The sequence below is a fragment of the Taudactylus pleione genome, unplaced genomic scaffold (genome assembly GCF_031769625.1).
Source record: "Taudactylus pleione unplaced genomic scaffold, aTauple2 ptg000253l, whole genome shotgun sequence".
Taxonomy (NCBI): domain Eukaryota; kingdom Metazoa; phylum Chordata; class Amphibia; order Anura; family Myobatrachidae; genus Taudactylus; species Taudactylus pleione.
The window spans coordinates 5,136,615-5,280,793 of NW_028284655.1; the positions used below are offsets into that span (position 1 = coordinate 5,136,615).

The 144,179-nt window shown below is 46.0% G+C and overlaps 1 protein-coding gene across 2 annotated transcripts; it reads left to right on the top strand.

Moving 5' to 3' along the window:
- The first annotated feature begins 42,566 nt into the window (after nucleotides 1-42,566).
- On the top strand, nucleotides 42,567-91,583 carry TACC1 (transforming acidic coiled-coil containing protein 1). 2 transcript variants are annotated; one of them, XM_088480389.1, is made up of 13 exons: nucleotides 42,567-42,926; nucleotides 55,271-55,347; nucleotides 64,277-65,141; nucleotides 71,697-71,757; nucleotides 73,827-73,986; nucleotides 74,075-74,121; nucleotides 79,707-79,802; nucleotides 82,421-82,497; nucleotides 83,515-83,558; nucleotides 84,116-84,276; nucleotides 84,372-84,478; nucleotides 85,737-85,857; nucleotides 89,776-91,583. In XM_088480389.1, the coding sequence occupies exons 1-13, from the start codon at nucleotides 42,805-42,807 to the stop codon at nucleotides 89,842-89,844; spliced, it is 2,007 nt and encodes a 668-aa protein (XP_088336515.1). In that variant the 5' UTR covers nucleotides 42,567-42,804; the 3' UTR covers nucleotides 89,845-91,583. The 2 variants fall into 2 exon arrangements, with proteins under 2 accessions (XP_088336515.1, XP_088336516.1); XM_088480390.1 differs by lacking the exon at nucleotides 79,707-79,802 and having other exon boundaries at nucleotides 42,568-42,926.
- The last annotated feature ends 52,596 nt before the right edge of the window (nucleotides 91,584-144,179 follow it).

The following is a 144,179-nucleotide window of genomic DNA, read 5'->3' on the forward strand; positions in this document are numbered from 1 at the left end:
TTGCAGCCCAGCACATGCTGATGTATGCTGGGCTACAGTCGGGCCAGGGAGGCTGCTCAGACTCCCCTGCCTGTGGGGAAACACTGATCAAAACTAGGGTTAGGTTAGAGCAGTGGTTCCCAAACTGTGCCACAGCCGGTCGCCTAAAAAGGCCGGCTAGTGTATTTAAAAAAATTTTTGTAAATTTATTTTTTCACGGGTGGGAGAGGGATTGGCGGCACAGGGTGCGATTAGTGGGGGAAGAGTTGTTACTGTAAAGCTAAAGGCAGTGAATCCTGAGGCTGCCTGTTGCTGAATGGGGTCCGGTGCGTTGTGGGAGATCAGACAGGAAGTGTGAGACCCTAAAGGTTCCTCGGACTGAGAAAGCTTGGGAACCAATGGGTTAGGGCTTAACTCAGCAGAAAATGCTATGTCGACATGCCGACTGACGACATTGTCAGTATCAACATCTGACATTCTATAGACGTGTACATATAGCACATCAGTTGTGTAAACTGATTAGAGGGCTTAGGCCCTGATTCAGAGCCGGACGCTCTGACCAGAGCGCTCGCTCTGAATCAGGGCCCACCTCCATAAATATGGAGCGTCCTCCTGGACGCTCGTATAGCTGTGGGTCACCACCCACAGCATATACGAGCGTGCAGTATGATGGTCGCGATGGTCTTGACCATCGCGATCATCGCCACTGCGAGCAGAAGCCTGCGGTTGAGTTTTTCAACTGCAGGGCCAGGAGTGATTTTGGCTCTATCAGAGCCAAAATCACTCCCACTGACATCACTAGTGATGTCAGTGGGGCCGGCTTCTGACGGGTGGCGTTCCCTTGGGAACACCTCCGTCTGGCAGGCACGCCCCCTGGCACGCCCACCAAAGGGGGCGTGCTGTCAATCAACATCGACAGTACGCCCCCTTTCATCAGACACAACGAGCGAAGGAAAGTCCTTCGCTCGTCGCGTCTCGCGCATGCGCACGACGGAGCTCCCTCCATCATGCGCATGCGCAGTGCACACCATCGACCCACTTGCGAGCGGACAGCCGCTCGCGAGTGGGTCTGAATCAGGCCCTTAGTTGAATATAACAATCTGTTCATTACAGTGTTATTACATTAGTAAATACAGAGTTTCCAGCAGAATTTCAATGACATTGATGCTGTCAGCCCCAGGTGTATGAGCCAGGTGTTAGCCCAGTCTCATGTTACATACAGGCCAGGGTAGGGGGATATCTCTGTCCTAGTACGATTGGATCAGTAATTGGGCCTGACACTTTAATCCATACTGACTCACACAGGGAGTTATGGTCTCTATCAGCAGAGAACTGCATTTACTGTACCTCTGTTTTATCTGATTCATGAGTGTCAAATGTAACACAATATTTCTACATTCCCTACAGGACTCTTCTGTAAAACCATGTCACGCTGCACTGATAAAATGAAGGAAGAAGAGCTGGCACTCTAACTGACACAGGGCAGTAACACTCAAATAATAGTCAGGGCAGGAAGAACTGATACTAATGCAGATATATTATTGAGTAATGGCTGACACCCTAATTCAGTACAGACAGTAAACAGAGACTACGGGGTATATTTACTGAAGTGCGGGTTTTTAGAAGTGGAGATGTTGCCCGTAGCAACCAATCACATTCTTTTTATCATTTATCTAGCAACTACTAGAAGGTAATAGCTATAATCTGATTGGTTGCTATGGGCGACACCACCACTTCTATAAACCCGCACTTTAGTAAATATACCCCTACATGAGACTGAAATTCACTTGCTAAATGACTCCAGTGATCACCTTGGGAGTTGGTAACATAAACTTCTGACATTGCAGTCTATCTACTTGGGTCACATCTGCCACTGGCCACCATAGTTCCTCCTTATTCATTGGGAGACTCTTTGATATTATTGCATTAAGGGCCTGATTCAGACCCACTCGCGAGCGGCTGTCCGCTCGCAAGTGGGTCGATGTTGTGCACTGCGCATGCGCACGACGGCGGGAGCTCCGTCGTGCGCATGCGCCAGACGCGACGAGCGAAGGACTTTCCTTCGCTCGTTGTGTCTGATCAAAGGGGGCGTGCTGTCGATGTTGATTGACAGCACGCCTCCTTTGGTGGGCGTGCCTCCCTGACGGGGGCGTTCCCAAGGGAACGCCTACCGTCAGAAGCCGGCCCAACTAGTGATGTCAGTGGGAGTGATTTTGGCTCTGATAGAGCCAAAATCACTCCGGGCCTTGCGGTTGAAAACCTCAACCGCAGGCTCCGGCTCGCAGTGGCGATGGTCGCGATGGTCAAGACCATCGCGGCCATCAAACTGCACGCTCATATAGGCTGTGGGTGGTGACCCACAGCTATACGAGCGTCCAGGAGGACGCTCCATTATTATGGAGGGCGGCCCTCATTCAGAGCGTGCGCTCTGCTCAGAGCGTACGGCTCTGAATGAGGGCCTAAGTTGGTAACATATCAATGGTGAACTGACCCTAAATACAGTGACGTGCGCTGACGTCAATGGCTGGGGAGGCAAACATGGAGATGGGTCTGAGTACTGGGAGCCTGGTTCACCCCCTACTCACTGTAACTCTCCCCTCACTACACTAAGCTTCAGTGTCCATTGATTCTCCTACCTGCATCACTGTTTCTTGCTGCTACTGACAGCTTTGATCTCTAAACACTGCAGTGCACTTCCTGGTCACATGACACATCCAAGGTGTCCATCAGCGCTCAAGGCACGCCCCCCCATACTCAGAGGCATGCCTCTATTAGCTCTCTCTGTGCCGCTTACTGCGAGAGAGAGAGTGGCTCTGCTCCCAGCTCTGTAAGCAGTGTCTGCCTATACAGAAGTGAGGCTGAGCTGTTGCTGCCTCATCTCTCGTCTCCCTGCAGTCCCAGCTGGTGAGTGTTAACTATAAAAATTATTACAATAAACAAAGATGATGTTTATAAGTTATACATACAGTATCTTCTTTGTATTATGCTAATAATTTTTCTATCAAATCTCAGGAGTACGACAGGGGAAACTGTGCCTACCGATTGCACGTCCTTGCCTGAATATACTGAATATCTATGATACTATCTACAGAGCAGCTTCTCAGCATATTTGAATTTAAAGTTACAGTACATCATATTAATGTATTTCTCTAGATGCTGACTATGGCTGTTCAGTCCTTGTGAGTTTTTATTTTATATAAGTTTTTTTGTTTTTTTTTACTATTATTAGAATACATTTGTCTTTTTATACTGTGAACATAAGATCCACAGATTTTTATTTTGCTGAGCTATAATATTGCTGGTAACAAGTGCTGCATTTCCTGGTGCTATTATTCATGAAGTGACCATTCCTCTTATCACTGGCTGCACTTTCCAGGACTACAGTACCTGCATTGTACACTGTAGTGCCATTTGGGAGATGTTTCTCTTATTTATTGAGCAAGGGCTTACACTCTAATACTATACAGTCACGATTACAGGAGAAAAGTTGATATGTTGTTAATGTTAATACAAATGTGTGATATGGAGATTTACAATACCAATTTGGCAATACTAAATGAAATACACTATAAAGGGAAATGTGCAGACATTCATAGAGACACTATAAGTTGGTAGTGACAAATACAGTAATACAATTATATAGGCAGACAAGCTGACACTTTAAAACAGAAAAATAAATTAAAAAGAGCTGACACTCTCAAGTGAAACTATAGGGGTAAATTTACTAAAGGTCAATTTTGCATTTTTGTGCAATTTTCCATCTAGTTTGCAAATCGGAGATTTACTAAAGTCAAAACTGACCAAAAATCCGAATTTAGAACATCGGACAAACAATTGATACTTTTACATAAATGACAATAGAAACTGGAGATTAACATACGGTCAGTTTGTAAAATGACCAAATACCCACCCAAACAATAGACCTGTCAGTGGCAGGCGAGTTTGGGATAAGCGCTTCTCTTCCCAGGGCTGGTTGATCCTCAGGAGGGAGGACCCATTAATTTTTGAGGTCCTGATTTTCTGAATCTGGGCTGACCAGTTTGGGGTTGGTTTTACGTTATAGTAGGGGGACCCCACGCTATGTGTCTCTCTGCTGTAGTGTAAGCCCCCGGCTCTTTCAGCTAGTTAATGGAAAATCAGGAAGCGAAGCACAGATGATCAGTATAATCTGTGCAGGCTTTTTAGGATTAAAAGAAATGAAATAGTTAAAATTGAAAAAAAATTATTCATGCCCCCCCTAAATCCATAACCAGCCCTGGACCTTTCAGCCTGGGCTGGTACAGGAAAATTTAGGGGAAAACTAGCATTGGGTCCCCTGATTTTCCATTAACTAGCAACTTGCACCTGATTTTTCCATTACCAGCCCAGGCTGAAAGGTCCAGGGCTGGTTATGAATTTAGGGGGGGGCCCATTAATTTTTTTTTTCAATTTTAACAATTTAATTTCTTTTAATCCTAAAGAGCCTGCACAGATTATACTGATCATCTGTGCTTCACTTCTTTATTTTGGACGGGTTTGCCATCGGTTTTAACCTGAAAGATTCAAACCAACGGCATTTTCACCTGCATAATACAACTGACATCGACGTCGGGATTCAATTGAAGTTAAAACCAGACGGATGGTAAATGTGCGGATTTTGCTGTTGGAAATCCTCAAACCAATTTCATATGGACCTTTAGTTAATGTACCCCTATAAACAAAGAATAGCTAGCAATATCACAGGTCACCTTATCTTGTCCTGGCTCTACATATCAGATAGGGAAAGAAGAGTACCTATAATGAGGCGACCTGAGGCACCCTCACCTCTCTGGTAGGTTTTGTGTGGGTCACAAAATGAATGGGAATCGCTTTTGAATGTATTAGCTTGTACAGTGCACATGGTCCATATATTACTGTTGTTAGTGTGTGTAAGGGATGAGAACAGCCTCAGGCCGCAGAACGGCTAGCCCCACCCTTGTAAAGAGATCAGTGATTATAGTGCGTGCATTGAGTTTCATTCACATTCCATGAGATTCCACAGGAACACGCCATAGTGGAATGCAGCTCACACACTCATTACTCATGTGTATGTCAATGATTCTTTAGCTTTCCAGGTCACATATATGACAGATGACCCTTTTTACTGCTGCATCTATGCACATACCATTGTGTATATAGAAGGCATAGCTTGTGAATACCATTTTTCATCACTAGGTGGTGCTCTTCACATTGATAATTAGAATTTATAGCATGGTTTGTTATGTAATGTGACTGTCCAAGACTACATGGTTACTATACAATTTGTAGTGACCATTTGCTACATACAAAACTGATCTATATAAGTAAAATCTTGGCTGGCCTTGCGCTCACTAATATACTGGTGTGTGTGGGTCAGCTGAGAGACCTATAGGGAGTAACCGATCCCTACAAGGGATATAGCAAGAATATAGGAAAGGTCCACACACAATAGCGCAGACGTTTCCTATATTCTTGATCTATATAAGTGATCAATGTCTGTCACAGAAAACAATACCTTACAATGCATATATTAAGTTAGAATATTGACTGTATTGGCCTGGAACTTTGATTTTGCGATTTTCTAATATCTGAATTAACTTCTAAAGGTGCCCACACATATACCGACTTGCTCCCAATCAGCCGATGTACACGATTTCCTCTGAACTCTCCCCAGGCAGTCGTTGTCACGATTTGGAGTTAAAAATGTCCAATCTGACTTAAGATCTGTCTTGCAGCCAGTGCATTGTATCCCAGATTGGCTAATCTGCCCTACAGCACGGCAGATCTGAAGATGCGAGGTACGACGAGCAGGGACGCGCATCGGCATCGTGATCAAGAGTAGAAACTCAGGATTTGGCTATTTTTTACATGATCTGTCGTCACGATTTGTCGAAGTCGGCCAAATTGGATGAAAAGTCGGTATGTGCGTGGGCACCTTTACACTCTAGCCACAACCATATGTTCCATTTAATATATCGTTCTTGCGGACAAGAAAGATTGTAATCCTAACATTGCTGTCAGCTGTGTGACAACCATAGAAGGGAATTCAATTAGCCAACGGGCTTAACTGCGCAGCTTCAGCTCCCAGGTAAAGTGCCCAGAGCTATTCAATAAGCTTCCTGCAGTAAGACTTCCACTAGCCCCGAGGCAGCACTTAATGTGGATTTCTGATCACACCCGCTGGAGGTGTGGACCGGAAATGCGCAACAAGTGCTGCCTTGGGGCCAGGCCTGCCAAGAGCCGGTGGGTAAAAGGAGGCGTGGCCTAATAACGGCAGTGTGGCCACGCCCCCTAATGTTTAAAGAAAAAAGTTTTGTGGCGATGTGGGCACCCTCACCCAGGCGCATGACTAGTGGGGGGCGCGATCAGCTTGATCGCTCCCCCCACAGGCATAAGAGACTGCAAGGGCTGTTTCTTAGCAGCCACGAGCAGTCTCCCAGTGCAGCCCAGCATACAGCAGCGTGTGCTGGGCTGCTGTGATGTAAGAGGGGGGAGAGGTAACGGTGCCAGACCCGGGCCCCTCCAGCAAGCCAGGGCCCGGGTAATTAGTACCCGCTCCCCCCCTTCTCAGCGCCCCTGCTTGGGGCTAGTTGCGAGCTTACCACAGCCCGCTAATGAAATAACTCCAGGCACTTTACCCAAGAGCTGAAGCCACACAGTTAAGCCTTCAGCTAATTGATTTCCCCCTTAGGCTGGGAATGCATTAGGCCAGGGGTGGCCAACCCACGGCTCTTCAGCCGCATGAGGCTCTCCTGAGCTTCTAATGTGGCTCCTGGCTCGGCAGACCCCCATTGTTACTGAGAACGCTGGTCTCTAAAGCCATCAGAGGCTAAAGAAGCCTCTGATCGCTTCAGAGGCCAGCATTCCCAGTAATGCAAGTCGGGACTCAGGAGCCCTGACGTCGTGGAGCGGTGCCAGCTCGAAGGTAAGTTTCTTCATAGGGGGGGAGCTAGTGCTGGAGGCACGACTACAGGGAGCATTGCAGGAGGGGAACAGCTACAGGGGGCATTGCTTAATGGGCACAACTACTGGGGACAGTACAGAAGGGGCACAACTACTGGGAGGCATTGAATAATGGGCACAGCTACAGGGGGCATTGCAAAGGTGGCAACTACTGGGGGCATTGATTAATGGGCACAACTACTGGGGGCATTGCATAATGGGCACAGCTACAGGGGGCATTGCATAAGGGCCACAGCTACTGGGGGCATTGATTAATGGGCACAACAACAGAGGGCATTGCAGAAAGGGCACAACTACTGGGGGCATTGATTAATGGGCACAACTACAGGAGGACACTACATATGGGGCACAACTACAGTGGGCATTGCAGAAGGGGCACAACTACAGAGGGCATTGCATAAGGGCCACAACTACTGGGGGCTTTGCTTAATGGGCACAACTCAGGAGGGCACTGCATATGGGGCACAGCATAATGGGCACTGGCATACTCAATGTATTTTATGTGGTTCTGGATTTCATTATGTATTTTATGTGAATGTGGCTATTTCAATGTTTTCTATGTTGCTCTTGCTTTTTCTTTCACTCCAACAGTGAAAAATGTATATTGGGAAGATTATATAAAATGTTTATTTTTAATGTCCTGGGCTCGCCCCCAGCGTGACTAAAAATGGAGGTGTGTCACAAGGTCATGCTCCTGCAAATGTCATACCAAAGGCGTGCGCATAAAAATGGGTAGTGGCCTTGTGACAAATAAGCCACGCCCCTTTTTGCAGCGCGCATGCTATCGGCTCTTTCCATTGACTACATATCTTTTTTGGCTCTTTGCCTCCGACTGGTTGGCCACCCCTGCATTAGGCAAAATATTGGACGTTATGTTGTTTTGAGGCAAATTGGAATTACACATTGTGTAGTGTGTACACTCAATCGAGCGTTCATGTGCGTCATTCATTGAATATTCACATTTGATGTGCTGCACTCTTTCCTCTGAAGACATCAACTGATCTCCCAGTGATCTACATCATATTTGCATAGAGTTTACAGGAGAAAAGTAATTGGATACGGAATCAGTATGTATGGTCACATGGCCGGCGGTTCAAAACACGACGCCGGAAGACCGGCAGCAGTGAGGATCCCGACAAGGGATTTAGGTAAGTAAAACTAACCCTATCTCCCAATGAGTGCCTAAACCTAACCCCCCCCGTTCCCGCAGCCCAAACCTAAGTCTCCGGGCGGGGTGCCTAACCCTAAGTCCCCCACCGGGAGCCCCTAACCTAACCCTCCCCCCGAGGCTGTCTGCGCCCGGCGCCCGGCTTACCTTTGTTCGGTACTCCGGGCGTTGGGCTCCCGGCATAGGGATAATGATAGACGTCGGGATTTCGATGCCTATTATTAGACCCCTGCTGGGATTAGACAGTTGGAAAGCTGGCGGTCGGTGTTTAGACCGTCGGCTTCCTGACTGCATCCCATTGGATACAATGCTCTGACATGATATATCGTGCTGTTGTTCAGAATATTGCATCGTGTGTTCTGGGATGAAGGGAAATTGTAATGACCAATTGCATCTTTACTACGTCGCTCTGATGTGTACCTAGCCTTAGACTATGGGACATGGGTCCAGCACTTTTCAGCTGCCCCAGGAAGGGGACATGGCCAACAGGAGGCATACCTGTCAGTGGAGAACTCTCTTAGGAGCCTGCATTTGGCTATTAGTACATTCAGAAAACTGCAGTTTCTACATAATGTTATGGGAAAACAGCATGATAAATAGGCCCCTTAGCAACATAATTCCTGAGGTAGAATTAGTTGGTATGTAGTTATGATCCCAGCACCCTAGGTGTGCCGGTGCTCAGAATGCCGGCACCAGTCAGAATCCCGGCGCCGACATCCCGACGATAATTATTAGGGTTAGGCTGTTTGGCTGGGAGGGTTAGGTTTAGGCTGTGGAGGGTTAGGTTTAGGAGGGTTAGGTTTTAATAAAAGAGAAATTATACCATCGCTCCATAGCCTACAACTATGTTAAGCCTTACAAAAGTATATATATATATATATCTGGTATCACCCTATTTCGGACAATAGGGCTTTATGTAGACTTATTTTCTGACATTTTGCATATTGTGTGAAAGTAATGACTCAGTAAAAGTGGATTATTTGTGACGCCCATTTCTCATTACCTAATCCTCATAACACTAAAATACGACATAAAGCCCTTTCTGCTTGCCAAGTACCAGAACGAAGTTACCAACACCTGGCTTATACTTCAGCCATATTCCTACCTGGTATTGTATACATAGGTATACAGTAGATCTCACACCTGGGCAAATATCTTAGAATAAGAGATTTATTTACCCAAATCATTGAAGGTGTAAAGGGCTGTCATGAAGTATTATTACTATTACTCTGCAGATAAACATGGAAACATGCACCATACCCAGCACATTATCCTGTGGTATATAGTTCATGGTCACAATACAGTGAGATGGGCATTCCTTCTGCTCTTACCGTCGTCACCTTGAGCTGCTTTATGGTTTGGCTGATCGTTGCTCCAGCCTGCAGGAACCATAATTCCTAACCTGTCAGTGTGATTGCAGAGCAACCACATTTCCCACCAGCTTTTGAAAGTTTGGTACAAAACTGGAACAGGCAAATACAATTCTGCAGAGAGGCCTCTATCCGTCAACCTGTAGCACTTGTTATTTTTGCTCCATGCTAGAGAATGTCACTTGATATATGTAAGTGGAATGAAAATACGTTATGGGCCAAATATAATAGCCTGCGAGATGCTGCAAATGCAGAGATATCCTCGATTTAGCCACGGGACTTAAAGTGGCAATTTTTTTTAAGGCAAAACCAATTTGGTTTTACATTTAAAAAAAACACTGATTTAAACCTCGGCAACTGCTACAACTGGCAGATAGTACATCTGGCCTTACAACTGTACAGGACACTGTTATTTTTAGAATGTAAGCTCTTACGAGCAGGGCCCTCTACCCTCTTGTGCTTCTCCCTACTTTAGTTTCATCTACTTCTTACTCACCACTAGGGCACCTAACGCTTGGTTTCTTGTGCTCTGTTGCTTATCTGGGTGTTATGGTCACTAATGTAGCAATATATATTATCCATGTCCTGGTCCTGTATTGTATTATTCTGTAAGTCGCTTGTCTACAATTTGTTTATGTACTATGTAAGGCGCTGCGGAACATTTGTGGTGCCATATAAATAAATTATAATAATACATAACTGGGCCTACCGTACTTAAAAATTCCTAACAACGCTATAGCAAAGTACGCAGGAACCATACAGCTCGTTCCCGCGGAGTTGTAAGCCGGAAGATCCCCTGGTGCAGACTGACTGTGTTGTACATATGAATGTAAGCTCTCACGAGCAGGGTCCTCTTCCCTCTCGTGCTTCTCCTTCCCTTACTCATACTATCATCTATTCCTGAATCCCCACAAGGGCACTTGGTTGCTGCCACCCTGCTGTTTGTTGAGTGTTATGATTGATTGCTAATGCAGCAATGTGCATAGACCATGTCCTTGTCCCTTCGATCGAGATGCCGGGCTCCCGGCGTATGTCTAATGAGAGGCGCTTGTCTTTAGACCCTTGCCGGGATATGACAGTCGGGAAGCCGGCTGTCGGGATTAGGTCCGCCGGCTTCCCGAATGCATACACTGCATTGTTTGTACTGTAAATCACTGTTTTCTTGTCCGCTCATTTGTTCATGCACTGTGTAAGGCGCTGCGGAACCCTTGTGGCGCCATATAAAGCATAATAATTATACAGGCTTTGGCTTTTTAGGCAAATACAGTTATATAACAACAGATCATAAAGCAAGAAAGAGCTGGGGGCTGTATGTGAAGACCATCACTCATACAGACTCTGTCACGTTTATATTGTTACAGTGACCATCCCTTAGTAATCCTGTGTCTTGTACATAATATAAATATATACTCTTGTTTTCTCGAGTTTAAATTTCTCAGCATCAGTCACGGTGACTGTCTTTCCCTGCTCCGTGCCTGACCTGTATATTGCCTGTTTATTAGCTTAGTCCCATCTCCACCTGTCTGTGTCTTTTATTTGCTGTTTTGGTGTCAGTGACTCACGTTCTGCAGAGAGAAGGGAAAATGTTGTTAAATGAGAATGTTGACAAATAATAGAGGCAGCTGGCGTGGCAGGGAGCGAGAAGATGAGGGCGGGCAAGAGGCATTGTGGTGACATTCTTCAGTACGGCAGCTGTTGCTGGTCCTTTAAACATCTATGTAACCCTCGTGCCACCCTGATTAGTGGATCTGTCCACCGTGTACGTCATATCTCTTACTTCATTGGAATTTATTTACTCAGTCATGAAATTAAATGTGTTTCACTGCAGTAATGTTGATTGCATGCAGTGCAATCAGGTGGAATATGATCTGCTGTGTATAGGGGGCTTAGAAGCAGTGCCATATCTGGTGGGAAGATGGTGAACGTCTTTACAGGAATGATTGTCCATGCCAGCACCTAATGTTTCTGAATTAGTTTGTGTATATTATTTATTAAGACTCACTCTAGGCTTGTGGTTTCTCAGCTAAAAGTTCTAATAAAATAATTGATAGTTATTATTATTATTATTATTACCAGTTATTTATATAGAGCACACATATATTCCGCAGCGCTTTACAGAGAATATCTTACCATTCACATCAGTCCCTGCCCCAGTGGAGCTTACAATCTACACACATACACACACACGTTATAGGGTTAATTTTGTTAGAAGCCAATTAACCTACCAGTATATTTTTGGAGTGTGGGAGGAAACCGGAGCACCCGGAGGAAACCCACGCAAACACAGGGAGAATATACAAACTCCACACAGTTAGGGCCGTGGTGGGAATCGAACCCACAACCTCAGTGCTGTGAGGCAGTAATACTAACCATTACACCGTCTGTGCTGCCACCTTGGCATGCACTTGCCAATTCTCCGGCAATGGCCAGGAGGCTCCCGACAATCGGATGGTAAGAGAGGGTGTCTCCCGGTCAAGATGCCCACCTCTGACTTACCTGCCGAAAATGGGTGGTCCAGAGGGGTCTGATGACGGGTTTTGTAACCTGACCTCCTGCTTTACAATGCAGGAAATCTCAGCATTATATAGCGGGGATGGGTCCGCGATGACGCGATCGTGCTGCCACGCCCCCTGCACTGCCCACCATTGCAGCAGTGAGTGATCCAGGTCAGATAACTAAGTCGCACCGTTACCCAGGACCGTGCAGGGTTCAAACATGGTGGCAAGCAAGGTCAGTTTCACGGGTAACTCGATCAGGGTAATTTTTCTCTGACCCTTTCGCACCAAACCTCGACCCGGTTTGCCCCTGCAATAACCCAGGTTTAAAGTTTGTTGGAAAAGGGGTATAAATGACTTTCAGGTCCAGCAAGAGTGTAAGAGGATAAAATGAGTATACAGTAAGATAAATCAGGAAGGTAATAGCGTAGTAAAACTCAGAGCTATGTAGTAAATGCATTGTGCAAGCCAATTGTCAGACTATGGGCGAGATGCACTATATGGAAAATGCGATGAAAACCCTGTTTCCGGAAGCCTATGGGCTTCTACCACATCTCGCTGGTATGAGGGATCCGATCGGATCTCTCTTAGCATGCCCTGCAGCCGCCGCGTCACTCTGCTCATGCGCAGATGGACTCCCGGGTCATAAACCCGGAAGTACACGGTGCAGGGCGGATCGCAAAGGACAGCTCTTATCGGAAGAGCTGTCCTTTGTGCTACTGATATGTTAGTGCATATGCGATCAGTAGGAATGCCAAGAATGGCGGTAAGTATTGCACGGTGTTAGTGCATCCCACCCATAGGAATGTGGAGGATTTGTTACTGTCAATTCTGGTTTGAAGCAGCTTCCCCAGAGGCATGGACACTAATCTTCCCCAGCAACCCCGGCCAGCAGGTTTAGACTCTGCTGCAGGACCCCACCAGACGTGACTACAGGGATAATTGAAGAGAGATAGTGAGGAGGTATGAGGCAGTAAGGTGCGGTAGGACTGTGCTTAAGGAAAAAAGCCATGAAGGAGAAGGACTGAGGGCCTGATTCCGAGGTGCACGCAGATCCCATCGGGGCTGTCTTTCCATATGCAGAGGTTTAACGAATATATGCAAATGTTGCAGCCACAACCACAGAAATTCCTACAGAGACGTCCACTAGTGCTGTCTGCCGCTTCTGTACAGAGATGTCCACTAGTGCTGTCTCATCTGCCGCTTCTGTACAGAGACGTCCACTAGTGCTGTCTGCCGCTTCTGTATAGAGACATACACTAGTGCTGTCTGCCGCTTCTGTACAGAGACGTCCACTAGTGCTGTCTCATCTGCCGCTTCTGTACAGAGACGTCCACTAGTGCTGTCTGCCGCTTCTGTACAGAGACATACACTAGTGCTGTCTCATCTGCCGCTTCTGTACAGAGACATCCACTAGTGCTGTCTGCCGCTTCTGTACAGAGACATACACTAGTGCTGTCTGCCGCTTCTGTACAGAGACGTCCACTAGTGCTGTCTCATCTGCCGCTTCTGTACAGAGACGTCCACTAGTGCTGTCTGCCGCTTCTGTACAGAGACGTCCACTAGTGCTGTCTCATCTGCCGCTTCTGTACAGAGACATCCACTAGTGCTGTCTGCCGCTTCTGTACAGAGACGTCCACTAGTGCTGTCTCATCTGCCGCTTCTGTACAGAGACATCCACTAGTGCTGTCTGCCGCTTCTGTACAGAGACATACACTAGTGCTGTCTGCCGCTTCTGTACAGAGACGTCCACTAGTGCTGTCTCATCTGCCGCTTCTGTACAGAGACGTCCACTAGTGCTGTCTGCCGCTTCTGTACAGAGACGTCCACTAGTGCTGTCTCATCTGCCGCTTTTGTACAGAGACATCCACTAGTGCTGTCTGCCGCTTCTGTACAGAGACGTCCACTAGTGCTGTCTCATCTGCCGCTTCTGTACAGAGACGTCCACTAGTGCTGTCTCATCTGCCGCTTCTGTACAGAGACGTCCACTAGTGCTGTCTCATCTGCCGCTTCTGTACAGAGATGTCCACTAGTGCTGTCTCATCTGCCGCTTCTGTACAGAGATGTCCACTAGTGCTGTCTGCCGCTTCTGTACAGAGACGTCCACTAGTGCTGTCTCATCTGCCGCTTCTGTACAGAGACGTCCACTAGTGCTGTCTCATCTGCCGCTTCTGTACAGAGACGTCCACTAGTACTGTCTGCCGCTTCTGTACAGAGACGTCCACTAGTACTGTCTCATCTGCCACTTCTGTACAGAGACGTCCACTAGTGCTGTCTGTTGCTTCTGTACAGAGACGTCCACTAGTGCTGTCTCATCTGCCGCTTCTGTACAGAGACGTCCACTAGTGCTGTCTCATCTGCCGCTTCTGTACAGAGACGTCCACTAGTACTGTCTCATCTGCCGCTTCTGTACAGAGACGTCCACTAGTGCTGTCTCATCTGCCGCTTCTGTACAGAGACATCCACTAGTGCTGTCTGACGCTTCTGTACAGAGACGTCCACTAGTGCTGTCTCATCTGCCGCTTCTGTATAGAGACGTCCACTAGTGCTGTCTCATCTGCCGCTTCTGTACAGAGACGTCTACTAGTGCTGTCTGCCGCTTCTGTACAGAGACGTCTACTAGTGCTTTCTCATCTGCTGCTTCTGTACAGAGACGTCCACGAGTGCTGTCTGCCGCTTCTGTACAGAGACGTCCACTAGTGCTGTCTCATCTGCCGCTTCTGTACAGAGACGTCCACTAGTGCTGTCTCATCTGCCGCTTCTGTACAGAGACGTCCACTAGTGCTGTCTCATCTGCCGCTTCTGTACAGAGATGTCCACTAGTGCTGTCTCATCTGCCGCTTCTGTACAGAGATGTCCACTAGTGCTGTCTGTCGCTTCTGTACAGAGACGTCCACTAGTGCGGTCTCATCTGCCGCTTCTGTACAGAGATGTCCACTAGTGCTGTCTCATCTGCCGCTTCTGTACAGAGACGTCCACTAGTACTGTCTGCCGCTTCTGTACAGAGACGTCCACGAGTGCTGTCTGTTGCTTCTGTACAGAGACGTCCACTAGTGCTGTCTCATCTGCCGCTTCTGTACAGAGACGTCCACTAGTGCTGTCTGTTGCTTCTGTACAGAGACGTCCACTAGTGCTGTCTCATCTGCCGCTTCTGTACAGAGACGTCCACTAGTGCTGTCTCATCTTCCGCTTCTGTACAGAGACGTCCACTAGTGCTGTCTCATCTGCCGCTTCTGTACAGAGACGTCCACTAGTGCTGTCTGCCGCTTCTGTACAGAGACGTCCACTAGTGCTGTCTCATCTGCCGCTTTTGTACAGAGACATCCACTAGTGCTGTCTGCCGCTTCTGTACAGAGACGTCCACTAGTGCTGTCTCATCTGCCGCTTCTGTACAGAGACGTCCACTAGTGCTGTCTCATCTGCCGCTTCTGTACAGAGACGTCCACTAGTGCTGTCTCATCTGCCGCTTCTGTACAGAGATGTCCACTAGTGCTGTCTCATCTGCCGCTTCTGTACAGAGATGTCCACTAGTGCTGTCTGCCGCTTCTGTACAGAGACGTCCACTAGTGCTGTCTCATCTGCCGCTTCTGTACAGAGACGTCCACTAGTGCTGTCTCATCTGCCGCTTCTGTACAGAGACGTCCACTAGTACTGTCTGCCGCTTCTGTACAGAGACGTCCACTAGTACTGTCTCATCTGCCACTTCTGTACAGAGACGTCCACTAGTGCTGTCTGTTGCTTCTGTACAGAGACGTCCACTAGTGCTGTCTCATCTGCCGCTTCTGTACAGAGACGTCCACTAGTGCTGTCTCATCTGCCGCTTCTGTACAGAGACGTCCACTAGTACTGTCTCATCTGCCGCTTCTGTACAGAGACGTCCACTAGTGCTGTCTCATCTGCCGCTTCTGTACAGAGACATCCACTAGTGCTGTCTGACGCTTCTGTACAGAGACGTCCACTAGTGCTGTCTCATCTGCCGCTTCTGTATAGAGACGTCCACTAGTGCTGTCTCATCTGCCGCTTCTGTACAGAGACGTCTACTAGTGCTGTCTGCCGCTTCTGTACAGAGACGTCTACTAGTGCTTTCTCATCTGCTGCTTCTGTACAGAGACGTCCACGAGTGCTGTCTGCCGCTTCTGTACAGAGACGTCCACTAGTGCTGTCTCATCTGCCGCTTCTGTACAGAGACGTCCACTAGTGCTGTCTCATCTGCCGCTTCTGTACAGAGACGTCCACTAGTGCTGTCTCATCTGCCGCTTCTGTACAGAGATGTCCACTAGTGCTGTCTCATCTGCCGCTTCTGTACAGAGATGTCCACTAGTGCTGTCTGTCGCTTCTGTACAGAGACGTCCACTAGTGCGGTCTCATCTGCCGCTTCTGTACAGAGATGTCCACTAGTGCTGTCTCATCTGCCGCTTCTGTACAGAGACGTCCACTAGTACTGTCTGCCGCTTCTGTACAGAGACGTCCACGAGTGCTGTCTGTTGCTTCTGTACAGAGACGTCCACTAGTGCTGTCTCATCTGCCGCTTCTGTACAGAGACGTCCACTAGTGCTGTCTGTTGCTTCTGTACAGAGACGTCCACTAGTGCTGTCTCATCTGCCGCTTCTGTACAGAGACGTCCACTAGTGCTGTCTCATCTTCCGCTTCTGTACAGAGACGTCCACTAGTGCTGTCTCATCTGCCGCTTCTGTACAGAGACGTCCACTAGTACTGTCTCATCTGCCGCTTCTGTACAGAGACGTCCACTAGTACTGTCTCATCTGCCGCTTCTGTACAGAGACATCCACTAGTGCTGTCTGCCGCTTCTGTACAGAGACATCCACTAGTACTGTCTCATCTGCCGCTTCTGTACATAGACGTCCTCTAGTACTGTCTCATCTGCCGCTTCTGTACAGAGACATCCACTAGTGCTGTCTGCCGCTTCTGTACAGAGACATCCACTAGTGCTGTCTGCCTCTTCTGTACAGAGACGTCCACTAGTGCTGTCTGCTGCTTCTGTACAGAGACATCCACTAGTGCTGTCTCATCTGCCGCTTCTGTACAGAGACGTCCACTAGTGCTGTCTCATGTGCCGCTTCTGTACAGAGACGTCAACTAGTGCTGTCTGCCGCTTCTGTACAGAGACGTCCACTAGTACTGTCTCATCTGCCGCTTCTGTACAGAGACATCCACTAGTGCTGTCTGCCGCTTCTGTACAGAGACGTCCGCTAGTGCGGTCTCATCTGCTGCTTCTGTACAGAGATGTCCACTAGTGCTGTCTGCCGCTTCTGTACAGAGACGTCCACTAGTACTGTCTCATCTGCCACTTCTGTACAGAGACATCCACTAGTGCTGTCTCATCTGCTGCTTCTGTACAGAGACATCCACTAGTGCTGTCTGCCGCTTCTGTACAGAGACGTCCACTAGTGCGGTCTCATCTGCCGCTTCTGTACAGAGATGTCCACTAGTGCTGTCTGCCGCTTCTGTACAGAGACGTCCACTAGTACTGTCTCATCTGCCGCTTCTGTACAGAGACATCCACTAGTGCTGTCTGCCGCTTCTGTACAGAGACGTCCACTAGTGCGGTCTCATCTGCCGCTTCTGTACAGAGATGTCCACTAGTGCTGTCTGCCGCTTCTGTACAGAGACGTCCACTAGTACTGTCTCATCTGCCGCTTCTGTACAGAGACATCCACTAGTGCTGTCTCATCTTCCGCTTCTGTACAGAGACATCCACTAGTGCTGTCTGCCGCTTCTGTACAGAGACGTCCAATAGTGCGGTCTCATCTGCCGCTTCTGTACAGAGATGTCCACTAGTGCTGTCTGCCGCTTCTGTACAGAGACGTCCACTAGTGCTGTCTGCCGCTTCTGTACAGAGACGTCCACTAGTGCTGTCTCATCTGCCGCTTCTGTACAGAGACGTCCACTAGTGCTGTCTCATCTGCCGCTTCTGTACAGAGACGTCCACTAGTGCTGTCTCATCTGCCGCTTCTGTACAGAGATGTCCACTAGTGCTGTCTCATCTGCCGCTTCTGTACAGAGATGTCCACTAGTGCTGTCTGTCGCTTCTGTACAGAGACGTCCACTAGTGCTGTCTCATCTGCCGCTTCTGTACAGAGACGTCCACTAGTACTGTCTGCCGCTTCTGTACAGAGACGTCCACTAGTGCTGTCTGTTGCTTCTGTACAGAGACGTCCACTAGTGCTGTCTCATCTGCCGCTTCTGTTCAGAGACGTCCACTAGTGCTGTCTGTTGCTTCTGTACAGAGACGTCCACTAGTGCTGTCTCATCTGCCGCTTCTGTACAGGGACGTCCACTAGTGCTGTCTCATCTGCCGCTTCTGTACAGAGACGTCCACTAGTACTGTCTCATCTGCCGCTTCTGTACAGAGACGTCCACTAGTGCTGTCTCATCTGCCGCTTCTGTACAGAGACGTCCACTAGTGCTGTCTCATCTGCCGCTTCTGTACAGAGACGTCCACTAGTGCTGTCTCATCTGCCGCTTCTGTATAGAGACGTCCACTAGTGCTGTCTCATCTGCCGCTTCTGTACAGAGACATCCACTAGTGCTGTCTGCCGCTTCTGTACAGAGACGTCTACTAGTGCTTTCTCATCTGCTGCTTCTGTACAGAGACGTCCACTAGTGCTGTCTCATCTGCCGCTCCTGTACAAAGACGTCCACTAGTACTGTCTCATCTGCCGCTTCTGTACAGAGACATCCACTAGTGCTGTCTGCCGCTTCTGTACAGAGACGTCCACTAGTGCTGTCTCATCTGCCGCTTCTGTACAGAGACGTCCACTAGTGCTGTCTCATCTGCCGCTTCTGTACAGAGACGTCCACTAGTGCTGTCTCATCTGCCGCTTCTGTAGAGACATCCACTAGTGCTGTCTGCCGCTTCTGTACAGAGACGTCCACTAGTGCTGTCTCATCTGCCGCTTCTGTACAGAGACGTCCACTAGTGCTGTCTCATCTGCCGCTTCTGTACAGAGACGTCCACTAGTGCTGTCTCATCTGCCGCTTCTGTACAGAGACATCCACTAGTGCTGTCTGCCGCTTCTGTACAGAGACGTCTACTAGTGCTTTCTCATCTGCTGCTTCTGTACAGAGACGTCCACTAGTGCTGTCTGCCGCTTCTGTACAGAGACGTCCACTAGTGCTGTCTCATCTGCCGCTTCTGTACAGAGACGTCCACTAGTGCTGTCTCATCTGCCACTTCTGTACAGAGACGTCCACTAGTGCTGTCTCATCTGCCGCTTCTGTACAGAGATGTCCACTAGTGCTGTCTCATCTGCCGCTTCTGTACAGAGATGTCCACTAGTGCTGTCTGTCGCTTCTGTACAGAGACGTCCACTAGTGCGGTCTCATCTGCCGCTTCTGTACAGAGACGTCCACTAGTGCTGTCTCATCTGCCGCTTCTGTACAGAGACGTCCACTAGTACTGTCTGCCGCTTCTGTACAGAGACGTCCACGAGTGCTGTCTGTTGCTTCTGTACAGAGACGTCCACTAGTGCTGTCTCATCTGCCGCTTCTGTACAGAGACGTCCACTAGTGCTGTCTGTTGCTTCTGTACAGAGACGTCCACTAGTGCTGTCTCATCTGCCGCTTCTGTACAGAGACGTCCACTAGTGCTGTCTCATCTTCCGCTTCTGTACAGAGACGTCCACTAGTGCTGTCTCATCTGCCGCTTCTGTACAGAGACGTCCACTAGTACTGTCTCATCTGCCGCTTCTGTACAGAGACGTCCACTAGTGCTGTCTCATCTGCCGCTTCTGTACAGAGACATCCACTAGTGCTGTCTGCCGCTTCTGTACAGAGACATCCACTAGTGCTGTCTCATCTGCCGCTTCTGTACAGAGACGTCCACTAGTGCTGTCTCATCTGCCGCTTCTATATAGAGACGTCCACTAGTGCTGTCTCATCTGCCGCTTCTGTACAGAGACATCCACTAGTGCTGTCTGCCGCTTCTGTACAGAGACGTCTACTAGTGCTTTCTCATCTGCTGCTTCTGTACAGAGACGTCCACTAGTGCTGTCTCATCTGCCGCTCCTGTACAAAGACGTCCACTAGTACTGTCTCATCTGCCGCTTCTGTACAGAGACATCCACTAGTGCTGTCTGCCGCTTCTGTACAGAGACGTCCACTAGTGCTGTCTCATCTGCCGCTTCTGTACAGAGACGTCCACTAGTGCTGTCTCATCTGCCGCTTCTGTACAGAGACGTCCACTAGTGCTGTCTCATCTGCCGCTTCTGTAGAGACATCCACTAGTGCTGTCTGCCGCTTCTGTACAGAGACGTCCACTAGTGCTGTCTCATCTGCCGCTTCTGTACAGAGACGTCCACTAGTACTGTCTCATCTGCCGCTTCTGTACAGAGACATCCACTAGTGCTGTCTGCCGCTTCTGTACAGAGACATCCACTAGTACTGTCTCATCTGCCGCTTCTGTACATAGACGTCCTCTAGTACTGTCTCATCTGCCGCTTCTGTACAGAGACATCCACTAGTGCTGTCTGCCGCTTCTGTACAGAGACGTCCACTAGTGCTGTCTGCTGCTTCTGTACAGAGACATCCACTAGTGCTGTCTCATCTGCCGCTTCTGTACAGAGACGTCCACTAGTGCTGTCTCATGTGCCGCTTCTGTACAGAGACGTCCACTAGTGCTGTCTGCCGCTTCTGTACAGAGACGTCCACTAGTACTGTCTCATCTGCCGCTTCTGTACAGAGACATCCACTAGTGCTGTCTGCCGCTTCTGTACAGAGACGTCCGCTAGTGCGGTCTCATCTGCTGCTTCTGTACAGAGATGTCCACTAGTGCTGTCTGCCGCTTCTGTACAGAGACGTCCACTAGTACTGTCTCATCTGCCACTTCTGTACAGAGACATCCACTAGTGCTGTCTCATCTGCTGCTTCTGTACAGAGACATCCACTAGTGCTGTCTGCTGCTTCTGTACAGAGACGTCCACTAGTGCGGTCTCATCTGCCGCTTCTGTACAGAGATGTCCACTAGTGCTGTCTGCCGCTTCTGTACAGAGACGTCCACTAGTACTGTCTCATCTGCCGCTTCTGTACAGAGACATCCACTAGTGCTGTCTGCCGCTTCTGTACAGAGACGTCCACTAGTGCGGTCTCATCTGCCGCTTCTGTACAGAGATGTCCACTAGTGCTGTCTGCCGCTTCTGTACAGAGACGTCCACTAGTACTGTCTCATCTGCCGCTTCTGTACAGAGACATCCACTAGTGCTGTCTCATCTTCGGCTTCTGTACAGAGACATCCACTAGTGCTGTCTGCCGCTTCTGTACAGAGACGTCCAATAGTGCGGTCTCATCTGCCGCTTCTGTACAGAGATGTCCACTAGTGCTGTCTGCCGCTTCTGTACAGAGACGTCCACTAGTGCTGTCTGCCGCTTCTGTACAGAGACGTCCACTAGTGCTGTCTCATCTGCCGCTTCTGTACAGAGACGTCCACTAGTGCTGTCTCATCTGCCGCTTCTGTACAGAGACGTCCACTAGTGCTGTCTCATCTGCCGCTTCTGTACAGAGATGTCCACTAGTGCTGTCTCATCTGCCGCTTCTGTACAGAGATGTCCACTAGTGCTGTCTGTCGCTTCTGTACAGAGACGTCCACTAGTGCGGTCTCATCTGCCGCTTCTGTACAGAGACGTCCACTAGTGCGGTCTCATCTGCCGCTTCTGTACAGAGACGTCCACTAGTACTGTCTGCCGCTTCTGTACAGAGACGTCCACTAGTGCTGTCTGTTGCTTCTGTACAGAGACGTCCACTAGTGCTGTCTCATCTGCCGCTTCTGTACAGAGATGTCCACTAGTGCTGTCTCATCTGCCGCTTCTGTACAGAGATGTCCACTAGTGCTGTCTGTCGCTTCTGTACAGAGACGTCCACTAGTGCGGTCTCATCTGCCGCTTCTGTACAGAGACGTCCACTAGTGCTGTCTCATCTGCCGCTTCTGTACAGAGACGTCCACTAGTACTGTCTGCCGCTTCTGTACAGAGACGTCCACTAGTGCTGTCTGTTGCTTCTGTACAGAGACGTCCACTAGTGCTGTCTCATCTGCCGCTTCTGTACAGAGACGTCCACTAGTGCTGTCTGTTGCTTCTGTACAGAGACGTCCACTAGTGCTGTCTCATCTGCCGCTTCTGTACAGAGACGTCCACTAGTGCTGTCTCATCTGCCGCTTCTGTACAGAGACGTCCACTAGTACTGTCTCATCTGCCGCTTCTGTACAGAGACGTCCACTAGTGCTGTCTCATCTGCCGCTTCTGTACAGAGACATCCACTAGTGCTGTCTCATCTGCCGCTTCTGTACAGAGACGTCCACTAGTGCTGTCTCATCTGCCGCTTCTGTATAGAGACGTCCACTAGTGCTGTCTCATCTGCCGCTTCTGTACAGAGACATCCACTAGTGCTGTCTGCCGCTTCTGTACAGAGACGTCTACTAGTGCTTTCTCATCTGCTGCTTCTGTACAGAGACGTCCACTAGTGCTGTCTCATCTGCCGCTCCTGTACAAAGACGTCCACTAGTACTGTCTCATCTGCCGCTTCTGTACAGAGACGTCCACTAGTGCTGTCTCATCTGCCGCTTCTGTACAGAGATGTCCACTAGTGCTGTCTCATCTGCCGCTTCTGTACAGAGATGTCCACTAGTGCTGTCTGTCGCTTCTGTACAGAGACGTCCACTAGTGCGGTCTCATCTGCCGCTTCTGTACAGAGACGTCCACTAGTGCTGTCTCATCTGCCGCTTCTGTACAGAGACGTCCACTAGTACTGTCTGCCGCTTCTGTACAGAGACGTCCACTAGTGCTGTCTGTTGCTTCTGTACAGAGACGTCCACTAGTGCTGTCTCATCTGCCGCTTCTGTACAGAGATGTCCACTAGTGCTGTCTCATCTGCCGCTTCTGTACAGAGATGTCCACTAGTGCTGTCTGTCGCTTCTGTACAGAGACGTCCACTAGTGCGGTCTCATCTGCCGCTTCTGTACAGAGACGTCCACTAGTGCTGTCTCATCTGCCGCTTCTGTACAGAGACGTCCACTAGTACTGTCTGCCGCTTCTGTACAGAGACGTCCACTAGTGCTGTCTGTTGCTTCTGTACAGAGACGTCCACTAGTGCTGTCTCATCTGCCGCTTCTGTACAGAGACGTCCACTAGTGCTGTCTGTTGCTTCTGTACAGAGACGTCCACTAGTGCTGTCTCATCTGCCGCTTCTGTACAGAGACGTCCACTAGTGCTGTCTCATCTGCCGCTTCTGTACAGAGATGTCCACTAGTACTGTCTCATCTGCCGCTTCTGTACAGAGACGTCCACTAGTGCTGTCTCATCTGCCGCTTCTGTACAGAGACATCCACTAGTGCTGTCTCATCTGCCGCTTCTGTACAGAGACGTCCACTAGTGCTGTCTCATCTGCCGCTTCTGTATAGAGACGTCCACTAGTGCTGTCTCATCTGCCGCTTCTGTACAGAGACATCCACTAGTGCTGTCTGCCGCTTCTGTACAGAGACGTCTACTAGTGCTTTCTCATCTGCTGCTTCTGTACAGAGACGTCCACTAGTGCTGTCTCATCTGCCGCTCCTGTACAAAGACGTCCACTAGTACTGTCTCATCTGCCGCTTCTGTACAGAGACGTCCACTAGTGCTGTCTCATCTGCCGCTTCTGTACAGAGACGTCCACTAGTGCTGTCTCATCTGCCGCTTCTGTACAGAGACGTCCACTAGTGCTGTCTCATCTGCCGCTTCTGTAGAGACATCCACTAGTGCTGTCTGCCGCTTCTGTACAGAGACGTCCACTAGTGCTGTCTCATCTGCCGCTTCTGTACAGAGACGTCCACTAGTGCTGTCTCATCTGCCGCTTCTGTACAGAGACGTCCACTAGTGCTGTCTCATCTGCCGCTTCTGTACAGAGACATCCACTAGTGCTGTCTGCCGCTTCTGTACAGAGACGTCTACTAGTGCTTTCTCATCTGCTGCTTCTGTACAGAGACGTCCACTAGTGCTGTCTGCCGCTTCTGTACAGAGACGTCCACTAGTGCTGTCTCATCTGCCGCTTCTGTACAGAGACGTCCACTAGTGCTGTCTCATCTGCCACTTCTGTACAGAGACGTCCACTAGTGCTGTCTCATCTGCCGCTTCTGTACAGAGATGTCCACTAGTGCTGTCTCATCTGCCGCTTCTGTACAGAGATGTCCACTAGTGCTGTCTGTCGCTTCTGTACAGAGACGTCCACTAGTGCGGTCTCATCTGCCGCTTCTGTACAGAGACGTCCACTAGTGCTGTCTCATCTGCCGCTTCTGTACAGAGACGTCCACTAGTACTGTCTGCCGCTTCTGTACAGAGACGTCCACGAGTGCTGTCTGTTGCTTCTGTACAGAGACGTCCACTAGTGCTGTCTCATCTGCCGCTTCTGTACAGAGACGTCCACTAGTGCTGTCTGTTGCTTCTGTACAGAGACGTCCACTAGTGCTGTCTCATCTGCCGCTTCTGTACAGAGACGTCCACTAGTGCTGTCTCATCTTCCGCTTCTGTACAGAGACGTCCACTAGTGCTGTCTCATCTGCCGCTTCTGTACAGAGACGTCCACTAGTACTGTCTCATCTGCCGCTTCTGTACAGAGACGTCCACTAGTGCTGTCTCATCTGCCGCTTCTGTACAGAGACATCCACTAGTGCTGTCTGCCGCTTTTGTACAGAGACATCCACTAGTGCTGTCTCATCTGCCGCTTCTGTACAGAGACGTCCACTAGTGCTGTCTCATCTGCCGCTTCTGTATAGAGACGTCCACTAGTGCTGTCTCATCTGCCGCTTCTGTACAGAGACATCCACTAGTGCTGTCTGCCGCTTCTGTACAGAGACGTCTACTAGTGCTTTCTCATCTGCTGCTTCTGTACAGAGACGTCCACTAGTGCTGTCTCATCTGCCGCTCCTGTACAAAGACGTCCACTAGTACTGTCTCATCTGCCGCTTCTGTACAGAGACATCCACTAGTGCTGTCTGCCGCTTCTGTACAGAGACGTCCACTAGTGCTGTCTCATCTGCCGCTTCTGTACAGAGACGTCCACTAGTGCTGTCTCATCTGCCGCTTCTGTACAGAGACGTCCACTAGTGCTGTCTCATCTGCCGCTTCTGTAGAGACATCCACTAGTGCTGTCTGCCGCTTCTGTACAGAGACGTCCACTAGTGCTGTCTCATCTGCCGCTTCTGTACAGAGACGTCCACTAGTACTGTCTCATCTGCCGCTTCTGTACAGAGACATCCACTAGTGCTGTCTGCCGCTTCTGTACAGAGACATCCACTAGTACTGTCTCATCTGCCGCTTCTGTACATAGACGTCCTCTAGTACTGTCTCATCTGCCGCTTCTGTACAGAGACATCCACTAGTGCTGTCTGCCGCTTCTGTACAGAGACGTCCACTAGTGCTGTCTGCTGCTTCTGTACAGAGACATCCACTAGTGCTGTCTCATCTGCCGCTTCTGTACAGAGACGTCCACTAGTGCTGTCTCATGTGCCGCTTCTGTACAGAGACGTCCACTAGTGCTGTCTGCCGCTTCTGTACAGAGACGTCCACTAGTACTGTCTCATCTGCCGCTTCTGTACAGAGACATCCACTAGTGCTGTCTGCCGCTTCTGTACAGAGACGTCCACTAGTGCTGTCTCATCTGCCGCTTCTGTACAGAGATGTCCACTAGTGCTGTCTCATCTGCCGCTTCTGTACAGAGATGTCCACTAGTGCTGTCTGTCGCTTCTGTACAGAGACGTCCACTAGTGCGGTCTCATCTGCCGCTTCTGTACAGAGACGTCCACTAGTGCTGTCTCATCTGCCGCTTCTGTACAGAGACGTCCACTAGTACTGTCTGCCGCTTCTGTACAGAGACGTCCACTAGTGCTGTCTGTTGCTTCTGTACAGAGACGTCCACTAGTGCTGTCTCATCTGCCGCTTCTGTACAGAGATGTCCACTAGTGCTGTCTCATCTGCCGCTTCTGTACAGAGATGTCCACTAGTGCTGTCTGTCGCTTCTGTACAGAGACGTCCACTAGTGCGGTCTCATCTGCCGCTTCTGTACAGAGACGTCCACTAGTGCTGTCTCATCTGCCGCTTCTGTACAGAGACGTCCACTAGTACTGTCTGCCGCTTCTGTACAGAGACGTCCACTAGTGCTGTCTGTTGCTTCTGTACAGAGACGTCCACTAGTGCTGTCTCATCTGCCGCTTCTGTACAGAGACGTCCACTAGTGCTGTCTGTTGCTTCTGTACAGAGACGTCCACTAGTGCTGTCTCATCTGCCGCTTCTGTACAGAGACGTCCACTAGTGCTGTCTCATCTGCCGCTTCTGTACAGAGATGTCCACTAGTACTGTCTCATCTGCCGCTTCTGTACAGAGACGTCCACTAGTGCTGTCTCATCTGCCGCTTCTGTACAGAGACATCCACTAGTGCTGTCTCATCTGCCGCTTCTGTACAGAGACGTCCACTAGTGCTGTCTCATCTGCCGCTTCTGTATAGAGACGTCCACTAGTGCTGTCTCATCTGCCGCTTCTGTACAGAGACATCCACTAGTGCTGTCTGCCGCTTCTGTACAGAGACGTCTACTAGTGCTTTCTCATCTGCTGCTTCTGTACAGAGACGTCCACTAGTGCTGTCTCATCTGCCGCTCCTGTACAAAGACGTCCACTAGTACTGTCTCATCTGCCGCTTCTGTACAGAGACGTCCACTAGTGCTGTCTCATCTGCCGCTTCTGTACAGAGACGTCCACTAGTGGTGTCTCATCTGCCGCTTCTGTACAGAGACGTCCACTAGTGCTGTCTCATCTGCCGCTTCTGTAGAGACATCCACTAGTGCTGTCTGCCGCTTCTGTACAGAGACGTCCACTAGTGCTGTCTCATCTGCCGCTTCTGTACAGAGACGTCCACTAGTGCTGTCTCATCTGCCGCTTCTGTACAGAGACGTCCACTAGTGCTGTCTCATCTGCCGCTTCTGTACAGAGACATCCACTAGTGCTGTCTGCCGCTTCTGTACAGAGACGTCTACTAGTGCTTTCTCATCTGCTGCTTCTGTACAGAGACGTCCACTAGTGCTGTCTGCCGCTTCTGTACAGAGACGTCCACTAGTGCTGTCTCATCTGCCGCTTCTGTACAGAGACGTCCACTAGTGCTGTCTCATCTGCCACTTCTGTACAGAGACGTCCACTAGTGCTGTCTCATCTGCCGCTTCTGTACAGAGATGTCCACTAGTGCTGTCTCATCTGCCGCTTCTGTACAGAGATGTCCACTAGTGCTGTCTGTCGCTTCTGTACAGAGACGTCCACTAGTGCGGTCTCATCTGCCGCTTCTGTACAGAGACGTCCACTAGTGCTGTCTCATCTGCCGCTTCTGTACAGAGACGTCCACTAGTACTGTCTGCCGCTTCTGTACAGAGACGTCCACGAGTGCTGTCTGTTGCTTCTGTACAGAGACGTCCACTAGTGCTGTCTCATCTGCCGCTTCTGTACAGAGACGTCCACTAGTGCTGTCTGTTGCTTCTGTACAGAGACGTCCACTAGTGCTGTCTCATCTGCCGCTTCTGTACAGAGACGTCCACTAGTGCTGTCTCATCTTCCGCTTCTGTACAGAGACGTCCACTAGTGCTGTCTCATCTGCCGCTTCTGTACAGAGACGTCCACTAGTACTGTCTCATCTGCCGCTTCTGTACAGAGACGTCCACTAGTGCTGTCTCATCTGCCGCTTCTGTACAGAGACATCCACTAGTGCTGTCTGCCGCTTCTGTACAGAGACATCCACTAGTGCTGTCTCATCTGCCGCTTCTGTACAGAGACGTCCACTAGTGCTGTCTCATCTGCCGCTTCTGTATAGAGACGTCCACTAGTGCTGTCTCATCTGCCGCTTCTGTACAGAGACATCCACTAGTGCTGTCTGCCGCTTCTGTACAGAGACGTCTACTAGTGCTTTCTCATCTGCTGCTTCTGTACAGAGACGTCCACTAGTGCTGTCTCATCTGCCGCTCCTGTACAAAGACGTCCACTAGTACTGTCTCATCTGCCGCTTCTGTACAGAGACATCCACTAGTGCTGTCTGCCGCTTCTGTACAGAGACGTCCACTAGTGCTGTCTCATCTGCCGCTTCTGTACAGAGACGTCCACTAGTGCTGTCTCATCTGCCGCTTCTGTACAGAGACGTCCACTAGTGCTGTCTCATCTGCCGCTTCTGTAGAGACATCCACTAGTGCTGTCTGCCGCTTCTGTACAGAGACGTCCACTAGTGCTGTCTCATCTGCCGCTTCTGTACAGAGACGTCCACTAGTACTGTCTCATCTGCCGCTTCTGTACAGAGACATCCACTAGTGCTGTCTGCCGCTTCTGTACAGAGACATCCACTAGTACTGTCTCATCTGCCGCTTCTGTACATAGACGTCCTCTAGTACTGTCTCATCTGCCGCTTCTGTACAGAGACATCCACTAGTGCTGTCTGCCGCTTCTGTACAGAGACGTCCACTAGTGCTGTCTGCTGCTTCTGTACAGAGACATCCACTAGTGCTGTCTCATCTGCCGCTTCTGTACAGAGACGTCCACTAGTGCTGTCTCATGTGCCGCTTCTGTACAGAGACGTCCACTAGTGCTGTCTGCCGCTTCTGTACAGAGACGTCCACTAGTACTGTCTCATCTGCCGCTTCTGTACAGAGACATCCACTAGTGCTGTCTGCCGCTTCTGTACAGAGACGTCCGCTAGTGCGGTCTCATCTGCTGCTTCTGTACAGAGATGTCCACTAGTGCTGTCTGCCGCTTCTGTACAGAGACGTCCACTAGTACTGTCTCATCTGCCACTTCTGTACAGAGACATCCACTAGTGCTGTCTCATCTGCTGCTTCTGTACAGAGACATCCACTAGTGCTGTCTGCTGCTTCTGTACAGAGACGTCCACTAGTGCGGTCTCATCTGCCGCTTCTGTACAGAGATGTCCACTAGTGCTGTCTGCCGCTTCTGTACAGAGACGTCCACTAGTACTGTCTCATCTGCCGCTTCTGTACAGAGACATCCACTAGTGCTGTCTGCCGCTTCTGTACAGAGACGTCCACTAGTGCGGTCTCATCTGCCGCTTCTGTACAGAGATGTCCACTAGTGCTGTCTGCCGCTTCTGTACAGAGACGTCCACTAGTACTGTCTCATCTGCCGCTTCTGTACAGAGACATCCACTAGTGCTGTCTCATCTTCGGCTTCTGTACAGAGACATCCACTAGTGCTGTCTGCCGCTTCTGTACAGAGACGTCCAATAGTGCGGTCTCATCTGCCGCTTCTGTACAGAGATGTCCACTAGTGCTGTCTGCCGCTTCTGTACAGAGACGTCCACTAGTGCTGTCTGCCGCTTCTGTACAGAGACGTCCACTAGTGCTGTCTCATCTGCCGCTTCTGTACAGAGACGTCCACTAGTGCTGTCTCATCTGCCGCTTCTGTACAGAGACGTCCACTAGTGCTGTCTCATCTGCCGCTTCTGTACAGAGATGTCCACTAGTGCTGTCTCATCTGCCGCTTCTGTACAGAGATGTCCACTAGTGCTGTCTGTCGCTTCTGTACAGAGACGTCCACTAGTGCGGTCTCATCTGCCGCTTCTGTACAGAGACGTCCACTAGTGCGGTCTCATCTGCCGCTTCTGTACAGAGACGTCCACTAGTACTGTCTGCCGCTTCTGTACAGAGACGTCCACTAGTGCTGTCTGTTGCTTCTGTACAGAGACGTCCACTAGTGCTGTCTCATCTGCCGCTTCTGTACAGAGATGTCCACTAGTGCTGTCTCATCTGCCGCTTCTGTACAGAGATGTCCACTAGTGCTGTCTGTCGCTTCTGTACAGAGACGTCCACTAGTGCGGTCTCATCTGCCGCTTCTGTACAGAGACGTCCACTAGTGCTGTCTCATCTGCCGCTTCTGTACAGAGACGTCCACTAGTACTGTCTGCCGCTTCTGTACAGAGACGTCCACTAGTGCTGTCTGTTGCTTCTGTACAGAGACGTCCACTAGTGCTGTCTCATCTGCCGCTTCTGTACAGAGACGTCCACTAGTGCTGTCTGTTGCTTCTGTACAGAGACGTCCACTAGTGCTGTCTCATCTGCCGCTTCTGTACAGAGACGTCCACTAGTGCTGTCTCATCTGCCGCTTCTGTACAGAGACGTCCACTAGTACTGTCTCATCTGCCGCTTCTGTACAGAGACGTCCACTAGTGCTGTCTCATCTGCCGCTTCTGTACAGAGACATCCACTAGTGCTGTCTCATCTGCCGCTTCTGTACAGAGACGTCCACTAGTGCTGTCTCATCTGCCGCTTCTGTATAGAGACGTCCACTAGTGCTGTCTCATCTGCCGCTTCTGTACAGAGACATCCACTAGTGCTGTCTGCCGCTTCTGTACAGAGACGTCTACTAGTGCTTTCTCATCTGCTGCTTCTGTACAGAGACGTCCACTAGTGCTGTCTCATCTGCCGCTCCTGTACAAAGACGTCCACTAGTACTGTCTCATCTGCCGCTTCTGTACAGAGACGTCCACTAGTGCTGTCTCATCTGCCGCTTCTGTACAGAGATGTCCACTAGTGCTGTCTCATCTGCCGCTTCTGTACAGAGATGTCCACTAGTGCTGTCTGTCGCTTCTGTACAGAGACGTCCACTAGTGCGGTCTCATCTGCCGCTTCTGTACAGAGACGTCCACTAGTGCTGTCTCATCTGCCGCTTCTGTACAGAGACGTCCACTAGTACTGTCTGCCGCTTCTGTACAGAGACGTCCACTAGTGCTGTCTGTTGCTTCTGTACAGAGACGTCCACTAGTGCTGTCTCATCTGCCGCTTCTGTACAGAGATGTCCACTAGTGCTGTCTCATCTGCCGCTTCTGTACAGAGATGTCCACTAGTGCTGTCTGTCGCTTCTGTACAGAGACGTCCACTAGTGCGGTCTCATCTGCCGCTTCTGTACAGAGACGTCCACTAGTGCTGTCTCATCTGCCGCTTCTGTACAGAGACGTCCACTAGTACTGTCTGCCGCTTCTGTACAGAGACGTCCACTAGTGCTGTCTGTTGCTTCTGTACAGAGACGTCCACTAGTGCTGTCTCATCTGCCGCTTCTGTACAGAGACGTCCACTAGTGCTGTCTGTTGCTTCTGTACAGAGACGTCCACTAGTGCTGTCTCATCTGCCGCTTCTGTACAGAGACGTCCACTAGTGCTGTCTCATCTGCCGCTTCTGTACAGAGATGTCCACTAGTACTGTCTCATCTGCCGCTTCTGTACAGAGACGTCCACTAGTGCTGTCTCATCTGCCGCTTCTGTACAGAGACATCCACTAGTGCTGTCTCATCTGCCGCTTCTGTACAGAGACGTCCACTAGTGCTGTCTCATCTGCCGCTTCTGTATAGAGACGTCCACTAGTGCTGTCTCATCTGCCGCTTCTGTACAGAGACATCCACTAGTGCTGTCTGCCGCTTCTGTACAGAGACGTCTACTAGTGCTTTCTCATCTGCTGCTTCTGTACAGAGACGTCCACTAGTGCTGTCTCATCTGCCGCTCCTGTACAAAGACGTCCACTAGTACTGTCTCATCTGCCGCTTCTGTACAGAGACATCCACTAGTGCTGTCTGCCGCTTCTGTACAGAGTCGTCCACTAGTGCTGTCTCATCTGCCGCTTCTGTACAGAGACGTCCACTAGTGCTGTCTCATCTGCCGCTTCTGTACAGAGACGTCCACTAGTGCTGTCTCATCTGCCGCTTCTGTAGAGACATCCACTAGTGCTGTCTGCCGCTTCTGTACAGAGACGTCCACTAGTGCTGTCTCATCTGCCGCTTCTGTACAGAGACGTCCACTAGTGCTGTCTCATCTGCCGCTTCTGTACAGAGACGTCCACTAGTACTGTCTCATCTGCCGCTTCTGTACAGAGACATCCACTAGTGCTGTCTGCCGCTTCTGTACAGAGACATCCACTAGTACTGTCTCATCTGCCGCTTCTGTACATAGACGTCCTCTAGTACTGTCTCATCTGCCGCTTCTGTACAGAGACATCCACTAGTGCTGTCTGCCGCTTCTGTACAGAGACGTCCACTAGTGCTGTCTGCTGCTTCTGTACAGAGACATCCACTAGTGCTGTCTCATCTGCCGCTTCTGTACAGAGACGTCCACTAGTGCTGTCTCATGTGCCGCTTCTGTACAGAGACGTCCACTAGTGCTGTCTGCCGCTTCTGTACAGAGACGTCCACTAGTACTGTCTCATCTGCCGCTTCTGTACAGAGACATCCACTAGTGCTGTCTGCCGCTTCTGTACAGAGACGTCCACTAGTGCGGTCTCATCTGCTGCTTCTGTACAGAGATGTCCACTAGTGCTGTCTGCCGCTTCTGTACAGAGACGTCCACTAGTACTGTCTCATCTGCCACTTCTGTACAGAGACATCCACTAGTGCTGTCTCATCTGCTGCTTCTGTACAGAGACATCCACTAGTGCTGTCTGCCTCTTCTGTACAGAGACGTCCACTAGTGCGGTCTCATCTGCCGCTTCTGTACAGAGATGTCCACTAGTGCTGTCTGCCGCTTCTGTACAGAGACGTCCACTAGTACTGTCTCATCTGCCGCTTCTGTACAGAGACATCCACTAGTGCTGTCTGCCGCTTCTGTACAGAGACGTCCACTAGTGCGGTCTCATCTGCCGCTTCTGTACAGAGATGTCCACTAGTGCTGTCTGCCGCTTCTGTACAGAGACGTCCACTAGTACTGTCTCATCTGCCGCTTCTGTACAGAGACATCCACTAGTGCTGTCTCATCTTCCGCTTCTGTACAGAGACATCCACTAGTGCTGTCTGCCGCTTCTGTACAGAGACGTCCAATAGTGCGGTCTCATCTGCCGCTTCTGTACAGAGATGTCCACTAGTGCTGTCTGCCGCTTCTGTACAGAGACGTCCACTAGTGCTGTCTCATGTGCCGCTTCTGTACATAGACGTCCTCTAGTACTGTCTCATCTGCCGCTTCTGTACAGAGACGTCCACTAGTACTGCCTCATCTGCCGCTTCTGTACATAGACGTCCTCTAGTGCTGTATGCCGCTTCTGTACAGAGACGTCCACTAGTGCTGTCTCATCTGCCGCTTCTGTACAGAGACATCCACTAGTGCTGTCTGCCGCTTCTGTACAGAGACGTCCACTAGTGCCGTCTCATCTGCCGCTTCTGTACAGAGATGTCCACTGGTGCTGTCTCATCTGCCGCTTCTGTACAGAGACGTCCACTAGTGCTGTCTCATCTGCCGCTTCTGTACAGAGACGTCCACTAGTGCTGTCTGCCGCTTCTGTACAGAGACGTCCACTAGTGCTGTCTCATCTGCCGCTTCTGTACAGAGACATCCACTAGTGCTGTCTCATCTGCCGCTTCTGTACAGAGATGTCCACTAGTACTGTCTCATCTGCCGCTTCTGTACAGAGACGCCCACTAGTACTGTCTCATCTGCCGCTTCTGTACAGAGACGTCCACTAGTGCTCTCATCTGCCGCTTCTGTACAGAGATGTCCACTAGTACTGTCTCATCTGCTGCTTCTGTACAGAGACGTCCACTAGTACTGTCTCATCTGCTGCTTCTGTACAGAGACATCCACTAGTGCTGTCTCATCTGCCGCTTCTGTACAGAGACGTCCACTAGTGCTGTCTCATCTGCCGCTTCTGTACAGACACATCCACTAGTGCTGTCTGCCGCTTCTGTACAGAGACGTCCACTAGTGCTGTCTCATCTGCCGCTTCTGTACAGAGACGTCCACTAGTGCTGTCTCATCTGCCGCTTTTGTACAGAGACGTCCACTAGTGCTGTCTCATCTGCCGCTTCTGTACAGAGACGTCCACTAGTGCTGTCTCATCTGCCGCTTCTGTACAGAGACGTCCACTATTGCTGTCTCATCTGCCGCTTCTGTACAGACACATCCACTAGTGCTGTCTCATCTGCCGCTTCTGTACAGAGACGTCCACTAGTACTGTCTCATCTGCTGCTTCTGTACAGCGACGTACCACCGGTCACACATGGATCACACCACCCATCTTCTAGGCTCAAAGTTGTGCATATAGAATATGTTTGTTTGTGCGTGTGTATGTTAATGTATGCAAGAGCACGTATGCATTAAAGGGAGAGAATCACACCACATGTTGTCAGTATACAAAAAAGAACAGGGAGTACCAGCCTTTTATACTCAACTAGTTGTCAGGTGTTTATTACAAATTTGTATTAGATCCACTATCAAAAATAATCTGTGTGTGTTTTTATGGAGTTACATGCAGCATAACACAGTTATTTTAGAGCTAAAAGCCACAAGCAAATATAATGTGACAAGATTTGATCATAAAGCATATATCCAGGTAAATATGAAGGCATAATATGAAAGCAGGTGCATAGCAATTATATGGGTGTTCCAATTAGAGATGTGCGTTTAGCACAAGTTTGGATTGATCTTATTGGCTATCCAAAACACGTGAGAGCTGGATAGCGAATAAGATGCCGTTTTTAAGATCCAAACGTAACCAAGTAGAATCGAACTGCTCATCATTAGTTCCAATACCAATCCAAACACTCAAACCCAATGGAGCATAGCACTTTCAAAGCTATTACTAAAGCTGCCTACACACACAACAATTTGGGAGTAGAGTGAGATATCTCTCTCAAATGTGAACCTGAACAAACCATATTGCAATGCAAGGGGTGTAAATACATAAAAAAAAATTACATGTGGGGTAAATACTGGCTGCTTTTACATGTAGCCCACAAATACTGCACAGCTTTATTATTACTCTACAATTTAGATGTCAGTTTGGAAACACTCCTCCCAAATCTAAATCTCTCTGCACATTTTAAATCTGCCCCACCGGCAGTGCAGCATGGTTTCACCAAGATGATCAGTTGTGAGAGATATCTCTCTCTATTCCCAAGTCTGAATCAGGCCCTTAGTAAACAATTTCGTTCATTTTTTCCTCTGAAAAATTGAACGAAAATTGTTCACTAAAAATCGTTGGTTACTAAAATAATGAATGATTTTCAAAAACGTTGAACGATGAACGATTTTTTAATCATGCATACAGTGAATGGAAATCGTTCATCGTTCATTCTGCACAATATGAACGATTTTCTGAATGAGAATCGTTTGTTGGACAGTCAGAATGGACGATGAACTACAAACGTGAATGCGCATGGAAGATTATCGTTCAGCTTACAAAGATGAACGATTTTACAAACAATTTAACGATAACGTTGTTATCGTTAAATCGTTCAAAAAATCGTTATGTGTGTACGCACCTTATCTATTTAATAACCGTAACAATCCCTCCAATGCACTCTGCAGCAGCTTTGGCTTCACCCAGCTTCTCTACACTAACAGCGTTGCTGTGTCATTAGTTAAAACAGTGGTTCTCAAACTCGGCCCTCGGGACCCCACACAGGTCACGTTTTACAGGTCACCTAGCTGGGCACAGGTGTAGTCATTACTCACTGACACATTTTAAAGATCCACAGGTGGAGCTAATTATTTCACTTTTGAAATTTGAGAACCTGTGAGTTAAAACCATGATGCTAATTGTTATGGTTCGCTCGTTCTGTACCCCAATAGGCTAGATGGTGGGGGATCCCATGCAGTAAGATCTCCTTGCTTCCCCGGTGGAGCTTCTAACTCTGGTGGCACCCCCAAGTCCCAGTGCCATAGGCTTCAGCCTATTGATTGTTATCGTGCTGATGACAAAGCATTTAGGTAGTCATTGCTCCCTATAACTAGAGTTTCCTAGTAAGCATTAATAATGTATTTATCTTTGTGATTATATGCTGTTTATAAAGAAATAAGGTCTGTCTGTCTCTTTGCAAAGCCAGGGAAGAAATGACCTGCACATGCTCATTAAGGTCTTGTCCTCTGGCCCATTCAAACCTAGGGCCTGATTCAGAGGCACTCGCAAAAAGCGAGCACTCGCTCTAAATCAGGGCGGGTGCTTGGTTTTTAAGTTGCGGCCTCTTGGCCGCTCGTATAGCTGTGGGTTACCACCCACAGCTTATGAGAGCGGTCATGATGATGTCGCGATGGTCAAGACCATCGGGCTTGGGACGAGACCCTTGTGGTAGGGTCTCGTGACCGCAAGCCCCAGAGAGCTTTCGGCTCTAACAGAGCCGGAAGCTCTCTCACTGACATCACTAGTGATGTCAGTGAAGCCGCCCACAAACGGCCGGCGTTCGCTTGGGAACGCCTCTGTTTGTGAAGCCACCCCCCCAGCCACGCCTACAAAAGGGGTCGAGCTGTTGATCAACAGCGACAGCCGCCCCTTTTGTAGTGAGCCCTGGAGTGAGTGCTTTTTGCGCTCGCTCCAGGGCTCACGCGCACTGGCCCACCATCGACCCGGTTGCGAGTGCGCAGCGCTTGTGACCGGGTCTAAATCAGGCCCTCAGTCCGGATTGGTTGGCTCAGAGGAATTGACCTCCTGTCCTACACTGACCACCCTGCTCAAACACCCACTAGTTTTGTGCAGTATTTCAAGTGCTTATTTTAATTGATATCAAGGGTATAGACTGGGCTTACAGTATCTCTGTATAAAGAGCACATGTGGCTGTATTGGGCATACAGTACTTGTCAGGGAGACTTCCTGAAGAGTCTAGTAATCTCCCTGATTGCACTTTACCCCCATTGTGTAGCTGTTATATACTTGGGAAAATAAAAGAAATAAGGTGTATATATATATACATTCAAATTGGATCATCAGTACCATTTCCCTGCGTTGGTTATAAGGTACAATGTTGTATTAGTGTATTTTCATCAACAAGTAGATATTACTGACCAACAACTGCTGCTTTAGGGCTCGTTTACATTTGGATATACGTCAACTTCATGACACGCTTCTCAGAACAGTACACGTCCATTTTACCGCCGCGCTCATAGGTGCTATTACAATCTCCCTGAAATGCTTTTTCAAAAGTAGACAATTATGGTATTGGGTGTTCCCAGTCTTGTACCCCTGAGTGCTTCTTAGCTGGATGCCAGTACTATCGAGGATTTATGGTTCTTGCTGGACTGACTGGAAAATAAAGAGCTTCTGAAGAACTGTGAGAATCAGAAAGTCTTCCTACATGAGGATCTCTGCTGGGTGTTTAGTGAATATGGGGCTCATTTATCAAATTTCGGGGGTTTACCTCAAATACTAAGTATCCCCCGCATGTATGAAGGAGGGACCGCAGCAGGTATCTCCGATACCTGCTGTGACCCATCTATTGCTGCTGGCAGCCTCCTCCCCCATAGGTTTCTATGGGGGAAGCGATGCATTCCAAATATTGGCCCCCGCAGCTAACGCCATCTGAAGGTGGCGCTAGCCACTGTAGCCTATAGGCTACAACGCGCACTATTAGCTGGCGTATGGATCCGCCGGCACACTCCCCGGCTATGGCGGATGTGCATGTGCATCAGCCCCCTGCACTGTCAGGCAGCTCTCCGGAGACATTGCAGGGATGGTCTCCTTTCGGAGCCCATGTCCCGGATGATACATCCGGCCGATAGGATCGCTTTTTGCAAAGCGATCAGGGGCGTTACTGGTATGCCCTGAAAGCGATCCTTGATAAATGGGCCCCTTAGTGCATACTTACCTACACTCCCGATTTCCGCGGGAGCCTCCCGCTATACACTGGGAGCTCCCGCTACCCCGGAAAGTGTAAAGAACCCGCCGGTTTTCCCCACTGCCCTGTCGAAATATGCTCTGCGCATGCGCAAGTCGGCTGTAATGGGGGCGGGGCCTGGGCGAGAGGACGTCACAACGTGTGACGTCATTTAGCTTAATACGTTAGGCCGGCCACCGTGGGATAGTGGGTAGTGGTGGCCGCCTAGCCCTGCTAAATCACTTACTGCCGTGCCTGCTCCGAGGGACTGGCAGCGGCGGTAGCGGCAGTGGCCTCTTCCCCTCCCTGTCAGCCGGCCCAAGCCCCATCTGCGCACCACCTTCGTAAATAAATAAATGTAAGTAGGGGCGGACTGGGCAGGAGGGCATCTCCCCCCGCGGCTAGGTGTCAGGCAATGGATGCTCCTGGAAACTGCAGTGCAAGTAGCCATGCAGACTGGGAGAGAGCCGGGATCGGAGATATGAGGGACCACAGCAGCAGCAGGAGGATGCTGAGTAATGGGCTACCCCCATAGATCTGAGGTCTCATTTTAAATGGATTTTTATTTACCAGATTTAAGGCAGTTGGAACATGCTAGTAATTGAGGGGGGAGGGGTGGCAGGTAAGGGAAGAACACTTCTGGGACATGATGTTAATTGAGGACGAAGGGGTTGTTTGGTCTGGGGGACAATTCTGTGATTTTAATTGGGGGGGTTGTCAGATTTGACACTTATTTAATTATAAAGTATATTAAGGAAGGAGGGGGAGATTGTCAGGACTAGGGTATGTTTCCAATTGAGGAGGGGGTTTGGTTTGTGAAGTGTGGCGTATGATCATAATTGAAGTGGGGTTTTGTCAGTAATAGTGTATGATCATAATTGAGGCAGGCTGTCAGATCAGGGATGGTTTGATTGTAAACTAGGTAGGAAAGAGATGTAAGATCTGGGAACATATTTTTAATGAGGAGGGGATTACCACACTAGCAGTGATCCATGTTTTCATATGTCCTTTGTCACTTCCCATACACAAACCTTCTCTGGCAGCCGAAAAAGGAGTGATAGCAATGCCTGACCATTGGAGGAGTCACTGCAGCATTGACCCAAGCAGAAAATGGGTAGTCTGAGGTGCCCACTGAGTGCTGTACATCAATTGTTTACATTCACTGTAATATGCAATTTATAACGTTGCTATCCCTTTCCTAAAAGCACTATAATTGCTGTTTTACTAGTGATTTATTCACTGTTAAGTAGCCTGTTTATTACTAATCCTTAGCATTTCCTACTGTGCATGTGCCAGTCTTTTTGTTTTTGTTGGCCTGTTTCCCCTATGGCAGGGGTGACTGAACTTTTCAGCGTGATTAGTTACTCAAATACTAAAAATCTCTAACAATCTACCATGTAGGGGTATATTATTCATTGATGGAAAGTGACCTGGAAAACTATCATTCCTTGTCAGGGCCATAACTAGGGGTGTGCGACCAGTGTTGCTGCACAGAGCACATAGCTCTGGGTGGCACCATGGCTTATCCTCGGCCCTTATAGCTAGTAACGCTGCGGCAGTGCCGTCCGTAGAATCCTTTGGACGCCACAGGCAGCCACCCTGCCGTATACATCTTGAAGAAGCTCCGGACACTACTGAACTTCCGAGTGCTGGCGGCCCTGCCCCCTTTGTGTATGACATCATGCACAAAGGGGGCGGCACAGAGCAATGTTAAGCCCTGGTCCTTGTAGCCACATATAGCAGCAATTAGGAATACTTTTCCCAGACTACCTAAAGCACTGTTTCTCAACTACAGTCTTCAGGAACTCTAATTCTGGGTACACACTTTAGCGAGCCAGCGGCTGTCCGACTGTCCAGCGCATGCCAAGTGACCAATTTGATAAGCATACTCTAACCAATCGGCCAGACACAACTGGGTGGGCATTCAAATTTGCCCGCCCAGTGATGTCAGGGTCATCGATACCTGCGGCCGGTGTACGGGTCAGTCAATGGGTAGCTCATACACACTTAGGGACCCGTTCAGGGGTTAACTTCAAATACTAAGTATCCCCCGTATGTATGAAGGAGGGACCACGGCAGGTATCTCCGATACCTGCTGTGACCCATCCATTGCCGCTGGCAGCCGCCTCCCTCATAGTTTTCTATGGGGGATGCAATGCTGCTAAATTTACTAATATCCGGAATGCGATGCATTCTAGATATTGGCCCCTGCAGCTAACACCATTTGAAGATTAGCACTGTAGCACTATTAGCTGGCGGCGGGATCCGCCGGAAAAAATCCCCGGCTATGGAGGAGGTGCTGTCCGTGGGACTGCACATGCGCACCACCCCCTGCACTGGCCTACAGCACTCCGGAGACATTGCATGTCCTGGATGATACATCCGCCCAATAGGATCGCTTTTTGCAATGTGATCAGGGGCGTTACTGACATGCCCTTATCGCATTGCAAAAGTGATCATTGATAAATGGGCCCCAATGTCTTTCACAGATATATTGTGTGTACACACAAGCTGACACACTTAATGATATATTGTTCGTCGGTTGTATGAACGATATATTGCATAGTGTGTACCCAGCACAACAGTGCATGTTTTCCAGATCTCCTAGTTGGTTCACAGGTGTAGTCATTACTGGCTGACACATTTTAATAGATCCACAAGTGGTGCTATTTATATCACTTGTGATACTGAGACCTGTAAAACATGCACTTAGGAGGCCTGAGGACTGGAGTTGGGAAACACTGATTAAAAGCATTTTGTATATGTGGCTTTCCCTACCTCTAAGAACGCAAGTATATGAGTGAATGCATCTTTACTGTACTTAACATATGTTAAGGGACCTATCCATTAGCAGATCTTTTTCAAAAGATGAAAGACAAAAGATTATCCCTTGAAAATTCCTGGGGCTGTGGTGACATATCTGTTATGTACATGACAGATTTTTGCAAACGACGAACGATATTTCATGACATCATTCAAGGAGTGGATTTTTTTTAATGTTTCTATTCATTTTCATTAAAAATATCGTTCGTCGTTTACCGCTACAGATATTTCTAATATCTGTCAGCGATAATTGACTAACATGTTGGAGAGACAAAAGACAAAATTTGTCGGCCGCGGGAGCGCGCATTTTAAACGTTCAGAGCCTATCCATTAGCAGATAAATTGAACGACTGAACGATAAATCGTTCATCGTTCAAATTTATCTGCTAATGGATAGGCCCCTTTACACCCCTGCCTCCTTTACAGACATAAAAAAAAGATGCGTCAGGGATACACAGTGTTTGAGTGCACACACAGCATAAAATAGGATATTTTATACTTTAAAAATAGGCCTGACCCAATTACAATATAAGCCATAAAGTCTATTTAAATTATTCCTCCTATACAATGTGGACTTTCCTGGATTTTTCAATCAAAACTGTCCAGTGTACAGCCCAGATCCCCAGTGTACAGTCCAGATTCCCGGTGTACAGTCCAGATTCCCGGTGTACAGCCCAGATGCCCGGTGTACAGCCCAGATCCCCGGTGTACAGCCCAGATTCCCGATGTACAGCCCAGATCCCCAGTGTACAGTCTAGATTCCCAGTGTACAGCCCAGATCCCCAGTGTACAGTCTAGATTCCCAGTGTACAGCCCAGATTCCCAGTGTACAGCCCAGATCCCCAGTGTACAGTCTAGATTCCCAGTGTACAGTCCAGATCCCCGATGTACAGCCCAGATTCCCGGTGTACAGCCCAGATCCCCGGTGTACAGCCCAGATCCCCGGTGTACAGCCCAGATTCCCGATGTACAGCCCAGATCCCCAGTGTACAGTCTAGATTCCCAGTGTACAGCCCAGATCCCCAGTGTACAGTCTAGATTCCCAGTGTACAGCCCAGATCCCCAGTGTACAGCCCAGATTCCCGATGTACAGCCCAGATCCCCAGTGTACAGTCTAGATTCCCAGTGTACAGCCCAGATCCCCAGGGTGTACAGTCTAGATTCCCGGTGTACAGCCCAGATCCCCGGTGTACAGCCTAGATTCCCAGTGTACAGCCCAGATTCCCCGTGTACAGTCTAGATTCCCAGTGTACAGCCCAGATCCCCAGTGTACAGTCTAGATTCCCAGTGTACAGCCCAGATCCCCAGTGTACAGTCTAGATCCCCAGTGTACAGCCCAGATCCCCAGTGTACAGTCTAGATTCCCAGTGTACAGTCCAGATCCCCGGTGTACAGTCTAGATTCCCGGTGTACAGTCTATTGTACAGCCTAGCTCCCCGGTGTACAGCCCAGATCCCCGGTGTACAATCTAGATTCACAGTGTACAGCCCAGATCCCCGATGTACAGCCCAAATCCCCAGTGTACAGCCCAGATCCCCAGTGTACAGAGCATCACCTCTAGTGCTGATGTTTCTTTTTCATTGTATTGTATTATAGAAACAACGGAAATAACAGCAGCTTCAAAGGCTCCAGCAGGGGAACTGCAGAAAACACATCATAAGAAAGTCTTAAAAGGGGAACTGCAGCTGGGGCACTTCCCGTGCCTGTGGCCGGGACTGTGTGAGCAGGAAGCTGGGCCCTGAGCAGCTGCATCTTGGACCTTATTATTACTTTGCAGGTTTCCTATTACTTTTTTGTTCTGCTAATTCCCATACACTTTCAGACTGAACCATTAAACAACCTCCTAGGGGTGGAGGGAAAAACAAAACAAAAACAAACCTTGAGGCCTGTATTCTCTATCAGAGCTCAGTGGGCGGTATTCCCCTATATCTGATGTAATAGTACATACCAGAGAGGAGGTGTGGATGGCGTCTGTGTGTAACTAACTTGTATTTAATTACAGACTGAACATGCAGGGTTAAAAAAAAAATCCATTGCTGTGTATGGGATACTGGATGATGTGTAATGCATAGAGTGTAATGCAGGGATGATGAGACCTGTTGAGTGCCAGTTATACACTGAAATAATCATATTAGGGTATGTCCCAGCCAGTGATTGCTGCTGGTCCCAGGAGGAGGATGGGATGGGAACCTGCCACTGCCAGGGCTGTGTGTGCTGCCTGCTCCTCCCCGCTAGTAGTACAGTCTGCTAGGGGGAGGGAGTGCAGCAGAGACATGCCAGACAGCTGATTCCCAGCAGCAGCACACAGCTGCCCAGCAGCCAGTATCATCCTTTCCCTGCTGCTGCTGCAGTCTCCGGAGCCAGCACCTGGCGGTGTGTAGTAGTATGTGCTCCGGCCGGGGGTGAGCAGCGGTGACAGAGGCTATAGGATGGCATTCAGTCCTTGGCAGATGCTTTCACCCGTCCAGTGGGCAAAGTGGACGTGGTCAGCGGTGAGAGGAAGCGGAGGAGAGGGCACAGAGGATGAGGAGGATCATTCCCAGGAGTCGGGGTGAGTAGTGTCCATTACAACCCATAGATGCAGCACTATGCTGGCCCTATATGTGTGTCCAGCCCATCGCAGGTGGCTCCTGCTGCTGGTGCACTGGCTCTAACTGCTGGTTTGTATAGTGATACTTAGTAATGGTGATCACATATTCATACTGAGCTGTATTATATAGTAATGGTGATCATATCCCCATACTGAGCTGTGTTATATAATGTGATCATATCCCCATACAGAGCTGTGTTATATAATGTGATCATATCCCCATACAGAGCTGTGTTATGTAGTAATTGTGATCATATCCCCATACTGAGCTCTACTATATAGCAATGGTGATCATATCCCCATACCGAGCATAATAATGGGGATCATAGCCCCATACTGAGCTGTATATATATATAGTAATGGTGGTCATAATATCCCCATACTGAGCTGTGTGTGTATATATGTGTGTATGTATATAATATATATATATATATTATATAGTTAGTAATGGTGATCATATCCCCATACTGAGCTATAGAGTGATTGTCACCAGCTCCTGATACTGAGCATGTGGGCGGCAGTTGGTGATGGCTGCGGTGTAGATGAGCTCTGTGCCCAACCTCCCACGTAATCCTCTTCCCACAAATATAAAACATATAACACATCTGTGAAGGCAGCGTGAGATTACATGGTAGTGCTGAAGAATTATAACACAAAGTTGTTTAGAAGATCCATTAAATACAATATTAGCTCATCTGCTGGACCCAATGAGTGTAGCTGCCACTGCTGCTGTCCTCTCTGGTCCTCCTAAAGATGGCTTTGCCTGTGGGGTACAGTCTCCGGAAAGTTTTACTTACCGGCGTTTGATACATATGAGAAATATGGTCAAACTTCTGAAAACAGCAGTTTTCTCAGTTATAACCTCATTTTGCTGTTAGTACACCCTGCTGCTACACCATGGAAGCCAAAGCCTCCTCTAGAACCAGCAGAGGAAGTAAGCTTGGTTAAGATAGAGAAGGACAGGTTAGGCCAGCAGCACCCCCATTTCTAATATTGCTTTCTGCTGCCTCTCCTAGTTACACCACCGGTAGCTTCACAGATATTCCTGTAGCTGCTTTCTTATTTTCTGCTTCCTTAGGCTGGGTGCACACTATACAATTATCAGGCCGATCAGATGATAATTGTATGATCAGTCCAATAATTGTATAGCGTGGTACGCAGGAGCTAAGCTGATAACCTGCTGCAAATGCTCCTGCAAACAGTTGGATCAGGAGGTCGCATCTTATGAGTTGCACACCTGATTCAACCGATCCCGTTCTAGAGATCAAACAAAAGTGCACACTGAGCAAGAACCTGCTCAGTGTGTACGAGTGTGCACCGATCCAATAATTACTTTGTCAGATTGGAGCATTTATCGGATCGTCGGCACTTGTCGCATTGTGTGTGACCAGCTTCACCATAGCCACATGCACTATCTACACCAGGAGCTAAAATGTTATTCTGCTGCTTTGTGTCATGTGTTCCCCTCCGCTCATAGATTGTAAGCTGATTGCAGTAGGGACATCTTTAGCTTCTGCTTCATGTCATTGTATGTAATGTGTGTCAGGAATTGATCCCCTCTGTACAGCGCTGCATAATGTCAGCTCTATCAATAAAAAGATGGTGATCTCCTGGGCATGCTGTGATCAGAGTACGATGCTGACCTTGTTTACATGATATCCAATGAAATATCCATATTTCCTAAGTAAGTAACTAAATTAAATAATAGCAGTAACTAACTAAATAACTAAATAATAGCAGTACAGGTTGAGTCTCCCATATCCAAAATGCTTGGGACCAGGGGTTATTTTGGATAACGGAATATTCTGTAGTTTGGAATATTTGCATACCATAATGAGATATCTTGGGAATGGGACCCAAATATACACACAGAATGCATTTACGTGTTATATATACCTTATACACACAGCCTGCAGGTCATTTTATACAATATTTTCAATAATTTTGTGGCTCAAGCAAAGTTTGTGTACATACATGAAATTCATTTATGTTTCTTATAGACCTTATACACAGACTGAAGGTAATTTTATACAATATTTTTAATAATTTGTGCCTTAGACAAAGTTTGTGTACACTGAGTCATCAAAAATCAAAGGTTTCACTATCTCAGTCATGCCAAAATAATTCTGTACTTCGGAATATTTGGATATGGGAGACTCAACCTGTATTATGTGAAAGTGATTTTTAATAGAACACCAACAAGTTTCACAGTGTAAATAAAAAAGAAAAATGGAAGTCTGGCATAAATACATAGAATGGTCATTCTGTCCACAAGAGCGTACAGATGTGTCCTTATACATCTTTGCTGCAGTCGTGCTAAAATGCCTTGCCCGCGCGCCATGTCCCGTGAGACTCTGCTAGTGCCAGCATCTTTTTTGCGTATTTATTTATTTTTGCCAAAGATGCATCTAAGTCGCAATGCAATTCCAACTAGGACGCACCCGCAGACTGTGCTGATTAATTTGATATGCGGCACTTGTATATCTGAGTGCACCTGAGTCTCTGAAGCTGTATATGAAGTGCTACAATGTGGCGGCCACAGCTTTTTTCATTCCAAGTTTCGTTTTGCTTCATATACAGACTCAGGTGCACACAGATATACAAGTGTCACATAGCAAATTAATCAGCGCAGTCTCCTGGTGCGTCCTAGTCACATTGCAACTTAGACGCATTTTCGACAAAAAAAGGCGCCCGACACTAGCAGACTAGCACGGGTGGCGGCTCACTCACGCCAGGCATGTGACTCTGCGTGGCATATTGAGGCTAGATGTATGAGGACACATTATTATTATTATTTATATGGCGCCACAAGTTTTCTGCAGCGCCTTACAAAGTACATAAACAAATTGTAGACAAGCGACTTACAGAACAATACAAAACAGGACCAGGACATGGATAATATATATTGCTACATTAGCGACCATAACACCCAGATCAGCAACAGAGCATAAGCAACCAAGTGTTAGGTGCCGTAGTGGTGAGTAAGAAGTAGATGGAACTAAAGTAGGGAGAAGCACAAGAGGGTAGAGGGCCCTGCTCGTAAGAGCTTACATTCTAAAAGGGAGGGGAAGACAAACAGGTTTGACGTAGATGGGGAGGAAGGAGCATGTAGCAGGGAGTTAGAATGATAGCTGGAAGGCTTTGATTAAGTAGTGGGTCTTGAGAGCCCATATGAAGGATTGCAAAGAGTCTTATGGGGAGTGGGAGAGAGAGTTCCAGAGGTGGGGAGCAGTGCGGGCAAAGTCTTGGAGGCGGGAGTGGGAGGAAGTAATCAGCTGGCATGAAAGGCGGCGTGCATTAGTTGAACGAAGAGAGCGGAGAGGAGAGTGAAGGGAGATGAGATCAGAGATATTAAAATTGGGTTCTAAAAGGGAAGGGGAGCCAGTGGAGGGCTTGTAGGAGAAGGGAGTCAGATGTAGAGCGTTTGGAGAGGAAGATAAGCAATGCAGCAGCATTAAGGATAGACTGGAGAGGAGAGATGGGATTTGGGGAGGCCAGATAGGAGGAGGTTACAGTAGTCCAATCTGGAGATGACCAGTTAGTGTATGAGGGTTTTAGTAGCATCCTGGGTGAGATAGGGTCTGATCTTAGAAATATTTTTGAGATGGAAATGACAGGACTGTCAAAGGTTCTGGATATGTGGTTTGAAGGATGAGTCCAGGATAACTCCAAGACAGTGCACCTTGGGACTAGATGAGATAGTTATTCCATCAATTGATAAAGAAATAGTGGGAAGTGAGGTTATGTGGGAGGGCGGGAAGATGATCAGCTCTGTCTTAGACATATTAAGTTTAAGAAATCGCTGGGACATCCAGGAAAAGATAGCACAGAGACAGTTGTAGATACGAATCAGAAGAGAGGAGGAGAGATCAGGGGGAAGAAAGGTAGTTTGAGTATCATCAGCATAGAGATGATAATGGAGGTCAAAAGAGCTGATGAGTTCACCTAGAGAGAAAGTATACAGGGAGAATAGGAGAGGTCCAAGAACAGAACCTTGGGGAACACCTACTGTAAGAGGCTGAGGGGAGGAAGAGGAGTTATGAGAGGAAACTGAGAAAGATCGGTCAGAGAGGTAGGACGACTGCCAGGAGAGGGCAGTGTCATGTAGACCAAGGGAGTGAAGACTATGCAGAAGGAGAGGGTGGTTCACAGTGTCAAAAGCAGCAGAGAGATCAAGAAGAATGAGAAGAGAGTAGTGGCTTTTGGATTTGGCAGCAACGAGGTCGTTGCTGACTTTCGTGAGGGCAGTTTCACTGGAGTGGAGAGAGCGAAAGCCGGACTGAAAAGTGTCAAGGAGGAAAGAAAAGAGCTAAGGCGGTTGTAGACAATCCGCTCAAGGAGTTTGGAGGCAAAAGGGAGGAGAGCGATGGGTCGGTAGTTAGAAAGAAGGTTAGGATCAAGGGTAGATTTTTTAAGAATGGGGGAGACAAGGGCATGCTTGAATGCAGAAGGAACAGTGCCTGATGAGAGGTTAATGAGGTGGGCAAGATGGGAGCAGGCAGAAAGAGAGAGGAAGCGGAGAAGGTGGGAGGTGATAGGATCAAGGGGGAGGTGAAAGGTGGGGAGGACCAGATGAGGTCCATGACTTCCTCTCCAGATACAGGGGAGAAGGATGTTAGAGTTGGTAAAGTTGATGGGGAGGGGTGATCTGGGAAAGGAGGAGGTGGAGAGCTGGAGGACTGGTTGGATATGATGTCCTGACTTATGGAATCAATTTTCAATGTAAAGTAGGTAGCAAAGTCAAGGGCAGAGAGCAAGGAGGGGAGACGAGGAGGGGGGTGGGCGAAGGAGGGAGTTGAAAGTGGTGAAGAGATGCTGGGGATTAGAGGACCGAGAGGAGATGAGGATTTTGAAATATGACTGTTTAGAGAGGCAGAGAGCAGTACTATAGGATGAGAGTATAAATTTGAAATGGAGAAAATGTGCCTTAAAGCGTGATCTTCTCCACTGTCGCTCGGCGGTTCGAGAAAACTTTTGCAGGTGTCTGGTGCATTTGGAATGCCAGGGTTGAGGAGTAGATCTGCGATGGTGACTAGTGATCGCCGGAGCAACAGAGTCCAGAGCAGAAGTAAGGGAGGCGTTGAATAGGGAAGTGAGTCAAGCAGGAAAGAAAAGGAAACTGTGTTGATAGCGTCAATGTTACGCTTAGTAATGGTGGCTTTTGGAGGTAGAGGAGGCGAAGGAGAGAGGGACAGGTTAAAAGAGAGAAGGTGATGGTCAGAAAGTGGGAATGGGGAATTGGAGTAATCAGAAATATCACATCGGTTAGTGAAGACCAGATCAAGCAAATGGCCACTCACATGGGAGGATGAGGAGGTCCATTGGGAGAGACCAAGTAAAGATGTAAGGGTGAGGAGTTTGGAGGCAGAGGATTCTCTGGGGATATCAATTGGAATATTGAAGTCACCTAGGATAATGGAGGGAAGGTCTGAGGAGTGAAAGTGAGGGAGCCAGGAAGCAAAGTTGTCAAGGAACTTGGAGGCAGGGCCAGGGGGCGGTAAATGACAGCTGCTTGGAGGTGTACTGGGTGGAAGAGGTGTATAGCATGGACTTCAAATGTAGAGAATGTAAGGGATGGTTCAGAGGGAATGGGTTGGTATGAGTAACCAGGGGATAGAAGGACCCCAACACCACCACCATGGCGACCCCCAGGTCGTGGGGTGTGGGAAAAGGTGAGGCCCCCAGAGGAGAGAACTACAGGAGAAGTGGTGTCTGAGGGTAAAATCCAGGTTTCAGTAATGGCTAGGAGATTCAGGGAGTTGGGGATGAAAAGGTCATGGGTTGGGACCAGATTATTACAGACTGACCTGGCATTCCAGAGGGCACAGGATAGAGAGACAAGTTTTGTTGGAGAGATTTGTATGAGATTATCAGGGTTGTTGTAGCATGGAGGTGAGATTAATTTGGGGGACCGAGATGAATAGAGTGTAGCGATGGTGCGGTCTCCAGTGCTAGAAGGGGAGCTAGCAGAAGGTGGGCAGGAAGGGAGATTAATGATTTGTGGATGGATGTGGGGTGAAGGGACATGGAGAGGGGGGTGGGAGGAGGGATTAGCAGTGAGGTAGTAGGACCCTGGTGGAGTATAAGAGAATGAAAGTGGAGTAATGGGAGAAGATGGTGAGGAAGGTAGACAGAGGAGAGGAGATAAGGGGAAGAGGAAGTGGAGGAGACAAGGGGGAAAGGATAAAGATGGAAGCAAGGGGCAGAACAAAAGATTAGGTAGACACTGAGTGAAGGTGGGAGTTGAAGAAAACATGGTAATAGTAAGGATGATGTAAATAGGGGAAGAAAAAGTTGAAAGTAGGAATTAAGAAAGAATGTAGGAGAGAGCAGATTTCCAGAAATGCAAGTACATCTGTACAGTCTGTTTATAAAGAGAAGTATCTGTATAAATAGCACAAATATACAGAACAGCACACTGACTATCACTGTGTACAAGTAGTGCAATGCAGTGTAGCGTATTTGAGTGTATGGGGAAGGTTCAATTAGTTGCAAGGTTCTGTCAGTATACGCCCTAGTACATTGAGGGTTACTCGGGCAGGAAAACCTTGTTTTTTTTGCTTGCACACTATAGGGGTATGTAAGGAAAACAACAAGTATGTCTGTGGTTTACCAAAATACATTTATATTCGCTGTGGATCTTACTTACCAACACAAAGCCTGCGTCTGATCAGTATGTGTAGTTTTTATTCCCTGGGTTACATAATATATAGCTGTACAGTGCATCTCCCTCTCTCTAGTGATAGGCTTTGCAGCATTTAATGAGAGAGTTTGCTAGAAGCTGACACAAGCAAATAGGAAGGAAATGTCAGTAACCACTAACTGCTCTTTGGTGAAGTACGACACTTAGGGACCCATTTAAGAACAAGCCTAAACACCTGCGTCCTATTTTGTTTAGTATCGCAGTGATGCATACGAATATGCCACTGATATTCAGCATTACTTACCTTGCCGACAAGGTCCTGCGGCGCCCCCCTCGTCGTTGGCATCCTCCGCTCAGCTGCTGGAAGCCTATTTAAGACTATCGCTCTTAAAGATGGCAGGAGCAATACAGTGACAGAGATAATCTTAGATTACCGCTGTTTGTAAAATATTGAAACGATCAGGCTAAAGGGGGCCCTTAGCTGCTTTCCCCCTCTCCTAACAAAATTACCTACAGTAATCTATTTTGGTAAAAATATTAAAGTTCCCTTGGCACATATAGATTACACACTTGAGGTAGCCAGTATTCTTGAGAATGTAACCAATCCATTCATGAGGCACATTATGCCCCAGTGATGTCACTGGTTCCTTGGGAGCTGACAGGCTGCATTCTCATTGGTTGATCCCACAAAATGGCTGGCTCCACTGTGCGGCTATTTAACACAGTTCACAGCTCAGTGTTTTGTATACGTTTATTGTACATACTATTGTATGCAAAAGTTGGTGCACTCTTGGTCAAACTGCATGTTTTACTGAATCACTGGAGTTGAACCGTTGCAGGCTACATGCTTAAACATGACCTAGCTCTGCACAATTTAATTAGTGTTCATTCTAGCACCCTGGATCTGTCACAACCTATGCAGTTCCTCTTACCTGCCTTAGGTGTCGCTCTCTGCTCAGGAGCTTCGGAACGAATGCCCTAGAACAGGGATTGCCCGTATACACTGGAACGAGTTAATGAACGACGGAACAATCACTGTTCCGTCCTTCATTAACTTACTATAGGATGTTAGCGATAATGCTAGGTTTGATGTGCAGCACATCAATCCTAGCGACCGTGGGAGCACGCCATCGCTCGTACACACCTTGAGCGATATAGACGATTTATTGTTACGAAACGGCAAATCGGGACATTGCTCCAGTGTGTACCCAGCTTAAGTGAAGGCAAATCCAGAGTTTAATACATACTCTGACCTTGTAACCTCTGGAGATGTTGTGTCTACTCTCCAAAGCCATGGATACCTTCAGGCAGCTGCCTTAGGAATTGAAAATAAAGATAATTCATTGCAAGTGGGGAAAGGCTATAAAAAGATGTCTAAACACTTTCAGCTTGGAATGTCTACTGTCAGAAACACCATTGAGAAATAGAAATGAAGGAGAACTGTAAAACTAAAGAAAAAGTCCTGAGGGGACTGTTCATAGGAAGGCGGAGTGGATTTAACGAAATATCACAAGAGGCTAAAGTTCAGTGTCCGTGAAGCTGAAAAGAAGTTGGATGTTTCAGCAACACAAAGGACCAAAACATACCTCAAATAAAGTGCAAGGAATGAAAGATGAGGGGTTTGGGATGGCCTTGGACAGTTTGGATTCTTGCTTTATGAATTTTACCCATTCTACAAAGACTCTAGTCTATATAAAGGTTCATCGTAAATATATTGCTGTCTGCGAGAATTTGCTGGGAAGCTCTTCTCTCTGTCCAATGAGTTGATTGTCTGAGGGCCTGATTCACCTGCGGACATTGCTCAGTTTTTTACACAGATTCCCTATTTTTAGTATTGCATGCAGGGGTATGACGCCTCCTGCTCCATTACCATATTAGTGCTATCGCAGCTACTACCATGTAAGCAACTGCGATAGCAACTGCGTCCTCTGCTGAATCAGGCCCTGCGTTTCCAAACTTTGGTTGATGTCACATTCAGTGGTGGTTATACCATCTTTCTGTATTTAGTATTGCCGCTGTTTTTACAGCATTGCTCTCTCCATCTTTTAGATGTCGAGAGCAATGCGGACCCCTTTGCCGGCAATGGAGACCTGGCGGTGCCTTTCCGGCTTCAGCAAATCTTTCCAGGCACTGCCGGGTCTCTGTGTCATGCACATGTGCAGAGGGACCGTCGCGCATGCGCATAACACTGGAGCCCCGTCGAGCAGCCCAGCGGAGGACCTCGCCGAGGACCTGGACCTCGCCAGAGGGGTAAGTATTACTAAATACCAGTGGAATTTTAGTTTGTATCACAGTGATACTAAACGAAAATTGCCGCTGGTTTTTCATTCGTTTGTAAATGGAGCCCTATGTCACGTTTAATTTTGCACCCTGCCAAGTGAAACACCCAATTGGACAGTTGTACTCTAACTTCAGAGTACTGCTCTCCATATTCCTTCATTAGTTGACATATCTTCTTAGAAAATATCTTTACATTAGAAAACGCAATATGTGGTGCATCAAGCTGTATAAACCGCTGTTTGAAACGATTTCCCAATGATATTATATTATAAGCCTCGGAATGTACTGCATTGCCATTGGATGCAGCTACTTTGGAAAAGATCACTCAGCAGGAGCAATAAAGATTGGAGGCACTTGTGCATTTATGTCAGTCTCCAGGGGAAGGGGGGAATCATTTGGTCATGGAGTTACCTTCTGACCTCTGTGTGGAGTTTGTGGGGTCAGTGCAAACAACAGCTGCAATATAAGAGCTTAAAGAGACATATCATCACTGCTTGGATGCACATGCCCTGCTAATCCTCCTCATATTACAGTGTTACCTCAGAGTAATTATTTTCAGATCTCTGGTGTAACCTCAAGGAACTGCAATTGAGCAAATAAACTTAAAGCAGATTGATATCTTAGGGGCCGATTTAATTAAGCGTGCTGTTGATCGTATTTGGGTTAAAGGATTTCTCCTCACACACTCCTAAGGGTGCGAGGAAAAATCCGACTAAAGTGCCGGGCACGAAGACTGTTTTTCGGCTTAGCGTTTCGCTAACAGCCTCGCAGCCGGCACTTTAGTCAGAGAATTCCGGTTCCCGTGACTAAACACCCAGGTTAAGTCACGAGAACAGGCATTCTCCGACTTAAGTGATTGTAGTTGGACTAAACTGTGAGGTGAATTGAATAGCTCCGGGACCAACTTCCCGGCACTATTCACCTCGCGTTTAATTGAATCTCCCCCTTAGTTTTGTTATAGTAAAGCATCATGTTTACAGTTGTGTTGCCAAAGCTCGTAAAATGCTTTAAATACCGTTTCACAGTTGTCGACATACCGGTGTCTGCGTACTGGGGCTCCCATAACGTTCGTCGACAATCGGATAGTCGACAAGAGGACTACTTCCTGAATCTTCATTTGTTCCTCACCATAAGGTTGAATGGTTCTTGCAGCTGACTGCTTCTTTCTCCCGCATGCGCTCAGGTTCAAATGCAAATGCAAGACCTCATGGGGCTATTTGTAAAAAAAAATAAATACATAAATTACAAAGGGATGTAGTTAAATTGGCGACCATCGGGATGCTTGCTGACGAAATTCTGGCGTGGGAATGCTAAACCGCGGACAGGACACCGGCGCCGAAATCCCAACGTAAGCTTAGTTGTTAGCCGTGGGCGGCAGGGTTAGGTTTAGGCACCCCAGGGGTTTAGCTGTTTTTTTGGGGGGGAGTTAGGGTTAGGCACCACCGGAAAGGGGGGGATTAGGTTTAGGCACTAGGGGGGAGGGTTAAGGTGCAGGGTAGAGAGGGTTAGTGTGCAGAACAGGAGGGTTAGGAGGTAAAGGAGGTTAAGATACTTACTAGTCCCCTGTCAGGATTCTCAGCTTTGGGATGCCGCTGTAAGTCTTTTGACAGCAGGCATCCCGATTGCTGGGCTCCCATACCAAACCCATTGCAAATACAGACTGTAGTACTCTAGGCCACTCTATGCCCACTGGCCCTTAAGAATGAGACTAGGTTACAGTGGACCTGGGCACTTAACTCATTCTCTGTGGCTAATGTTACAATGCAGATTACTACAATACTCTGTTACTATAAGCATATTGTTTACAGTGAATGTCATTTTACACACCATGGAGGCAGCCATTTTATAGGCTGACTTCTTATTCAGCCCACGCTTTAGTGTTTTCACAGGGTCCTAGTGAATTGAACATTCATCATAGAATATTGGTTCAACCCACAAGATGGTGACTTTCACTGTGTGCAAGGGTCTGGTCTACATTCATATATCCAATGTTTATTTTGCCATCCTGTGTTCGATGTGTACATGTTGTATTGAATTTGTAACACATGCTTTATCCATAGAGAAAAATTGGACATCTCAGATGTACTGACACTATGATGGTGTTCCAGTAGCCTGGTCCACGTCTCAGTACTTCCATTGAGACTTTTCTTAGTACTTAGAGTTCCCAGTGATACTACAGACATGTCAAATGGCCTACAACACATTTTATTCCATTATAAGATGCGTTGGGTTATTACTCTGCATGGCTCGTGTACTCAGGCATTGTATCCTATAATACAGAGTCTCCCAAATGCAGCCATTACAGTCCAGGTTTTGAGGATATCTATACAGGTAACCTAATGAGCACCTCTATCAATTTGATTTAACCATCTGGACTCGAGCATGGATATCCTTAAAGCCTAGACTGTATTGGCAGAGTTTGGGTAACTCTGTTATTATGATATGTATATGAGTAAGGCAGGGGTTCCCAACCACGTTCCTCAAGGCACACTAACAGTCCAGGTTTTAGGGATAGCCATACTTGAGTACAAGTGACTTAGGGCCTGATTCAGACCCACTCGCGAGCGGCTGTCCGCTCGCAAGTGGGTCGATGGTCTGCACTGAGCATGCGCACGACGGAGGGAGCTCCGTCGTGCGCATGCGCCAGACGCGACGAGCGAAGGACTTTCCTTCGCTCGTTGTGTCTGATCAAAGGGGGCGTGCTGTCGATGTTGATTGGCAGCACGCCCCCTTTGGTGGGCATGCCGGGGGCGTGCCTCCCTGACGGGGGCGTTCCCAAGGGAACGCCTACCGTCAGAAGCCGGCCCACTGACATCACTAGTGATGTCAGTGGGAGTGATTTTGGCTCTGATAGAGCCAAAATCACTCCGGGCCTTGCGGTTGAAAACCTCAACCACAGGCTCCGGCTCTCGGTGGCGATGGTCGCGATGGTCAAGACCAACGCGGCCATCAAACTGCACGCTCGTATAGGCTGTGGGTGGTGACCCACAGCTATATGAGCGTCCAGGAGGACGCTCCATTTTTATGGAGGGCGGCCCTCATTCAGAGCGTGCGCTCTGCTCAGAGCGTACGGCTCTGAATGAGGGCCTTAATTAGTACCTCAGTTATTTTGATTTAACCATCTGTGCACACTCATGGCTATAACTAAAACCAGGACTGTTAGTGTGCCTTGAGGACCGAGGTTGGGAATCACTGGAGTAAAGTGCAGCTAGTGATGCACATATGTTATCAGCCTTTCTCTATGGCTCGGAACCACTTGTCCTGACTGAAGAATTTGCATGTTAGCTAATCCAGCTCTTGTGTGCTTATATAAGACAAGACCTTGATTTCATTGGGAAACAATGACAGGAATCTAACAGAACTGGTTTATTGTCTTCCACAGGTCTGACTCAGAGGGCAATTTTGACACGCCTGAGGCAGATACTCCAATCCCATCACCGGTGAAAGAGGCATCCCGAGGTAACTATCACAGTCACTGCAATGCATGAATGAATCTGTTGTTGCTGGTCTCCCCATGTGAAATTCTGCACAGACAGTGAGTGCTAGCCCCCTGTGCCACATGCCTAGAAATGGTCCTGATCTTTTATCACAAACCAGGCTGTATTTTTGCATAATTTGGGCCAAAGTTATCAACCTTATCCACCATGTCCAGGTAACCTCATCATCGAGTACATCCCTAACATTCAAGGGATTCAAGTCTAGGGTGTGGGACACCCCCAAGCCAGCCCAACCAAACCACCCCATGGCACCACACTAGTGAAAGAAAGCAAGTGAAGTGTATTAGATAAGTGACAGCAGCTACTTTGTGTTACAGGGGTGAGAGATAAATGTGTGAAAGACGTTACAGAAACTAAAAACAAACAGGGTGATATAAAATAGGTGTAACATAGGGATGCCATGAAGCGGCTCAGCCAAAGCAGCTGAGACGGCCCCACAGGGCAAACCCACCCACAGCTGACATACTAGGTGCTCATTTCATTAGTTACTCTGCATCTCTCCTGACGTCTATGCTAGGAAGGTCTGAGATTGCTGTGACCTTTTGTTATAAGAAGGCTCTTACTGCATTATAAGCACTTCTAGTAATCCTGCTGTATAATGGTGAGAATCTGAAGTTAACGGCAGCCTGTGCTGTGATCAGTGTACACGTTGGTAATGATTATTTCTTTGTTACATTTCCATGATTCATTCCCCTCTAATGTAGATACCGTCGTGTGACCGATCAGCTCATCGCTAGAGTATAAAAGCTTTCATGCTTCAGAACACCTAGTTTTCCTTGGTTTGTGATTCAGACATTCAGTATGTGGGTGATGATGACTCACAGGATCTGAGGAATCCTAAATATATCCCTCACTCTGCAAAATAAATCTCCAGCTAGTCTTAAAGCTGAAATGCATGCATGCATACATACATACACACACATATATAGTGGAATAACTCTTTATTCCTCCATATGGCCTCTTCCTATAATTGCGATACATCCTGCCACTGATCGCATACATAGCAGAATTTAATAACGCCGTATGCATGTACTTTTATGATTAAAACCGCAAAGGACAGCTCTTCCGATAAGAGATGTTCTTTGCGGTGTGAGCACATCCACAAACTATCCCTATTACTCCATATGTCACATACCCTCACACTACCTCCTTTCATTACTTCATATAACAAGTAACCCTATAGCTCCTCCCCTTTACACATAAAGGTGCATACGCACACAATGATTTTTTGAACGATTAACGATAAACAATATCGATTATCGTTCATCGTTGAAAAAATCGTTCACTTTCTAAGTTAAAATGATGAACGATTATAGTTCATGCACGTTCACATTTGTAGTTTGTAGTTCAGTCAGACTGACCAACTCAACGATTTTCATTAAGGGAATATACAAAAATCGTTTGTAGTTCAAAAAAAATTGTTCATTACATTTTGTAAATGAACGATTTTAGTAAACGATTTTCGGTAATTTTTTCAAGGGAAAAATTAACAAAAATCGTTTACTAAAATCGTTCATTTACAATATCGTTGTGTGTGTATGCAGCTTCAGTGTTGTTTCTGTAACATGTCTGGCAAAGCTGGGTATAAATTAGAGGTTATTTTGCCCGATCTGATGGATCAGGCCAACACATTGCCAAAATGGCCTAATGTGCACCGACTATGGGCCTCATTTACTAACGAGTTTTATCACCAAAACGAGTGATAAATGTCACTGTGTATGATAATGGTGCTCCAGCCAATCAGCTCCCAACTGTCATTTTTCTAACAGTTGACAGTTGGGAGCTGATTGGCTGGAGCAGCATTTATCATACACAGTGACATTTATCACTCGTTTTGATGCTAAAACTCGTTAGTAAATGGGGGGCCTATGTCGGCACATGCTTGCTCCCGTTTGGTCGTCCGTCGCATCGTCCGGTCGTCCCTACATGCAGCTCAATCTGACAATGCGACTGACGACTGCATGCAGCAGGACTCGGCTGGTGCTGCCATATTGGGCAGTCGGGCACCGGAACATGTAATATGTACCTCCCGCCTGATATGTTGGCCCATCGCATGTGCGGTCGTCCGTTGCATCGCTGGGTACACACATCATTTAGTGTGTACCCAGCTTAGTGTGTGGCAGATCAGGTATTCGTAGAGAAGTGATGTTCCAGGGTTACAATATTTTTTTCTGCGGAATACTATTCCACACTGTGGACCTGATGCTCAATCACACACCGGTCCAAAGCAGCTGAATTGCAATGCAGATGGGCTGGCAGCAGACTGCTCATACATACACCAACCTGGTTTTATCTGTACACTAGTGCAGTTGTCATCACTAGTATCAGCACCTACACCTAACCCATTCTAGGTGCAAGAGAGCTGTCTGAATTAGGTGTCCGCACAGCATACGTAGGACTGGTGTAATATGGTGTAACTCTGGCTACACTACCATGGGATTATTTCTACTTTTACCCCATCTGACCTCTCCTATAGCTCACATTACTCCTTATAGCTACATTATCCTGTTACTTTAACTCCTAAGTGTAGCAGGAACTGCCCTATGGGTATATTTATTTAAGTGCGGGTTTATAGAAGTGGAGATGTTGCTCATAGCAACCAAACAGATTCTAGCTATTATCTTCTAGAAGGTGCTAGATAAATGATAAGTAAAATCTGATTGGTTGCTATGGGCAACATTTCCACTTCTATAAACCTGCACTTTAGTAAATTCACCCCTTAGAGTTTGGGGTCATGTGCTGTTGTGCTGCAAATTCTGGCAAGGGTTGTACACTTTTATTTGCTAGGCCTATTTTGGTCTTGTTTAGGTTATGTTTTATACATATATTTCCTCAAAAGTACATACCAGCCCGCGCTGGAAATAAATGTCAGGAGCGTTCTCCACTGAAAGGATTCCTGGCATTTTTCTATGGCTGCCTCTCTTGGCGCCTTAATCCATTAACCCCGCAGCTACCAAACGTGTTTATTATGTTATACACCTACCTGTGTGATCCAAAGCTGATAACTGCAGGCAGGAGACCATTGGGCATTTAGTATCGAGCACTGTGTGATCCTGTCCTGATATAGAGACTTTATGTATGTTCATGTACTGTATGTGTATATATAATATTGTATGTGTATATTCACACACACACTCTGAACACTTCTGCTTTGCCCTTGATGTGGCTGTGGGGGTAGTGGAGATAAATTGTGTGGGAGATTCAGGGTAATTTGAGGTCAGGAGACCGTTTCACAAAGGGAGAATGAACAATGCAGTTTGTGTCTCACTCCGTGACTTAAATATAAAGACTTTGGAAATGGGAGGGACGATGGGAAATCCTTGCTGAGGGAGACAAAACAAGCCGTTGGGCCCAACCACAACTTTCCACACCACTAGTCACTGAGAAGAGATTACCGTGAAGCAAAAATATCTTTTCTACTTTCAAATGCACACAGGCCGTGGATGCAGCCGTTTCGGAGAACAAATTTGTATTCATGTGAATGAATTACTTCACTAGGTTCATTGCAATTGATAGCTTGCGTTCATAAAATGGCTGACTACACTGATTGCTTCAAATGCATTTCCGGGAATGACGACCAATAAATGAAGCTTATTGACGGCCCCTCTTCATTCCATGTCTCTGAGGATGTGTCATTAGTTTGCCCTGTTACAAATATTGGCTGTACTGTTCTTTTTCTTTTTCCTTCACAAATTTTATCTAAAAATAAACCATTGTGCAAGATCCCAGGCAGTCCTAACCCACAATATAATGGAAATACTGTACAATATGTAAAATTGAAGGAATTCTGTAGGGTCTACTTTAAAAACAAAGCACAAAAAAATTGCTGCTTTTTTGCTTGTAGTTATCGCCATATTTCTTTTTGAGTACTATGATGGCCCTTGCGGTGAAGAGCTGTCCTGGCAACGAGATCCTAAACCTCTTTTGTAATAGTAAATTATATTTGAATGCTCCGCACATGCGGCGATTAGTGTCTGTGACCTTACCGATGCTGGTCGGGAAGCCGGATCAGGGAGCAGAGAAAAGAGTGCCAGCTGGCTGGGGGAACAGACAAGATGGAGCCAGCCTGGGCAGCGGAGTAAAGCAAGAAAAGAACGCCTCTACAGGTAAGAAGACCTATAATGCCATCTACAGATTGCCCATCTAGAAATGTTTCTCAAAAAACATAAGAGAAGCTTGGCTATGTAAGGAGACAGAGGAGAAGCCTCATCTGCTCCATGGGGATAATCCCTTCTACTTTATGCGCTAATAAAGGCTGAGTCGGACGAAGCTGCGGCTACATCTATTGCTGCAGTCACGTCTGCCTCCTTATTCTAATGCCACTACAAGGCCCTACTCTGGTGTACATCCGTGCGTCTGAAGGTGCCAGGGCTGAGACGCCCACTTTCAGTATCTGTAGATGCTGAGATTCCGCTTAGTGCGTCTTTAGACTGTATGTACAAAATCAGGACGCATGCGATAAAATTGCCTCCACTGCGTCTGGCTCAGAATCAGGCCTGAGTGGCTGTTAAGTTGTGCAACTGCAATTTCCAGGAGCGCATACCTGTCTGTGTGTAGCAGGGAATGCTGGGAATTGTAGTTCTGTAGCAGCTGGAGAGCCATAGGATAGCAGTCACTGCTCTACGGAATATAAAAATACGTAAAGTCATCTTAGAACACAGGTGTCACAGCAAAGGTGGCTTTATAATAAGATTACCATATATACTGGGGGATAAGCGAGGGGGTGGTAGAAAGGCAGAAATGTTAAGTGGTTGCTATGTACTTACATGGGAACTGATTATAGTTACATATTAGGTGTATGTACTTAACATAAAAATGGCAAATGGACGCCTGGGCACAACTTGCATCCTTATTCGTTGTTGCAGATGGGGGGTGTAAAAATGCGAGCACATTATAGGATGGCACACAGACACAAGCATGCCACGGATGGCACACAGACACAAGCATGCCACGGATGGCACACAGACACAAGCATGCCACGGATGGCACACAGACACAAGCATGCCACGGATGGCACACAGACACAAGCATGCCACGGATGGCACACAGACACAAGCATGCCACGGATGGCACACAGACACAAGCATGCCACGGATGGCACACAGACACAAGCATGCCACGGATGGCACACAGACACAAGCATGCCACTTTTGGATGTTTTTATTTTAAGCTATGCAGATCTTGAAATAGGGTAGCAATGAGATGAGATGTGACTGCATAAACTGTGTGAGATGATGATTGCAGCATCTTTGCTCCTTTAAATCTACACATATCCTAGGTCTTAAAGCTTTATTGCCACCTAGGACAGTGATTCCCAAACTGGCTGCCACAGGGCACCTGCGAGGGTGCCACTGGTTGGTGGTCCAGGACCAAATCACATTATTTACTGTCAATGTACTAGGCAAAACTCACCAGCCGAAGCCCAGGGAGGGATGTGGATTTAGGCACCAAATGCAAGCCCCTCAATACAGTTTGGGATTGGTCACGTCACCTATCAGTGGCAGTTTGGCAGAACTAATGTGGATAGCAGTGGACTGATAGCCCAGGTGGTGCCCTTAGGTCCCCGGCCCCTTGCCACAAAGACCCCTGCAGCTCCCGCCTGGAGGAAAGAGAAGATGGTTCCACTCTGCCAATTGGTGGGTGCTCACATAAGCAGACGAATAGCCTCCATTTGCTCTTTTCAGAACAGAGTGAGGTTCCCAGGAAGCTACATTGGCATCTCCAGGCCCCTACCAAACTTTTGCTATAGAGCCAGACTGTGAGCTGTCCGTGCCCCTTCTGCTCTCCGCCATCATTTTAAGTTTGCAAACTAAATTGTACTACTACCTGTTACCTTGCACTGTTGTAGCTTTACAGTGTGCGGCTCTGAAAATACAGGTGATGAGGCTGATCTATGGAGCTGATTGAGACCCGCTCGCTAGGATGCGTTCGCTTGTATCTTGCCGATTTTTGCAATCTGCGCATGCGTACGCATCGCAGTGCGAGAGATCGGGAAGCATTCGCTCGCTACGCATAGACTGCCCAGCAGAATGAGTGACAGGGGAGGCCGTTTGAGGGTGGTGACAGGGGCAGGCCACTAGTAACGGGGGAGTGGAGGTGCGAACGCAGGCGTGCCTGAGTGTTGCAACGCCGTTTCAGAGGCATGCATAATTAAAAGGCAGCGTCATAGTACACGTCACTTAGACGCATAGAGCGAGTGTACGCATATAGCGAGAGGGTGTGAATGAGCTCCTAAGCTCACACACAATTAGCTCTAATCCAGGCCCAAGGTCTTACCTGGATCAGCGTGCAGCATTAGAGGTATTTAATGGTAGCTTTCATTTGTAATTGTTGTAATTATAGTTATTACATGTAACAATCCCATTTGTTGGCTTAACATGAAAGCAATGTATTTGTAATGTTATTACTCTTTAATACTCGCCCAGAGCCTTTCTGAATGTTTGCTCATTGAGTTTATAGAAACTGTTCATATAGAAAAGTTATTTTAATAAAGTTAAATATTCTGGTAAACGGACACGGGTTGGGTATGATACCCAGGCAGTTGGGATGCCTTCTGTCAAAATGGTGACAGCGACTTCCCGATGCTCAGAATCCCAGCCGGGTAGGTACAGTATACTAATCCTCCCCCCTTCTCTTCCTAACCCAAACCCTCTCTTCTTGCACCCTCACCCTCCCAGTTAGTGCCTAACCCTCCCCCCTTGTTACCTAAACCTAACTGTTCCCCTTTAATGCCTAACCCCCCCATTCTGCCTAATGCTAAGACTCCACCCCATTCCCCCCCCCCCCCGCCGCGTCTAACAGCTAAGGGCGCCCCACTTACCTTCGATCGGGATGCCGTCTGACGGGATTCCAGCGTCGGTGTGTAGGTTGGCTTCGGGATATAGCCGCCTATGTTTAGTCCCTGTTCAGGATTCCAACGCCGGGATTTCAACAGGCGGCATCCTGCCCGTCGGTATTTTGACAATATCCCAACTGACCCTCTGAATAATTTGTTTATTTATTTATTTTTCTTTAATACTTCCATTAACTCCAAATACCTATAAATGGAGCCAAACCTTTAAATTGTTAATAATACCTAAAAAATTAAAAAATTGCTGTCATGATGATGCTTCATAATTTGGGTGATAATGTGCTATGTACAGTATAACAAGATCAACCAAAACTCTGTGGTGCGGATTTCCTGCAGTCATGGCTGCTTCACATGTAGTGGACAATTTATTCATTGATTCACATTGGTATCGTTTTGTTATGAACTGGACATTTAAAGAAATATGTCAGAATTCAGAAATAAACCTAATGAGTATACGGTGATGTCATGGAAGGCATTTTGTTATTTTTCACCAGCTTCCATGATCTATTTTTGGATAGCATAAAGCGCAATTTTAATTCTATCTCTATGGGCTCGATTCAGTTGCCCGCGATGTAAATAGCGCCGGGAGATAGCTCCCGGAGCTATTCTATTCTGCGCAGTGTTTCGTCGGAGAATGCCCGTTCTCGCGACTAAACACCCTGTTTAAGGCGCGAGAACGGGCATTCCCCGACCTAACTTCCCGGCGCGATGCTGTTTTCCATGCGTGAAGGGCAGAAAACAGCCTCATGCCTGGACTTTTGTCGGATTTCTGCTCGCATCCCCGGAGAGGTGCGAGAAGAAATCCTTAGTCGGGCTTAGCAGCGCGGTGTATTGAATAGCTCCGGGAGCTGATTCCTGGCGCTATTCACTTCGCGCAGAATAGACTCGAGCCCTATGTCTGTCTGTTATTACCCGGTTTTGTTCTATTTCCAAAAAGCGATGGGGGATTTAGTTCTCTTTTAAATAAGACCTGTTTAGTGTCAGATGTGCTCCTTCATATTTGCATTTATTAAAGGACAAATAAACCTAAAATAAATGTTGGCTTAAATTAAATTAAATGTAATAAAATAGCTACTTACTACATTCATAAATCTCTGCATAGAGTAATATTTCCCTTCACACACTAATGTCATGGAATTACATCGTAGTCTGCCATCATTCCTGTATCTCAGTGATTCTCAAACTTGGTCCTCAGGACCCCACACAGGTCACATTTTCCAGGTCACCCAGCAGGTGCACAGGTGTATTCATTACTCACTGACACATTTAAAAAAAATCCACAGGCTGAGCTAATTATTTCACTTGTGATTCTTTGGGAAGACCTGGAAAACATGCACTGTTTGGGGTCCTGAGGACTGGGTTTGAGAACCTGTGGTGTAGCTGATATGGCTGATAAGATTACAGTAGCTGACACTCGGCAGAGTAGTTTCAATTGTAATCTGAAATGTATCAAGTTCTGTCAAGATATCTGTGAATGCCATTAGTAGCGTTTTCATGTAAGAGAACTTGTTTTATGGTAAGACACGACAAGCATGTATATGTGTGTCCTGGGGATTCAAGCTGCTAGGATGGGAGGGCGTATTCTCAGTGCAGCCAGCACATGATTGGACAGTCACCACACCTGTGGAATCAGTTACCATATGCACTGCACTCAACTACTCCACTCCGCTTAGTCCAGACTCTGCCTGGACCACCCTGCTCTGAAAGTGTATTATATGAAGGCTATTCTCAGGGAACAATGAGAGGCTCCTACCAAAATACTACACTAATGGGGTATTTAGCAACCGAAACGGATGATTTTATTTTCCCAAAGTGGTTTACTATAACAGTAAAATATGTTGTTGACCTTCTTTTTTTTTTTTTAAATCCGTTTCTTGTGAATCTTTTAGGTCTTTTTTGTTGATATGTAGTGCTGACAAATTTTTATCAGATACCAAAAAGTTGCTTAGAAAAGACCTTTATACAAAAATGAAGCTTTTTTCCTAAACATCAGAATAAGAATTTTTGAACATTTTTGTCTCACAGTTTTTTGTTTTTTTAGTTTTGTTTTCAGAATCAAAAAAAGATGTCACCAAACTCTTATCTGCATTATCTGTGACCGATAACAACAACGTATCCAGCAACGGGACCTCAGGACAAGACCTTGCTACAAAGCCAGAGAAGAAGACAACTGGTGACTCTGTTCTAGACAGAGTTCCCGTTATTCCCGATGTTTGCTCTGATGATTCGCTCACCAAAGCTGCAGCCGGTGATGTCCAAGAATCCACTGTAGAGACAGTTCTTGCACCAGAAGATCCAGCTGTAGATAAAGCTCTTTTTCAAGCATTTGCAGTTGATGGTAAAGACACTGAACCTATACAGAAAGTGGTGAATGGAGAAAGCTTGGGGAACAGTGGAGAACAATCTAGTAGTAATAATGTCCTACAGACAGAGAGTGACTCTGCAGTGGATTCTTGGGAAAGAGACAGTAATGATCAGGAGTCTATAATGAAAACACCTGAAAATGTAATCATAGATCCCCCAAGGAAAATCAGGAAAACTGTCAGTAAACTTCCATCCAAGAAGCAAAAAGATAATGTCAACAGGACAACAAGCCTTGGGTGTCAGGAGAAGAACATGGAGGATGACGTCCCTCTTTCCAAGTCTTCCTATAACTTTGATCCAGACCAATGGGAAGACCCCAATTTCAACCCATTTGGTGGAAAGTCTGCTTTGCCTCCTTCTCCAGTTGTCACACAAGCACCAACTGGATTCAGCAAGGAGACAACTGATGACTCTTTGGGTCATTATAAGGCATGTAAGACCCTATCCAGCTCAGAAACGGACCTTACCCAGGAGCCTAAAGCAAGTAAAGGAACTGGAAGCGCCAAGTCATCGCCAAAGTTGTCAAGATCCCGTCTAATCACGTAGGTCTCAGGACAAATGTTTGTCACCTTTTTCATTCTTTGGTATTATTTATTTTTTGTAAGGTACATATACAGTAAGTGTACTAATCAAATATGTATTTGGTTACAAGATCATTGATCTATCAAGTGAATGTGTTTTAAGACCGGAAAAACATGGTTAATATAGGTGTTAAGTATATAAATATGAGAGAGGGGAAAAAAAACAGTGCTATAGGTCAGAACTTATGATTATCTAAACCCCTGCATGAGATCATTATACCCACAATTCATTGCAGCATACTGTACACACATTCATTCATTAAGTCTAAAGGCAGACGTGACTACAATTCATATTTAAGCGTGAGGGGCGTGCAATGGTTTACATGAAAATTACCAATCTGAATATTCTTATTAAATGCCAATTGTTCCTATGGTGTTTCTTTTTAAGCCACACACATTGTGCTTTCCTGTTTTTTCATTCATATTCTCCTTGTACTTGTTAATGTTTCATATAATCTCTCTGCAACGTACAATATTTTATATAATCCATCCTGTTATTCCATATAACTCCTCCATTGTATAACTCCTGTACCACCCTGTATCCTCTCCTAGTACAAACAATGGCCCCTCTCCTCCTCATACCTATAATTCAATTGCAGTGAGTGATGTCTCCTCCATTCTCCAGTCTCTCGATCTTTTCACCTGTCCTCTCCTCTTTTCTCTTTCCTCCTGTGCCTCAGGACTTCTGAGCAAGTGAAATTTCTCTGTTTTCTGTTGTAAGTATTACTGTGCATCATCTTCTGTGTACTTCTCCAACATGAGCTGTAGAGGATGTATAGAATGAATATCTCAAGAGTATATAATATAGGAGGATGTATATGGAGAGGATATATGGAATAATAGGAGTTATAAGGTGAAAGTATATGGAGTAATATGAGGAGTTATTGAAGCTAATGTTTGTAAATGCCTAATACACCCCCAACTCTCCTCCTCTCCACCGGGGAGACATCTACATTATTGGTGGCACCCATACACCACCGTTCTGGTGAACGTAAAATACTGCCCAAAATTTCCAACAAGTCGGGACATATGTCCCCTGCCCTCATGGTGAATCAATGTCCCAGAAACAGGAGTGACCCCCCCCTCCCCTTCCTCCAAATTGGACAATCTCATTGGCAGTTACTCTGTCTGAACTTGGCGTCCGGAATGTAGTGCATGACGCTGCATAGTAATTAATTTGGCGACACGCCCACAGAACGGATACTTGCACGTGTTCGAACACCCAGATGCACCCATGTAGCAGAGAAACGGCTGAGATGCATACCTCCCTGAATAGTACATACATGTGCTAAAAGGGCCCGTCAGCGTGCCAGGTAACGTGAGAATTTGCTAGCGCTGGGCAATTTTTTGGCGCCTTTTTTTTTTTTAAACTGCGTCTAAGTGGCAATGCAATGTGACTAGGACGCACTAGCAGACTGTGCTGATTAATTTATGTGACACTTGTGTATATATATGTGTGTGTGACTGAGGGCCTGATTTAGAGCCGGACGCTATTTGCGCTCGCTCGTTCAGAAAAAAGGGCTGGCTATTTAAATTGAGCGCTCGCTCTTTGCGGTCTGTTGACGCCTCTATGTCTGAGCGAGCGAACGAAACATGCGCTCGCTATTTTGTAAAGACGCCCCTTGGCCGCTCGCATCCTACGTCATCTCTGCTATTTATTAGATTAATCGAGTACTTCGAAAGGCGTATGAACTGCTCTCTATTCTTGTGGTAGCATTTTCCTACCGCAATCATGTGATCAGTTCAGGCTAAAAGACAACCAAGTGACGTGGTCGATGACGCTGCTTTGTTAATTATGCACACCCTTAAAACGCCCGTTTTGACCGTTTGGCACGCCTGCGTTCGGATCTCCACTCCCCGTTTTCAAGCACCTTCCCCTGTTACCACCCACAAACGCCTCAACCTGTCACTCAAATTAGCAGGCATTCTCTATTTTGCGAGCACATGATTTCCGACCGCACTGACTGGTTGGCGCATGCGCATTACAACCCATACGCATGCGCAGATGTGCGAACATCACTCGGAGCGAACGAGCGGCCGCTTACGAGCGGCTCTGAATCAGGCCCTGAGTCTCTGAATCTGTACAGGAAGTGCTACAATGTAGCGGCTGCAGCTTTTTTCATTCCAAGTTCCATTGTGCTTCATATACAGACTCAGGTGCACATAAATATACACGTGTCACATAGCAAATGAATCAGCGGTTTCTGCCAAAAAAAAGGAATGCCCAAAGCTAGCCGAGTAGCTCGGGACCTGGCGGCTCAGTCTCACCAGCCAAGTCACGCTGCGCACATCCACTAGCAGATATTAATGGACGACTGGACGATAACGACATCGTTTATCGTTGAGTCATCCATTAATCGTACATGAATCAGGCACTAAAATGTCAGAAACGACCAGCGATGAGCGCTCCTGCATCGGTCAGTGTACAATGAAGGATATCGTTATCGTTCAGTTTTTTCATTGTCGCCTAGTGGATGTGCCCCTTTAGTCAGGGCCATAGTGACAAGGGGTTATTTCTTAAACCTTTATGTGGTATTTAAAATGGTGAGAGACATCAGGCCTTATTCAATATAGAGGCTACAGTTTGGATGGTCACAGAATGTACACAGCGTTTGTGTGTCACATGGTTGTTACTGTGTATAGGTGACTGCCCATATGGGAGATTCATGCCGGGGGCCACAAGTTTTATCAGTTTTTTTATTTTGCATGTTTTAAAAGTTACTTTAATGCTCCTAATATTTATTATTGTTAATGAATCAGTGTCATTAATAAATCAAGGAGACATGTAGGCAAGACTGTCAGCCAGGGTTCAGATTATGTCAGCATATGAGGCAGCATAAGGGTGTGTAATGTATGTATAGCCGAGTATGAGCATTTATCTAGTGGAATAGCAGTATATATGGTGGCATGGAGCTTTTATGGTGGTCATGGGACTACTGTATGGTTGGCACAAGCATGTGTATGTTAGATGTTGGGCTGTATATGGTGAGCGTGAGGTTTTAACATGCAATTGGGCCTAACAGGGCAATGCTCTTGCTAAGAATTTGTGTTTCATTCCTAAGCAATAATCATGCATTGTGTATATATTTTATTTATTTTATTAACAGTTTCTTATATAGCGCATTACAATTGTAAACATTAATAGAACAAAACTGGGTAATAACAGACAGATATATAGGTAGGAAGGCCCTGCTCGCAGTGTACTAGCATTACAATCTATAGGTCACCAGCTTGGTAGATATTCCTATTGGAGCCTCTGGGAGTTAGTATGGCTAAAGCTTTTCCTGCACTCCTCAATTCACCCTCGTCTGCCAGTCTCAGCGGAGCCCAGCACTTGTACACTCACCAAAAAGGATCCCAATTATATCTATCAAATAGAGAACCTGATTCTGGCCTGGCTCTCCTAGGTGTTACTCCTGTGAATACATTTTCCTGATTAGAATGGCCACTCTGCTGAGAGGAAGCACATTCACATGCTGTGTTATCTTATTGCCTGCCTAGTGTACTAGCATTGTAAAGAAATTATGGCAAGAAATGACAAGTCCAGAAATAAATCCGCACTGTAAAATAATGTTGTTTAAGACTAACATCAATGCAGCTTGGAGATTTGCTCCCATTGTCAGTGACATTTCACATTCCCTTTGCAGTAGCCATTGTAATTACAGAGCCAGGAATTCCAGCAATGTGTATTGATCCCACATCAAAGTCCTTCTCCCATCCTAGAGGATTTAACCAGCAATAGTGATTTCCTCCCGGCATTCTTCTGAGCAGTAAATCATTGTAATATATGTAACTAGTGTCCTTTTTCCATGGAAAGTCACTTCTCTTTAAAATACTTGTAGTTTACAGTCTTACAAACTAATTTAAAGGGGATCCTGAGCAGCCACCACCCTGTGTAACTAGGAGCACATTACTGTATCCTGAGCAGCCACCACCACCCTGTGTAACTAAGAGCACGTTACTGTTTCCTGGGCAGCCACCATCCTGTGTAACTAGGAGCACATTACTGTATCCTGAGCAGCCACCACCCTGTGTAACTAGGAGCACATTACTGTATCCTGAGCACCCACCACCCTGTGTAACTAGGAGCACGTTACTGTATCCTGAGCACCCACCACCCTGTGTAACTAGGAGCACGTTACTGTATCCTGAGCAGCCATCATCCTGTGTAACTAGGAGCACGTTACTGTATCCTGAGCAGTCACCACCCTGTGTAACTAGGAGCACATTACTGTATCCTGAGCAGCCACCACCCTGTGTAACTAGGAGCACGTTACTGTATCCTGAGCAGTCACCACCCTGTGTAACTAGGAGCACGTTACTGTATCCTGAGCAGCCATCATCCTGTGTAACTAGGAGCACATTACTGTATCCTGAGCGGCCACCACCCTGTGTAACTAGGAGCACATTACTGTATCCTGAGCAGCCACCACCCTGTGTAACTAGGAGCACATTACTGTTTCCTGAGCTATGGGCCTCATTTAGAGTTGTACGCTAGGCCGATGTGTTTGCATTTGAGCGAAGGTCTGCGCATGCGTTTGTCGCACTCCGTATGTGTCAAGGTACATTACCGTAGTCTAGCGACTATTCACAATGTGATTAACTGAGGGTTTGTGGGAAGTAACAAGGATTGGCGTGACCATTTCGGTGGCGTTTCGCATCCTGCGTCTGCGAACCCCGTACGCAATAAACTTGACTGCGGCGTCTCAGAACACAGGGCCATACAGCACGGCCATAGGGTCAATCAGGAGGGTCCGAATATCAAATGATCTGCGACCGATGCTGCGTGATTGTACACAGATGCTTGGAACTGTGAAGCAATCCTCGGTGACTGCGACATTTCCATACTTTTGCACAGCCGTTGGGCACACAGAGGCAGCATTAGGGTACAGCTCTGAATCAGGCCCAGTATAAATAATTGTTAATAATAAGTTGAGCACCTAAAGAAGCTTTGCTGGTGTACAGATTTTGCAATCATTTACTTGTTATTGTGCACTGCTTTAGCTACCTGATGTCAATTTACTTGGTAACGCATTTCACGTTTTTGCAGACCACGCGTTTCCATATAACTCTTCAACTTCACAGTTATATGCTGTATGTGATCGTACATTCTAGTAAAATCTAGTGTTACTGCTAGAATACAAATGTAACCATCACTATAATGACTGTTCCCAAATATTACAATGTCTTTTTATGTTTTGTTTTGCCAACAAAGAGTAACGGCAGTTGAGTTTGTCTTTAATGGTTGTCAAACTGCAAACTTATGCTGGGTACACACTGGAGCGATGTCTGGTCGATATGCTGTTTCGTAACGACATATCGGCTACATCGCTCAGTGTGTATGCATGTTTGCGTGCTCCCGCAAGCTACGGTCGCCAGGTTTGATTAGCTGCACATCAAACCTAGCGATATCACTAGAGGCCAGTGCATTGTTAATGAATGACATGGCGGTGATCGTTAAACGTCGTTCATTAAAGTTGTCCAGTGTGGACGCACAATCACAATTGACGGGCATTCGTTCCGATGTCTGAACGTATGCCTGTCGCTCCAGTGTGTACCTAGCTTTAGATGAATTTGTAGAATCCAATGTACACTTCTTGGCTAGAAAGGAAAGCAAAGTTTTACAACTAATTTATTGGTTATCTCTTCTGGGTAACCAATTCTACAAACCAGCTGTACGGAATCTGCTCAAGTCCTCCAAAGAAGCCATTAATCTGTTAATTTAAATGTTAGTTGGGAAATTCAGATCTTGATTGGCGTTTCTTCAGTTCTTATCCTTTTGAAGATTTTGTTTTCTATTCATCTTTAGAACTGTGATCCCTGCAGAAGATTTTTCTAGTTCTTTAAGGTTTCTCTGAACTTTTGCACACACTGGCTTATTACCCTACCTTAATAACCTTTTCTTATGCAGGATGATCTTCTTAAGCTTTTTCACTTGTGATTGATCTTGACCTGTATTCCAGAGTAGATAGTAAATGTGAATAACAGAGATGTTTGAAGGGCTTACAACGTGTTGCTGTACTCCCATCCTCCCCTACAACTTCTAAGACTGGGTTGATGCAAATGGCTTGAAAAGATAGTTTAATCTCACAGGGTTTTGGAAGTAATAGAGGAAAAGTGATACAGTAGAGCAGGAGCCAGTGGACTGGGGCCATGGAGGATAACCAGAGAGCACCAAGTAGGGAATCCTAAACCAGATGCACCCTCAATTGCATGAAAGCTGTTACTATTATTAATTATATGTATTGTGTAATATAATGGTGCCATTCCTCACCCCCTACTTATTATTGCATAGCTTGTCTGTCATGTAATGTTCCTTAATAAGTGTTGTCACTTGAACTATACATTGTACCCCATAGCAGAACCTGTATAACTACCTGCATAAGCACAGTTGGGCCAACTTGTCTGTCCCAGCTTTTCTCAAGCAGAGGTTGTTTTCTGTATAGTCAGACTGTGGCTGTCACAAAAGGCCATAGATCCACTAAGTGTGCTAAATGAGTCCTGTTCTTCTCCTAGGAACAGCTGTAAAGTGCAGAGCTATGAAGGATCAAGTCTTGTGCTAGATGTCTGCACTCAGGTGAGCAAACCTAATGGCTCGCGGCCCTTTTGTCTTAGTTTGCAGGCTTTACAATCTGTGTTGCTCTATCAATGTCATTACCCCTCACGTCATCTCCCTTGCGGTTGGCAACCTCACGCTTTCTTGTCCCTCACACTTGCTGCCTTGTCATCATTTTCAGTCCACACATCCAATCCCTCTCCTAGTTCTGTTACTTCCTCCTTCATAATATTGACAGAATATGCCCCTTTCTCGCTCAGGCCTTAATTAAAACCCTGGTGCATGCCCTCATCATATCCTGCCTCGTCTATTGCACCCTCCTCTTCCTTCCCCTCACCTGCCTTTCCCAACTACAGCTTATCCTAAATACAGGGTTTCCCTTCCTCCCCTACCACTCCTCACCTGCTGCACCACTCTGCAAATCTCTTCTCTGGCTTCCTATTTCCTCCAGAATTCAATTGAAGCTACTCCACCTCACCTACAATGCCCTCACCAAGGTTTCTCCTCCAAACATATGTGACTTCATTACTAGATACTATAGCTCAACTTGTCTACTCTGCCTCTGACCTGCATCTCTCTTCTCTCCACTACCTTTCTCTCTTACCTACAAGACTTCTCCCGTTTTGTGCCTTACCTTTGGAACTTCCTGCCTTGCTCAGAGTCTTCCTCAAACTTCAATCTTTAAAGTACTCTCTTGAAACCCACTCCTTCATTTGCTGCTTACCCCACTCTCTCTTTGATCACCCCTTTTGTTTGCTCCTCCAGTCATGCTTACTAGTGTCTCTCTTAGCCCTACTTTCTCTGATTTCCCCATGTCTCTCTATATGTAAGCTCTCACAAGTAGAGACCTCCTGTGCCACACACTTTGTATACCACACATTTACTTGTGAAGTCTTTATCTGCTTTGTTGTGTGATTGCTATAATTTTCTGATTAACTTGTGCGGTTTTTTTTGTACTTGTTTTTGCTCGCCCATGTTTTCATCTTGTACTTATTTATTTACTCGTAGCCACATAATTTGTATGCTAACTGCGGCTCTGTGGAATTTGTGGCGTCTTACAGATAAACGGGGAAGATGATGATATGTGCAAGTTACTACTTGTACAATTCAGTTAAGACGCAGATTTTTCCCCATAAACCTATCCTCATTATACACCAAATAGTCCCGTTTAGGGCACCACGGACTTTACAACTAAGCTGCCCCATGCGTCTTGCCACAGACTTTATTTCACAAAATATGCTTTTTATTTGCAATGCTAATACGACAAAATTACAATGCACGGGTACCCTGGACACTGGCGAGATATCATAGTTTACAGTTCCTGTGACGCTAACCTGTGTAAAAAGGTTTTGTTAATCCTTGGTGGCCATGTTGTGCGGATACTTTTTATTCTGGTATGTGGTGTGTATCAGTCACAAGTCATGCATGCATCATTCTCATTGGCCAATCTCGTAGGTTTCCACTTCATTGGTTAGTATTGAAGCATGTGCTTCAATACTGCATGTTATCCTCACAAAGAGGATCACATAGGGTTGAGGTTACCAAAAGGTAAAAAAGGGCAGATTAGATGGGAAAAGTGGTTCTTATCTGCCGTCAAATTCTATGTTTCTATGTGTGTAAGTTAAACAATCTCCGCTTTCAGATTTGAACAGGTCGGTATTGTCCCTCTCACCAACATGTGTGTGAGGTATTCAGCCAGCAAGAGTGTGTCCTCTTGATGGTTGTTCTGCCCCAGCTTTGCACATCTAAATCTGTACACTCTTAGCCTAATTGGACAGTGATTTGGTACTAACTTTAGTTGTAACTGAGACAGTAGAGTCTTGCTGCCTTTTTCCCGCTAGTCTTCCTTTTACATCTAGGACAGGTAAAAAATTATAAATAAGAAAAAAACAATCACAAGGTTAACATACAGGTAGCTATCCGCTGCTTTGTGTGAGGTAAGATGTTGGATACACTTGGACTCCGCTATACAATCCGTTTTGCCTCCATTCTGTGCATTAAACATATTCTTATTGGAGTTACAGTATATATATAATTTGTGCATCGGTTGGCTATTCTAACTTCAAGCTTCGTTTTACTTTTGCCCACAGCAAGAGGATGCTTCTCCCAGCATAGAGAAGAGAGAAGGCCATGCTACAGATGAGGAGAAGCTGGCATCTGTACCAGCACCTAAACAGACTGGCACAGACATCAAGTGTCCGCAAGAGGAAGATCAGGAGTTTTTTGAGTGCCCCAATGACTCCACAATAGGTATTTACGAAGCTCTTATCCAGTAACTCTGTTTATAGTTTATGTATATATCATTACTTATAATAACCTGTCAACTGTTTGTTTACAGGCCTAGGAAAGCCGTCAGCCGTGGATAGCCCTGTTCCTGCCTCCCCTGTGAGTACATGCGTGTGAAGTGTTCTCATATTTCCAGGACTTTTGCAAACTGGATCCATCATCAAACAGCAGATGGCAGCAGAGATCTGTGTTTAGCTGTGCAATACATATACAGTCAGGTCTCCCTGGAAGAGTTGATAATTCATTTTTATGAACATCATCTTCTCCACATTTTGTGGAAGCAACCTCCTATGCCTTTTGCTGACAAGGTTCCCGGCTGCACTAAACACTCTTTCGGAGTACACACTGGAGGGGGGGCAACTCAGGTAAAATAGAGCCAGTTTGTACAGGGACCTCCAAATTGCTTCTCTTTCCTGCCAGTACAGGTACGGCCTGTCTGACATGCCTACTTGGATGCTGTCACCGATGTAATCCTTTAACAGACAGACGCACGCTTGTCGCTGCTGCTTTAAGGATGCAGGTGCGGCTACAGCCCACACATTTCACAAAGACAGAAAAAAAATAAGAATTTTTTTATTGTTTGTGGAGCGCACTTTGAGGGTTACACCACCCTTTAACAGACAGACGCACGCTTGTCGCTGCTGCTTTGAGGATGCAGGTGGAATCTAGATGGGATTTGGAACCGGGGACACACTACCTCCATCAATTGTCTAAATCCCACTGCACTAATGGCGGATACCGGACCCACGTCTAACACCAACATAGCAGTCAAGGCCTCAGTTATACGTTTTGCTTCAGGATGACTGCTGTCGTACTTCATCCTCATCGCTAGGGACTGTTGGAGGGTCAATTGTTTAGTAAAAGTGGTGGTGTTCCTACTTCCTCTCTGGGATGATGAACAACTCCCAGCAGCAGCAACAGCACTAGGAGGAAGTGGTTCTTGATCTTTCCCTATTTTATTTTTATCAGAGAAAGTTTGGTCCTCCATTTATGTTATTTTGATATATACGTGCGGCTAAAGCGCACACAAACACAGAAAATATTTTTTTATTTTTGCTGGAGAGTAGTGCACTTTGTGGGTTACACCACCCTTTAAGAAATGAGCCAGCCGGCTCTTTACTTATGACACAAGCGCACGCTTGGCACTACTTTTGTTGATGCACGTGCGGCTACTGCGCACACAATTCACAAACACAGAAAAAATATTTTTTTTTGGTTTGCAGTGTACTTTGGGGGTTACAGCACCCTTTAACGGTCAAGCCAGCCGGCCCTTTACTTATGACACAGGCGCACGCTTGGCACTACTTTGTTGATGCACGTGCGGCTACTGCGCACACAATTCACAAACAGAGAAAAAATATTATTTTTTTAGCACTTGGGGGGAGCACCCCTGATGGACAGAGCACCCCCTGGACAACACTACAGCACCCCTTTAGGACTGGGACACTGCACAGGACTTTGGAGTGGACACAGCCCCTATGGAGAACTGACTGCACAACACAGTCCACCCAGCCCCTATGGACTTTGAAGTAGTGGACACAGCCCCTATTAACAACAGCAGCACAGCACAACACAGCCAGCCCCTATGGACTTTGAAGTAGTGGACAACAGCAGCACAGCACAACACAACACAACACTACTCTGCACTACACTACACTACACAGCCCAGCCAGCCCTAACTCCCACCCTCCCTCTTCACTGTCCACAGCCGAGTGAGAAAATGGCGCCGACGCGGGTACCTTATTTAGGATCCAAAACCTGCGAGACCCGGAAGGCGGGATGATGACGTTTTGCCTCGATTCCAGATCCGAGTCAGGCGGGAAAAGTCGAGCCTGACTCGGATCGGATCGGGGGGGCTCGTGGGGGTTCGGATTTCAGAAATCCGAACCCGCTCACCCCTAATATATATATAAATAATTGTTTTCTTTGATGCTGTTTTGAGGGGAACCTTTGGTGTTTGTGAAAAATTTTATTTGTTTTTATAGGTTGTTTGATGAGCAGATCATACACATTTTAGTTTGTGCCACTAGATTTATATAAGGAATATGGAGGAGAAATGGGATTGGCACATTTTGCACACAAGCAGGTATCATTGGCTGCTGACATTTAGGTGCAAAAATGCCCTGACACAGCAGCCAATCAGCAATTCGCTTTCATCTCGCTAGTACACTTTCAACAATAAAAGCTAGCGTTTGGTTGGTATGATTTGGTGTAAATTTGATACCTAGATACAGTAAGTGAATTGTAGTGAATGTACCATTTTCCCACACTCCGGTAATAATATAAATGCACACAGTGTAACAGAACTGCCCATCAGTTAGCCTGGGGTTTTTACCATACTTGTCAGGTCCTTTTTATACACAAACTGCATCTGCTTACTGTGGTGTCATCAGACAACTGTGATACTGTGTAGTTGGTTACTGATGGTGTTGAGCTGTTACAGAGATTCACCCGTATACATGAGACCATATACAAATACTCAGTGGGAATGTGATTGTTCTCTCCCATCCAATATCGGTTGTGTGTACAGGAAGGAAAGTTATGGAAGGATAATTTGTTTATAAGTGCTGGACATCTTGTGGGCCAGACAACCAATGTGCCTAATAAGTGACTACTGCCATCTATTGAAGTTATTGGCTGACCATCTTCATTGATCCCTAAAAGATCCTTCTGGCTACTATACCTGTCTCCTGATTCAATGTCACAACAAAAAAAACTACACTGCGAGATGTTTGGAATTCTGACATCTCTTTGGGGAATAGTTTGGTAAATTCAGACAAAGGCTTCTGTAATGGTGCATACACACTGGGCGATATTACTGAGCGATTGCACGATTACGACATCGTAATCTGCAATCGTGCACTTTTATGTCAGAAACGACCAACGATGCGCGCTCCCGCTGGTTGTTTCCGACATTGTCCATCGCCTGAACATGCAGCACAATCTGCCGATAACGACAGATTGGCATGTTCAGGAATGATGGTCTGTGCCTGCACTTAATGACTGATCGGTCAGTTCAGACACTACAGGTGATCAGGAACGACTGTAGGATTATCATGTGGTAATTGTACTGTCTTTCCTGATCGCCCAGGGTGTACGCACCATAAGGCTTCGTTGCCATATAGTTCCTATTGTAATACACACTGTGGGTTTTTATAGAAGCACTGTCAAATAGTGATGTTCAGTGTTAGCCCAAACTAGTGTCCCATTTATTCTTCTCCGGAGCTGGGGAAATTAGCACCTACCGAAATCTGTACAAAGTTTCCCAATGCCAGAGACAGTGTCTTGTGGCTGACAAATTTAGTGCTTACCAGGGGCGGGGTGCACTAACCTCAGAAATGCGGTCACACCTCCGAAATAGCCGTTTTCGGGGCTGTGACCACATATCTCATATGCTTTTATGCAGTGAAGATGGCGTTGCCCAATAGAATCCCATGGGCTTCTATTTACAAAGCCACACTGGGAGGGATCCAATCCCAGCGCCCCCCGTTGCATGCACAGGACGCCAGAGGGACTTCTGTGTCATAGACCTGGAAGTCTTTCATTTGCAAAGGACATCTCTTACCGGGAGAGTTGTCCTTTGTGATTTTCTTCAGGCATACCGGTGTAACTAACACAGGCATGCATGCAAAGAGTGGCTGGATGCATCGGATCCTGAATGTGATGCATCCCCCCCCAGGCCTTGCTATGGGTCATGGACCACACAGAACTTGTAAGACACCTTTTATTTTATTTCCTCCACTGTGTGATTGTGCCTTAGATAATGTTATTCAGAGATTAGCTGGCACATTTTAGCCTGACAAACACATGAGCAGCTCCTGAGCAGTGGCCCGTCCTTAAAATGTATTTTCTGAGGTACAGAACACCTTCTCCTTCCCTCCCTAGTTCAGTGTGGTCTGTACAGAAGGATGACAGTGTGCCCTGACTTACAGTACGTGTGACCTGGGTATTGTGCAATAACCAGAACGGGGAATTATTAGTCGCATAACAATGGAGAGTTTGCCTTGTCTGAGGGACAATATTGTACTAAAAGTACCAGGAACTAAACTCTCCTTGACGTGCTGGATGTGATTTCCACACAGGTGTAATTGCACAGTCCTGGGGATAGACACTTTGTCAGACTGTATATATACTGATAGTTTCTTAGGATGGCAGATTATGGCAGATTAGGAGATTATGGCAGTGTAGCTGGGATGCATTTAAAAAGGATGATCCCTTCAAGGTCACTAGGAGACTGTACTTATCCCAGTGTCTGGGTGATACTGCCATGCAGCGTATTCTGGGGCTGGGAATTCTAGGTGTATAGTAATAACAATAATAATCACTGTTCTTTTATGGTATAGATCACATTCATAACAGCGTCTGTCTGTCTATCTAATTCTATTTTTCTGTTTAGATGCCTTTTTGGTTTTGTCTCTTAAATTCCAATGTAATGTCACCAAACAGAGGTCTCCTATCAATCAGTGAATGTAATCGCAGGGTGTCACAGATGGTGTGCGGTCAGGAAGCTGGCGGTCGAAATGCAGACCGACGACTTCCCGACTGTCAAATCCCGGCATGGGACTAATGATAGGTGTCGAAATCCTGATGCCCGGCATACTGAACGAAGGTAAGCCGGGCATTGGGAGCGGACAGCCGCATAGGTGGAAAGAGGGTTAGGTTTAGGGGCTCCCGGGGGGACTTAGAGTTAGGCTAAGGGGAGGGGGGGGGGGTTAGGCACTAGGGTGGGGAGGTTAGGGTTAGGCACCCTCCGGGAGAGTTAGGCTAGAGGAAGGGAGGGTTAGGGATAGTTACAGTACTTACCCTGTCGAGATCTTCAGTCTTCTGCCTTCCGGTGTCGGTATTACATCCGCCAGGCTTAGGCGCAGCGGTATGTCATACCGATTCCGTCACAGACGTTGCAGAGTTACATGCTGGTCCGTATTTGCACACGTATATAGTTTGCTTTGGCACTGCGCGTGTTCCAGAGGGATGGGCACACAATTACGGGAGATTGAGTCCTACGCAACTTATTGGCATCTCCACTTGCGCTGAATGGGGCATAAATGATTGGTAATAACCTGCGTGCGAGCGCCCTAAGTTTAGTGAGGGCGTGTAGACGGAGATGCAGGCTGGGCAAAGCTGTGTGTAAGCAGGGAACGGTCTGCATTCTGGTGACTCTCCCGTACCAAGGTTAGGGCTGGTACACGTGTAAGCTGATAGGGATGACCGCTATGAACACAAGTGTATGGAGGGGGTGGTGCGGTCATAGGCATTCGTACAACTCAGGCATATGGATAAATATCTGCAGTTATCCCCGTTCTTGAATACAGGTGGCTAGCTTTCAGCTCTGCATCGACCCTCCTGTGTTGTGTGTAATAGAGGAAGAATATACAATATGGTGCTCAAAATACTGTGATTTAAACAGTTACTAAGTGGGAACTTACTGACCGCATATCAAAAAGTCCATTACACAGACAGGCCCACCGATCCACTATGCTTTACATTTCCCAGAGTCCTTTGGTACAGAAGTTGTGAAAGTGAACAGAACATGCAGAGTTTGTGTTTCTATGTTACTAAACGTTCATAGCAGTCTAGGACATAGTACCACTACTTGGGACACACTTAGCCATAGTCCTCGGTATATTGGGTGCAGTCGTGATGATGATAATGGGGAGTGAACTAGGGATTTTCTGTCTCTGCAGAGAAGCTCACAGAGCATGGGGGCTGGGAGTCCGAGTTCCCAGGACGCCATCTATCTGTATGAACAAGCCGCAGTGCTCACTCTCATCAGAGAGGAGGTAACTCCCACCCCAGACACTGGCCTGTCATGTAACGCTCATCCATACTCTCCACAGTAGCTTCATTGCTCTCCTCTTCATTAGAGATGGAACCTTATTAGTGTTACAGCATCCTGTCAGCTTTCTTACGCTCCATTCTGCCATAAGCAAGCGTTCCTCATGGCTGCATCATTACTGCTCTAATGTGTGTGACCTCCCTCTGAGCCGGCATCTTCTGTTCTTACATCCAGACATTCTGCGTTCTCCAATGTTTGTAATTGCTTTTTAGCTGTGTTCCGCTCATCCACAGCAAGGTGCAGTACAGATGGAGTAGCCTTTGTGCCCTTGATAGGCGCTGTCAGGTGCCATGCAAACTGCTCGTCACACATGCCAGTTTTGCTCACTCACTCTGCCTTAATATAAATGAGTTACCGTAACAATTGAACAGTTTTGTGACTATATAGTAATTATTCTGGTCTCCTAAGGTATAGATCACAAGCAGGAGCATACCCAGGGACTACAAGGCCCTGTAGCAAAGTTTTGAAGAACCCCTATTTCACCAACCCCTGACACCCAGAAAACAAAGGCTCAATATGGCTGCGCGTCCAGAAGCACCAGAGAATGTTGGGAGCTAACTCTGTAGCGCGCTCCCAGCAGGTGATGCGCCCTAGTGATTGGCACCATTGTGTTTATTAGCCCACTGAGCGTATACTGTTTTCCTGCACATAGCTCCAAGTTTCCTGGCAGATGAGCATTGGTTAGAGGCATCATTAGCAGAGAGCATCCATCAGGGATTCAGCCATTAGCAGGAAAACTGTATCGAACCATTAGCGTTGGGGGCCTGTAATTCACTGAGGGGCCTGGCAACAGCCACATGTGCTGCCATTGCTAATCTTAAACCCCTGATCGCAAGCGTAATCTATTACTTCATGTGTAAGTGGTATACTTTAATTTACGTTTGGTGGTTATTTTTCTGAACACGTAAATGAGCAGTATTGTATTAATTATTTATTTACAACATAAATCTGACCTTTGAAAAGGGCACTTTTCCCATTTTCCAGGGACAATCCTTTCCCCGCTGTAAACCATTAGCATACTTGTTTTCCATAGTCAGACTTCTGATACAGAGGAATGAACAGTATAAGCGGGAAGGTCTGGTTACCTGCTTTTCTCATTTGTAAGCTACAAGAAAGTATCTGGCGGATGTATGACCTCAGCAAACGTCACGTCATATGGATGTGCCGGTTTTCATTTAGAAATGATTGGAGCCTTCACCTCAAAGTCTTGCATCATTGTAATACAGCAAGCTAAGCTGCCTTGTTCACAAAAGTAGCAGATACACATTATCCAGTTCTCCAGGTGGGAGCTTTCCAGTTCTGGTGCAATCTTAACTTTTTAGTTAAAAGTAACATTTTCTTGATGACAATTATAAAATCCATAGTTATCCCGCATAATTCAGTAAAGATGATTTTAGGTTGGATTATCTGAGAGCCGCTGAGCGTCCCCTTCAGAATTCGAGATTGTTCTTTTCAACTGTCCCATGGATCTTTCTCATCATTCTGGGGCTGGTGCACAGTGTTTATGTAGAGATGGGCATAAATTACTCCCAAAATCTTTCTGCATAAATTATATTTAGTGTGAAGCCATGCACATTTCTAGATGCATCGGCAACATATATACCCAGTTTATGAGAAGTCATTATCAACAGCGTGAGTATTTCCACCTACCCTGTAGCAGGTTTAAAAGCTGTGCAGGCGTATATGCGCATAATGGAATTGCTGTACTGCACGAACACACAATTAACTGAACCTACATTAGAACAGGACCACCATGAAATCAGCTGGGCCCCGTCTGTGCTTCAGTGGGGGTGTGGCTATTTGGGGACATGGCCACACCCAGCCCAGCCTGCTCTGCACAGATATGCATGTGTGCTCTGCTGCAAGGGGAGGGGTTGTTGCTGTACCTCCCCCCTGATAGGCTGGGTCATCTGGTAATCTGGCCCCACCCCCCTCTGCTCCTCTGCATGAGAACCACCTGTTATGCCTCTCTAGTAGGGTTTGACACGTGAACAATGCTTGCGGGTTTGCAGCTGCACACGTTTGCTTTCTGAGCATGTGCAGAGTAAAATCATGCAAGACCAGCGTAGTGCTCACCCTGCATCAGCCCCTCTATTTTGGCTATAGAATTTCCCATGTTCCTGTGTCAGAAATTGTCCTGAAGCCTCTTTATTCCTCCTCTCATTATTGTTCCACCCCAGAGCAGTAGCGTAACACAAAGATCGTATTGGCGTAACATTGCACCTGTTCTACACTGCAACTTCATTCATGTCATATATACTCATGTATTTGTCACTGGACACACAGGATATTATTATACCATTGTGTGTTTAGTTAGTGGCATTATTACATTTACCTGTGTTGCTTAATGTCACTCTTTTTTTAGTTTTCAGTGTAAATTTAGGGCATATGTTTTATTACTTGCTGAGTTATTCTCATTACTTGTACATCTGCTCTTGGTGAACCATACTCCAGAGTGTTTCCACCTTGTGCCTATTGTAACACCATGGTTGCTGTAGGGTCAGTACTGTATATTTGTACAATATGATAATAATATGCCTATCTCTGTATTTGTGCCAATAGATAATTATGAAGGAGATTGAAGCAAAGGACTGGCAAACCCAGTATGAGAAAAGTCACTCAGAAGTGCTAGAGATGAGGTAACTAACATAATATGTAGTATTCTATAATAATATAATAGTTTAATATACAGTTCACGGTGATATATGTATACATTCCAGTAAATCATTGGTTCTCAAGTACCACCGACAGGTCATGTTTTTTTGGATTTCTTTAAGCATGCACAGGTGAGATAATCTGCTGCTGGGTCAGTTAATATCCCACCTGCTCCCACAGACAGAAATCCTCAGGACATGTCCCGTTGGTGGTACCTGCAGGTTGAGGTTGAGAAACAATGCAGTAAATTCTGTATAAACAGGTAGTTCTCATGTCATTGCTCATTAGAAAAACAATTTTACAAAGGATTTCTCTGCCTGCAGCATGGTGCCTTTATATGGTCACAGTACCTAATAATAACGTATTTATGGTCTCCGTGAGTTATAATCTCCTCATAATTTATAGTAGGGGGATAAGTTATAGCACTATTTATAGGCCAGTACACACAGCACTCATTTCTGCATAATAGAAATTAGAATCTATACACTATGTAATATGATATATATATATATATATATATATATATTATAGTGTGTATGTCTGTGGTGGCTTAAATTATATACAGGTTGACACTCCCATATCCAAATATTCCGAAATGTGGAATAATTTTGGCATCACTGAGATAATGAAACCTTTGATTTTTGATGGTTCAATGTACACAAACTTTGTCTAAGGCACAAATTATTAAAACAATATTGTATAAAATTACCTACAAGCTGTGTGTATAAGGTGTATATGAAACATAAATGAATTTAATTTCTGTACACAAACTTTGCTTGAGCCACAAAATTATTGAATATATTGTATTAAATTACCTGCATTCTGTGTATATAAGGTGTATATAATACATAAATGCATTCTGTGTGTATATTGGGGTCCCATTCCCAAGATATTTCATTATGGTATGCACATATTCCAAAATACGGAATATTCCGTTATCCAAAATCAAGCATTTTGGATATCGGAGACTCAACCTGTATTAATATTCATTTGTGTTGCAGGAAAATTGTTGCTGAATATGAGAAAACGATTGCACAGATGATTGGTGAGATATTATATGTAACATAGTCTGTCCGAGTTCTACCTTTCCTCTATAATGTCAGCTCACTGGCCTTCCAGTGCCTACAGTGTTAATGGTTATCTGGATCCTGCCGTAAGCTACCCTCACACCACAGTCTTTTACAGACCTATAACTTGTAGATTATACCTGATGTCCTGCAATATCCCCATATGGAGTATTATGAATTGTGTATTTGGATGGATTTGTTTGTGAATAATCTTTACAAAGATTTTTGTACAATTTGATCAAAAACAAATTGTATATCTATATTGTAAAGGATGGGTACCTTCAAACAAGAATATATGATAAAACATAACAAGGCTGTAGTTTAGCCACCGTGAGCCAGAAAATGAATGAATCATCAAACAATTACATACAGATCTTCTTGTTAATTGGTGTTTAGAAAGTACCTGGATTGGGGTTTGCATAACGATCAGTAGATGGCATGCCACAGAGCTGTATCTGGAGAGACGTCTTTGTATCCTGCATTGGTGGCTCATTGTAATGTCTGTAATCTTCTTTTGTACAATTATTTTGAGTAGAGGATGAGCAGAGGAGTAAGATGGCTTCTCAGAAGGGTCTACAGCAGGTCACCATGGAGAAGGAGCAAGCCATTGCTGACCTGAACTCGGTGGAGAGGTCCCTGTCTGACCTCTTTAGAAGATATGAGAACCTGAAAGGTGTCCTAGAGGGCTTTAAGAAGGTACGGCTTTCCTTTTTGTAGGTGATGGTTTAAATATGGCATATTGACATAGCTTGATGTATAACCATGGTGGTCTCTTCTCTTTACCTCTATAGAATGAAGAGGCTCTAAAGAAATGTGCGCAAGATTACTTAGCTCGAGTGAAACAAGAGGAGCAGAGGTACCAGGCCTTGAAAATCCACGCAGAGGAAAAGCTAAACAAGTGAGTAGAATAATCAGCTCCCCACTCATCATATAGAGACTGGTTCCATTGTTGTCATAGTGAATGTCTGTGTCCCCCCCATTGCTTCATTGAATCTTTTCCCAGCTATAAACCCGCCCTAAACACCACCAATCTAAATCCTATTGGGAGGCATACACTACCTCCAAGTGTTCCGCAGCGTAGAACCTCAGTGAGCCAGAAGGTACATGGGACACATGTAAATAGTGATTAGGTGCCCTACGAGTGCTATTTAAAGTGGGGGGCCCAAATGCAGAAATGGGACCTTTTTCCAATGAGAGAAAAAAGAGGGGTGAAAGGAGAGCTAGTGTGTGACCATGCCAGGCTTGCAGAGGTGAACAGATGGCCACAGCGTATATTCCTAAGGTGATAGTCTTGCAAAATACAGTTGACAATTACTACAGCAGAGTTTGCCATACTCTGTCTTCAAGGCACCCTAACGGTCCAGGTTTGAAGGATATACATGGTATAGCACAGATCGTTAAATCAAATTGACTGAGATACTTATTAAGTCACCTGTGCCCAAGCCTTAAAGCCTGGACCATTAGGGTGCCATGAGGACTGAGTTTGGGAACCTCTGTACTAGAGAGTTCTAGTTTCCTCTATACAATACACTGAGTACTTTAGTGACCTCTGTACAATACAGTGAGAATCATGTTTAACGTTCTAATGCCGACATTTGACATTCTGATGTCCATAATGTGAACATTGATATATTAACTACAGTGTGTGCGTATTTGTCCTCATACACTAGGACACACCACAAGACTGTGCTGATTGATTTGTTATGTGACACTTGTATATCTGTGTGTGACTGAGTCTATATATGAAGCACAGCAGAACTTGGCATGGAAAACAGTGGTGGCTGCTGCATAGTAGCACTTCTTATACAGATCCAGACTCCGTCCCACACAGATGTACATTTGTCACATATCAAATTAGTCAGGGCAGTTGTGGTGCGTTGTGACTGAGACACATTTTCGGGTGAAAAAGACGCAAATAAAGTGTGTGTGTGTGTGTGTGTGTGTGTGTGTGTGTCATTACACTCTGAAGAATGTGTTTCCCTCTGTACATCGGACTTCCTGATAGTAACCAAGGGAGATCTCAGCCTCTGACATGCCTGCTAACCGAGAACAGTAACTTGTACTAGGCTGCTGTATGTGCTGGTGTGATGCAGCTAATACATTGTGTGAAGGTATTTTACATATCTGACCATCTAATTTACTATTTATTCCTCTAGAGCTAATGAAGAAATTGCCCAGGTGCGAACCAAGGCCAAGGCCGAGAGTGCGGCTCTCACTGCAGGACTCCGGAAGGAGCAGATGAAAGTGGAGTCCCTGGAGAGAGCACTGCAGCAGAAGGTGGTTACACTGGATAAGTCAGGAGACCTGTAGCGCTCCTGCTGTAGTGGCACTACAAGTCCCAGTATGCCTTTGGCTTGTAGTGCTTCATGAGACTAATAGTTTATAACCACAGAGATTTGTTCTATGTATTATGCTTTGGAGAGAGAGAAAGTGGACAGCGATAAAGTACCAACCAATCAGCTACTAACTGCCATTTTTCAAAAACAACTTGTGAAGTGGCCATTAGAAGCTGATTGGTTGGTACTTTATCTCTCTCCAAGGCTTAGTACATAGACCCTTAGATTGCCTAAGCATCTGCAATTAACACATCATTTCTTACGAGATCAGATGCACTGTGGTCTGCATGGGGATAAAAGCGACAGAACTGTAATTAGAAGGACACTACGCTTGCTACTTTATTTGTTCCTACATCCATTTTAAATGGACTTAAAAGCCTATTTTAGTTAATTTAAAACAATGAAATGTAATAATACACTAGTATCCAATTTACAGGCCTTTGCTCTTCTACAAAACTGTGGCAAAAACCACAGTATTCTCGTATACACAGATTTAGTACTCTACACAGATTTAGTACTCATTTATGTGTGGTGTTATTTGAGTATTAGCAGTTACTTCTATATTGCACACATATTCCGCAGAGCTTTACAGATGTTTCTGGAGTGTAGGAGGACACTGCAGTCCCTGGAGGAAACCCACGCAAGTACTGGGATAACGTACAAACTCCACACAGTTCCTTTGTCAGGAATTTAACTCACGACTGAGGGCTGAGAGTCAGTAATGCTAATCACTATACCAGACGTGCTGCCTAAAATATACAAAGGTCTTCCTGAAGCGACTAACACATTGCTACTGAAAGACAAAAACACATGTTAACAGAATTTAGCTGTACATGGATTATCTGACAACCATTTGCTTGTGTAAGTTTCAACTTTGGCTACAGTGGTAACACTTAGTAAAATCCAATTAAATTCCGTGGTACATAGGGGGAGATTTATCAAACCTTCTACAAACGATTAGTGGAAGGGCGTTTCCCATAGCAACCAATGAGCTTATAGCTATCATTGATCTAGTACATTCTATAAAATGATCGCTATCAACTGGTTGGTTGCTGTGAGCAACACCTCCAACTGTCCTCTTTAGAAGGTTTACTAAATCTCTGAGTACACTATTCTGCATGGGAGGCTTGGAGAACACCCTCCTAAAAGTACACTAGCAAGGGAGAACAAAGTGCAAGGTTTTGCTTATGCTTCTGGCCGCCCATGTGTGCGAGACCTTCACTTTCACTGCATACCGAACGAAGGTAAGCCAGGCGCGGACAGCCACGCGGGGGGAGGGTTAGGTTTTAGGCCTCCGGGGTTTGGGTTAGGCTAGTGGAAGGGAGGGTTAGGGTTAGGCACCCCCACGGGAGACTTCGGTTTAGGCTACGGGGAAGGGGGGGGTTAGGTTTAGGCACTTAGAGAGGGCGTTAGGGTTAGGCACTGGGGGGGAGGTTAGGGTTAGGCACTGGGGGGAGGTTAGGGTTAGGCACCCCTAAGGGAGGGTTAGGGGGTAGAATTAGGTTAGCGATACTTACCTTTTGGACGATCGGGATTTTCACCCTTGCCGGGCTGCCACTGTTGGGATTTGAACTGCTGGCCATGCGGCCGGCAGTAATACCTACTACACCCATTATCCCTCTTACCTGTTTTATAAGGAAGCCTTCATGGCTGGAAGCCATAATCTCCGACCACCCAATCACCTCTGCTCTTGCTGGGTAAGAGGCTGCTGTGGTGGATGGAGGGGATTGTAGTGCTGTCCAGTGTGTGGAAGACCCAGCACATAGAGCCGTATTCAATTTGAGCGCACCCGCGATACTTTTCCGCCTCCCAGACTTTTCGACTATATCACGTGTTTTGTAGGCAGAAAAGTATCGCGCGCGTATCCCCATATTCAATTTGAAAGTACGTGAAACCGGGACCGGGCGAAACTTAAACGAGCGGAAAGTACTGTCAGATTTGGGGAAATCAGCCTGACACCCCCCAAAAGATGCTCTGACATGGGGGTTAGCTATGCTACCCCCCGATTTGGCTTGCTTGAAGGTATTTGGTGTTTTTAAATGGGCTCAATAGCTCCTAAATAGCGGTTTTGTATTAGTGGCGAAGAATAGTTTTCTGGAGGTTTTTTGGCAGAAAATAACTTATCCCAGCAAATTTGGGGTACTTGAAAATGGGGGTCAGCATATTTTATAGTTGAGTTAAAACAATTTTTTTACACAGTTTACCTTGGGGGACTGTCTGAAGACTGCACGGGGGTTCCCGCAACGTTGCACCCCAAATCTGCACTTTTTTCCGCCTGCTATTCATAGGCGAAACTCTTCCGCCTATTACATTGCATTGACTTTCCTCCTAGGCGGAAAGTCTTTCAAATTGAATACGGCGATACTTTTCCGCCTGGCGAAATGATGTCATCGGCGAATCTTTTCCACGGATTCTGACTTTTCGCCTCAAATTGAATACGGGCCCCTAACGTCAGGGGCTGAGTCCCATTTCTGACAGCAGGATGTGTAAGGGTCTGTGTGTCATTGCTCCCTAGGGTCTGTGGGCCTGATTCAGAGCCGGACGCTATTTGCGCTCGCTCGTTTAGAAAAAGGGGCCGGCTATTTAAATTGAGCTCTCGCTCTTTGCAGTCTGTTGACGCCTCTATGTCTGAGCGAGCGAACGAAATATGCGCTCGCTATTTTGTAAAGACGCCCCCTGGCCGCTCGCATCCTACGTCATCTCCGCTATTTATTTGATTAATCGAGTACATCGAAAGGCGTCTGAACTGCTCGCAGTGCTTGTGGTTGGATTTTCCTACCACAATCATGCGACCAGTTCAGGCTAAGAAACAACCAAGTGACGTGGTCGATGACGCTGCTTTGTTAATTATGCACACCCTTAAAACGCTCGTTTTGACCATTTGGCACGCCTGCGTTCGGATCTCCACTCCCCGTTTTCAAGCACCTTCCCCTGTTACCACCCACAAACGCCTCATCCTGTCACTCAAATTAGCAGGCATTCGCTATTTTGCGAGCACACAATTTCCGACCGCAATGACTGGTTCGCGCATACGTATTACAACCCATACGCATGCGCAGTTGTGCAAACATCGCTCGGAGCGAATGAGCGGCCGCTTACGAGCGGCTCTGAATCAGGCCCTGTGTCCTGAAAGGGGAGATCAGTGAGAATAATGTGAGAGATAAAAACTAAACTTCACCATCTACAGATATTTATTCCAACAATTAAACAAAATAAGATGCAATATTGTATTTATTCAAAGTAAAAACGTACAATCTTTAATGGAGTTTGTTAAACCAAAATAGATGTTATAAACTATTTTATTTTAAACATTTATAAATGGGTTCTTACATTGTGGATCTCCTGATATGTTATTTCACACATTTGTGAAGAATTTTTAGTGTATATTTGTCATGTGAGACAACACTGAAGCTCATCTGATGAGTCCATTCCGCACATGGGGCCTCAGTTACAGGTAGTGACAAGACCAGCATTGGCGCTGTACAGCGCTGCGGAAACTAACGCTTTAATAAATGAAAGATTATATAACCACGTTGCACTGCTGAGGGGCAAATGTAAAATGTGTGAACAGATTCTGGGTTTAGAGGAGACGTCTCCCAGCTCACCTGTAAATTACAGTGTTAAATAGAGCTGCCCAGTATTTGTGTGCAACATGCAAAAGCAGCCAGTGTTTTCCCTGTATGCAAACACAGGATAGATCGCATGTATCAAAGCTCGGGTTGTCCAGGTGCAGATTTGCATCCTATAAATGAACTTGCTCCTAACTCTATATAAGACCTATTGTGCTCAAGGCTGAAGAAGCTTTTTATACTCCTCTCATCTTTACTTACAGTAGCTGAATATTTTTTTTTTTTTGCAGAACCAGGAGATAGAAGAACTGACCAAGATTTGTGATGAGCTGATTGCCAAAATGGGAAGGAGTGACTGAGCGATGGTCCTCACACCACCCCGGAATGACCATCCCTGTCTGCCCGCTCGCTCTCATTCGGTAGCAATCCGCATGAGCCCTGCGACTTTTAAAAGACCAAGAAAACTTCACCCTCCGAGTGGTGTACCTGATACATGTCTGCTTCCATTTGTAGAGTGCACCGTGCATATGGTTTCTTTAGTCATGTGCTAACATGAATGGGCCCTTCCTATTTTAGATTTGTGTCTCCTAAATGACGTTTGCTATGGGCAGTAGGGTACATGAAAGCGATCCTTTATCACCCATGAGCATGGTCATGTGACGCCTCTACATACCTATAGATGAATACACACTCCAGAAATATAACAGCTCCTGTTGGTATTGTGATCTCTGTATGATAACCTATATAGCAACACTGCCCCTATAGCGCTGAGCCTGCAGACTCCTGTTCCCAGCAGTTACTCTGATGAAAGGATAATTGAAGAACAGGATTTTCTAAGCCTCTTAAACAATAGAACTGCAGTAAAATGTGTTACTGATAAACGGCTTTTACTGTGCAGCAAATCCTATTTACATTGCTAACTGGAACTTGGAAGCGGGGAGGATATTAGCTGGAAAGTACCTGGGAAAGTTCATATTTATACAACTGCAAGCAGATCTAAAGGTGCTCTTGTTACGGTCAGGTGTCTTCACTAGTGTTTGACTCTACATAGTTCAGTCACCAAGGGATACATAACCACATTCATCGCTATATACTTTTCATCCTACCTGATGCAAACCTGCATCATCCTAGGATCTCATAAGAGGATTGGTCAGGATTTAACTGTGCCTATAATGATACAATATTGGCTGGTCCAATAGATGGCTTATATAGTTGTCTGAGAGTGCTGCTGAGTGGCTATTTTTTCAATGACACATTAAGCATCAAACTTTGCACTCGCATTCTAAACACATTTTTAAATGTAATTGCCAGTAATATTTATAAAGGGATGGTGCAAACTCAGCCAGCCCCTCTCTTCCTCCTTAGTAGTGGGTGCCATCTGGCTATACCCCACCTTTGCTAGTCATCAGATGCCAGCCTGCCATACCAGACAACAGGGAGAGGAGAATGTAGTTAGGCACTATACAAATGACACAAACAGGGCTGTACATTGTATGCAGAAGCTGATTGGATTGGCTGCTGCTGTCCAACCAGCTTCCACATACAGGACATACCCACAAAGGAGTGAGATTGATGTCCCACAACTGAGAAAATATTGATTTGAAAATGGCAGCCAAGCCTTTATAGCGTAGACAATACTGTGTAGTCATATACATTTTTAATTTAGCATATCCTTATAGCATGTTAGGGACCCCTGCCAAAAAAACAAATAAAAAAAAAAAAGATACCAACTAATGAATAGATTTGTAATGACCTTAAAGAGTAACAGAGACCATCTAGGGATATACATACTCTGCTGCTATCATTGATTGCAAAAATAAATATATATATATATATTAAAGGATATATTTTTCCATATATGTGGAAGCCAAATAGCCTTTGCCTTTTGCGAATCCCAGTCATAGCTTGTTATGAGATAATAAAATCTGGCTTTCTAAACCTATATATATATAACAGCAGTATATTTTATATACAGCAAATCTTTTTTTTTTTTATATGTCCAGGTAAATATTTGATTATTCTCGCACAGACAAGACAAAATGTTAACTAATATATGAAGACATATATATATTTTTCCTTGTTTGATGTGTATGTATAAATGGCGTTTCAAACTTGTCTGGGACTGGGTTTTTTTATGTGGTTTGATATTTAAAAATATATGTACTTCTGAAAACATTCAGTTTAATTACACACAAGATTAGTCATGGTACATGAATTTTAATTGGCTCTTGATAACAGTGAAAGCCCACCATCGTTCAGGGGGGCAACAGTCGCCATGTTGACATTCAAAATCACAATATTAACAGTTTTGATGTTGACATGTAAAATGCAAAATGTAAAATGCAAACTTTCTGCAAAATGATGATTTTAGGGGTCTGCTGTGGGAGGGGAGACACTAGTTGGAGGGTTAGGCTGCTGGAGAGTGAGTGCTAGGAAATAGGTCAGGGGTTCCCAACCATGGTCCTCAAGGCACACTAACAGTCCATGTTTTAAGGATAGCCATACCTGAGCACCGGTGTCCTGATTAGTACCTCAGTTATTTTGATTTAACCATCTGTGCTCAAGCATGGATAGCACTAAAGCCTGGGCTGTCAGTGTGCCTTGAGGACCGAGGTTGGGAAACACTGCATTAGGTGGAAGGTAAGGCTACAGGAGGAAAGGGTTAGGCTGTGGGAACGTAGGCACTAGGTGGAGGGTTAGGCTGCGGGAAGGACAGGTTGGTAGGCACTAGGTGGAGGGTTAGGCTGCAGAAGGGGAGGCACTAGGTGGAGGGTTAGGCTGTAGGACAAGAGGCACTAGGGGGAGGGTTAGTCTGTGGAAGGGAAGAGTTAGCCTGTGGGAGGGGAGGCATTAGGAAGAGAGGCTACGGGAGGGGAGGCACTAGGTGGAGGGTTAGGCTACAAGACGGCAGGGTTAAGCACTAGGTGGAGGGTTAGGCTGTGGGAGGGAAGGCACTAGGGGGAGAGTTAGGCTTTGGGAGGGGAGACACTAGGAAGAGTGTTTGGCTACGGTAGGGGAGGCTCGAGGTGGAGGGTTAGGCAGCGGGAGGGGAGTGCTGGCATACTGCTGTTTTGACAACATTGTAGAGCCAGGGCAAAGCAATGCACTGGGGCCACTACCTAACCATTCATGGGAATAAATATAAAGGTTTCAGTTTATTAACCATTTACATATTTATTGGTACTTTATTCTTCAGGTTCCACAGGGATACCATGGGGATATTATGGTTGGAGAGATCCAGGCACCAAACAGTTAAAGCTTCATCTCCCAGGATGCCTTGGGTCCTCCATATATACCCTGCCCCTAGCCATAGGCCTTCAGTTGTTCGTTAGGTGCGGAAGGATCAAGACACACCTTTGTTACGGGACTGCTCAGGCAGTCCTAAGCTTTTATTTTATGTTATATTTTATTTTTTTGGGTTGGCAGTACTAAGCGTCTGAATACTGCTACTCCGTCTACCTCCGCCAGGCTGCAACACCAGTAACTGGTCTGGTGATTTTGGCGTGTCATGGCTGAGCTTGCTAGAAGCAAGTCTGCAACCGGACACAAGGGGATGTCAGGTAGGGCTGTTCCTCGCTTATGGGGAGTCGCGTGTGGCAGTCCTTGCTTCTGGTTTATAGAGACGCCCAGAAGCCGCTGCAGTCAGGGCCCGGGATTGTCCAAGTCCTCACTAAACCACCGGGGCCCTTTTGCCTGACACCGGGGATCGGTAGCAGACTCTTCTACTGCCATGAGGCCAGCGTACCCGGCTGGTTAACGCAGCTTAGGGGAGGTAGGCGCTCCCCCAGCAGCTCTGACCCGCAGTCCACTATTTTTTTTCTCCATCCTTTGGGATGGAGGTTTTTCTTTGAGTACTTCACATTCATTTGAGATTTTGTGAAGGCTGTCACATAGCATTACATTTATTACCTTTATGAACATGTCTAAAGATAAAGGTTCCATGTAAATCATGTATGGCCTATGTGTCCTCTCAGGACGTAAAGGATGGTTTGTGTATTGTCTGTTATAAAAAGCCACCTCACCAGTCCAGTTTACCTGTCTCTGGACAAAAGCCATCTTGGGTATACTCTTTGTCCCAGGTAATGAAGCAATTTGTGGATTGTATGACTGCTTCCACACTGCCTCTTTGGATGGGGTGGCCACAGCATGCTATGTTTGCACCTCCTATGCATCCTTCCTGGAAAGATGTTATGGTCATTCTAGTCAGAGTATGGCACCATCTAATGTTGAAAGCAGACCGGTAGTTAGTAAGGTGCCTAAGCGCAAGTTATCTTTTTATCAGTCTGCTCAACATATGGATTCAGGTGCATCACCAGAGGAATCAGACGATGTGCAGGGTTCTTCTCCAGGGTCTATCTCGGGGGAGGAGGACCATTTGTCCACAGTGGATGTTCCTTCTTTGGTGAGGGCGGTTAAATCAATCCTAGACATTCATGATGATGAACCAGCTCATAGTAAGAAGGCTCCAATGTTTAATCGCCACCGGAAGGTGGTCAAGATGGAGTTTACTGCATTGCCGATTGCTGCACGAATAGAAAGTTCATTGGGGAGGGGCATTAACACTACTGCCAGCCTGACGCAGACTAGTAACAGCAGAGAAGTAGCGCACTGAACCATTGGAGGCAGCGAGGTCTGCCAGATTGGACAGTCATTACACTAATGCTATGTAAAGTCTCCTTTTTGGATCCCATCCAAAATTATATTTTACATTTGTGTTGACTTATTCTTTAACTTTTACATACAGGCGCTATTTACACACGCACTCAAGGTTAGATATTGGTAATGCAATCAGGTTACCTATGTGGAGGCAATTTGCCACGTTGTGCTGCCATGGTCTCCAGCTTATTGTGGCTATCAAACTGGAGTATGCTCAAGTGTTATACCTCTTTTCCACTGCTGCAATAACCCAGGTAGTTGCCGGGTCTTCCTGGGTCACGGCTCGGTGGAAAAGGGTCCCTGGAATATAACCCGGGTCAAGTGACCAGGGAATCTAACCCAGGTAGCTACAAGGGTCGAACCCAGGATGGACCCGGGTAATGGTGCAGTGTAAACGGCGCGACACGGCTTATCCAACCTGGGTCATGCCTAAAATGAGCTGATTGGTGGTTGTGGGCAGTCATCTCCCACTTTTTATGACCTCACAAGTTTAGCAGGGCAGACGCGGGTTCAGTGTGAATGGGGCTGACCTGGGCATAACCCAGATCGAAGGTGCAGTGTAAACTGGGTCTGACCTGGGTTGGAATCTTGTCCAAAAACCCAGGTCGGACCTGGGTTTTTGGTGGAAAAGGGGTATAAGAAGTCAGCGTTAGTGTGTACTGGCTGTGGCATGAGCACTTGAATTGCCATGTAACATGATGAGTTCATGCATGGTGTATATGTACAGTATAATAATGTGTTCCTAGCGCGCTGTAATTTTACCTGTTAGTGTGTGACTGGAGGTGGATTGCTGGCATAAGGATCAATGAGCCCTGACTTAGGAGCTGTGCACTATGCCAGTGATTTTGCACTTGAGCAACTACTGGCCGTCTGAGCGTGCGGCAAGGTACAATACTGTAGTCACTCGCAGCGACTATTCACAGTGTGATTGACAGTCAGGGAGCGTTTGGGGGAATGTCGTCAAAAAACGCAGAGCGTGTCGTGACTGGTTTGGGGATGTTACATCCTGCATCTGCAATCCTGTATGCAAGAAATATGGCTCCGATGCCATGAACGACTATTCAGACGTATACACTATACAATGTGTACGATAAATCACTACGATCGCGTTTGTGCAATATATCATATGATACATCATATAGTGTGTACCCACCTTTACTAAAGCTTCTAAAAATTAAAAGTGGTGGCATTGCCTATAGCGACCAATCAGATTATGTCTATCCATTTCTAGAATGGATTAGAGAAATGATAGCTAGATATGATCGGTTGCTATAGGTAACACCACTACTTTATATTTTAGAAGTGTTTGGAAATCTGCCCCCAGTCTTTGTCATTGAAGGCTGAAATATCTGATAAATACGCAGAATTCTCTGAAAAAGGCCATAGGTATAAGTCTTATTTTATTTGTAACCAACAAAGAGAAACCTTCTCCTCAGTGGAGGCTGTTTCTGAGTATTTGTCCAGATGCTCTCACAGATGGCTGCAGCACTGTCCTTCTCTTAGTTCCTGAAGGATGGTATTAAGTTCACACCTTTCTGTAATCATGTCATGGTCAGATGTCTAATCCTATAACACGACACTAACACCAGAGCCCAGCTTTCAGCTCCTGTGCTAGAAGATCCAGCAGCAGCCACCAGCCTCACCTCACCATGAAGCTCCTGTTCCTCCTCAGCCTCGTCCTCTCACTACCTCTGGGCAGTAAGTGCAGTCTGACTGCTCCTGGGGATTGCTGATCGGGGGCGGATAGTACAGTGATCTAATAAGTAGGGAATCTGAGTCTATACTACAAGGAATATACAGGACTAACATTGTGTTAAAGCAATTACTCCTACATACTAAGGGGGATCTCTAGATCAGTCTATGTGATGTTATGGAAACCATGTGGGGGAAAGATGAATATTTCTATCCCAATGGTAAATCCCTAATTAGTTACAGTAGGTTCTGCATTTGGTAACCTAGCAGTGCAGTGCGCCATGTTATGGATTAGCTAAACTTTATTATTCCATTTATCTGGTTAGAGAAATGTGAATGCTGGTTATACTCCTCATGTACCCTCAACAGGTCATGTTTTCTGGATTTCTTTAATTATGCACAGGTGAATTCATCTATTTTGCGAAATCAGTAATTATTCCACCTGTTTCCACAGATCGAAATCCTGAAACCATCTCCTGGGGGTTACTGGAGTTGAGAACCACTGATCTGTGGGGCTGATAATAGGACCAATAGCTATAGAGCAGTTTTTCTCAAACCTGGTCCTCATAGAACCCTAAAGGTGCGTATCCACTTGCCAATAGAAGAGGAACAACAGTAGGATTACAACTTTGTAATCATACAGTCGTTCCTCATCCTGTAAGTGCCTAAACTGAATGATATGATATGTTCAGTGCAGGCACCCTCCCTCATTCCCGAGCATGCACAACCTGTCGTTTTCGCAGAATGACCAGCATGTTCAGGCGATGATTGATGTCGAAAACTACCAGCGGGAGCGCGCATCTCTTGTCGTTTTCGACATTTTAATGCCCGATTTGTGAATGATTAATGAGCGATTGAATGATAACAAGCTCGTTTGTTAATTGACTAACACAATCTGCAGGCGATACCTTGAAAACACGCACTGTGAGGGTTCCATGAAGACATCTGTGAGAACTGCTGTGACATCATAAAGAGTGGTTTATCAGGCAGACTAAGATTGTTATTTTTTTAAATGTTCCTTTAGGATTGTATGGTCTTTTGTTTCTACACCTAAAATAGAGCATGCCATGTTAAAAACCGTTGTTAATGTAGAACAGAGAAGCCGGCTAGCTGTGGTTCTCCTCCTAAATCACATATGTGTATATGTCCTGTCAAATGGTGTGATGTTCCACTGGGTCACTTACGTACCTAAATAAGGGATATAATGGAGGCTTTATTTCCAGTATAAAGCGTAAAGGATGTGTACAGTAGAAAATGTGTGTATATGTATACTGCTGTAATGTGATTATTTCATCTGCTTCGGTCTATACCAGGCATTCCCAACCACGGTCCTCAAGGCACACTAACAGTCCAGGTTTTAAGGATAGCCGTACTTGAGCACAGGTGACTTACTTAGTACCTCAGTGCAAAAGCATAGATATCACTCAAACCAGGACTGTTAGTGTGCCTTGAGGACCGAGGTTGGGAATCACTGGTCTATACAGTACATGCAAAGATACAATATAGAGCAGTGTTTCCCAACCACAGACCTCTTGGAACAGGGCATGTTTTCCATATAACAGATGCTAATTGGTTGCTATGGTGAACTTTTCCACTGGTCCTCTTCTCCGCTCTTCTCACTGCTTGATACATCAACCCCTCAGCGTCCATTGGTTGTTTAGGCAAAACAAAGTATCGCTGCCATTTAAGGATAATTTAACGCAGGAGATTTCAGATATGGGACTCTATTTATTAACATTATTTTTACTAAAATAATGTGAAGGATGTTTTCACACCCGTTTCACATTATTTTAGTATCACCTACAGTTACTAAAGGGCAATTGGAGTAGAATTCGTAAAATTCTACTCCAACCCCTAAGTATCACTTATTTTTAGTAATCAGATCGCATTTCCCATAATTGTAATGGGAAAAATGATCTGACCAAAGTTACTAAAAATAAAATGTGAAAAAATACCGGGGAAAGCCCTGTGATAATAACGCCACCTGGATGCTATAACGGGCAGAGCAGAGCCCGGAGCCGGCCCCAGTGATCAGCTGTATGGTCTAAATAGACCACACGCTGAGTCACTTAAAAAAAAAAAACTTAACTGAGTCCAGGGACCGGAGTTTCGGGGCTCCGGTGATGTCCTCCCTCCGGTCAGCTGGTCTCCCATGGTGCACTGGGGCCTGGTCGTCACCTGACAGGGTCCCAGGGCAGTATGGGATGTCACCTGACCGGAGCAACAGAGGACATCACCGGAGGCCCGATAACTGCAGGTAATTGTAATTAAGGGAGGAAGGGGGGGGGCTTAGTGATGGGGGCGGGGCTTGGCAACAGGGGGGGTAGCAGCGGCGGCCGGCGCATGCGCGGGGCACTTGCCACGGTATCTCTGGAAGGGATTCGTTGGGACAGAGCTTTATCGCAAGCTCTGTCCCTGCAAGGGATTTGTAGTAAATCCCTGTGACATTGCCTGTATTTGCAATGCGAATTCAGTCGGTAATATCACGCTACAATCTGCATTACAAATGCGGATTGTAGTAAATAGAGCCCATGGGGTGGTAATATGTTGTTTAATATGCTCCAAAAAGTATGGTTTTCCAGAGCTTGCTCCATTTACTAACACCACCTCTAGATGATGATAGCCTTCTACCCCTATGGAAAGAGCCTGGCAGGAATGAGATCTCCTGATCCCTCCCACTTTGGCAAAAGCTCCTCTACTCCTCCGCAGCAGAGCTTTAGCTGTGGGTCCATGCGTGGCCTCTGCATTAGGGCAGCGTTATTGACCATAAGGAAAGTACTGGAGGTGTCACAAATCTGTACTTTTTAATAATGACGGAAAAATAATAGCAAGCACATGTTTTACTCACCTGCCACTGCTGTACACAGCAATACAGGGTTTTCTTTTTTTATGGAAGGCAGTTGGGGGCAGCCTAGTTCTTCAAAATACACCCAAAAGGGCGTAAGATGACCCTAATGTCACATTGCCACACCCCTTTCCAAGTCTGTGAATACAATAGGGCTGATTGAAAGGTGGATGCAAGCGGCCGATGGTTTTAGTCTGTGCATAGCGCTTACGTCCTGATGGTTACCGCTGGGAGTCGCAGAACAAATTCAGACACAGTGAGAGGCAATTGCAGTGAGTGTTCCTGAGCGGTAACAGGGGCATGACTAGCCAGATGTGGGCGTGTTGCAGTTCCACTGGCACTGGTGGTCATGTTCAGAAGGATATTCTGCGCATCCATAGGCCCAGGGGCGCCAAGAGGGGGGGGGGGGAGCGGGTACAATTTGCGCAGGCTTCCAGAGGGGCCCGGCGGGGGCCCAGTTCTGGCGCCGCCCCCCTCCTCCCTATCTCCCAGCAGGGATAGAGTGGGAGATTGCTGTGGCTGCGAGCAATCTCCTATGCCTGAGGGGGGAGCGATCACACTGATCACACCCCCCCCTGGCTTTGCGCCGGGCTGAGGGGCTCACAGCGCCCCCTCCCTGGCGCGCGGCGCTGCAAATGTATATTTTCTTACATTTTTCTTCGAGGGGGTGTGGCCAGCCCCCCCGCGATTAGGCCACTCCCCCTCTGTACTGGGGCCTGGCGGCGCTCTCAACGGCCCTGCATAGGCCTGGCGCAATGTCCAATGGTGCGTCTTTTTACACACAGCGGTGGATTAGAGCTGCAACCGGTGGGTGTTTTAGTAGGAGGCGCATCGGCTTCAGCATGAACATAAAATCACAGTAGCGCTGCACACAAAGACTGCATCCACCCCTGCATAAGACCATGGGACTCATTCACGAGTTATAAAACTTGTTGTGTGTGATAAATGGTGCTCCAGCCAATCAGAGATCCCAAATGTAATTTTTCATACAGATGCCAGTTGGGAGCTGATTGGCTGGAGCAACGTTACCATACGCAACAAGTTTTATCACTCATTGTGAATGATAAAACCTGTTGATTTGCATAACATCAAGCTTGTGTAATATCCATCCTTTCTATGCATCTACAAAACATTGTGTTATCATTGAGAGCATCTGCAAATTAAGGGGCATTTTCCTTAAATAACGTTATTTTGGTATTCATGAACAGACTTAACACAGGAGATATCTCCTTGCTAAGTTCCCCTGCGTTAATTTCCACACTCCCCATACATTAGTATGGGGATGCTGAAATTGTGGTATTCATCAAATTCCGAAAATTATCAATTTTCGGAATTTGATGCAGTTACTATTCGCCACTGTGAGGTGGCGAATAGCAGAATCCACTTACCTGTATCGGCATGTGCAGGTCCCCCGACGAGTCCCTCCGGCGCTCTGCTCCGTCCTCAGGCTCCGGAGGCTGGTCTGTCATGTGTGCTCCTCAGCAGAGCACAAGAAAGTTTAGAAAAAGAAAAAAATATATATATTTTTTTTCTAATCTGTCATGTGGTCTGCTGGGAAACCACATGACAGACCAGCAGGACGGAGCCGGAGGCTGCTGCGCGGACAGGTAAGTCGGGGGGGTGTACGAAACTTAACGCATCTGTAGGCAGTGCTGCGCATGCGCTGGTTTTACAGATGTAACAGCGCATGCGCAGCACTGTTTCCAGATGCGATAAGGTAGTGTAGGCAGGGAAAAGTATCTATTTCCCGAAAAGCTGTAATCGCAAAAATGACAGCTTTTCGGAATAGATACTTATGGAGAGGTGGAATGATGAATTCCACCTATAATTAGCTAGAACTCCATGAGAGTTCTAAAGCTAATTATCTCCATTGAATTTTTACGTTTAATGAATAGGCCCCTAAGTGTCTATTAACCTTGCACAGTATCCATCTGGAATAATCCACAAGACATTAAGTAATTACTGGAAGTATCTGCAAATGTCAGTATCAATCAGGGGCTGCACTACCGGCGGTGCAGCCGGTGCACTGCACCAGGGCCTGCCGCAATATAGGTGTCCACACTGCCCGGCGCCGTTTGTAAAGGCACGGCAGGTTGCAGTGCAGCTGCTTGCTGGGCAGTCATCGACGCTGTAAAAATATAGAACTAATAGGTGCACTATTACCAGCAGCTAGTAAGAGGGTTGTGACTCCTCTAATCAGAAAAAGCGTATTAAATGTCGATACCAGTGCTAACTGTAATTTTAAGTATATATTATAAATGATATATAAGCTGGACGGTTAGTTACAAATTATATAAAACTTTTGTTTGTACATATGTGAACAAGTACTGATAGTCATAAAATCAAAAACATCTATGTGCACAATATCATTAAAAAAACGAATGTATTATGAGCCAATTGTTTTTTGTTCCTAAATCTCTTGGTAAGTTAGGACCTTCTCTAGGTGGTATTAGCAGCAAGGTTTACCAGGCATTGTAGACATCCCCAATTGTCTGTAAGCACTCAGGGCCCGATTCAGACCCGCTCGCTAGATGCGTTCACACGCAGCCGTCAGCTTCCAAAGTATGCAAATCCGCGATCACACAGCAACACATTAGCACCCCCGCTATGTCTTGGCATGCAATTGCATTTATGCAAATGTATTTAGACGTCCACCAGCCTGACACAAGACGCCCACTTTCCCTTCATAACATACATCATCTCCAGGAAGTGTATTAAACAATTGGTAACATCGGACCTATACGCAGCACTTGTGGCTGACCATACCCTACTGCAAGCTCTGCGAATGCAGCAGTGTGTAAAACAGCCATCTGACGTGTCTGATGACGCTGCGTCTTAATTATGCACACCCTTGAAACGGCGTTCAGGAGCACAGACACGCCTGCGTTCACACCACCACACCCCCATTTCCATCGACAACACCCCCTATCACCACCCATAAACTGCTCGTCCATTCACTCATGTACAAGGGACGATCGCTTTGTGATCGCACGGACTGGTTCGGGAACGCGCACTGCGATTTATATGCATGCGCAGATTGCAAACATCGGCAGGCTACATGCGAACGCATCCTAGCGAGCGGGTCTGAATTTGGCCCTCAGTCCAAATGTAGGAGAGCTATAGGGGTAGTCCACTGGTGATCAGCCGCAGTTTAAAGTCACTATGTAGAGATATGGTCCAAATTACTTCCAGCGATACAGTCCAGGAATCAAGTATTGTAAATCCAAGTGGTCCAGAAAAAAGCTCAACGCGTTTCCCTGGGTCTTAATAGCCCAGCTTCCTCAGGAGCATATGTGTACAGGGTTCCAAATCTCCCTATATGTGCTGGTTGGTTAATTGTATAAGTGTCTGCACATGAGGATGTCACATCAATCAAGTAGAAAAAAAAAAAAACATCCTACATTAACATTTATATTGGTCATAATAGACTAATTTATTAGGCAATCCCATATGTATCAATATCTGCAAATTAAGTGTCTAACTCAGAATATTAACCTTGCACAGTATCCATCTGGAATAATCCACAAGTTATTAAGTAATTACTGGAAGTATCTGCAAATTTCAGTGTCAATCAGGGGAGGGCCGCAGTGTCCCGTGTTGGGGGGGAGGTTGGGGGAAGCATACACTGCTGTATGCAGAGCGAGAATAGATGCTGTGCATCTGCGCACAGCATATATTCACAGTACGGGGGGAAACCCGGGGGCAGTCCAGCATCTCGGAGATGCTGGGCACGCCCCTTTCTGATGTAAACAGGGTGTGCCACTAGGCCACGCCCCTTTCAGTATAGACCACGCCCCTTTTTCGGCACACGGATGTCTCGGGTGGAGCTCCTCAAATGTTGGGAGGTATGGACTACTGGGTAATAAATCCCAGTAGTCTCTGCAGTGGGGTCAGAGGAGCATGTGCTGAGCTCTGATTGGAGGAGCCCATCACATGCTCCTCTAACATGGCGTTTAGCAGCAGCGCAGCCTCATATGGGTGTGACTCATTGTGAGGCTGTGACTGCTGTTCTGCCAGCTGCCTGAGGAGGCTGCTGGTGAGTACATTGTGTGGGCACTACAGGTGGCATAATGTTTGAGCACTACAGTTAGACAAAGTGTAGGCACTACTGGTGGCATAATCTGTGGGTATTACAGGTGGCATAATATGTGGGCACTATAGTGTGGGGCACTACAATGTGTATAATGGTGGGCACCCACTGCAAATCCCCTCTTCCTATCACCCTCTCCCTGTCACCCACTGCCTCTTCTCTCTCCCTGTCACCCACTGCCTGTCACCCACTGCCTGTCACCTCTCCCTGACACTCACTGCCTCTTCCCTCCGTCACCCATTGCTGCTCCCTGTCACCCTCTCCTTGTCACCTTCTTGCCTCTCTTTGTCTACCTCTTGCCTCTCCCTCTCACCCACTGCACTTTGAACTTGGAGTAGGGCGGAGGAGGGGAGCCCAAAGCAAATATTTGCACCTGGGCCCACCACTCACAAGTTCCGCCACTGGTGTCAATCATATGATATGAAGCCTGTACCACATCCACTTTCTATGGTTCATCCACAAGATATTGTGCTGTTGTTGGAAATATCTGCAAATTAAGTGACAATCGCACAATATCAAATCTATGCAATATCCATTATCAATAGAACGTCCACAACATATTATGCTACTCACTGGAAGCATCTGAAAATCAAGTGTTAATCGCAGGTTACTAAACCCTTGTAGTATCAACCGACTATGGTGCTTTCATAAGATATTGTGCAATTACTGGAAGTATCCGCGTAAATTAATATCAATTGCATGTAATTAAGCCTGTTAAGTATCCACTGTCAATGGTGCATCCATAAGACATTGTGCAATTAGTGAAAATCCTTGCAAATTAAGTGTTTATCGCGTTATATTAGGTCTGCATAGTATTCACTCTCTAAGGTGCATCCACAAGACAGTGTGCTACATTTAGGGTTAGGTGTTGATTGTACTATACGCCTTAAGTATGTGGATAGGAGACACGGGATACGTACACTCGGTCTGTCTGTCAGGTTATTTATTATCAATGTTCATGTGATATATATGTGAATACCCTGTGCCTTATTTTATACTCAAATTTGCCTGATAGGATATTATTCGTGAGTATATGTTAAATATCTGAGACTTTTTTTGTCAGTGTCGGCTAATAACCATGACACAGAATATTGGACTGTTATAGAGTATTATCCTCCACGTACATATACCGTACATTTAACCCAGGGATTTATATAAGAAAGTGACATTGTTAAGTGGAGTAACTATTATTACAGTGTAATCTGTTTATACACCCATATCTGGATTATAGTAGCAAATTATCTGGAGGAATATATAATGTATAGGAATTATGGACCTCATTCAGAGTTGGTCGAAGCGGCCGCACGGTCGTACGGGAAAAGGGGCCGGATATTGAAATGATTCCCTCGCAAGTTGCGTCCCTAAGTTCGGATCGGTAGTTGGAGGAAGCAGTCGGAAGACAAAAAAATACGCCCCCTTCTCATACGCATTGCATGTCATCTCCGGGCATATAAGGATTTCTGATCGTAGCGGCTAGTTTGCGCACGCGCATTGCGAAATTTACACATGCGCAGTATAGCGAACATCGGTGGCGTACGACCGTGCGGCCGCTTCGATCGACTCTGAATGAGGTCCTATATCCTTTTAAAGGATATTTATGAGAGCCTAGAAGATAACCGGCGATTTTTACAGTATGATATTGTTTAACTGTATGATTAAATCATACAGTTAAACAGTGTCATACTGTAAAAATCGCCGGTTATCTTCTAGGCTCTCATAAATATCCTTTAAAAGGATCTAGGACCTCATTCAGAGTCGGTGCTAAGGTATATATTTCGCATCTTGCAGCAGTGACTGTTAATGGCTGACTTTTTATTCTTTAGAAATTAATTATAGAACTCCTTAACTTTTAATTAAAAACTAAGTTTTAACCAGTCATTCTCCCCATAAGTATTGCCCTCACACAGAGGGCCTGATTCAGACCCGGTCGCAAGCGCTGAGCGCTCGCAACCGGGTCGATGGTGGCCCAGAGCGCATTCGCACGACGGAGCTGGCTCCGTTGTGCGTATGCGCGAGACCCAGATAGCAATGGGCAATCCGTCGCTCCGGGTCTCGCACCAAAGGGGGCGTGCTGTCGATGTTGAGTGACAGCACGCCCCCTTTGGTGGGCGAGTTTGGGGGGTGGCTGCCCAGACGGAGGCGTTCCCATGAGAACGCCTACTGTTTGGGGGCGGCCCCACTGACATCACAAGTGATAGTGTCTCGTGGCCGCAACCCCCAGAGAGCTTTCGGCTCAAACAGAGGGTTTTGTCGCAAGCCCGATGGTCGCGATGGTCTTGACCATCGCAACCATCATCCTGGCCGCTCGCATTAGCTGTGGGTGGCAACCCACAGCAATGCGAGCGGCCAGGAGGCCGCTCCATAAAAAAAAAAAAGATGAACTGATTCAGAGCGAGCAGTCATTTACAAGGCAAAGTCAGTTTGGCTTTGCCTTGTAAATGACTGCAACTTTAAAAAAACAATTGAGATCAGTCTGCATCCCGAACCTCCGGCAGACTCGATCTCTATTACATCCCACCCTGAATGTGATCTCTTTACTTATACTAAACACAGGGACGGGCTCGTATTGGTTCCCGTCTCTGCGACTCAGTAAAAATACATTTGAGCAAACAAGGATTCCTTATTGCAGCAAGTTGCGGCAATAAAGAATTCTTATTATCGGGGCTGGCCGCATCTATTAATAAATATCCCCCCAAGTGAGCTTATACCTGCGTGCCTAATCACATGGACACATCAGCAGGAGAGGATCCTAGAAGACTAGCTCGCTGGGCAGAAGGCTGGAAATCTCAAACATAGGGCCTGATTCAGACCCACTCGCGAGCGGCTGTCCGCTCGCAAGTGGGTCGATGGTCTGCACTGAGCATGCGCACGACGGAGGGAGCTCCGTCGTGCGCATGCGCCAGACACGACGAGCGAAGGACTTTCCTTCGCTCGTTGTGTCCGATCAAAGGGGGCGTGCTGTCAATGTTGATTGACAGCACGCCCCCTTTGGTGGGCGTGCCGGGGGCGTGCCTCCCTGAAGGGGGCGTTCCCACGGGAACGCCTCCCGTCAGAAGCCGGCCCACTGACATCACTAGTGATGTCAGTGGGAGTGATTTTGGCTCTGATAGAGCCAAAATCACTCCGGAGTTTGCGGTTGAAAACCTCAACCGCAGGCTCCGGCTCGCAATTTCGATGGTCGCGATGGTCACGACCATCGCGGCCATCAAAATGCACGCTCGTATAGCCTGTGGGTGGTGACCCACAGCTATACGAGCGTCCAGGAGGACGCTCCATGAAAATGGAGCCCGGCCCTCATTCAGAGCGTGCGCTCTGCTCAGAGCGTACGGCTCTGAATGAGGGCCATAATCCCCAATAAATAGTGTGTATGAGATAGCAGACAGGGCAGAAATGAGCATGTTGTATTTAAATGGGAATCAGTATGAATCACTGCCGGACCTAAGCCCAGAAAGCCGGCAGCTGAAGATCCAGACGGGGAAGGTAAGGAGGCTATTGCTAACACTCTCCCCCCCCCAACCCTCCCTTAGGGTGCCTAACCCTAAACTCCCCCCAGGGGTGCCTAAACCTAACCCCCTCCCCGCACCCTAAACCCAACCCTCCCGGGGGGGCGCATACACCTAACCTCCCCCCCAGTGGTGTCTGGCCCCCCCCCTTCCCCTAGCCTACACCTAACCCTCCCGGGGTGTCTACCCTAAGTCCCCCCGGGAGTCCCTAGTGCTAACCCCCTCCCCCTGCGGCTAAGCGCTCCCGACGCCCGGCTTACCTACGATCGGGATTTCAGTGTGGGGCTGATGATAGGCGTCAGTATTTCGACGCCTATCATTAGTCCCTTGTCGGGATTTCACAGTCGGGAAGCCGGCGGTCGCGCAAGGGGCACACATACAGGGGGCACTACTTTAGTTGGCACAAATACAGGGGGCACTCAATAAGGGCCAAAAATCTACAGGGGGGACACTGCTTAGGGGCAGTGGCGTCACTAGGGGGGTGCGGCTCGCACCGGGTGTCACCATTCAAAGGGTTTGACACCTTACCTTACCAAGAGCAAGAAGAGCAAAACCGCACCGCACGTCACACCCGCGGGCCGCACACCAACGGCACCATCGCGCACCGCCGACCATGAGCTGGAGCCGGAGTCTGACACCTTCACTGTATAGCTGGCTGGACCGTCCTGCAGTGCCGTGTGCTTGTCCTCCTCTCCTCTGCTCGGCAACGCTCATTCTCTCGCCGCGGCCGGCGTCCAGAGCCACACACAGGCACAGAGAATCTCTGTGCCTGTGTGTGGTTCTGGACGCGGCCACGATGATGTCATCGCGCATGCCGGCTCCACTTGGAGTTCTGGGAGCCGCTCAGCCTGATGGAGGAGGATTGACTACGGGCCTGAGCGCACTGCTGCCAAGAAGGACTGCTCACCGCACCGCACCCGGACACACCCAGTGCTGGCCTGCAGGCCATGAAATGAGAGGAGACGAGGTAAGTACTGACCGCGCAGCACAGGGGAGGGGGCACAGCATAAGGGGGATTACTGGGGGCCGGAGCCACTGCATAAGTAGCGCTACTGGAAGCACATCTTAAGGGGCATTGCTGGGGGCACTGTATAAGGGCACTAATGGGGGCACAGCTTAAGGGGCACTGCATGTGCTACTCGGGACACAGTTTAAGGGGCAATTCTGGGGGCACTGCATAAGAGAGGCAATACTGGGGGCACAGCTTAAGGGGTATTGCTGGGCCACTGCATAAGGGGCATTGCTGGGTGAACTGAATAAGGGGCACTACTGGGGCACTGCATAAGGAGCGCTACTGGTGTTAAAATATAAGGGGCGCTACTGGGGGTACAGCATATGGGGCTCTAATAAAGGGTGCATTGCATAATGGGCTCTAGTACAGGGGGCATTGTATATTGGGCACATTACTTATGTAAATGTCATTATGTTTTACCCGTGATATTGTATTGTAAAGGTATAATGTTAGTTTTGTTAGCTGTTTATTTTATTACTATTACCATTGCATTTAGCGATAGTCCAAAAACAGTACTAAGGATTCTGTGTGTTGCGATATAAGGCCCATGTGAGGAAGGGGGGTGACACCATGAGCTACCACCCCGGGTGACACCAACCCTAGTGACGCCTCTGCTTAGGGGGCACAAATACAAGGGGCACTGCATAAGGGGCACAAATACAGGGGGCACTGCATAAGGGGCACAAATACAAGGGGCACTGCATAAGGGGCACAAATAGGTCATGCTCCTGCAAATGTCATGCCAAAGAAGTGCGCACGAAATGGGTGTGGCCTTGGCAGCTAGGCCACGCCCCATTTTGTGTGCGCGCGCTTCCTGACGGCTCTTTAACTTAGCTACAGGTATATTTTTGGCTCTTTGCCTTTGACTGGTGCAGCAGGGAGGGTGGGGGCGTGGCGATGCGATCGAACCCCCTGTATAATGATGCGATTCAGCGTGATACGTGGCATCGTACCCCCAAGTCCGGGGGAGGCTCATGGCAGTCCTCGGGAGAGTAGGCATGTATGACCAGAGGCCTTTATCGATCCAACCACTCTCTGGGTACACATTACCTATGTACAATGCACATATTACAAAGGGTTTAGGGAGCTGATTTAAATCCTGGTTAAAGGAACAGTCAGTCTTTTGCTGGGAATTTTTATTTCTAAAATTAAATGTTATAGATCAGTAGGGTAGATTATTTACAATGGCTCACTCACTACTCACTACCTAGGGTGAACTGTTAGTTATTTACACTCTCTAGTTGCGTAGCTGTATCTAGCAGTACACACATCTGATAACATGAGGAAGTTCTCTTTCTTCCCTTGCACAAATTCTATGGTACTTCATATGTAATATAGAATGTAGAATGTACAGGTCTAGCCACTAGGAGGCGCTATTTTCAAACAGAAGCTGTTTACAACAGGACGATTTTGTCGTAACTATTTTATATATTGTAGATATTTGTTACCTGTCTGATTAGTACGATTTATAGAAGTACATCTATTTTAATTGCTATGTATTTATAAAATGAGTTTAGTCAAGGCAATGCTCATTTTCTAAGCTATTAGATTTAAAATAATAATAATGATAATTATGATACAAAGAACGTCCAAGGACAACTTTAGTTACTATGAAACTGAACTGAAATTATTAATACTTAAAATGATTTAAAGCAAATAAACATATTCGTATTGATGTCCTGGATAAAGCTCCGATTTGAGTGCTGCGATCCATAGAGTGACTGTGTGAGAGAGAGATACCCCAACCATGTCAGACACATAATTATAAAATAGATATTTATATATGGTTGGTGTAATGGTTAGCATTACTGCCTCACAGTACTGAGGTCATAGGTTTAGCTGCCATCACAGCCCTGTGTGGAGTTTGTATATACTCCCTGTGCTTGTGGGGGGGGGGGGGGAGGAGGAGGAGGAGAGAGAGAGAGAGAGAGAGGAAAAAAAAAAGTGTGATAGGGAACATAGATTGTAAGCTTCACTGGGGCAGGTACTGATGTGATGTGAATGGCCAAATATTCTCTGTAAAGTGCTGTAGAATAAGTGTGCGCCATATAGATAACTGGTAATAAATAGATATATAGTACCAGCCAGAGCCCAGGTGTATGTGTGCTAAATATGCTGGACACACTCATCATTCTTTCACTACCTGAATCACGGCAGGACCCCCTGTGCATAATGGTGGACAGTGGCAGATGGACCCCCTAGATCTTTCTGGGCCCTAGGAGACCACGAGTGTCACCAGATGTGACCCTGGGCATTACCTTTTAGGAATATACTTATCTGTGACAACCAGTGAAGGCAACACATGAAAGTTTAATGGAAATCTGGTCACATGGTCACAGAGGGTGTGGATTGAAATATAGAGAGTAAAAAGGTCGACAGTGTCTAGACAGACAGCCAATGTCAGACAGTCAATAGGTCGCCAGGGACAGAATGTCGACACACTAAACGTCAATAGGTATGAATGGTTGACAGGGTCAAAAGGTTGACACAAAAATTGTCTACGTATTTTTTTTATTTATTTCTAACCCTAACCTTGGTGCCTGACCCTAACCCTCTGGAAAGTGCCTAACCCTGCCTCATGGTGACAAACCCTAACCGTTGAGGTAAGTGCCTAACCCTCCGGTAAGTGCTCAACCCTAAAAAAAATGTGTCAACCATTTTTGTGTTGACCATTTGACCCTGTCGACCAGGGCCGTTACTAGGGTGGTGTGGTCGGTGCAACCGCACAAAGCGCAGTATACCCTGGTGTGGCACAGGCCGCTTCACCATCTCTATATGCCGGCTTCGATCATGTCACTCACTAGCGGAACGCCCGGCTCCTTCTATTCAGTCCAGACTCCAGAACGCCGCCTCCCAACTTAAGTTGCTTTGTTTTGGGGGCGTCACCAGGGCACTGTGTGCAGCTCAATGTCAGCCCTGACAAGGCAGATCCCTGGGTCAATGGCTACTTGAGGTAACATGTCAGCAGCCAATGGCAGCAGCTGGTGGTGTACGGGTGAGAGGGCAGTGACAGAGGAATTAGTAGGACAGAGGAGGGAGGACACTGGTGTACCTCAGCAGCGCAGGTAACCGGCACTCTGTCACCAGTGCCCGGCAGATCTTGTGTGGTCCGCTCCGTGTGAGGGGTGATAGGCGGATGGTAGGTTGAGCGGTAGGCATCTAGGAGACCCCTTCTCCTGTCAGACACAGGGCCTGAATCACGGCCGGCCTTCTGTTTTTTTAGAGCAGCCTCCTGGCTGCTCGCATAGCTGTGGGTGACCATCCACAGCTATAGTGAGCGGCCAGGAAGATGGTCGCGATGGTCAAGACCATCGTGACCATCGGGCTTGCGACAAGACCCTTGTGGTAGGGTCTCATTGCTGCAAGCCCTAGAGTGCACTTCCACTGACATCGTTGCCGCAAGTCCGAAAGCACTCCCACTGACATCACTTGTGATGTCAGTGGGGCCGGCCCCAGACGGTAGGCATTCCCATGGGAACGCCTCCATCTGGGCAGCCACTTCCCCAGCCCGCCCACCAAAGGGGGCGTGCTGTCACTCAACATCGACAGCACGCCCCCTTTGGTACGAGACTCGGAGCGACGGATTGCCTGTCGCTATCCGGGTCTCGCGCATGACGCACTGGGCCACCATCAACCTGCTTGTGAGCGCATAGCACTCGCAAGCAGGTCTGAATCAGGTCCACAGTTCCCACTCTAGCCAGCAAGGAGTCGTTATGGCATTTTCTGCTAGGCCACGCCCCTTGCTGATAGGCCACATCCCCTATTTTCAGCTCCTCAACAAGATGACATTTTGAGAAGTATTATATGAGTCACTCTATCAGTGAGTCTATCTTGTCACAGATGTGATGGGCGGCTGGGTCTGGTGAGTGTGTTGATTATCAGAGATGTACGTTTTTTTTCATACCATTCTACACAGTAAGTGGTGCCTTCTCAGGGCTCATCTGTGCCAGGTACTAAGGGCTAGGGTCTGCCACTCCAACTATCTGCTACCCCCAGCCAGCCACCATTAACTGCCACCCTTTTTCTATCCCTGCCACCCCCAGCCAGTCACCCCACTATCTGCCACCCCTTGCCAGATACAACTATGATCTGCCAGCCCCATTATCTGGCACTCTCCTTCTATGTCTTGTCACCACACTATCTGCCAGCCCCTGCCATTCACACCACTATCTGCCACCCCTTACCAGTCACCGTTATGATTTGAAACCCTCCCTCTGCCACCCCCAGCCAGCCCCCATTATCTGCCAATATCCTTCTATGCCCTGTCACCTCCACTATCTGCTACCCTGCTTATACCCCCCATCTGCAAGCACCTCTCTGCCCACCGCAGCCAGGGCTCACCCCACAGCACCTCAGAGTAGATAGCTGTACAGCATGGAGCTCTGGGTGCAATACAGCATTACAGTATATGGGCAGAGGGAGGAGGTTACCCATGGTCTGCTCCAGGGGAGGTGTGATGGTGGAAGCTGTCACCAGTGTCCACATGCAGTCTGTAATATATAGTGCTTGGGACTAGAAGTCTCAGCATGCCTTGACTATCTGCAGGGATATATGCTATTTCTCGCACAGGGCACCAAAATGTCTAGTTACAGCTCTGCTATCGACCATATGTACCCGTCGACCTTATTACATGTCGACCCTTTGTCCCTGTGGACCTTTTGTTCCTGTCCCTTTTTAATGTCGATCTATAGACCGGAACTCATCACAAATTGTATTCATGGAAACAATGCACCCGGCCCCTATGTGAGCAGGGCCATCTCTTCAATTGGGCTTGTTGGGCAGTTGCCCAAGGGCCCGAACCTTGTAGGGGCCCGCCAACCCGCCCCCCTGCAGCCGCAGCCAGTTGGTAAATTTGTGATATTTTCATAAGACGGCAACCGGTGCACTGTATTCCGATATAACCTCCCCCTCCTCATTCCCCATAGCCCCTCCCCACACACCTCGTGACGAGTACTCACCTCAGTCCCAGTTTCACTTCATCCACCGGCTGCAGACCAGTCAGACAGAGTCTCTGCATGTCTGGGAGGTCTGATGGGCATGCAGGAGGGTTTCATTGACCAATTAAATTTTTTTTCCGTGAATGGGTGGGTAGGGGCCCCAGTGCATTGCTTTGCCCAGGGCCCACACTGCTGTTAAGACAACACGCAAGATACGCCCCGCAAACAGACGTGTATTCAACTCTACATCAGCCCCTGTGTGTTTGCCTTGTAACACTGTTATGGCCTCTTATCTACAACACTGTCTTCTGATTACCATTGATAAACTATATGACTAGTGCAAAGACTCCAAAAAAAGAAAATGCTTTATGGTTAAATAGTTGTCTTTCCGTGTTCCTTCTGTAAAGGTAAAGCATTGAGATGTCACAGTTGCGTGGCGTCCAGTGAGGAGGAGTGCTACAAGCAAGGGAGCCACGTCTGTCCACAGTACGCAGAGGTCTGCTCCACCATCACCGCACCAAGTAAGTCTGTAACAGGGAACTGGTGACTCAACTTATGTTGTTGGACTACAACATCCAGCATGCTCTTTGGTGGCTGACAAAACATATATCACATTGCAGTTCAAGCTTGAAAGCTGCAGCTTATCACATCCAAGAACAGAGTGTAATTGGGGCTCCATAAAAATAACAGGTGTTCAGGAAGTGAGTATAGTGTTATATAGTGCTTAGCTTCCTAGGTTAGAATTATGTTCTCTGAGTAATATCTGTATCGCCCAAGAAGTGACTGAAACAGGGAAATCTATAGAGTATTTACACATTATATAAGTGTAAACTGTAGCTATGAAGTTTCTCTCATGGGAAAATAACCCAAAAAATACAGGACCTCATTCAGAGTTGGTCGAAGCGGCCGCACGGTCGTACGCCACCGATGTTCGCTATACTGCGCATGCGTAAAGTTCGCAATGCGCGTGCGCAAACTAGCCGCTACGATCAGAAATTTCTCTCTCCTTGAACACAGCCAGGTCGGTAGTTTGAGTGACAGATTGAGGCGTTTGTGGGTGGTAACGGGAAGGTGCTTGAAAACGGGGGAGTGGAGATCCGAACGCAGGCGTGCCTAATTATGCGAACGGCGTTTTGTGGGAGTGCATACGGTTTATGGGAGTGCATAATTAACAAAGTAGCGTCATGGCACATGTGATATGGGAGGTTTTTACACTGACATGATCGTAGAGCTTAAGAGAGGGTATGGTCAACCTTAAGCTCTACGACCAGTTTCGATGGTTGCCGATGGTCTCGAATAATCCTTATATGCCCGGAGATGACGTGCAATGCGTACGAGAAAGGGTCATTTTTTTTTGTCTTCTGACCGCTTCCTCCCCTTGGTCGGCCAGCTACCGATCCGAACTTAGGGACGCAACATGCGAGGGAATCATTTGCATATACGGCCCCTTTTCGCGTACGACCGTGCGGCCGCTTCGACCGACTCTGAATGAGGTCCACAGTCTCAGTGTACTCCGTGTATAGCTCCATACCCATGAGGTATCTTTTTGGGCAACCAAAGGTTTTATATATATATATATATATATATATATAATACACACACACACAGGGTGTATGTATATGTGTGTGTGTGTATATATATATATATATATATGTGTGTGTGTGTGTGTATGTATATATGTGTATAAATAAATATATGTGTGTGTGTGTATATATATATATATATATATATATATATATATATATATAAAACAGGATTTAACCTGCCAAGTAATCCAGACTCCTAGCCTTCAAGTGTGCCCTTAAAACTCATTTTATTTCATTCTAGTCTAACACCTTGGAGAGAGAGAAAGTGGATGGAGATAAAGGACCTGATTCAGATCCGCTCGCTAGGATGCGTTCGCACGCAGCCAGCTGAGTGTTTGCAATCTGCGCATACCAGAGCGAGCAAACGCAGGCATGCCTGAGTGTCTCAACGCCGTTTTAGAAATGTGCATAATTAGGAGGCAGAGTCATAGTACACGTCACCTGGCTGGATTTTACACTGAAGTGCTCGCAGTGCTTGCGGTAGGGTATGGTCAACCACAAGCGCTGCTTACAGGTCCGATGGTACCCGATGTACCGATGGTTGCATACAGTTCCTGGAGATGACGTGCGCAAGTGGGCGTCTTAAGACAGGCTGGTTAGGCGTGCTAATGCCTTGCCGTGCGATCGCCTGCCTTCCCAGATTTGCATACGCATCGAGTGAGCGAACGCATCTAGCGAGCGGGTCTGAATGAGGTCCAAAGTACCAACCAATCAGCCCCTAACTGTCATTTTTCTAACAGCTTGTAAACTGACAGTTAGAAGATGATTGGTTGGTGCTTTATCTCTATCCACTTTATCTGTCTCCAAGGCTTAGTACATCTCCCCCATATAGAGTGTATGCTTGTGGAAGCAGAGCCCTCTTTCCTTTAGTCTTATGTACATACTTATCTTAATTGCCCGCTGTAATACAAGATATAACCAGCCAAATAATGAGCCCAACAAGATGTAACATGCCACATACTGTATTAACCTCCTCAAGATGTAATACAGGTTGAGTCTCCCATATCCAAAATGCTTGGGACCAGGTGTATTTTGGATATCGGAATATTCCGGATTTTGGAATTTGTGCATACCATAATTATTATTATTATCCTTTATTTATATGGCGCCACAAAGGTTCCGCAGCGCCTTACACAGTACAAAAATGAGCACACAAAAAAACAGTTAATAGTAATACAAAACAATGCAGGACAAGGACATGGTTATAAACATAGCTGCATAACACAAGCAGCAGGACATGAGCAACCAGGTGTTAGGTGCCGTTGTGGGGAGTTAGGAGTAAATGACACTATAAGTAGGGGGAGGAGAAGCACGTGAGGAATGAGGGCCCTGCTCGTGAGAGCTTACATTCTAAAGGGGAGGGGCAGACAGACAGGGGCGACACAGATGGGGTAGATAGCGAGGATAATTAAATAAATATCCTGGGAATGAGACCCAAATCTAAACACAGAATGCATTTATGTTTTATATACTGTACACCTTATACACACAGCCTGCAGGTAATTTTATACAATATATTTAACCATTTTGTGCATCAAAAAAAGTTTGTGTACATACATGAAATTCATTCATGTTTCATATACACCCTATACGCACAGCCTGAAGGTTATTTTATGCTGTATTTTAATAATTTTTTGCTTTAAAGTTTAAACAAAGTTTGTGTACATTGAACCATCAGAAAGCAAAGGTTTCACTTTCTCAGTCATGCTAAAAATATTCCGTATTTTGGAATATTTGGATATGGGAGACTCAACCTGTATTACAAATAATAAACCCAGCAAGTAGCATGTTAAATAATAACTGAACACGCTATAACATGCTACACAATATCCTCAACTGGATGTTACATGCCAAGTACTATGCTATGCTCATCATCAGGGGCTTTCACACTTTTTGGGATGCCTGTTCCTCCTGTTTTGATTCTCAGCAGAGTTCTGTAGTGAGAACGTGTTATCCCTAAGGGAGGTCCCATGGTGTTGGTTCTGGACATGATAAGCATGTATAATGGATTAGATGCTGATTAGTACTTGTATAATGTCCGTGTCACAGAGCTCTTTGTGTCTCCTTTACAGACAGTATCATAAAGTCCTGCTCCTACAAGTCATTTTGTGACCATGCCCGGCAGAGTGGAAGCAGTGCTACCATTGAATGCTGTTACTCAGACGATTGCAATGGACCTCCCAAAGAGAACAGTGCGGGCCTGAAAAATTCTGCCAGCTGCCCTACACTGCCCCCTATCCTGATTTCTGCAGCACTGCTGATACTCAGGCCTCTGTGATTCACTGCACCAACCGATATCATCTCATATTATCTACACCTGCTTCATAAGGAAAGGCCAGCAATGGAACGCACTGAGCATGGTACAAGTCAGCCGACTGCAACACATATGTGGACGAACTCTGAAGGGTCTATAATCCAATTTACCATATGTACTACATTGTATAAAGGGCTGAATACCCTATACATAGAGGGCTCAATCCAATTAGGTGCAATGTTCACGCCCCCATGAGTAACTGCGGTGATATGCCACACTTACAGTACCGCCCAATTTCATGGATTTTTCTATGCAATCTCAAAGAGCTAGGGCCACGAGGGGGGCAAGTTCCGATATTGCTGCCAGGGATTACGCGCCATTACAATACGAGTTAATTAGATTGAGCCCTAATATTGAACATGCCAACATGTATAATGATACATAATAGCTCTGTACAATAATACACTGTAATATATAATGATGTTAAGCATCTCATACACTGATAATGATCACGCTGCACTGTATAATGATGTTGAGTATCTCTATACACTGATAATGATCACGCTGCACTGTATAATGATCCTGAGTATCTCTATACACTGATAATGATCACGCTGCACTGTATAATGATGCTGAGTATCTCTATACACTGATAATGATCACACTGCACTGTATAATGATCCTGAGTATCTCTATACACTGATAATGATCACGCTGCACTGTATAATGATGCTGAGTATCTCTATACACTGATAATGATCACACTGCACTGTATAATGATGTTGAGTATCTCTATACACTGATAATGATCACACTGCACTGTATAATGATCCTGAGTATCTCTATACACTGATAATGATCACGCTGCACTGTATAATGATGCTGAGTATCTCTATACACTGATAATGATCACGCTGCACTGTATAATGATGCTGAGTATCTCTATACACTGATAATGATCACACTGCACTGTATAATGATGTTGAGTATCTCTATACACTGATAATGATCACGTTGCACTGTATAACGATGCTGAGTATCTATACACTGATAATGATCACGCTGCACTGTATAATGATGCTGAGTATCTCTATACACTGATAATGATCACGCTGCACTGTATAACGATCCTGAGTATCTATACACTGATAATGATCACACTGCACTGTATAATGATGCTGAGTATCTCTATACACTGATAATGATCACGCTGCACTGTATAATGATGCTGAGTATCTCTATACACTGATAATGATCACACTACACTGTATAATGATGCTGAGTATCTCTATACACTGATAATGATCACACTACACTGTATAATGATGCTGAGTATCTCTATACACTGATAATGATCACGCTGCACTGTATAATGATGCTGAGTATCTCTATACACTGATAATGATCACACTGCACTGTATAACGATGCTGAGTATCTCTATACACTGATAATGATCACAATGCACTGTATAATGATGCTGAGTATCTATACACTGATAATGATCACACTGCACTGTATAACGATGCTGAGTATCTCTATACACTGATAATGATCACACTGCACTGTATAATGATGCTGAGTATCTCTATACACTGATAATGATCACACTACACTGTATAATGATGCTGAGTATCTCTATACACTGATAATGATCACACTGCACTGTATAATGATGCTGAGTATCTCTATACACTGATAATGATCACGCTGCACTGTATAATGATGCTGAGTATCTCTATACACTGATAATGATCACACTGCACTGTATAATGATGTTGAGTATCTCTATACACTGATAATGATCACGCTGCACTGTATAATGATGCTGAGTATCTCTATACACTGATAATGGTCACACTGCACTGTATAATGATGCTGAGTATCTCTATACACTGATAATGGTCACACTGCACTGTATAATGATGCTGAGTATCTCTATACACTGATAATGATCACACTGCACTGTATAATGATGCTGAGTATCTCTATACACTGATAATGATCACGCTGCACTGTATAATGATGCTGAGTATCTCTATACACTGATAATGATCACACTGCACTGTATAACGATGCTGAGTATCTCTATACACTGATAATGATCACACTGCACTGTATAATGATGCTGAGTATCTATACACTGATAATGATCACACTGCACTGTATAACGAAGCTGAGTATCTCTATACACTGATAATGATCACACTGCACTGTATAATGATGCTGAGTATCTCTATACACTGATAATGATCACACTACACTGTATAATGATGCTGAGTATCTCTATACACTGATAATGATCACACTGCACTGTATAATGATGCTGAGTATCTCTATACACTGATAATGATCACGCTGCACTGTATAATGATGCTGAGTATCTCTATACACTGATAATGATCACACTGCACTGTATAATGATGCTGAGTATCTCTATACACTGATAATGATCACACTGCACTGTATAATGATGCTGAGTATCTCTATACACTGATAATGATCACACTGCACTGTATAATGATGCTGAGTATCTCTATACACTGATAATGATCACGCTGCACTGTATAATGATGCTGAGTATCTCTATACACTGATAATGATCACACTGCACTGTATAACGATGCTGAGTATCTCTATACACTGATAATGATCACACTGCACTGTATAATGATGCTGAGTATCTATACACTGATAATGATCACACTGCACTGTATAACGATGCTGAGTATCTCTATACACTGATAATGATCACACTGCACTGTATAATGATGCTGAGTATCTCTATGCACTGATAATGATCACACTACACTGTATAATGATGCTGAGTATCTCTATACACTGATAATGATCACGCTGCACTGTATAATGATGCTGAGTATCTCTATACACTGATAATGATCACACTGCACTGTATAATGATGTTGAGTATCTCTATACACTGATAATGATCACGCTGCACTGTATAATGATGCTGAGTATCTCTATACACTGATAATGGTCACACTGCACTGTATAATGATGCTGAGTATCTCTATACACTGATAATGGTCACGCTGCACTGTATAATGATGCTGAGTATCTCTATACACTGATAATGATCACACTGCACTGTATAATGATGCTGAGTATCTCTATACACTGATAATGATCACGCTGCACTGTATAATGATGCTGAGTATCTATACACTGATAATGATCACACTGCACTGTATAACGATGCTGAGTATCTCTATACACTGATAATGATCACACTGCACTGTATAATGATGCTGAGTATCTCTATACACTGATAATGATCACACTACACTGTATAATGATGCTGAGTATCTCTATACACTGATAATGATCACACTGCACTGTATAATGATGCTGAGTATCTCTATACACTGATAATGATCACGCTGCACTGTATAATGATGCTGAGTATCTCTATACACTGATAATGATCACACTGCACTGTATAATGATGCTGAGTATCTCTATACACTGATAATGATCACACTGCACTGTATAATGATGCTGAGTATCTCTATACACTGATAATGATCACGCTGCACTGTATAATGATCCTGAGTATCTCTATACACTGATAATGATCACACTGCACTGTATAATGATGTTGAGTATCTCTATACACTGATAATGATCACGCTGCACTGTATAATGATGCTGAGTATCTCTATACACTGATAATGGTCACACTGCACTGTATAACGATGCTGAGTATCTATACACTGATAATGATCACGCTGCACTGTATAATGATGCTGAGTATCTCTATACACTGATAATGGTCACACTGCACTGTATAATGATGCTGAGTATCTCTATACACTGATAATCACACTGCACTGTATAATGATGCTGAGTATCTCTATACACTGATAATGATCACGCTGCACTGTATAATGATGCTGAGTATCTCTATACACTGATAATGGTCACACTGCACTGTATAATGATGCTGAGTATCTCTATACACTGATAATCACACTGCACTGTATAATGATGCTGAGTATCTCTATACACTGATAATGATCACACTGCACTGTATAATGATGCTGGTAACCCTAAACACTGGTAATAAACATGCTGCACTGTATAATGTTATTAGTATCCCCATACAATAATAATTAGTTATGCTAAGCACTGAGTATCTCTGTACTGCTTTCATGAATTAATCACAGTGTATAATATTGTTTCCATATACACTAATAAAAAAACAATATATATAAATGTAGACACCCATTCCTTATTATATAATGAGGTTGACAATGGAGTCTTTGTTGTACAGTCAGCCACGTGTATGTTAGGGTTCCTCATTCTCTCCCTCCTGTCAGCTGGCTATCAGTAGAAAGCTTAATTACTTGTAACGTTTTACAAAATGTGTGTGTGTATAACTTTGTAACTAGAAGATAATCACATAAAAGACATAATTCCCTGTACATAGAATGAGTAAATTAATTTTGAGGTTTTAAAGGTTAAACTTTTATGTTCATAAAACACTCAAAATGTAAGATATTGCTGAACGCATATTGTTACACCCTCTATCCAAGTACTAAACATGTCACACTGTGTACGTCTGCTGGGTGTACTCTGATGATCAATATGGTGCATTGTACAATGTTCATACTTATATCTATTCACTACTAATAAACACTGCACTGTATTACTGCTGTTAAGTATCTTAAACTCTGTATACTCTGATAATGATGCTGAGCAGTGGCTCTTATGCCGGGTACACACAAGACAATATCTCGTCCGATCCGGCCAGATCGGATGACATATTGGGCACATCGTCTAGTTTTATACCCGCTATGACGCTGACGATGCACGCTCCCACGCCATGTCAGCGACATCGCCCTTCGGACCTGCATGCAGGTTTCCGCAGCGCCTCACAAAGTACATAAACAAATGAGCAAACAAGAAGACAGCAACTTACTGTACAATACAATGCAGGACAAGGATATAGTTTATAAACATTGCTGCAATAGCGATCATACCACTCAAAGGCAGCAGGGCAGCAGCAACCAAGTGTTAGGTGCCCTTGTGGGGAGTTTGGAGTAGATGATCGTATGAGTAAGGGAAGGAGAAGCACATGAAGGAAGAGGACCCTGCTCGTGAGAGCTTACATTCTATATGGGAAGGGCAGACAGACAGGGGTTGACACAGATGGGATATACAGTGAGGAAAAAGAATGGAGCAGCAGGTTAGGATGAGAGCTGGAAGGCTTTGATAAAGTAGTGAGTCTTGATAGCTCGTTTGAAGATTTGTGGAGAGTCTGATGGGTAGATGAAGAGATTTCCAGAGGCAGGGAGCAGCACGGGCAAAATCTTGGAGGCGGGAGTGGGAAAAAGTAATCAGTTGGCACTAGAGGCGGCATGCATTTGTTGAGCGAAGTGGGCAGGCTGGAGTGTGAAGTGAGATGAGATCAGAGATGTAAATGGGAGAGGACTGGGTCAGGGCTTTGTAAGTGAGTGTAAGAACCGTGGGTTCTGAAGGGGGTGGGGAGAGGGGAGGCAGATGTAGTATGTTTAGAGAGGAAGATGAGCCAAGCAGCAGCATTGATGACAGATTGGAGTGGAGAGAGGTGGGAGTCAGGGAGACCAGATAAGAGTAGGTTACAATAGTCCAATCTGGAGATGAACAGTGAGTGGATGAGGGTCTTAGTTGTCTCCAGGGTGAGAAAGGGTCTGATCCTGGAAACATTTTTGATAAGGAAGCGGAAGGACTGTGAAAAATACAAATAAAACCTAATTAACTTCTGGGGACTGCATCGGCTGCAGTTCCTAGAAGCCAGGTAAGGCTGGCGGAACAGAAGAGGAGGGGCTTCAAAGTAGAATCATTTTCTGCTGTCTGCTGTCCTGACCAGTGTGCAATTAGCAGAAAGTGGGAGGGGGGAGGGATTTTAGTGGGGGAGTGCAGCCACTGGGTTAAATCTGGCACTGATTCAAAATATCTCTATACAATGATGATGAGCAATACTGCAGACTAATGATGCTGAGTATCTCCATAAACTGATAATGGTCACACTGCACTGTATAATGATGCTGAGTATCTGTATACACTGATAATGATCACACTGCACTGTATAATGATGCTGAGTATCTCTATACACTGATAATGATCACACTGCACTGTATAATGATGCTGAGTATTTCTATACACTGATAATGATCACACTGCACTGTATAATGATGCAGAGTATCTCTATACACTGATGATGAGCAATACTGCAGACTAATGATGCTGACTAACTCTACACACTGATAATGATCACACTGCACTGTATAATGATGCTGAGTATCTCTATACACTGATAATGGTCACACTGCACTGTATAATGATGCTGAGTATCTGTATACACTGATAATGATCACACTGCACTGTATAACGATGCTGAGTATCTCTATACACTGATAATGATCACACTGCACTGTATAATGATGCTGAGTATCTCTATACACTGATAATGATCACGCTGCACTGTATAATGATGCAGAGTATCTCTATACACTGATAATGATCACACTGCACTGTATAATGATGCTGAGTATCTCTATACACTGATAATGATCACACTGCACTGTATAATGATGCAGAGTATCTCTATACACTGATAATGATCACACTGCACTGTATAATGATGCTGAGTATCTCTATACACTGATAATGATCACACTGCACTGTATAATGATGCTGAGTATCTCTATACACTGATAATGATCACACTGCACTGTATAATGATGGTGAGTATCTCTATACACTGATAATGATCACACTGCACTGTGTAATGATGCTGAGTATCTCTATACACTGATAATGATCACACTGCACTCTATAATGATGCTGAGTATCTATACACTAATAATGATCACACTGCACTGTATAATGATGCTGAGTATCTGTATACACTGATAATTATCACACTGCACTGTATAATGATGATGAGTATCTGTATACACTGATAATGATCACACTGCACTGTATAATGATGCTGAGTATCTGTATACACTGATAATGATCACGCTGCACTATATAATGATGCTGAGTATCTGTATACACTGATAATGATCACACTGCACTGTATAACGATGCTGAGTATCTCTATACACTGATAATGATCACGCTGCACTGTATAATGATGCTGAGTATCTCTATACACTGATAATGATTACGCTGCACTGTATAATGATGCTGAGTATCTCTATACACTGATAATGATCACACTGCACTGTATAATGATGCTGAGTATCTGTATACACTGATAATGATCACACTGCACTGTATAATGATGCTGAGTATCTCTATACACTGATAATGATCACACTGCACTGTATAATGATGCTGAGTATCTATACACTGATAATGATCACACTGCACTGTATAATGATGCTGAGTATCTATACACTGATGATCACACTGCACTGTATAACGATGCTGAGTATCTCTATACACTGATAATGATCACACTGCACTGTATAATGATGCTGAGTATCTATACACTGATAATGATCACACTGCACTGTATAACGATGCTGAGTATCTCTATACACTGATAATGATCACACTGCACTGTATAATGATGCTGAGTATCTCTATACACTGATAATGATCACGCTGCACTGTATAATGATGCTGAGTATCTCTATACACTGATAATGATCACACTGCACTGTATAATGATGCTGAGTATCTATACACTGATAATGATCACACTGCACTGTATAATGATGCTGTGTATCTGTATACACTGATAATGATCACACTGCACTGTATAATGATGCTGAGTATCTATACACTGATAATGATCACACTGCACTGTATAATGATGCTGAGTATCTCTATACACTGATAATGATCACGCTGCACTGTATAATGATGCTGAGTATCTCTATACACTGATAATGATCACACTGCACTGTATAATGATGCTGAGTATCTATACACTGATAATGATCACACTGCACTGTATAATGATGCTGAGTATCACTGTATAATGATGCTGAGTATCTCTATACACTGATAATGATCACGCTGCACTGTATAATGATGCTGAGTATCTCTATACACTGATAATGATCACGCTGCACTGTATAATGATGCTGAGTATCTCTATACACTGATAATGATCACGCTGCACTGTATAATGATGCTGAGTATCTCTATACACTGATAATGATCACGCTGCACTGTATAATGATGCTGAGTATCTCTATACACTGATGATGATCACACTGCACTGTATAATGATGCTGAGTATCTATACACTGATAATGATCACACTGCACTGTATAATGATGCTGAGTATCACTGTATAATGATGCTGAGTATCTCTATACACTGATAATGATCACGCTGCACTGTATAATGATGCTGAGTATCTCTATACACTGATAATGATCACGCTGCACTGTATAATGATGCTGAGTATCTCTATACACTGATAATGATCACGCTGCACTGTATAATGATGCTGAGTATCTCTATACACTGATAATGATCACGCTGCACTGTATAATGATGCTGAGTATCTCTATACACTGATAATGAGTAGATAGCAATGGTAATGTGCACATTCATCCTGCTCTGACTCATTGGTGTTATCATTACCAGGATTTATCTAACTATTCATGTCAGCAAAATAGCTGATTTAGAGAAACCACATAGTGTAAATAGTGTACTGAGGGCCGGCTTCGGCGTGTGCATGCGCGAGCCCCGGAGCAAGAGAGAAATTCTCTCGCTCCAGGACTCGCTACAAAAGGGGCGGCTGACGATGTTGATCGACAGCTCACCCCTTTTTGTAGGCGGGGCGGGGGGTTGGCTATACAAACGGAGGCGTTCCCGAAGGAACGCCTGCTGTTTGTGGGCGGCCCTACTGACATCACTCGTGTTGTCAGTAGGTGGACTTCCTGCTCTGTTAGAGCAGGAAGTCCACTGGGGCTTGCTGCCACGAGAACCTACCACAAGGGTCTCATCGCAAGCCCGATGGTCGCGATGGCCTTGACCATTGTGACCATCACCTGGCTGCTCGAATAAGCTGTGGGTGGTCACCCACAGCTATGCGAGCGGCCAGGAGGCCGTCTTTAAAAAGAAAAAGGGACGCCCTGATTCAGAGTGAGCGCTCTCAAAGAGCGTCCGGCTCCGAATCAGGCCAAGTGTGCCTTCTGCCTGACCTCGTTCCGACACAATCTGTACTGGAAATCATGTCCCACAAAAGTGAGTGTTATTCTGTACACAGAACCTGGAAATGTGATCAGCAAATGCAGATATTCCAAACTCTGGTCCTCTCTGTAGATATACAAAACACAGTATATTTATCCATATTACTACTACTGTGCAGTACGATGCAGTTAGGTCCCCATTTAATAATGACTAATATGCTTGTTATCACCTGTTACTAATCTTAAATTATGCTCCAACCAATCAGCTGTCAGTTTACATGCTGTGTTTGAAAAATTTACAGTTAGGACATACTGTACTTGCCGGCTTTTTATATCTCCTCTCCAGGAGAAACCCGGAAAGGAGACCCTGCTGGGCACTTCTGGGGGCGTGGCCGGGCTCATATGTCATTAGGCCCCACCCAGTCACGGTAAACTGCCACAAATCGTGGGACTGCGAGAGGGGCGCATGGCTAAGTGACACATTTTTGCATCATTTAGCCCCACCCCCTCCATACAAAGCCACGATTCCTGGCAATTATCGTCCCATCCTGGGGAGTAGTCGGAGAAAAGCAGACGTGCCTGTCCATTTGAATGTCATTGTATGGGCGTGCATACATTAGCTTGTGTGCTCACTGTATGCGACGAGGTTAGTAAATTTTGAGTAAGGTTAGACCTGTTGTAATTGTGCGTGAGGGGACGATGTTACTCGATCCCGATATATACGCAGGACTGCAAGGTATTAAGGATGTGAGAGAGCGGTAGGGGCGTCTCTATGTTGGCTGTGTGATTGCAGTCATTAGCAAATTTTTCATCAGACCTGCATGCGCGATCGCAGCTGGGATCGCAATAAGGATCCGTAGAGAACCTTTTCTTTACCTGACTCTACTTCTCCCCTCCATTCCTCTCACCCCTCTTCCTTGCCTCTTTCATTCCTGTCACCTGTCTAATTCCATTAACCCCTCTCTAACAGCCTCAGTAATTTTACCTCGGCCCCATGTTCCAGCCTCATTTCCGTAATCTATTTTACCTCTCCCTCTTGCCTGCCCCCTCCAACTTCACCCTGTGCTCTGGCTACTGCCCTCTATTCCCCAGACACAACCTTCACCCCCTCCCTCAGTCACTACCAGTGTAAAAAAACACATACACACATTTGCTTACCTCCAGGGGTGCCTCAGCAATGCACACAAAAAAACAAGCCCAAAAACAAGCAACAAGCAGATATAAAAAAACAAGCAAATTGAAAAACAAACAAACCCAATTCCGCTTGTTATAAGTGGACTTGGTAACTAAGCATCCGGCATGTAGATAGACGACAGGTGCTGTGAGGCCACTCCCCAGTGACTCGTGACATGAGGTGCGGCCACGCCTCTTGTTTGAGCAGTAAGGATTGTCAAGGCCAAATTATAAATGCAGTCCATCCCTGGATACTACTGATGACTTATTAAAATAACGATACAGTAAAGAGCAGTAATCTCAGAAATAGGTGGTGAGAACAAGGCTTTGTCTATCTTGGGTAAGTGGTAATAATAAGGTGTGCATTGAAAATAAATAAAAATGTATCCCTGGATACTACCCCCTCCATGAGGTGAACATCTATTATAAACTTAAGTTCAGCCAAATAGGAGGAGGTGGCTTACCGGATAGTGTAACATAGAATTTATTGTTGGTAAATTGTCAAGTTGCATCAAAAGTGTAATCGTATTTTGAATCACTGTACGCAAACCTGATGGCTTAAGTACAAATCCGAAGTTTGGGGATCTGCGCATGTGCAGAACAGGTCCTGTGTGATTGCTTCCACTACATCACTTTCCACAATTTCATTATCTATTGATGGCACAACTATTTCCTCTAGCCCCAAAGTGCGCTGTCTTGGAGTTATCCTAGACTCCTCCCTCTCCTTTAAACCGCACATTCAGCACCTCTCGCAGTCCTGCCGTTTTCACCTAAAAAATATCTCCAGGATTAGACCCTTCCTCACCCAGGATGCCACTAAAACCCTCATCCACTCACTGGTCATATCCAGATTGGACTACTGTAACCTTCTCCTAGCTGGCCTCCCAGTCTCTCACCTCTCTCCACTACAATCTGTTCTCAATGCTGCTGCTCGGCTCATCTTCCTCTCCAGACGTTCTACATCTGCTTCCCCTCTCCTTCAAGCCCTACACTGGCTCCCCTTCCCCTTCAGATGCCAATTTAAGGTTCTTACATTCGCCTACAAAGCCCTCACCAAATTCTCTCCCGCATACATTTCTGACCTTCTCTCCCTTCACACTCCCGCCCGCCCACTTCACTCAACTAATGCATGCCACCTCTCTTGCCAACTGATTACTTCCTCCCACTCCCGCATCCGAGATTTTGCCCGTGCTGCTCCCTACCTTTGGAATGCTGTCCCTCTCCCCATCAGACTCTCCACCTCTCTACAAATCTTCAAACGGGCTCTCAAGACCCACTACTTCATCAAGGCCTTCCAGCACTCATCCTAACATGCCTCATGCTCTTTCCTTCCTATCTTCCCCTTCTGTGTCACGCCTGTCTGTCTGCCCCTCCCCTTAGAATGTAAGTTCTTACGAGCAGGGACCTCTTCCCTCATGTGCTTCTCTTTACATTTTCTTCTACTCTCTACTCCCCATAGGGCACCTAACACGTGACTGCCAACTCCCGGCAGCTTATTGTGAGTGCTTTAATCACTATTTCAGCAATGTATATAAGTTGTGTCCTTGTCCTGCACTGTAATGTACTGTAAGTTACTTGTTTCTTGTTCACCTATTAGTTCTATGTAAGGCGCTGCAGAACACTTGTGGCGCCATATAAATAAAGGATAATAATAATAATTGCTCACAGTCTAACCTTATGGTGCGTACACACGGTACGCGATATGAACGATAATGATATTGATCATATCGTTATCGTTCATATCGTGCATTTTTCGGTGCCTCCAACCCACCAACAACTTGCGATGCGCGGACCCGTATGGACGATAAAGATATCGTCCATCGACCGTGCATGCAGGACAACCTGGTTGATATCGACCAGCTTACTATAGGGACCCGCAATCGTTGATCGTGGGTCACTAGCCGTCATTGGTGGTGTGCTGGATGACTGATATCGATCATCCAGCACACCCGATAGATCGTTCAACGATATTGTTATCGTTGACGATCGTCCCACCCACAGCTTAGCTAGCGATCAGGGTGATGGTCTCGATGGTGATCACCATCGCGACCATCGGGGCTTGCGACCAGACCCTAAGGTAGGGTCTGGGCACCCAGGGAGCTTCCTGCTCCGATGGAGCAGGAAGCTCCCCACTGACATCACTGATGATGTCAGTGCGGCCGCCCACAAAACGGTAGGCGTTCCTTAAGGAACGCCTCCATTTTGGAAACCACCCCCCTGGCCCGCCTACAAAAAGGGGCGAGCTGTCGATCAACATCGACAGCCGTCCCTTTTGTAGTGAGCTCCGGAGCGAGAGAGTTTCTCTCTCGCTCCGGGGCTTGCGCACGAGCAGTGCGGCCGTTGCGCATGCGCAGGGCTACCCAGTGACCCGGTTGCGAGCACATCGGTGCTTGCGACCAGGTCTGAATGACCCCCTGTATCTCATGCTTCAATGCCACACTCATACACTGATCCATGCGCCCCCACCTTTGCCAAACTATTCTTTTGCTGCTGTCACGCTCGGCCCTAATGCTACTCAGAGAGTAATAGTGGATATCTCTGAGCATATTCGATTGATACACTGGAAGGCAGGCTCATCCGCCCAGCATTCAATGGCGTTAGTATGATTAAAATGTCACTGTCAGGTAGGATCCCTGCCCGTGGATCTTACAATCTATAGTCCCTATCAAATGGACACGCATACACACTGGAGTTACTATTTTTGTCCACAGGCAATTCACCTACCCGTATGTTTTTGGAATGTGGGTGGAAACTGGAACACCCGCAGGTGTTATGATTTTCCTCCATTGTTTTCCCCCATTTATGGGCAGACCAATAAGCTACTTTCCATGGGAGTCCTGATCTCCATGGCTTTCGTTTGGGACCACTCCTCTGTCCACCTGCTGCTCTGATCCTCTGCAGAAAGGGGCTCTGAAAGTTGGGAAACATAATAGGTTGGGATCAGGTGTAATTAAAGGAGGCATAGTTTTTTGGGATATGTGACACTTCACTTTTACAGATGTCATCATACCTTTCTAACAGCTTCTTCTGTCTCTAAAGGTGCCCACACACATAGCGACATTTTACACGATTTGGCCGATTTCGACAAATCGTGACGACGAATTGGGTAAAAAAAGTACAAATCGTGAGTTTATACTCACGAGCACGATGCCGATGCGCGTCCCCGCTCGTCGTACATCGCATCTTCTGATCTGCCGTGCTGTAGGGCAGATTAGCCAATCTGGGTTACAATGCATTGGCTGCAAGATAGATCTTTAGTCAGATTGGACATTTTTAACTCCAAATCGTGATCACGACGGCAAGGGAGCTCCCGTGAAAGTTCATGAGGAAATTGGCCATAAAATCGTATCGTGAGGACATCGGTATGTGTGTGGGCACCATAACTCCAACTCTACCTATCTCTCTCTTCCTCTTCTTGTTGGTGTTCCATGAGGTTCTGTCCTTTGTTCCTCTTCCCTTCTCTCCATACTCCTCCTCTGTAGGTGATCTCATCACCTTCAGTCTACAGTACCGCCTGTTACAAGTCGCGGTTACGACTTGTCTCCTTCTGGCAGTGTTGTATCAGATCTTTTGGTTGCTAGGCACTCTGGACGCCCCTGAACCTCACATGTTCCCCACAGCATGACTTGATGGGTTACTCCTCTATTTCTGCACGCTGGCCCTTTGCAGCCTCGCCGACTATAGCATTCCTTTTGGATCCCTCGGCTCTGCTGCATGGTCAGCGTTTCTGCATGTAGTGTATCCTGTGTCTTCGGCTGCATTGCTCTGTCTCCGGTTACTGGCTCCCAAGCCACTCCATCTGCGTTCCAGCTGCTTCAGCAGTTCCCATACTGCTATGGACTCCCAAGCCATACCATCTGCTTCTCAGCCACTCCAGCAGTCTCTATACTATTACCGGCTCCCAAGCCACTCAGTTGGCGTCCTAGCTACTTCAGCAGTACCCATACTGCTACGGACTTCCAAGCCATACCATCAGCTTCCTAGCCTCTCCAGCAGTTTCCACACTACCACCGGCTCCCAAGCCATACCATCTGCCCTAAAAGCCACACCTCCGGCATCCAAGCCACACCATCAGCCATCAAAGCCACACTTCTGGCATATACCCGCACCATCAGCTCTCAAAGCTGCACCTCCGGCATATGGCTGCACCATCGGCTCTCAAAGTCGCACTCTGGGATCCAAGCCGCACCATCGGCTCTCAAAGCCGCACCTTCGCCACATAGCTGCACCATCGGCTCTCAAAGCCCCACCTCCAGCATATAGCTGCACCATCAGCTATCAGAGCTGCACCTTCGGTGCCTAGCCGCATCATCGGCTCTCAAAGCCGCACCTTCAGCACCAAGCCATACCACCAGCTCTCAAAGCCACGTCATCGGCTCCCAAAGCCTCACCATCTATTACCAACCTCTACCACCGGCTCTAAGCTGCATCATCAGTTCCCATAGCCGCACCTTCAGCTTCCACTATCGGCTCTAAGCCGCATCCTCATTATTCAAGCTGCACCATCGGCACTCACTCAGAAGCTACATAATACTTTCCTCTACCACCAGTTCGCATTTCTTTTCTCCCTCCGTAGTCTCCTCCACTTTCTCCTCTCCCTCCCTCCTCTCTTCTATCTCCCTTCATCCCATCTAGTACTTTCCACCGCATCTCCCATAACTCATAAGCCCTGCACCCTCCCTTTTCTCCAAGTTACACTTCTTCTACTCAACCCACACCATGCTAAACCTCCACCTTGCCCACCACCTGCTGTCACCCTTCCTCACTCAGAAGCCCACCATGTACCCACACTCTCCTTATCCCCCTGCTCTAAGGTAGAAGAAAAGAGAGACATTGCGTAGATGAGGGATTAGGGGTGGGGGAAGAAAACAGCAGTAGTAGTGATGAGAGTGAGATACAAGAATAGTACAGTTAAAATGTCTAAAAATAGATAAAAGGAAGAACAGTGTTAGTAGATGTAAAGGCACAACTACAAGAGTATATAATAAACAAAATGAGTATAGAGCTATTAAAGTTGCAGGATTTTAAATTAAGGGTAAAGCATTCTTATAGATGAGAATATGTTTAAAAATGGTAGATACTACAGTCGTGTAGAGTTAAATTGACAGTAGTAATGGAATAATATAAACAGTGTAGGGTCAAAAAAAAAAACATACATTCAAAAATTTCAATGCAGCAATCCATCTGGTAGTTGCTTGCAATGCTGAAGCAGGCTGTTGGCAAAAGGCATGTTCAGGTTATAATCAAAGCTGGTGGCTGAGTTGCAGGGTATCCAGAAGCTGAGAAGATCCTTTTCAATTGTTTTCAAGTAGTAAAGAGTTCTTTTTTAAATGTTGTCCTCCTGTCTTCCTCCTGTTTAACTCTTGGCTAGCTCTTTAAATTATGCTGTGCATATAATACCCTTCTTAAATATATCCTCAATACTGCTGCTTGCCTCGTCTGTCTATCTCAACATCTTAATTCAACCTCACCTCTCCTTCAATGCCTTCACTGGCTCCCCTTTCCCTACAGAATACAGTGTAAACTCCATATCTTCAAAGCAGTTGATCACTCCACCCTCTCCTACATCTCTGATCTAATGTCATTAAATGTCTCCACGCTGTCTCTGATTGGTTTTCACCCTGCACTATCCTTGTCTCCAGTCAGTGACTGATCCTTTCTGTCTTTCCTTCAGAAGATCTGATCTACAGTAGTCCTTCCCAGGGCCGTAACTAGGGTGGCTGCCCACCTCATTCTCTCTATCTGCCAGCGCTGGGTGCCCACTGCTTACAATGTGATGCAAGACGCCCAGCTCTGTAAAGCACAGCCACAGAAAGCAGCCGCAGCCTCCCCCTTCAGGTGACTCACTCAGTCTCCACCTTCCGAGTCCCGGCCAGCAACTTCAAGACCCGCATCTATTGGATGGGAGAGACATCATTACGTCTCCCCACCCAAAGCTCACTACCACAGTTCCCAGGGTGAAGTCTGAAGAGCTGTTGGGTGGGTCAGGCATGGAACGGTGCGCTGCGCAGTAAGTGGTGCGCTACGCGGCTCTGCGTGGACAGACAGTGGATGATTTTGTGTGTAGGTTGGTGTGTCAGAACCTGCCAGGTGAGGTCCGATCAGTGAGAGACAGCGGCGGGTTGTGGGGCAGCAGTATCAAGCAGCCTGTCCTGGCCATTGCCACTCCAAGTGAGTGAGTCACTCACTGTGAGTGATTGATTGGTTGTGCTGCCTGTCCCTGACACTGATTATGTGTTCAGAAATATATATATATTAGGGGTGAGCGGGTTCGGATTTCTGAAATCCTAACCCCCCCGATCCAAGTCAGGCTCGACTTTTCCCGCCTGACTGGAATCTGAAATTGAGGCAAAACGTCATCATCCCGCTTTCCGGGTCTCGCGGGTTTTGGATTCTATATAAGGTACCCGCGTCAGCACCATTTTCTCACTCGGCTGTGGACAGTGAAGAGGGAGGGTGGGAGTTAGGGCTGGCTGGGCTGTGTAGTGTAGTGCAGTGCAGTGTAGTGTTGTGCTGTGCTGCGCTGTGCTGCTGTTGTCCATAGGGGCTGTGTCCACTCCTCCAAAGTTCATAGGGGCTGGCTGTGTTGTGCTGTGCTGCTGTTGTCCATAGGGGCTGTGTCCACTCCTCCAAAGTCCATAGGGTTTGGCTGGACTGTGTTGTGCAGTCAGTTGTCCATAGGGGCTGTGTCCACTCCAAAGTCCTGTGCAGTGTCCCAGTCCTAAAGGGGTGCTGTAGTGTTGTCCAGGGGGTGCTCTGTCCTTCAGGGGTGCTCCCCCCAAGTGCATTTGTGTTTGTGAATTGTGTGCGCAGTAGCCGCACGTGCATCAACAAAGTAGCGCCATGTGTGCGTCTGTCATATGTAAAGGGCCGGCTGGCTCGTCTGTTAAAGGGTGGTGTAACCCCCAAAGTGCACTCCAAACAAAATAAAAAAAATGTTTTCTGTGTTTGTGAATTGCGTGCAATGTGGCTGGACGTGCATCAACAAAGGAGCAGCGCCAAACGTGCGCCTGTGTCCCATGTCTTTTAAAGGGTGGTGTAACCCCCAAAGTGCACTCCACAAAAAATAAACAATTCTTTTTTTTCTGTGTTTGTGTGCGAAATGTATGCGCAGTAGCCGCATGTGCATCAACACAGCAGCAGCGCCAAGCGTGCGCCTGTGTCATAAGTCAAGGCCCGGTTTGGACATGTGGTCCGGACTGAAGGACGTGCCAACAATTTCTGACATGTCTACTGTCACTGCATATGATACTGTCACCACTGACAGAATGGTGGAGGAATTATTTTCTGTGTTTGTGAATTGTGTGCACTGTGGCTGCACGTGCATCAACAAAGGAGCAGCGCCAAGCGTGCGCCTGTGTCATAAGTAAAGGGCCGGCTGGCTTGTCCGTTAAAGGGTGGTGTAACCCTCAAAGTGCGCTCCACAAAAAATAAAAAATGCTTCTTTTTTTTTTTTTCTGTCTTTGTGAATTGTGTGGGCTGTAGCCGCACCTGCATCCTCAAAGCAGCAGCGATAAGCGTGCGTCTGTCTGTTAAATGATTACATTGGTGACAGCATCCATGTAGACATGTCAGACAGTTCGTACCTGTACTGGCAGGAAAAAGAGGCAATTTGGAGGCCCCTGTACAAACTGGCTCTATTTTACTTGAGTTGCCCCCCCTCCAGTGTGTACTTCGAAAGAGTGTTTAGTGCAGCCGGGAACCTTGTCAGCGAAAGGTGTAGGAGGTTGCTTCCACAAAATGTGGAGAAGATGATGTTCATAAAAATGAATTATCAACTCTTCCAGGGAGACCAGCCTCCAGAACGTACAGAGGGACCTGTGGTGGTGGATTCCAGTGGGGACGAATTAATACTCTGTGAGGATGAGGATGTACACAACACTGAAGAGAGTGAGGAATTGGTGAATGAGGAGGATGAGGACGACATCTTGCCTCTGTACGGCCAGTTTGTGCAGGGACAGATTAATTGCCAGCTTGTTTTGTGGGGGCCCAAACAAACCAATCATTTCAACCACAGTCGTGTGGCAGACCCTGGCGCTGAAATGATTGGTTTGTTAAAGTGTGCATGTCCTGTTTATACAACATAAGGGTGGGTGGGAAGGCCCAAGGACAATTCCGTCTTGCACCTCTTTTTTTTCTTTGCATTATGTACTGTTTGGGGCCTAGTTTTTCAAACTGCCATCCTGTCTGCCACTGCAGTTTCACGCCTAGATGGGTCACGTGTTTGTGCCGCCCACTCATGTTGCTTAGCATAGTCATCCAGCTACCTCGGTGCAACCTTTTGGACATAAAAACACTATTGTGAGGTGTGAGGTGTTCAGAATAGACTGGAAATGAGTGGAAATTAAGGTTATTGAGGTTAATAATAGCATAGGAGCAGAAAAACCCACAAATTCTGTGATTTAAGCTGTTTTTATGCTTTTTAAAAAAAAAATACAGATCCAAAACACAAAACCCAGAACCCAAAACACGGAAGGGTTGTCTTTGGCAAAACCAATCCAGATCCAAAACACGAAGAAAGATCCAGATTCAAAACCAAAACACAAAAAGTGGCCGGTGCACACCCCTAATATATATATATATATATATATATATAAAATGCAATGTATGGACGGTACTCGTTAATACAACTTGGTAAAAGGACGGAGACTCTCACTCCAGTGTCACAGTCAACGTTTCAGAGATTTTAATCTCTTTTATCAAGACATAACAAATACAGATAACAAGAAACATTCATAAAACACTCACCCAATGTGCTTGTCTCCATCAGCGCGGCACCCCGTGGGACTAGTGACGTCATCAAGCCGCACCCCGGCCGCCGACGTCCCAGCAACCACTGGGGACACCACCCGATCATGCGACCCATCACCATAGTAACCTAGAAACAACCTAAAGTGTGTAGATATAGTTACACACTATAAATTAACAAACAAATTGTGCGTCTATCGCAACAACACAACTACTGGCAAAATATCTATCCCAAACGGGATGATGTAAATAGCATAAGTCGCTGCAAAGGAAACATATAGTGTCAAATAAAAATGCACTACAATAATAGCTAATAGGGGAAACGCCTGAAGATATCGGGCAATGTTAAATATATATGTAGGATACTGGTGATAAAAAACACTAGTTATATAGTAGCTAACATCGGAAAACTCCAAACCTGATAGTTAAACGACACTTTCTTGTAAATATGAATGAATCACCAATAATTAATAAAAAACAAGCAAGTGGAAGTGTTTCATTCAGGACTGTGTTTAAACTTTAAAGTATGGATCCACTTTGATTCTCGCTGTAGAAGAAGTTGGCCACGGTTACCACCTCTGTGTAGTATAGGCACATGATAAATCATTTTATATTTGATTGTTGACAGTCCGTGTTTCAAGTCACGGAAATGCCTAGCGACCGGTTGGTCACAGTCCTTCCCATCTATAGCCGATCTGAAGTGCCATCCGTTCCTTGAATTGACGGGTCGACTTCCCGACATAAAAGACCACAGGGGCATCTGATAATATAAACAACGAATTTGCTGGAGCACGTTAAGGGGTATTTGATTGAAAATCTTTTGCCCGAGTGTGGATGGGCAAAAGAATCACCAATTTCAAGGGAGCTACAGGTGATGCACCTCAAGCATTTGTAGTTACCCGGTCTACGGGTGAGAAAATGAGATGAAGTTTGACTTTTTAATTATGAAATATCGTTGCGTACCAATAGGTCCTTAATATTTTTACCCCTTCTATATGCTGGCATGATTGAAAGATTTCTTAATGCTGGTACTTGAGGGTCATTAGAAACCATTGGCCATAATTGTCTGGCCTTTGTAATGATGTTAACTTTCAATTTAGAAAAATCCTGGACCCAAACGATCCGGTCATCTTGTTTTTTCTTCAGACTGGATTTGAAGCAATCTGCTCTTAACAGTGTCAAAACTTTTTCTTTAGCTGATTTTAATAACCGAGGATGGTATCCCCTTGCCAGGAATTTCAAGGACATTAAGTCCATTTGTTTGCTTCTCTCTCTCTCTCTCTCTCTCTCTCTCTCTCTCTTTTTCTCTCTCTCTTTTTCTCTCTCTCTTTTTCTCTCTCTCTTTTTCTCTCTCTCTTTTTCTCTCTCTCTTTTTCTCTCTCTCTTTTTCTCTCTCTCTTTTTCTCTCTCTTTTTCTCTCTTATAAAGTTGCCAATTAAATTAAGGTTTTTTTTCTGAAAGGTTTTTGGCTGCTTATAGGAAATAAAGATATTTTAGGTAAGGTTTTCATCATAAGGAAAGCATTTCGTGTCTATGCACACCTCACTTCCTGGCAGTAATGTTATTGTAGCCAACCTATATGAGGCTTAAAATGGCTTATGACTGTAGATAAGTTTACATAGATACCAAGGTTCCAAGGTTTTTATAGTTATATTTCATAATAGAATAAATTTCGTGTCCCTTTAATTTTAGCTAAAATTTAGCAACTGTTAGCACTAATTCTAAAATAGGGACAGACTGGGAATAAAATTTGGCCCCAGCTATCTTTCCATGTGTGCACATGAAATAAGGACTTGGCCAAATAGCACGGGCGTGTCATAGGTCACTGGGGTGTGCCCTCATAGCATGCCCTGTACTAGCAGGCCAGCCGAGCACAGCGCCGGGAGGCAGCGTTGTTTGGCCAGGCCATCAGTCCTTCTGGCATTTGCCAGAATTGCTAGGTGGCCAGTCCAGGTGTGGCTCTCTGACAGGGTTATCACTTCACACCTCAGTATTCAAAGGATTAATACAGCTAAGCAATACCTTTCTTCCTAAAAGACTTATGGATTTGAGTAACAACAACACATTTATTATATAATAAGATTTAATATAAAAAAGTACAATGCTGTATGTATAACAGTAACAGAGACAAATGACATTAGGAGTAAATATAATTGCTGTGAATTGTCAGCAGCTGCAGGATTTCTGCAATTTAGCTGCTAGATTTAAAGCGGAAAATGATTGTTGCTAGCAGCTAAATCACAGAAATGCTGTGTCTGGTTGCAACTGGTAGATATTTACATTTACCCTATAGAATAATGCAAAGCAGTTCTGAAAAATAAAAAACATAAAATGACACTTACATAGAAACGTATAATCTGTATGTAATTCTGCCGTGTGAATGACAGAATTGGAATACAGGTAGCTGTCAATTAGATTAGAACAAAAAAAGCCTGACACCAAGGGGTACATTTACTAAAGGTCAGTGTTGGTTTTTTGGATGTTTTGCCGTCGGTTTTGTAAACCGTCCTTTTACTAAAGTTAAAACGACCAAAAACCTGACTTTACAACACTTTAGAACATCGGACCAACTCTCAATGTATAGATGTGAATAGTATCCGCAGATTTGCTACAGATCATTTGTAAAATTGACCAAAACCCAGCGGTGCAACAATAGCAAACCCACCCAAACAATAGAAGAAACAGTAGCGACCACCCCCCCATACAGTGCCCCCAGTAGTAATCCCCCCTATGCATTGCCTCCAGTAGTAGTCTCCCCTATACAGTGCCCCTAGAATCCCGGCTCCTGAAACGACCGCCGCTGTCCGCTCCTCCCGGCCCGCTCTGCAGTGCACTATGGGAGAGACGTCATTACGTCTCTCCCATCACCCGCTGCGGGAGGAGCCGTGAACTCAGCAGCCAATGAGAGTCTGTCTGACTCTCATTGGCTAGCTGCTATAACAAACACACTGTGTGTTTGTTACTGTGTAGGGCAGACCACTCTCACTGCGGTCTGCCCTACACTTGTGGGGCCTGGGGGACTAGCGGTGGGTGCGCGGCTATGGGCCCCTGCACCACAGCACACCGCCGCTAGTTCCGCCCCTGGGGTAGTCTACCCCTTGGCTGCTGGTGGCACTGCCGGATGACGCCCCCCCTTTGGCTGGCGCCCCTGGCGAGTGCCATCCTGGCCAATGGGTAGATACGCCCCTGGGTGCATGCCTTTCAAAATCATGTCCAAACAACTGAATTTACCACAGGTAGATTCCAATTAAGCTGTAGGAACATCTCAAGGATGATCAGTGGAAACAGTATGCACCTGAGCTCAATTTTGAGCTTCATGGCAAAGGCTGTGAATACTGTGAAAAAGGCTGTGATTTTAAAGGTTTTTTTTTTTTTATTACATTTGCAAAAATCTCAAAAAAACTTTTTACACGTTATCATTATGGGGTATTGTGTGTAGAATTTTGAGGACAAAAATGAATTTATTCTATTTTGGAATAAGGCTGTAACATAACAAAATGTGGAAAAGTGAAGTGCTGTGAATACTTTTCGGATGCACTGTATCTAGTAGACACATTAACAGGAAAGAACCAGATTAGCTGTACATTATACCTGTGCCATAATGCCCGAACAAGTCACTAATTATAGTTTTTGTTCAGCTAGATGAAGATTACGCCCAGTGTCAAACTCTTACATATATTATATATTTTTATTATATTATATATTGAGAATTATATATTTTTAATCATTTTGAACTTCTCTTTTAATAACTTATTAGCATAGACGCCGCTTTAAATCTAAAATACTATACTTTCACTGTAACAGACAGCTAGTTTAGGTTTTATTTTAGTCTTTTCAGTTTCAATTTCTTTTCTTTTGGTTAAAAAAGAGGAACTTAGTATTTGTCAGAGATTTGTCTCTTACCCACAGAAAGCACAATATTAAGTTCTAGTCCGTTAGTTCATATTTCCTGTATAGTACACCTGGGGGTATATTTACTGCAGTGCTGGTGTTTAGAAGTGGAGCTGTTACCCATAGCAACCAATCAGATTCTAGCTATTATCTTCTAGAATGTGCTAGGTAAATGTTAAGTAGAATCTGATTGGTTGCTATGGGCAACATATCCACTTCTAAAAAACCGGACTTGAGTAAATATACCCCTGATGTCCATGTTGTATATACAAATAAGGGGTCTATTTACTAAGCAGTGTTAGGACACGGAGTGAAAAGTGATAAGAAAGTGATGAAGTGCCAGCCAATCAGCTCCCAACTGTCATTTTTCAAACACAGCCTGTGAGATGACAGTTGGGAGCTGATTGGCTGGCACCTTATTGCTTTCTTATCACTTTTCACTCTGTCTCCTAACACTGCTTAGTAAATAGACCCCTAAGGCTGTACTATTAAAAAAATAGATATATGCCACTTTTGTAAACTGCTGAATAATGGAGACATCCATACATTATTCTATTTGCCTTTCTATTCATAAACAGTTATTTATAGAGTGCACACATATTCCGCAGGGCTTTACAGGGACTTTTTAGTCATTCACATCAGTCCCTGCCCCTATGCAGCTTATTATCTATATTGTCTACCACGCACACATATACACTGGGGTTCATTCTTTCTCTGTAGCCAATTAAGCACATGTAAACATGGGCAGAACATACAATCAACACCTTAACAAGCCGGCCCCGATTATTGGGGTTATTTCCCGGCCACATCAGAGCTGTAACTAGACATTTCAGTGCCCTGTGCCAGAAAGAGCATTGACGCCCCCCATTTTTTTCAATCATGACATTAGGCGGCACGCGCCCAAACCAAAAAAGGGGTGTGGTCTTGTGGGGAATGGCGTATTTAAATAGCCTGGAAATGATGGATCTGTGACCTTGGGAAATGAATGGGACGTAGTATTCTAATACATGGTTGAGATGGGGGCAAGTGACTGAGAGCTATTCCCAGGAATACAGAGTATGCACCCTGCAGACTGAGAGGAGAGGAGGGATGAGGAAATATGGCACACGCTTAAGGGGAGGTTCCAGTGCCCACTTCCTTTTCAGGAGCCTCAGGTAAGGTTGAAGCCAGTGCTTCTTCAGTTACCAAGTACACTACACACCACACTAATACACACTACACAACACGCATCCACACACACATAGCACTCCACTAGCCCAGCCACCACCGTACAGTACAGCTCAGTTGTGCAGGGGAGGTTACACTCACCCCCAGCTCCGTGCCCCAGCTGGCTGTTGAGAAGCAGGACGTCAGTATCTGGATGCATGTGAGCAGCACGCTGAGGAAGGACCAGCAACCACTGCTCTTGCTGCTGGAGGTGGAGCTCTTGGCTTGACCTGTGTGTGAATGAGGGAGCGGACAGGGTAAGGAGGGCAATTCTGGCTGCAGGGTGCCATTCCAGACACCCTGCTTGCCAGATGCAGGGACGGTGGGGACAGAGGCAATGCGTCGGCACCGGCCGCACCACCCAAGTTGCGGCCCTGGGCCACATTATACTATTACCAAGCTCTGTGAGGTGCCCACAGCCATTAGCTTGACCCTGACCTCGGGTGGGGACTCTCCACTTTCAGCCTTCACGCTGCTGATTACTACTGATAGCAGTTTTCTCTCACCTGCCTCCTCAATGCTCCTTAGGCAGCTGGCCAGTCCCTCTTCCACCCAAACATCCTACCATGTGGCTCCCCGAGCAATTTGGCTTCCTTACGGCCTACTCACGAGACTTGTTTTTCTTCAATCTCCAAACTACTTGGGCCTAGATAAACCTGAAGCCTTTTCCTCCTGCTCTGCATCATCTGGACCCAACAGAGTCACCCACACTGACCTTTCTGTTCACACAGCTGCAAGTCCTGGGGAGGGATGCAGCAAAGCAAGAAATGACGCATTTCTCATATGCATCAAGTCCCGGAATGCAATATATTCTGGGGTTTTGATGCCCAGTAGAAGCCTATGGGCTACTTTCGAAACACCACTCCAGGAGGGATCCAATCGGATCCCTCCCAGCACCCACGTGTTCTTCCTTTATAGACCCAGAAGACCCTCATTCGCAAAGTACAGCTATTACAGAGAGAGCTGTCCCTTGCATCTTCCATCATGCATACAGGCATAAGTAACGCTGGCATCCGTCCAATCCCACATCCACGACTCCAACAGCTGCCTTCTGCTCCTCCTCCAGCCTCCAACACTTTGAAACAGTATAGCTATATTGTACACAAAATCTCCTGTTCCTGCTTATGTTGAACATAGGGGGAGATTTATCAAAGCTTGGAGAGAAATAAAGTGGAGAGAGATAAAGTACCAACCAATCAACTCCTAACTGTCATTTCTCAAACACAGCCTGTACAATAACAGTTAGGGGGAGGGATGCATGATGCATCGCTTTCGGGATGCAGTGCATCCCACCACCCTTAGCATACATGGCGTTAGTAACGCCGGTATGCATGAAGTACACCGTAAGAGCTGTCCTTTGCAAATGAGAGACTTCCGGATCTATGGCCCAGAAGTCTCTCTGGCGTCCTTCTGGGCATCCGCAGAAGGACGCACGTGCCACGGAGTGCTGGGACAGATCTAATTGGATCCCTCTCACAGCACTCTCTCGATAGCAGCCCATAGCCTTTTATAGGGTAATGCCATCTGAAAATGGCGTTACCCACCACATCCAAGCAGGCTTGATGCCTATGAGAAATGCTGTCAAACCCACATTTTTGGACCACATTTCCCCCTTTGCTGCATCCCGCACCAGAGCTGATTGGTTGGTACTTTCTTTCTCTCCATTTTATCTCTCTCCAAGGTTTGATACATGTCCACTATGGTTATTTATTTATATATTATTTGTTTCAGGGCGCCAGAATTTCTTTATGTTACACATACAAATGTCATTCAGCCAAAGGAGGCTATTTACAAGAATGCAGTTCAGCACAAATAGTTCTAAACCTATTTATAAAACACCCTTTGATGGGGAAGTGCATGGATTATAAGACCAAGATGGTGATGTCTATGGGTGATGTCTGGGGGGAGGACCAGGAGGTATTGGGGCGTTCCTTGCTGAATGTGGGCTAGGCACATGAATGCCCTTACTTATCTACCCACATGCAACCATGAGATTTCAAGATTACTTAAGTGAGATAAAGGAGTGGAGAATGTGCATTTCTAAGGCCTTGGTTTCAAATCAACCTTTAAAATATTTTCATTTCTGGCAGATTGGAAGCAATTTAGGCATTGGATCTCATAAACGAGAGGTATTCATAGCGCTACACCTGATTGGATGGCTGTGCCTCCTGTCCAATCAGATGCTGCACACACTACACACCTGAATATAGGACTTTCAAATATATACTGGTTCAGTGTTCCACCTTAAAAGCTCTCACTGCTATACAAACAGATGACGGTCACCCAACTACATTGCTACACTAAAACTAATATACAAATTGGTACTGCACTAATTATAAAACCAATAAATTTTCCGTGGCAGACAAACATAGTAATCAAGACGCAGTCTAATCTGTAAATTCTTTTCAATGCAATTCATAAAATATGCGCACATTTCATATATAATTTTTTTTTTCAAAATAATGTAATAATAGTATTCATTACAAAAATAAGTAAAAATCACCTAATAAAAAAATAATAATAATTTTATATATATATACACATACACTGTATATTCCGACACTTTCTGGGGCTTTTTTTTTTTTTCCTTACAAGGTGTTATCCCAGCCTGGAATACTCCCTTAACCATATATGACAAAGCCACAATATAAAAGCAAAACAAAACCATTGTGACCCAGTGTTATACTGTACCTAATGGAGATGTCAGCAATAACTGGCTTAGCAGGGGAAGTTAGTGTTTAGAAAAATGACTCATCTGAAAATTGTCTCACAGGGGAAATCCGATCATATTTTTTTATCTGCAAGTAGAAATTGGTAGAATTCTCCTAAAAGCCCCATTTACCATTCATAACGTGTCAATTATCATAATGTTAAACTAAACAGAAATCCATGAAAATATGGTGTTATAATGGAACTTGTGGCAAAACCAATTTCATTATCTGTCTTACACACGCATTTTGCAAATGGTGTTATTGTAAATGAATTGATTGGATAATACATGGTGACTACAAAATTGCCCTGTGGAAGTTTTTTGCAAAGAACTGCTAAATCTAGTATAGTTGAATATAAGCTTTAATTTTACTATGCATGTGCATCCTGAATCATTCATGATGGTGACGTGGACCAAACCAAGTGTACGCATAGGGTGGGTGCATGGCAAGATGCGTAAAACGCTGCATACAGTTGAATATACACAATTTCCATGCATGCAACGCTATGAACAATGTGGGGGATTTCCGTCCATCTCACCTCAGGTTTGGGATCTCCTATATTGACGATTACAATTCCTTTCTTACTGAAACATATTTTTACCTCGCAATTTAGCAAGTCCAATATAAAATACATCATATAACAAACAAAGACACTAGCAGAACAGAAACAACTTTTTTGACCTTTTTCAAAATTTATATAGAACATTTAAGCTGTATCCAAGATCTGCTTCTCTCATCCTCAGGAATTGCTCCCAGTCTGGTTTTTTTTTCACACTGTACCCACCATAAAATTCCCTCGATAGTACAATAAGGCTTTCATCTAGCCTCCAAACCTTCAACCCCTGGAAATCCACCGCTAAATTTCTCAACCACGTTCTTAATCCCCCTAGGCTGTTTTACCCGATAACCCCCCCCCCCCACTACTCAGCTCACACAAAGCTGCATTTTATTCTGTTTCTATACTCAAACTACACTAGACCAACATTGCAGTGTGACTGGAATATATAGCACCACAAAGCACTTTTTCCCATTGTAATCTACCTGGGCCAATATGCACAATGTAGCACTTAATCTGAGGTGTGGCTGAGCAAGGGTGAGATATGTCCCTAAACCATTCCTGTTTGCTCTGACAGGCCTGGCAGTTTTTGAATGGTTCTGATGATATGGCAAGGATTGTGTATCCTATCTAGTATTTTTATCTCCCCAATTATGTGTCATCTCTTCC

Excerpts from the sequence above, each read along its gene's own strand:
- TACC1 (XM_088480389.1), top strand. The coding sequence starts at position 42,805 with ATGGCATTCAGTCCTTGGCAGATGCTTTCACCCGTCCAGTGGGCAAAG. Across the intron at positions 65,142-71,696 it reads TCAAGATCCCGTCTAATCAC|GAACAGCTGTAAAGTGCAGA; the intron begins GTAGGTCTCAGG and ends TTCTTCTCCTAG. Across the intron at positions 84,479-85,736 it reads GCAGAGGAAAAGCTAAACAA|AGCTAATGAAGAAATTGCCC; the intron begins GTGAGTAGAATA and ends TTATTCCTCTAG.